Here is a 144179-nt window from a genome sequence, read left to right on the forward strand (position 1 = left end):
ACACGATAGCTTATTATGCTGTAGGAATATCTGTTCATTATCTTTGTTTATTCTCCTAAGCGCCGACTCTGGACTGAAACACTAGCTGAGAACGCGCATGTAACATGGGTATACGAACACACATTAAACAACACGCAGGCGCTCTTGCGATGAACGCTTACATCCCTGCTCTGCGCATGCCCCGGTTTCGAACCACATTGATAATACGAGTGGCTCACCGGCGCGCATGCGCAGTAACTAGGATTCTCGCATTGGAGGACCGGCATCGGCCTACCAGCTGAGCTGAATGAACGCAACCTCCACCAATTAAGGGGGGTATTTAAATGCGCCTCTCACCTCTCCTCGTTGCCTCCCCTTCGGCTTTGGATCTTGCCGAGAGGTACCGACGGAGAGGTGAGTTGTTTCGACGTTGTCTGCCACACGCTGGCCCAATTCCGCTTTTCTTCTGTCTGTTGGCATAGAATGGAGCTGTTTGCTCGGCCGGTTCGGCGCTCTGACGTGTAGATACTTACTTAGAGGGGTAATTTTTTGTACTAATTTTTTGTACTGATCTTTTTTACTAGTTAAGTTTCAGGGTAGACTATCCCTCAAGAATAGGCTGCAGCATAGAGCCAGCTGAGCCATCCCTCTCATTTCAGTGAATACTATAGTGCAATTCAAACACAATATCAAGATAGCTTTTTGGGTTGAAAATGCTTATCAACATTATGAGGGGAGTAATGCTATGAACACTCCATCTTCCTTGTCAGTGATTACCTTCACATTCAACACTTGATGCTATACCTAACCCTTTCTCTCCATGGTACTGTGATCATTGTGGGCAACTTACAACCAAGCGTTTGCATGCACAACTGTGAATACATACTAATAATTGAGGATACTGACCAGATTTCTGACAGTCTATCAGTATGTTTATACATTTTTTTGTGCATAGAGCGGGGCCTCATTCTCCGAGCCGTTGCCGGGTGAGGTGAGGCTTGACTCCCACACATTGCTGGGTAAGTCTATTTATCTTTCTAAACTGTATTCAGAATTTTTTGTGGTTTACCCTATGTGCAACCAGTAATTAATCAACCGGCCGTCACAGATTGGACTGGCCTAGCTAAGTCTTGTTTGGTCTTCATTGCATGATATGATAGTCTCTTCCAGGGTTGACTGCTCCTGGTAGTCTGTCATGTTTAGAGAACAACAAACAGTATTTTTTCTCTTTGTCTTTGTTCGCAGGAACTGCATCCTCTATCAGCACATGGTTCAAGAGGATACGGTAGGATGGTCCAATTGACCACATGTTCTGTTGACAGACTTATTTTGGTCTGATACTTCACTTTTTGCACTATCAATAGAGTGTATCTTTGCAGTAGCAATTTCTATACTAGTGGCCCTGAAGAATGCCGGTGTAGTTTCACCTGATGGCAGAAACATGTTGGCCTAATCAACCACACAGCAAAGTAGACAGTGATTTTGACACACTGTTTTGCACCCTTTTTAATATGACGTCCAGGTGAATAATAATAAAGGGATTTTTCTTTTGCCTTGACCGTCATTTTAATATCACTCACTCACTTTTTTTCACTGCACTGCACTGTACCAGTACCGCCAGTGGCATGGACACTTCCATCTTGTGAACCATAACAGCGTGATATCTAGCCAATTCATCTGGGCATGGATACACCAACTTGGTTCTAGATGTCCTACATGACGAGGCTCCGCCAAGAGGGTGGGCTGATAGGATTTCTACTGTACGCGTAGTGTCTATTGACCCTTTGGGTCTGGTTCAGTGCAATATCAGTGCGTAGCTTTCATTGAGGACCTTGAGGACTTAGCTTCTTCTCTTTTCAGACCTTCTAGTTCTTTTTGTTTTTTATAGTTCTAATAGGGGTTTTTGAAATTGGATGGTCTATAAATATATTCCCCTTGACCCTCCTTTAATAGTTGTTTTTCTGCATTCTGCATTTACACACGTACAGCTGTTGTGTGGCTGTGGTGCCATGATATAGCTGTATTGTGTGCAGGGGTAGCCCAGGAGCACCATGGAGTAGTGTTGTCGTGTCTGGGAGGTGGGCATGTTGATTGCCTTGTTGTATGAGGTTTGGTCATGTGTGCATTCCCACAATTGTGCACTGTGTGATGCTCGTACTTTTCAATTTTGACCCACAACCTATGCTCACCTTCAATAGAAGTTTGTGTGTTGGTCCTCTCTATGTACACACATGATATCTGGTACCTTCACAGTCTAGTTGTATTTGCGGGTTAACTGGCGTATTGTTTATTTATTTGTAAATAAATTAATGCCGGTATCCAAATTGCTGCTCAAAAGCCTATTGCCAGCAGTAATCAATGTCAGAGCAATAAATACCAAGCCTGCTTTGTCCTTAAATGTACATCAGACCTATTTAGTCCACTGTCCAACACTGCCTGCATCCTTTTTCTCACTGTTGCAGGTTCCTGTTTTTTCCCTTGTGACAGCTTTTCAATCTTTCTCTTCTCCCTTATGTTCCATTTGTGTGTTTTGCCCTCTCATGCTCTCAGGAACAGTCAGATGAGAAAATATAAGTGCCGCCCCCAAAAAAGAAAGTCGGTGACTCCCATAGTACAATTCTACTTGTTTGCTTAATATGTGGATGCAGAGCAATACCTTTAAGCTGAACAACATATTCATGGATGTAGAGTTGCTGCTGTAATGGAGGAGCTTCTGGCTAGAAAACCCAAACCCATTTCATCATTGAAGAATGTGACTTCCTAACAGAGGTACTGTTTCTCAGCCACTTTAATGCAACTTAGTTCTCAAGCACAAGGAGTTAATAGTATCATAATTCCTCTGGCATAAGACCACCATACTCACCTTTCATTTGCATCAGCCATCTGAGAGGCCTGTGGTCGGTCTGAACAAGGAAGTGAGAGCCAAACAAGTAAGGCCTCAACTTCTTCAGGGTTCAAATCACAGGAAAGGTCTCTCAGATGACTAATGAAAATTAAAGGTGTAAACCCTAAACTAATGAGGTGATCTATTTCCCTACAGAGTATGGACTTTACAGTAGAACACAGACATTAGATTAACCATGCCAATGCAGATAGCCTTTAAAGGTTTTTCCACTTAGAAAATGAAGACTCTCTTAGGATGGGTTAGTCTCATACTCTTCATTTGGGCTTTATGCAGGAAATTGCCCCTATTTGACATGGTCACCCCCACTTTTTGCCTGGTATTTGATGTGATTTAGACTCGATGTGCATTGAGTTCCTGCTAACCAGGTCTCCAGTGCCAGATCTCTTTCCCAAAAACTGTACAATTGTTTCCTCCGATTGGTAATGCCTTTAGCACCCTCTGTAAGTCCCTAGTAAAAGGTACTACTGTTGCCTACGGACTGTGGTACTACAGAGGGTCTCTAAGGTCTGCTGCAGGAATTGGGCCACCCTAAGAGACCCCTCACCAGACACATGCAAGACCGCCACTGCAAGCTGAGTGTTTTGGTGTAGACCACAGTGTTCCATGTTCCCTAACACTGCATTTAGTATTTGTAAGTGACAGCTACAGCAGTCCTTACAGCCCTAAGTGCCTTATATTACATGTGAGGACATATCTGCCTGAGCCGATATGCCCTGGTGCTTGTCAGTTCCATTAATGCCAGTGCAAGTAAGCAGGGAAGCCATTTTGAAACATGTAATGGTCACTGGTGAAAAGAAGTCCCTTAGCTACATGATAGCTTGACTGAAAATGTGAATGTTTTGTATGAAACATCTCTTATTAATTAACCCATGCTGATTTCAGTGTTGGATTTATTGATACATGCACCCTGTAGGGTCCCCTAGAGGTGCCCCCTGAAAACCCACCAGCCCCTGGTGTGTGGCATACTGGTTTCTGCAGCCTGCCACCAGAGACGAGTATCTGTTCCCAAGGGTGAGACCCTTTGCTCTAAAGAGGTCAGAATCAAAGTATGCTCTGGAAGAGGGTACTCTCTACCAGACCCCAGCTGTGGTTCAGGGTCTTCATCTCTGTTTCCATAATTCACCTCCAGGTATTCTTTGGGACACCTCTCTTCCGTTGGCCTTCTAGGGTCTAATGGAGAGTTGTTTTTGTAATGGAGCCTTGTTTTTCTTCTGATGGTGTGTGCTGTCCACCTCACTGTTTTTCCTATAGCAATGGTTTATAAGCTCTCTTACCTGCATCTAACAAGCACTACCTGGTTGGGGATGGTTCGTGGCCAGAAAATAAGCAAGATTCTTCTCAGGTTACTGGTGGCGTAGGCTGAGAGTTTGGTGATGGTGTTTTTCATCAAATGCCAGCATTCTGATTCATACAAGAGTCAGGTAAAGCCTCAGCTTGTTGTTGGTGCTGTACTGAGTTCACCTCCTCATATTGTTTAGCATCCTGTAGGTATTTTGCAAACAAGTCATGTGCACAAGACTTGTTTGAACATTGTTGTTTCGGATCTTCTGGTCCTTGTTTTGGGGGGTTTGTTTTCCTCCACCTGTGGCACTAGATCTAATTTTTCCAAGCTAAGCATTCTTCACGTCCTTTGGTTTAGCGCCATTGCAGGCACCTGTGAGAATTAATAACCCCCCTCCTTTTTGCCTTCACATCCTGAAGGTCTTGTTCAGTTTTCTTTTGTTGTCATTGCCCACCACATCCATCATGTGTGACAGTACTGCAGACCAAAAATCATAAATTAAAACAAATTGTTTCATGTTTCTAATAATACTAATTAATCGGGTGCCAAGAGCAAAAATGGTGAATAAAAAGAACGTGATAAACCGTGGTGGTGGTGCGATTTAAAAAAATACATAATTGCGTCTCTCACGGTGCCAGAAAGGTGTATGAAAAATGTGTGCCAAAGAACAAGAACTTGGTGCTTAAATATGCTGAAATAACGTGTGTTCTAAACGCCATGCTCCCGAGTGTATCTTTTTTAAAAAATAGCACCACCACCACAGTTTATAACGTTCTTTTTATTCACCATTTTTGCTCTTGGCAACCGATTTGTTTAAACGTATGACAGCTAATAGAGATCACAGCCGTTTTGCTACTAGGTGTTACCATCACAACATTTGACGATTATCGTGTACACACCATATTCGAAGTACATAAGCTGATGGCCATTTCTTTCTCTTTTCCCTGTGGAGTTATCCCCTGATGAAGGGCTGAAGGATAGCCTGAAATGCATTGGGATGTATAATTTGATGTCACGTACATTGGATAGAGATTTAAAGATTTTTTTCAACCATGAAAGCAATGTGTTGAGATTGAAAACGAACTTGCTAACATACAGCAAAACAACTGTCATTCAAAAAACTTTATTAAATACAAACAAATGTATAAGACTGGTCCAGTATTTCTTGCAGTGCGAGGAGGAGTCTTCCCCCTGGTTGGGGCAGCATTGTAATAGACTTTAACTTATCACACGCTGTTAGGAACAGACAGCGATACCCCTTCAGCACGCCACAGACCATCACATGGATTACCATTCTTAAACTGAGCAGTGCAAACCCCACCCATTGTCTTTGTAAGTTCACCCACTTGCCAGACCCAAACCTTCCCTTTTTATACATGTACGGCATCCCTCAGGTAGGTCCAACGTACCCCCATGGGCAGGGTGCAGTGTATGAGAAAGGTAGGACATGTACTGGTGTGTTTTACATGTCCTGATGGTGAAAGTCTGTGTGCTTCGATTTTCACTATTGCAAGGCTATCTGTGCCATAGGCTGACATGGGAGATGCTTTGTAACATCTAACAGGCATAACTTTCCATTGGGAAAAGATAGAGAAATGAAGTTTGAGCTTCCTGAATTCAGGATTTAAAAATATGTTTTTTAGTAAATATGTTTTTGATATTGTGTGTTTAAAAATACCACTTTTAGATAGTCAGTAAATTCTTGTCTAACCATCTATGTGTCTCTGCCTATCGTGTATTCGCTGTTTGGTTTTTACACTGACAGGTGGTTTGTTCATTCACACTAGACAGACACCAAGCGGGGGTCGAGGTGTGTCCTACCTTTTCTGCGTGACTCCTAGCCAGGCTGAATAGACCCTCTTGCATTTAGAGTAGTGGGAGGAGTTGTTTCTTGCACCTGAATGGACTGTGTCTGTCTTCCACAATGCTGTCCCCACCGCCTAGTGGGAGCCTGGCATGGGCCAGGCAGAACTGTATTATGTATTCCAGTTGAACTCTGTTTGTGCCAACTTCAAAGCGATATGTGCTGTAAATATTGGGGCCCTGACCCCAGACCTTTTTTTACTGCTGGATTAAGTAACCTGCCAGGAAGAAGAACTGGAAGTGCTGTGAGGAGAGACCACCACTGTACTTTGTGCTTTGCTGGGTTGGCCTGCAGTTGCTGCTTCTGTCTGAAGCAGGGAAAGGACTTGACTGTACTTTCTGCATTTTAAGCATCTCCAAGAGCTTGATGTACAGCTTGCCTCCTGTTGGTAGTCTCAGGGAAATCAAAGACTTCCACTTCTACTGGGTACGAGCTTCAGGAACTGGAAGTTTCAGCTACTACAGAGGGGAAAAGGTAACCGGCGCTGTCAACGATAGCGCAGCTGGCTCAATGACCTGTAGGCACCGCAGAGGGCACTGCGCACTTTGTACCACAACTCTGGTCTCATCGACAATGCCCGCCGCTGCTTGTACCATGACCTGTGGCCACCCCACCTCCTCGCTTCACACAGCTGCCCTAGTATCCCAGATGACGCCGCAATGCGATCACAGATGCCGCTCCCTGCATCGTGTACTGTGGAAACCTTTCATGGAGAACACGGAGCCGCGTTCTGATTATCACAGTTGCCTTGGTCTCACCGACGATGACGCTCCAAGCTGACATCGACACCGCTACCTTTACCATGGTTTGGGGGTACCTCTCATAGGTTACTCGATGTATCATCCTGTCCCACACCACAGCATTGCCCCATCGATGCCAGCGCCATCAATTACAGATCATCAACCAACTCCGTTGCCTACACCTTGACCTGTGGGCCTCACACACTGCATTGTCCCATCTCGCACTGCATCCTTGGGTCTACTGACGATAGTGACTCAGCAATGAAGATGCCGCTGCTTTCACCATAACATGTCAGCACCACAACGTTCACTGCCCCATTTCGCAGGGCAGCCGTGGTCTCACTGACACCACTCAACGACCATCACCGAGCCACTGCCAGCACCGTAACCTGAGGGCACCGCACGTCTCACCACTCCGCTTCACACTGCATCCCAGATGCCTGCCGATGCCAGTTTTCCTGACTTCACACTCACGAAGTTCGACATGTAATCTGTGTGATTACAATAGGCAACTGTCACCTGCACTTACTCCCAGAACCGACGTTGCTCCTCCAGAGCTCACCGCAAGGTACGACATGCCCTGCATCTAAAAAGGTACTGTTTTACGGGTTTCCACGACACCGTAGCTGGCCCGCGATGCCGTGGTCGGCCAGAACTGTTGGATTTGTTTGCTCATGACGCCGTGGTAGCCCCGAATGGAGCTATCAACTTCAAGGTACTTTATATAAAGTCTATATTTGCTTTATTGGTATTGTGTATTACTGTCTGTTGTATTTTTATCGTTTTGGTCTTGTGTTATTCAGATAAATATAGGAATTTTTTCTAAAACTGGTGTGGTGTCCTTTTGTAGTGTTTTCACTGTAATACTGCTGGTTATGTGCAAATGTGTTACACACTGCCTCTGAGATAAACCTGTCTGCTCATGTCAAACTACCTCATGCAAGGTTTATTTTACGCGTGTAATCCACTTTTTCAGACTAGAATGGTGTGTATCTCGCTTTGCTGCCTACCCTAGCCAGCCAGAAAACCCATTTCTAACATGGACTGCTTAGTTTACAACCGGTAAGCAATTACATGAAAAGTAGAGTTGCTACAGTAACCTTTAGGAGGAACATGCCATGGACACTCTGACTAAGCATCCTCTAGGATGAACATGCCATTGTGATAATGACTAGGTACAGTGTGAATAAGCTTTATTCTGCGTATTGAGAGGGCATACACATGACAAATCTAATGATGCAACATATACTGGGAGGCTGCAGGACCAAGTCTGAAGCAGTACAGTTATGTGAGAAATCTATATTCCAGAACACAAAGCCTAGGATGGATGTCTTCACACTCTAGAGGACTTTTGGCCAGGAGGAGCTATATTCATACAAGTGCAGGGATCGTACACTAAAATGCATTGAACCTCAAGCTGTGCCTTCCATCTGGGATTCTGGGAGAATGTAGATGTGACGTCAAAGCCATACCAATGTGCTTGACTGGGTTCGAGTCCCACGCTGGCAAGGACTACCTGGGGATTTGTTTCACCTAGAGTAGCATTTCAGTGTATGTGTGTGTGTGTGTGTGCGCGAACATATGTGTGTTATAATTTGTGCATTACTATAGTGCTGTACCATATGTAATGCTTGTTTACTCTTTGCATAACAATGAATCTGACTGGGCAGAATAACGGAGGGAATGGAATAGTTTGTGTGCTTTGTTACTGGAGCAGATGGATCCGCCTGTCCTATTCTTGCTCCATTGCTATCTCCATTTCCAACCTCCTTTGTTGGTTGTCTCATATCCCTGTAGATATTGACGCGTAGCAATAGGGCAGCCTACTTCTAGAGCTCTGCCTACGGATTTGCGTGTGTCTAATCCTTTAGATTTCTATATGTTCAGCTCCTAGACTCGTAGGGAGTTAGTCTCCGCAGAAATTCTGTGGCATATTACCAAGCATAAGCGATAATTATCGCTATGCTTGGTTAGCAACAATAATTTTATCGCCGTGCTTCGCCTATTTTTATCGCCTAGGCACCTTGCTATTATCAAGGTTTATCTCCTAAGCGATAAAAATCGGCCGACAGATATGTCAAAAATACTGATGTATCTGTAACTCCTTGTGCCACGATGCGTCATACTGTAAATATGACGCATCATTGGTGTCACAAGGAGAGCGCAGTGAAAAGTGACGCATCACTGTTTTCACGCAGCGATGCGCCACTTTTCATAAATGAGGCCCCTGGTGAACAACTTATTCTTTGCACATAAGCCCTTTCAAAAGAAATATATATTTTTTTAATTTAAAATGTATTTTTCAGATCTGTTGCTTATACATTTTAATGCCACTAGGAGCGATAAAGCTTTAGTATTTTAGTGGTTTTATGCTGGGATACATCCAAAGAAAGCATTCACATCACAAAATTAAGAGACTTTCTATTGCATACAGAAGTTCTGGAGGGTGAGTTGGAGGTCACAGGAAGCTAAACATGGCCCTCAGTGTCGTCTTGCTTCCTGAGCTTTCAAGGCCAAAATCAGCACAGGAACTTCACTGTGAATGTTTCTTCCACCTCACTGACGGAATTTAGCTGGAGCTGTAACCCGTGAATGCTATTTTGCTGTAAAGCAGCATTGGGAAGGACATTGCGTCACCAGGGGCAGGTGCTGGAGTTTTGTAAAAGGATGCGTTTATCACAGACAGATCCAATCTTACAACAAAACACAGAACGCTTTCCTGTCCAACCTAGTCTTAAATGGCAACAAATACAAAGATATTGGAATTCTCTCCTCCCTTCCCAGCAGTCTAAAAAAATCACACCTTCGTTGGGTTACGGGGACCAGCCTGTAGGGTCAATGCACTACAGGGACAGTATGCCAGTATACATTTCCATAGCGTATGGGTGACCCTCAGGAGAGGTACTGTAGTGTCTTCCCTAACAGGGTACTAGCCAATGATCAGGCCGCCGACAGAGCGTATTGCACGTCTTTATTCGTCCAAGTGTCACTGCTAAATCAACATTCTATACCAGCCTTCAATGCACTCCGCTCTAATTATTATATTTCTTATATAGCGCCAGAATCGACCCCCGAAGGGGTATCTCCGCGCTTGCCTTGGGAATCCGTCCTGGTTTTTCCCTGTGAGATATCCCCTACAGGGCATCCCCGAGGTGAAAGTCAGGCATCCCACCGCAGGGGGGGGGGCCGTTGTGGAGATTAAGCAAGCTTAATGCCCAGAGTTGCAGAGTGTGAACCCATGATTAGGTCAGGCACCAAAGCGAGAATTATCGAGTCCGTGGACATTTGAGCTCAAGACCCTGCCGCGTCGGGAATCGAACCCTGGTCCCGGGTCTGACCTCTGCTTCAGGGTCTGCCTGCTCTAACCAGTGAGCCACACTTCTCCACTAACACTTACGTCGCAGTACTACAGGGTCCCTCAGTGGACCAAAAGGGTTCCATCATTTCTAACTCACAAGACACTACATCTTTCTCTGTTAAATAAAAAAATAGATAGACATATGTAATTCAATCTCCTCAATCAATCTTTTGTGGTGCTTTCCTAGTACAGCCTGATCGTGTTCTCGGGAGCTGGGAACTGTTATCAGCGATGTCCAGGTTCTGTGTCAACAGTGTAGCGGTACCAGCAGTCACTGATATTTCAGAATCAGTCTATCCTTCAATACCTAGATTTGATGAACGATTAGTTAAAGGCCTAAGTGAGAGAAGTCTCTGGAATTAGACATCCAAGGGCACTGGTCAGTCACCATGTGTCCCTTGGTAGGCACCATTTGAAAAGGTCCTGCATTGAATGGAGCATTAGATTTTCTTCTCAACATGTCATGCAATCACTCAATCTCCTTTCCCAAAGATAACATTCTTTGCAAGCCGTCTTTGGTCATCATATATTTTCATCAATTGTTTAATCAAGTCTTTCTCATGAGTTGCTTTCTCATTTCTCATTCTGTAATTGGGCCGTTGAGTCAAATTGGTTTTCATTGCTCTCCTGACCATCAATGTCACAGGACTTTAACCAGTGATCAAGTGTGGTGTTGAACAATAAGCTCACAAAGCAGAATTCAACACAGTTTTCAAATCAAGCTACTCAAGATTAGCATGCTGCACTACTTTCTTTAGTGTAGTCATAAAAGTTGAACAAGTCTGTTGGGCACAAAGATGTACTCTTTTGATGCATTATATTCAAATGCTCCAAGAAATCTTTAAACTCTCAGCTATTGTTAGGGAGGCAATGGCTCTACCATATCTGGAACGCACCTTGTCGCAAAGATGCTATTTAGCCTTTCAATTACTCTTGCTTGTGTTATAGACTAAAGATCTTTAATTACTGGAAATCGTGAATACTCATCCATAATCACCAGCAGGTGATGTACATTGTCGAGAGGACCGGAAAAGTATACAGCTATTCTCTCCTATATGCTCAAGGTGTGGTAAGTCGTTTTTAGGTCTCGGCCTAGCATACACTGCACAGCAGTATTCGCGCAGCCAGAGTCCTTTTCTCTGGGGTTTTGAAAATGAACCTGGAAATTCCACGCAGCTTGTGCATGTTATTTCCTAGGTCCATTTTCATTGGACTTTGTGTGCGTGTATTTTAAAAACAGAACACGCAATAGGCCATGGCCTATTGGTGTCTGTTACACACACCAAAGGCCATAAGTCTTCAATTATGGTGCCGACACGGGCGCGATAATTGAGGACATATGCCTGCAGTGGCGCGCGCACCACTATCGGGCGTTTTTTTTTATTTTTGCAATGGCGATCGCTTTCGCAATAACTTTCAGTGTGCTTCTCAGTTGTAAACAGACGTCACTGTTGGCCATACTCTGCTGTGATGTCACATCAAACAAGTTTAATGCTGGTGCAGTCTTCAAGCTACAGCCTTATTATTATAGATTGAAAATATCTAAGAAGAGATGCTGCAGCTTGGAGAGGTGCCATGCAGAAAGCAGATAGGTCTCATTTAATGCGGGCAGGCTTGGACATGGCCTGGCACACACCCCCACCCCAGCTTCTCACATGTTTTTTTTTGCTCCAGTTTTCTTGTGGACGTGCTTGCCCGCTGCTGGCTAACACCAGCACCAGGGACGCCTTCAAAGACGCCACCCGCATACACCACCAACTGATCCGGACAGCAAAGAAAGCCGCATTCAAAGATCGACTAGACAACAACGCCCACAACAGCAAGGAATTATTCAACATCCTCAAAGAGTTTACCAACCCCACTGCCAACTCCAACGACATCACTCCCTCTCAAACGCTCTACGACTCCCTAGCTTGGTTCTTTCACGACAAAATCTCAAATATCCACAACAGCTTCGACAAACAACCCAAGACCAATCCACACAACCTTCCGCTATACCTTCACCCCCCTTGAACATCCTTAATAACTGGAACCCTATCTCCACTGAGGACACCATCCGCCTGATGAACTCCATCCACTCAGGATCCCCCACAGACCCATGCCCTCACCACATCTTCAACAAAGCTGATTCCATCATAGCACCACACCTCCGAGACGTCATCAACTGCTCCCTCAACTCCGCCACCTTTCCGGAAAGCTGGAAACACGCCAAACTCAGCGCCCTTCTGAAAAAACCCACAGCTGACCCCACCGAACTAAAAAACTACCGCCTCATCTCGCTCCTTCCATTCCCAGCCAAAGTCATCGAGAAAGCCGTCAACAACCAGCTCGCCGCCTCCTCGAAACCAACAAATCCCTCGACCCCTCACAGTCCGGCTTCCGAGCCAAACACAGCACTGAGACCGCACTCATCGCTGCTACAGACGACATTCGAACTCTACTGGACAATGGAGACACAGTCGCCCTCATCCTCCTCGACCTATCCGCTGCCTTCGACACAGTCTGTCATAGCACCCTGATACAACGCCTCAGAAACATCGGAATCCAGGGTAAAGCACTGGAATGGATCACCTCGTTCCTCGCCGGAAGGACTCAGAGAGTCCACCTCCCACTATTCAAGTCGGAGGCTACTGAAGTCATCTGCGGCATGCCACAAGGATCTTCACTCAGCCCCACCCTCTTCAACGTATAGATGAGCCCCCTCGCGGCCATCGCTCGCCAACACAACCTCAACATCATCTCCTACGCTGATGACACTCAACTGATCCTCTCACTTACCAAAGACCCTAACACCGCCAAAACCAATCTACATGAAGGAATGAAAGAAGTAGCCGAGTGGATGAAGCACAGCCGTCTGAAACTGAATTCAGACAAAACAGAAGTCCTTATCCTAGGTACCTCCCCCTCCCCCTGGGACGACTCTTGGTGGCCAGAGGCCCTTGGAAAAGCACCCATCCCGACGGACCACGCACGGAACTTGGGCGTCATTCTGGACTCCTCTCTCTCGATGACCAGACAAGTCAACGCCGTCTCATCATCTAAGCGCTGGGATGCTCCTGAGTAGCCATGCGCTATAGAAGAGCCTTTTAATAATAATAATAATAATCATCTTGCTTCAACATTCTCCGCATGCTCAATAAAACATTTCGCTGGATCCCCACCGAAACTAGAAAAACGGTCACCCCCGCACTGGTTGTTAGCCGCCTGGACTACGGAAACACCCTATACACCGGTACCACTGCAAAAACTCAGAAAAGATCAGCCAGACTCATACTAGACATCCCGCGTAAAGACCACATTTCTGGTCACCTGAAAGACCTCCACTGGCTCCCCGTCAATAAGAGAATAACATTCCGCCTCCTAACCCACGCACACAAAGCACTTTACGAACTTGGACCCGAATGCCTCAACACACGACTCTCCTTCTACACCCCCCCCCCCCGCCAGCTACGCTCTTCCAATCAAGCCCTCGCTGCTGTACCACCAACAAAACCACCATGGGAGGAAGATCCTTCTCCTACCTGGCGGCTAAAACCTGGAACTCACTTCCCATTCACCTTCGCCTCACTCAGAACCACCTAGCATTCAGAAAGCAGTTTAAAACCTGGATATTCGACAAGTAACTCCCCACCCTTCCTCTAGCGCCTTGAGACCCTCTGGGTATGTAGCTCGCTATATAAATTCATTGAATTGAATGGAATTGAATTGAGGGTTGTCCTGGTGTACACGGATGCTGTGTCTCCTCGGCTGCTGCCTTAAGTTGTGAACGGGTGTGTCTGTAGGGTAGGAGGCTGCGTGGGTCTCTTCCTGCATTCTGGTTCCCTTTGGCCCACGGTGCAGCTGCGTTGGGTCCGTGTTTCTTGCAGTATACCTACCACTCCTAAGGGTCAGTGGGCTACGTGGCGTTCTGCCACGGGTGTTCATGCTGTTTTCCTCTAGTGCCATGTTCCCTCTAGTCTGGCCCGCCTGTTTGCAGTGGGGCAGTGTGTGGGGGTAGGTTTGGCATCCCACGGGTTACTGTGCACCTGGGATGTATGTCGCTACAATGCATACTTTTACAACGCATACCTTTACAACGCATTTTTTACACCACAACATCCATTTCAACGCATTCCATTACAACGCATGCCATTACAACAAATTCTTTGAAACTACCTTTACAACACATTCCACTACAACGCATACTACATTTACAACGCATACCATTACAACACATACCATTACTTTGCATGTATGGTAAGTCTTGGATAGTGTAGGGGTAAAAATTATTATTCTAACTCCAGGGGGTGCAGCAGTAGGGTAAGTGTTGGATAGTGTAGGGGTAAAAATTACTATTCTAACTCCAGGGGGTGCAACAGTAGGGTAAGTATTGGATAGTGTAGGGGTACAAATTATTATTCTAACTTCAGGGGGTGCAACAGTAGGGTAAGTGTTGGATAGTGTAGGTATGCGTTGTAATGGTATGCGTTGTAATGACTGCGTTGTAATGACATGCGTTGTAGTGGTATGCGTTGTAGTGACATGCGTTGTAATGGTTGCGTTGTAATGGTATGCATTGTAATGGATGTTGCATTGTAAAAGTTTCGTTGTAAAGGTAGTGTGTTGTAAAAGTTGTGTTGTAAGTGTTGTTTCCCGTGCACCTGGGTGGACGCAGTGAGGGGTTTTGGTGCATGCCCCATGTTGCCATGTGATGACATTACTGGCGTGCATTATGAAATAGCAAGCGTGCCTTATAGACAGTGATGAAATTACGTCCATGCACTATGATGACATTATGTGCATGCATCAAGGTGTCTGTAGTAATTACATGTGCGCATTATATGATGTGGTTACGAGTGTTTAATAGGCCACTGATGAGATTGCGGTGTACATACTGTACAGTGATGATATTACAGAATCTCCGCCTGTGGTCACTGACGGCCCCGCTGTCACTTTACAGCCATCAGTAATGATTCATGTGCTTGTGTGTCACTCACGTTACCCCTTCGTCCCTCTTGCGGTTATGTTTATGATGCTGCAGTGCTTGTGCCAGGTTGGAAGTTACTGGCTTCCGGGTGTGTGGCAGGACGTTCCAGAGTGGTCAGATTCAGGTGAGGTACTTGCACACAGACATCTCATTTAGGCATCTATTTCTGGGAGACCCGGCAGATTTGGTTATTTGTAAAACACGATAGTAGCATGGTTATACTTCTAAAAAGGCAATTGTTTGCGGCTTCGAAGCACTAAGCTTTAAATATATTTGTGAGAAACAATTATTGACCACACTGTTGTAGTAGGTTTTCTGGTGCTTATAGTGCAGTTCAATGAAATTTTCAGTATTTTTAGTATAGTTGAAATCAAGCAGCGGCCAGTATTTCCATTGTATACGTTGGCAGATCCATTTTGGTGATTACATTTTATCATCACAAATAGCGAGAAGTGCATATCATCTGGACTTTCATTTGCTTCTCCCATCTACTCTTTAATTTTGGTCAAGAAAGTTGCTTGGCAGCTTCTTGAAACCGAAATCACATTCTGTCTAGAGAACTGGGAGAGAACTGTCGATTTTCAGGTTACTTATCCCCTAACTTGTCACCAGTTCTAGCGTCTACCCAAGCCAGGGTACCCGCCAATTACTACGCCACACACTGACAGGCCCGGACTGGCCGTTGATCGCACCGGGCAAATCCCCGGTGGGCCGCATGGTTGGGGGCCGGTTTTGGGCCCCTGGGGCCTTTTTTAGGTCTCGCCTGTCGATGCGCATGCGCATCGAGCAAGCGAGACTATGGGGGCTCATCGACTCTTTATCCAACTTGCAAGGAATCGTGGCGATTCCTTGCAGTGCACGAGAAATTTAAGCTCAATGCGCATGCGCATTGAGCTTAAATGCGCGTGCACATGCCCCCAGCCGCCTGCCTTGCCTACTCTCTCTCACAGCCTCCCCCAGCTCCGCCCCCTCACTACTTGATTGCACGGCCGCTAGGCCGTGCCTCCCCTACTCTCCTCCCCCCTCCTCCTCTCCTCCCCTGCCTGCCTGCCGCTAGGCCGTGCCTCCCCTACTCTCCTCCCCCCTCCTCCTCCTACTCTCCTCCCCTGCCTGCCTGCCGTGTCGCACCTCTCCCCTCTCCGCCCCCTCCCCTGCCCGCCGTGTTACGGTGAAAGGCTTGGAGCTAAGAGAACGCACTAAACCAGCTTCTTTACGCCCCCACTGCTGTGTGTGGGTTTGGTTTACATAAAGGCTTTACACTCGATGGGAGGCTTGTTAAGAAGTGTCGAGCAGACTCAATTAGCTGACATATCGGTGACGCGTCTACAGATTTATGTGATAGCTGCTGGCCTTTTAACAAAATCGTTGCTGTGCTTTCAGCATTGGCGGCTGTCTCAGCTTCTAAAACCTATTACTTTCGGTTTCATCATTGCTCCGGGGGACCTGCTGGACTGCTGCCGCCTGGGTGTTACCGAGCTGCCTGCCCCGCTGCCTTCCTGGGCTGTTAGCATGTAAGTACCGAGGGAGCTCTCTCTGCGTGTCCGTGGCACTGCCGCGAGACAACCCATACCAAACAACCAGCCTCCTCAATAACTCCAAATGACTTCTGAACACTGCCTCGCTGCATCTCCTGTCGTGCAGCACGTAATCGTTATCTCCCGCCGTGCAGCACCACTGGTATCCCGCAGCCTCCCAGCACTCCGTGGCATGAGTGACCCCGCGTACCTGTCATACTGCAGCACGCCCTGGACTTCACTGTTCTGAACGATACTGGGCACTGCTCCTCGCGGCGCCCCCTGATAAGCTACACATGTGTATGCTGTGCTGGAGCATGGGTCCAGACTTCTGAGCCATTCAGACTTTGCTGGGGCCCTTTCGTCTGCAATGTCTCGAGTAACTCCTAGGAGGTCTACACACAACGAGGAATGAGCTGCTCTTGTCCCCCCCCCCCATGCTTCCATAATGCCCATCAAGGTAAGTCTAGGATCCAGCGTACACTGGCCATGGATGTCCCCAGGGTGCTAGGTATCTCTACTCGGCCCATGGCACGTACACGTGAGGATGTACATCCACCCCTTCCTCTGTACTCTAATTGGATGATAATAGACTCAATGGAGAAACGTAAATTGGATTGTGGAAAGCAATACCCACTAAACATGGTGCGAGTTCTTAAAGGCTCCTCTCCGCACCCTTCCTTTAATAGCCCTCCCCCTCCCCCTCCCCAGCACAGAGCACGAAAACCGGTTCTTATCCGCCATTTAAGGGGTGCAAACTTGAAGTACAGGGCTCGTCCGGCAGCAGAGGTACATAATTGAACGTGTTCGGTGCCTGCATTTTATGCGCGAATGCACGCAATAACACAGACCGCTGTACTTGGTTGTCAAGCTTCGTAATGTAAATACAGGCAAAGCTTTAACCGATCGGCCTACAGGATATTTTCCTCAAAACACCTCGGTAGCTTTTTGTCACATTTTGAGCAGCAAATTCCGGTGATGGAAGTGTATAGCACTTTCTGGCGTATACAAATATTTCCAGATGCCAGTAAGAGCAAACCTGACACAATAGATTTATACTAAGCTGTGCATAAGATTCGTGCCTCTTCCTTTTATCATTCTACTTATGAGATTCGTGCCTCTTCCTTTTAGCATTCTACTTTGGTTTTGGTGGAAAATTGCAGAGTACATTTTAATATATAACCATTTTCAATCCGTAATGATATCGGAATGGAGACTAATTTTGACTGTTTTACTCTACAGCATGTCTTGAACTCTTGAGATTACAGTTTCTTTTAGGTCTCACTGAGCCACACACACCAACCCCACACACAGACACCCACACACACCCCACACACACCCCCAAACACCCACCCACACCCCCACACCCTCCCCACAACCCCACACACCCACAGCACCCCACACACAACCCCCCACACACAACCCACACCCCCATCCCCCACACACACGCAACCCCCCACACACAACTCCCCCCCCACACCCACACCCCCCCCACACACACACACACAACCCCACACACACACAACCCCACACACCCTCAACCCCTCACCCTCAAACCCTCACTCACCCTCAACCCCTCACCCTCAACCCCTCACTCACCCTCAACCCCTCACCCTCACTCACCCTCACCCTCACTCACCCTCAACCCCTCACCCTCACTCACTCACCCTCAACCCCTCACCCTCAACCCCTCACTCACCCTCACTCTCACTCACCCTCACTCAGCCTCAACTACTCCCCCTCACCCTCACTCACCCAAAACCCCTCACCCTCACTCACCCTCACCCTCAATCACCCTCACTCACCCTCACCCTCACCCACACTCACCCTCACTCACACTCACCCTCACTCACCCTCACCCTCACTCACCCTCACTCACCCTCACTCACCCTCACTCACCCTCACTCACCCTCACCCTCACTCACCCTCACTCACCCTCACTCACCCTCACTCACCCTCACTCACCCTCACCCTCTCTCACCCTCAACCCCTCACCCTCACTCACCCTCAACCCCTCACTCACCCTCACTCACCCTCACCCACCCTCACCCTCACTCACCCTCACTCACCCTCAACCCCTCACCCTCACACAGTGCAATAGGTCTCGGAGCATTTGAGTTAGAGCTTTTAGAAATGTTTATGGCTTTTTTTTTTAATTCTTTAGCATTGGCTACAGGAAACAAAAATGCTAAAGATTTACAAAAAAACCCATAAACAATTCTAAAAGCACTAACTCTAATGCTGCGAGACCTATTGCATTTCCAATGCTTGTTGTTACAGGGCCGTTATGCTGCAAAAACGGCCCTGTAACAAAAACGGCCGAAAACCGGCCCTGTCATAGAGCGCGGTCGCACCTCTCCCCCCTCCCCTCTCCTCCCGGAGAGGGGAGGGGGGCCGGCCGAGCACTTTGCCAGGGCCGGTTCTGGTTCCCAGTCCGGCCCTGCACACTGAGCTTATTTACACGTCTTTATTCATCTGTCTGTTACTGCGAACTCAGCATTCTAAACCAACCTTCAATGCATTCCACTCTAAAATTTACATTACAGATCTACAGAGTCCCTCAGGAGCCAAAAGGGTTCCATCATTTCTAACTCGTAAGACACTAAAGGTGCCATGATGAACTAGGTTGAATAGTGTTCGCAAGGGTAAGTGGGTTGAGAGGTTGTAGTAGGGAATTCAGAGAGGGGGTGATTACGTAATGATTGCCAGTTTATCAGGGTAAACAGCTCATGAGTTAAAAGCTCTTGGCTCATTCAGTGGCTATGAGGGACATTGAAGGATTCATTTAATGCGTGCTAGGCTATTTTTAATATTCTCTATAAAGGAGTCTAGGGATAATGTGGAAGAAAAGGCGTTATATCAAATGTAAATAAACATTTTACCCATTCTAAATTGCCTAGTACAAAAGTTAAAATAGTGCCTCCATTTTAACCTCTTCAGGACCTGTGTGTTTCTTCAATGTACTAGTTCCCATGTACAGAGTAAAGCAGGGACAGGTATAGTCTCATTACATGAAATGCAACTGTATTCTCCAATACTACAATGTAAATGCTACTTAATTTTTTGCCCCTCTGGAAAAGTGTGCACCTGTTAAAAATCAATCATGTAGGTCTTACCTGCACAGGAAACAGCCTTTACAACGCTGTCTTTACCATGCATGCCTTTACTACACAGGAACGTTTTTGTACCACTATCATGCATGCCTCACCATGCATAATAAGTATGGGTAAGGTCAGTATACATATATATGGTTTAGGAGTGGGTAGGAGTAAAGGGTAGTAAGGGTAATTTTAGAGCTATGGGGTGGTTAGTGGAAAAGGATGTCAAGGGTGCTTTTAGGGTTTGGAGGTATGAAATAAAGAAGGGTGCTGGGGTTATTTCCCTCCCAAAAAATAAAAACCTTAATATAATATTAGATTAAATAAAGCCTTCACTCAAATGCTTTTACAAGGGTGCTGCCACCCTCACTAAGAGAACAAGACGCACTAAGCAATGGCGGACATTACATCAAGAGAACAAAGGAGGCTTTAGTCCATTCTCGCTAACCTGACTGTAACTGTCTTATAGGAAGGAGGACAGGACTCTTTAAATTGTGATTTATGCAAATGAAAAATCTCACTGGCATTGAAAAAGGATATATCTATATATGTATATATATGTATATATATATATATATATATATATGAACCACTAAATTCGTTCAGGGCGGAGGGCGCGCTATTGCACGGCCGGTGCTTGTAGCGGGGATGAACGCTCCCCGAATTTAATCTTTCACCAAGAGAAAATACTTGCACTCGCTCAGTAGGTTCATTCAGGTTTTATTTTCTTAGAAGGCTCTTGCCAGCACTCCCACAGCTACGCGTTTCGACCAGCAGGTCTTGGTCACAGTGTTGACACTGTGACCAAGACCTGCAAGGTAAGCTGAATTCTTACCTTGCTCGTGGGCTCCTCTCCTTTGCAGGCAACTGTATGTTTGGATATATATATATATATATATATATATATATATATATATATATATATATATATATATATATATATATATATATATATATATATATATATATATATATATATATATATATATACATATATATACATATATATACAAATATATATATATATATATATATCCATGTATTTTGTGTATGTATGTATCAATGGTTGATGCGACATTTAATTTAATGCTTGTTTGCTTCTTTGCACAACCCATGCGGCCTGTTTCTTTAGGCGCTTGGGCTTTTAATCACCATTTATTTCACTGCCTACTCCTGACGCGTCATGTGACCAAGCTCCGTCCGCGGAGCGAAACGCGTCAGGGAGGGCACTTGCTCTTTCATTTTTGCAAAATAAAAATGCACTGCTGACACCTTATTGGACGTGATGGCTCGATGATTTAACATCGTGTAATTCTACTTGTGGAGTGGAGGTCTGCGCCCATTCGAACCGCTACCAGGAGCGGTTGGGATTTCGCTTGTTCATATATTTATATATATATATATATTTATATATGGCTTGTACTCAGTATAGCCTCTTCCGGGTGAGGGGTCCGGCAGGAGGAAACAAGCCCGTTCCTCGAGTTAATATCCAATTAACCTCCCTTGTGCCCTTGACGCACAAACAAAAAGGTACAGACAACTTCTAAAGCTGGTGCCAAAAATGTATTCAATTTATGTAAGTTAAAGTGCAGTGCTCATTTACACGTATTGGACCTCCTGGCCCTTGGTCCCATGACCGTGTTAAGCGCATACAGAGTTTGTATTGGGTGTAAAACCCTTACCTGACACAAAATGTGACAGTAATGATAGAGCTGGACAACATATTTAAATTTGCGGCTCTAAGTCATATTGAAATGTAACATAATTGACTGGTTAAGCACAACGGGTGATTCATACATTGAATTTATGTGTTAAAAACTTCTATTCCAAAACGTATTCATAGTTTGTGCAATTAGGTTGGATAAAACATAGCTACTAGTATCGTAACTATCATAGCACAAATGCTAATTAATACTAATTTCAAAATGCTGCGCCAACCTTTAAAAACGTTGTTTGTAATACATTTTTAAAAGCCACAAGAATAAATAATTATAAATTAATATTAATACATATTTAAGTACTGATAGTTGAAAACGAAACAATGTCTGTGCAAATACTGCATGTCCAAATATTGCTGAACTTTAATGGCTGAATCAACTACTACAATTCATATATATAGCTCTCATGTGCTGTCACAACGTGCAATAATTTGTGCAAATAGTGCATCAACCTCTAAAGTGTCTACAGTGCTAATAGAAAAAAATAGCTGATGGCGGAAAGTAAAGAAAATAGTAACAGGTTAGAAAAAACTCGTCCTTTTATGCCAAGTTTTTAATAACACAGGGAGCCCCTTTAAAAATTAGCTAAGAACTGAAATCTGAAACAATATACCAGTCATATAAACTACTAATGCAGATGTTCATGTCCATAGATAAGCTATTACTAGGTGCACGTTATGAATAATAATGAAAAATATAAAATAAGTGAAACCTACTGCCTACTGTTATCCCCATCATTATACAGACAATGGCAACCGATACCATCCAACCGATCTAAAACCATTCTTAAACCAATGTAAATAATGATGTAAAATGTCCTAAGGACTTTGTACTCTGACAGAGGCAAAGAATCACAGGTAGTTGTGCATACCCGCTCCTGTGTTGTGGCCATGTGGATACTTAGTGTCAAGCTTGACGATATATTTTGACTCTAACTGGCATAGCCTGTTTTCTCTATTGCCACTCTCTTGTCTATGGATACTGTATCGATCACAAAATATTTTCAACATTTCAGATCGTTGCCATATTCTGATTTAAAATGGTGGGCCACAGGGTTAGTTGGAATCGGAGTTTACAATGGCCTGTAAATGTTGCAAGATACAGACATATGTACTCTCTACATATTTAAAACCACATTGGCACTCTAGAATATATACAGCATATTCCGACATGCACGTGTAGTGACCTTTAAGCTCTATGTTGTTGGAAGAAAAAGTTATAGGGTAGGTGGTAGTATTTACTCCAAATTTACACGCAATACAGGTGCTACATTTGTAAAAACATTTTTTCTGAACCAACTAACTACTCTTGTTGTCCAATTCTGGATTGGTCTTTACCAAATAATTATGCAGGGACACCACCACATCACTCAGGGTCACCACCACATCACTCAGGGACACCAACACATCACTCGGGGACACCACCACATCACTCGGGGACACAACCACATCACTCAGCCCAACCACATCATCAAACTCAGCACCACAACAGCACTGTCCTTGCTTGCTACCAACAAGCATTGCCATAGCCAATAGGACTTACATTATGAAAGTGTAAGCTGTTGGCTTTGTTAATAACAGTGCAATTAACCCCTTCCATGCTGGTGACGAACCCCAGCCGTCACGCTCCACGGTGCTCGTCTGCTGATGATGGATGGGGTTCGTCACGGCCCCGCCCTGTTCGTTCGGCGGCCGCACACGGGGGGAATCGCGGCCGCACGGAAGGGGTTAATGTATATATTTTCAAAGCCAACACATATTTAAAAAAATTGTCATTTGCAATACCAATAGCTCACACTTTCCTAATGCGAGACCTATTGCATGGCAAATGCTTGTTTGTTTAGTTACCCTCACTCACCATAGTGGTGTCATACTTCATCATCGGGTCACCCCAACGCCTACAAGTCGGGATGGACTCAACCACATTGTTGGGAGCTCTTTGTAGTTATAGAAGACCAGGGGGACTATAAAGATAAAAAACCACCAACAGATCCTCAGTTTCCCTTTATTTTTGGGTATGTCAGGGTTAATAAAACTACTTAAAGAGATGGTCAGTGTAGGAGTGTTATGGTTCTAAGACCCTAGTGCCAACATGTTTCAGTCCATATGTGGCCATAAAGGTCCCGGACTTTCTTCAGGGCTAATGTTGGTCTACCTAGGTTACAGTAAAGGGGATTCCCTATCCTGCCAGTGAAGAAAGGGCAGAGTAGCTTATCCTTATGTCTGTGACAAATAATTTATCTATCACGTGTGGGGAGTATCCGGTTCTCAGGGGACCGTGTGGCCATATAGGGGTAGCTCTGTAGTCAAGCCTTCATCAAGAGTGCTACCCCGCCTTCACACCTGATCGGTCTCGGTCCCCGACTTGTGCACTGCACTGTAAATTAAATAACTTGAATTCATTTTTGGCACCAGCTCAAGAAGTTGTCCGTACCTGTTTGTTTGTGTGTCAAGGGCACAAGGGAGTGTAATTATATATATATATATATATATATATATATATATATATATATATATATATATATATATATATATATATATATATATATATATATTGCCTACTGGCGGTCGCCAGTAGGTATATATAGTTAGGATTTTTTTGAATAGGGATTTCTGAAACTTCTATGTTGAATAACTTTGGCGTTGATGGACGGAATTGGCTGAAATTTTCAGGAAAATTGCACATTTTGTTTCTGAGCGTTCCCTGAAAGTTTGGGGGGGTTTCGTGAAGCAGGGGCCGAGAAAAAAGGGGGGTCCCAAAACATGTTTTTAACATTGAGTTTTCCATAGGGCGGTTGGACTCACTTTTAGCTCGAACGGCTGAATGGATTTCTATGAAACTTGGCAAAATTGTACAGACTGTTTGCCCGATGTGCCTTTGCTAGATCTCAAGATATGTGCTCCAGTGGATTTTGAGAAATTAACGTTCAAAAAAATATATATATCTCTGACAGCGTCCCGGTTAGCGCCCCGGTTTGCGTACCAGACGCATAACGGAACTACGCGAGGAGAAACAGATTGGCTCTCAGTTGACTCTCAACATTCTAAACAGTCCGGAGCGGCCGCCATCTTGTCTCTCGGTAGGATTGAGAGACAAGAGGTGGAAATAAACGAAGGGGGAAATGAATGAAAGGGGACAAGGTAGACCCCTCCTGACCCCCTAGGATTGATGTGGGGGCTATTAAAGGGCCCCGCGGGGCAAAAAAATAAAATACATTTTTTTTCGATTTTTCGCGGTGGAAGCGCTACCCGGTACGCGAACCGGGTAGCTCACCGGTAGCGTAACGGTAGTCCGCCATCTTGTGTTTCGGACGAATTTAGTCACAAGATGGAGGATAAACAATGTTGGGAATGGGTATAAGGAGGCACGGGAGACATATCCTGACCACCTAGGTTTTCTGAGGGTGGCTGAGGAGGCCCATATATGTATAAAAAAAAAAGCTTTTTTTTTCAAATTTTCGCACAGTTAGCGCCCGGTCCGCGCACCGGGTAGCGTTCCGGAAAGCGTAACAAGGGGAAAACCAAGGGAAATAGGAAAATAATATTTTAGAGTGCTTTGAGTTAGGGTAGCTCTGAATAGAGCTGTTGTGTTGTGTGGGTGATGTAAGTACCAACATGTAGGTACCAATGAAGAGTCTAAAATTTAATGTACACCGTCTCCTCTATAGATGTTTTGTATGTTCTAATATGGGTTATTTAAATGTAAATGTGTGGAAAAGCACTTCATGCTTTAAAGCAATTGTATTTTTGAACTGATTGTTCTTTCCTCTTAGTCCTCCTCTTTGTTTTTTTTCCCCACACTCTTCTTCAGCATGATAGTTCATAAATTCGTTCCCTCAAAAAATTTATATACATAAAAAAATTATATTAAATACATATAAAATATATTTTTCCATTAAAAGAAGAATACATTTTACAGCTTTTGATATTTGCTATTAAAAAACCATTCAAATTCACTGAAAAAACCATAGGTTATAGACCATATATAGTTAGGAATTAGCATTTACAAAACCTTGAAAATTCACTGAAAAAACCATAGGTTATAGACCATATATAGTTAATTATTAGCATTTACAAAACCTTATTTTACTCACACAAAACCATTGAAATTCGCATATATAGTTAGTTGTACTAACTATATATCGCGCACCCGCAATCCACTGCTGATCATGTCACATATTACATCATTCATGACATGGTCAGTGAAATCACTGATGACATCACTGATGACATCTCTTTATTGGGGGGTACAGAAAAGTCAAGAAATACACTTTTCAACCCTGTTGTCTTTAAAATGGCATAGGAAAACACCATAAGGATTATAGAGTTGCTCAGCACAGGCAATGTTAATACATACCTCTAAAAATTCCAATCCAGTCGAAGAAAGGTGAATTAAGGTTTATTCCTGTGACCCAGCAAATTCAGCCACTGGTAGCAGCTGCAGCACAAACTCATCTAGTCACAAACGTTCTGCCAGAGCATTCTAGTGGAACACTGGAACCAGATGAAAATAAACAAAGCGCGTGTACATGATATTACAGAATACAACACATCGCCCCCTTTAAACAAGAACCCAGTGAAAAACAAAAAGAAACAGATGAAAGAAAGAGAAGGAAAGAAATGAAAAGGAAACAAAACAGTAAAAGTAGGAAAACAAAATTACTTGACAAATCAATGTAATGTTTGGGAGCAGGACAATTCCTGCAAGTTTCCTTAACACAGGAACCAACTGCGCTTCTTGGTAACTCAGACACCACAGGAATATCAGGAACAGCATACGGAAGACAATTTGCCTGAGGAACCTTGAATCGCAATAAAAAATACCTGTCACATCCATTATAACTACCACCCATCTGGCAATCTTCTACAGGCGTGTAACACTAGGAAACTTTCCTAACATTCCATACCTTACCATCTTGTGTCACACAGAATTAGGAAACACTTTTAGTATCTTCATGGCTTTACCGAATCTCAGAACACCCTTGCCTTCATACACAGGTTTGTGCACTCTCACCCAATCCCCAACAACAAACTCATGGGTTTGACCCTCCAAATTTTGTCCTAATTTACCTTGGATTTACATTGTTTGTACATGACTCTGTCAGCTACTTCACTCACATTACGATCCTCACCTAAACAAGCCCATTTCTTCTTGAACCACCAAGGGAACAACAAAGATGCAGGATTTCTACTTTCAATAATTTGAAAGGACTGCCTTCAGTACTAGCATGTGGAGGAATACTGTGCATCCACAACTTCTCCCTCAAAATGTTACTCTAATTACTCCTAGAAGTATGCGTCACCACAACTAAACCTTTCAAAACACGATTAGGTCTCTCCACTTGACCGTTTTCATGTGGATCATATACAGACGTAATAATATGTTTAATGTCACATTGCTCAGGAATAACTACCATGTCATTATGAGTCAATTGCACACCGTTATTAGTAACCAAAGTAGAGGGACAACCTAGCAAACACCACCTTAAGAAACTGTATCACAGCACCAGTGAGGGTGCGGAACAAACTTAACTTCAGGCTACTTAGAATGGTAATCCACCAAAACCAATGTGAAATGGAGGTCCACCAGCAAAAAATTGAAAGGCCCAGAAATATTAAAAGCCAACTTCTGCCACTGTGAAACGGGCCACTCCACACTCTTCAAAGGTGGCACATTAACCTTTAACACCTTTTCACTAGATGTGCACACATCATATTCCCTCACCACTTTGACAATCATTCGGTCCAGAAATGGATTCTAACCAACATTTTCATAGCTGACGTTCCTGGATGTTCTTTATGGCTAATTTGAGAATGACATCACGAACGCCATTCGAAGGAATACATTTTCCCCTTTTAAAAAACACACCCTCCACCTGACTTCCTCAGCCACTTTGTAAAAGCACTCCCATTCTGGTTTCAATTCTCCTCTTTTAGGCCACTCATTCACCACAAAAAAACTACACTGTGTTCCACACTTCAACAGTCACCTCGCACTGCCCCTCAACTCTTTAGAAATACAAGCAAACTTCCCATCAAAAAGATCTCTGATCCCAGCCACCATGTCCACTTCACCCACATCAGTAGTATCAACAGACTGACATGGCAACCGGGAAAGACAGTCGTAGTGATATTCTTTTTGCCTGGCACGAATTCAGCAATAAAAGTGTACTCCTGGAGCTTAGAAGCTAGCCTGGCAATACAGGTTGTGGAATTCCACGCACCACCAGGAGCCGAGATGCACACTAAAGGTTTAGGATCAGTCTTAAGAACAACTAGATAGAAGGGGGACTCCCGGCATAAATAAAGGCAGGTCAGCATGGGAAAAAGGAATCAGCAAGAAGCAAGAAATATACCTGCCACAATGACTTCAAACAAGGCTCAGTTTAGGAGTCCTTTTACTGATTCACTAGCACCGGAGCAGACAAGAGCTTGGTCAAATCATCAAATCAACGGTTGCAAATATATAGTGATTTTATTGTAGAAAAAATATTTACTCGGATTTTATCAACAAAACATGATAGATATCATATAGCACAATAATTTAAAACTTTCAAATCAATACACATAATCCCACACACCAAACCATACATCACATTCATTCCATCATACATTCCAAGATACAACATAATTCATACTACACGCATACGCAGTATCAAAAAAAAGTACATAGCAGCTACAGGATGATTTAGATGACAAGATGGAAACAAATCATCAAAGGGGTGGAGATGTAATCAGTCCAAATGCCCCCACACGAAGAACACCAACGAGCTTTTTGGTGTGTTGCCGGGGCGACACCTTCATCAGGGTGGGGATGTACAAAGAAGTGTTGGACAAGGTATCTGCAAACATGGAAAAATACATATTTCAAAATAATCGCCAAAATAAAGAATTTGGTGGTGTTCTTCAGAATAAATCTAAAAAAAAGCTACTTAATCAGCACCGGGAGAAGATAATTTAGATAAGCATACATTTTAAGAATATAGAATATACAAAACCTGGAATGAAACTACACATTCAATAAACAGTGCCAAAACAACCAGTATACAATGAACATTATCAGAAAATCATCTATAGAAGAGAATAACAAGGCCAAATCAAGAAAAGTACCAGCTGCCATAAACAAGTGATGAAAGTACAAGTGCTCTGTGGGTATTGGTGTGAAAGGTGAAGATGCGCAAAGGATCTGAAACAAAGAGGGGATATAAGAGGAGGGCACATAACAAATAATAGCAAAAAGCATACAAACTACTCTACACCAGTGATAAGAGCAGGGAACAATTGAAATAGAGAGGGGCTAGATAAACCTCCATACCCGATTTAAACGAATAGCGCCAGATGGTAGGGGTTAAAATTATCCCCTGGGTCCAGGCGACGATTAGTCCCAACGCCAAATACTTCACAGTCACCCTCTGAAAAAAAGAACCATAGAGAGCATATATACAATCATAATCTTAACATCGCACCAGGGCAGCCAGGTATGAAAGTAATGCACATTAGGGGATTAATCCAGGGCAGGGAATCAAAGGGCCTACCGGCGGTGATCCTCACAGACGTTAATTAGAAATGGGCATAGTTGTTTTCCCAACGTAACAGCGAGTGAATCCACGACGTCTTTAGGTCAGGAAACCTGAATATCATATGCTCAAGGTCCCCATCCACTGGGTACGGACTGATTGGGATCTAGAGGAAATAAATGTATTTAAAGACATATTTCAAATTCAAGAAGGTATAGATAGCCAATGCCAGCATGGAACACGGGAATGCAATACACGAGAAATAAATATGATCTATCTATAATATATATGTTCCTAAACCTCCTCCTAATTTGCCTAAAATTGAAGAGACTATCCTAGTGTCGCTGAAGGATAACAAACAGCTAACCATTAAGCCTTGCGATAAAGGTGGGGGCATTGTGATTTTGGATACCCCCACCTATGTGGAGAAAATTAATCTTCTCCTCTCCTCTACTGAACACTACAAAAAAATTGTGAGGAACCCTGAACCTGCCTTAAAATGCTGCCTCCTCGGTCTGATGGAACAGGCTGTAGATATGGGCTATATCTACCACAAGAAAGCAGAGTTTTTGACCCGAAGCTTCATATATCTCATCTCATATATCTCATTGTGCCGTAGTTCAATCCATATATCGAGAAACTCAATCCTGCAGTTGCTCGAATGGGCAGTAAACTTCTAGTTGTTATCAGCAGCGTTGATCCAAAGGATAAACTCATTCAATGAGTCATGGTCCCCCTCCCAAATGAAGAAAATGTTGTTAATAAACTGGGCCCCCATGCTTACTCCCTGGATTTGCTGGAAGTTGCAACTGTTGAACTCAACGTAATTCTCATAGAGTACCACTTCGAGACACTGCATAATAAAAGGGGCATTATTCATCTCAGGTCTTGAGGACAGAATTTCCTCCACGACCCTCAGAGCTCCTCTCTGCGGTATATTCGTGTACAGAGACTCGAGGTCTAAAGTAACCAAGAATTCTCTGTCTTCCAAATACGATGTTCCTTCAACTATGGCGATGAAATGGCCGGTGTCCTTAACAAACGACTCCAAGTTGTTGATAAAGGTTTCAGGAAATGGTCAATGTATTTGGAGAGAGGCTCCGTAGCGGACCCAATGGTAGATACGATTGGCCTTAGGGGAGGGTCATAGGTGTTTTTATGGGTCTTAAGGACCCCTTAGATAAAGAGTATCCTGGTGAAGCTTCGGGTCAGAAACTCTGCTTTCTTGTGGTAGATATAGCCCATAACTACAGCCTGTTCCATCAGACTGAGGAAGCGGCATTTTAAGGCAGGTTCAGGGTTCCTCACAATTTTTTGGTAGTGTTCAGTAGAGGAGAGGAGAAGATTAATTTTCTCCACATAGGTGGGGGTATCAAAAATCACAATGCCCCCACCTTTATCGCAAGGCTTAATGGTTAGCTGTTTGTTCTCCTTCAGCGACACTAGGATAGTCTCTTCAATTCTAGGCAAATTAGGAGGAGGTTTAGGAACATATATATTAGAGCTAGATCATATTTATTTCTCGTGTATTGCATTCCGTGTTCCATGCCGGAATCGGCTATCTATACCTTCTTGAATTTGAAATATGTCTTTATATACATTTATTTCCTCTAGATCCCAATCAGTCGTTACCCAGTGGATGGGGACTTTGAGCATATAATATTCTGGTTTCCGGGCCTTCAGACACCGTGGATTCACCCGCTGTTACGTTGGGGAAACAACTATGCCCATTTCTAATTAACGTCTGTGAGGATCACCGCAGGTAGGTCCTTTGATTCCCTGCCCTGGATTAATCCCCTAATGTGCATTACTTTCATACCTGGCTGGCCAGGTGCGATGTAAAGATTGTGATTGTATATATGCTCTCTATGTTTTTTTTTTCAGAGGGTGACTGTGAAGTATTTAGCGTTTAGCGTTGGGGCCAATCATCACCTGGCCCCCTGGGATAATTTTTACCCCTACCATCTGGCGCTATTCGTTTAAATCGGGTATGGAGGTTTATCTAGCCCCTCTCTCTTTCAATTGTTCCCTGCTCTTATTACTGGTGGGAGTAGTTTGTATGCTTTTTGCTATTATTTGTTATGTGCCCTCCTCTTATATCCCCTCTTTGTTTCAGATCCTTTGTGCATCTTCACCTTTCACACCAATACCCACAGAGCACTTGTACTTTCATCACTTGTTTATGGCAGCTGGTACTTTTCTTGATTTGGCCTTGTTTTTCTCTTCTATTTATGATTGTCTGATAATGTTCATTATATATCTACTGGTTGTTTTGGCACTGGTTATTGAACGTGCAGTTTCATTCTAGGTTTTGTATATTCTATATTCTTACAATGTATGCTTATCTTAAATTATCTTCTCCCGGAGCTGATTAATTAGCTTTTTTTAAATTTATTCTGAAGAACACCACCAAATTGTTTATGTTGGCGATTATTTTTTTAAATATGCATTTTTCCATGTTTGCAGATACCTTGTCCCACATTTCTTGAAACATCTTCGCCCTGATGAAGGTGTCGCCCCGGCTGGGGCAACACACTGAAACGCGTGTTGGCATTCTTCGTTCGGGGGCATTTGGACTGATTACATCTCCACCCCTCTGATGATTTGTTTCCATCTTGTCATTGATTTGTTTCCATCCTGTGGCTGCTATGTACTTTTTTGATACTGTGTATGCGTGTAGTATGAATTATGTTGTATCTTGGAATGTATGATGGTATGTATGTGATGTATGGTTTGGTGTGTGGGACTATGTGTACTGATTTGAAAGTTTTAAATTATCGTGCTATTTGATATCTATCATGTATTGGTGATAAATTCTGAGTAAAAAAATGTTCTTCAATAAAATCACTATATATTTACAACCTTTGATGTGATGATTTGGCCAAGCTCTTGTCTGCTCCGGTGATAGTGAATCAGTAAAAGGACTCCTTAGCTGAGCCTTGTTTGAAGTAATTGTGGCAGGTATATTTCTTGCTTCTTTGTCAGTCCTAAGAACATACCTGCCACCTCACACATACTTCTTGAAATGTTCTGCAGCCCAAACGCAAGCAAAAAGCTCCCTCTCTATACCTGCATACCTGCTCTCGGTTTCATTCAAAGTGCGAGAAGCAAAAGACACATTTCACTCATCCTTACCACACCTTTGAGACAAAACTGCCCTCAGACCATATGGACTGGAATCCACAGTGATCATACACTATTTACCCATAGAAAATAGTTTAATCATAGCAGCTTTCACAACATCACACTTGATCCTATCAAAAGTCAGTCGTTGAACACTGGACCAGACAAACGAAGCATTACACCTCAACAACGCTCTGAGATTCCATTTTGGTGGCAAAATTGTCACTGAATTTGCTATAATATTCACACATGCCCGCAAAGGACAATAGCTGATCTTTATTGTTAGGAGCAGGAGCAGACATAATGGCTTCAACATTGGATTTGTTAGGTACAACTCCATCAGCAGACAGAGTGTGGCCTAAGTATTCTACAGACCTTTTAAACAATTTGCGTTTCCCTACCTTACGATTGAGACCATAACGTCGCAATCTACTACAGACTTTTGTGAGATGCTCCATATGATCATTCACATTTTTTGAAAAAATCAAAATATTGTCCTGAAAACATTTTACATAACAATGAATATCTCTAGAAATAGGGAACATAGCCCTTCGAAAGACATATGTGGCCGACGACAATCAGAAAGCCATCCTGGTAAATTGATATAAACCTTGAGGCATGATGAATTCAGTCAGCCATTCGTACTCCATCAATTCTATCTGGTGATACGCTAAACTGAGGTCCAAGGTGGAAAAATGCTAGCACCCTCCAACATAGACACAATTTCGTTGATATTGAGAAAGAGTTGTCACTTAATCACAATGTTTGCATTTAGGGTACTCAAATCAACACATAGCCTCAATGTCTGATCTGCCTTGCATGGGAGAAACCTATTCAGCAGATTCAATATCCTCAATTATACCTTCACTGACAAGATCATCTAAAATCCCTCTCAGTTCCTCTCTCACATTGATAGGAACTCCACGCAATCGTTGTTTTACTGGGACAGATTTGTCCTTAAGTCTAATCCTGTGAGTAATATCACATCACTTTCCTAAATTCTCTGAAAAAACATCTTGAAAAGGAGTATCACTTTTTCACCACACGCATTCACATCCACTGACAGAACTTGTGAAGATTCAGTAATCTCACACAACAGAACAGGATCCTCCACATGTAAATTGAGGATGATTCCTAACTTTTTTTTTTTTGCAGAGTTTTATATAGAGCGAACTAGACCCGAACCGAATCGGGTATCAGAGCGCTTTTACATAGCACCAGTTACGTTACATCAGGACACACATTCATTTTTTAATTTTTTCTATTTTTTTTAGGCACATGGAGATTAAGTGATTTGCCCAGAAGCACAGGAGGTTTCGGCGTCGTTACCGAAACTCGAACCCAGATCCCAAGGACGGCCTTCCATTGGTCTCTCCTTCTTAGTACATTGATACCCTTCACCGCAACATACAACTTGACTTCCGCTTTTCTGTCCTTGAACTCTAAACAAACATCCACAAAACCATCCAACTCAATCACAGACCCATCAAAACTCTCAGCTACCACATCCAGAGGTTCTAAAAAGCCTCAGCTAAAGATACCTTGAAATTTCTCAGTGAAATAGTCACGAGAAATAAAGTTCCAAGGAGACCCCGAATCCACCATTAGTGACAATTCAATGCCAGCTACAGTTACCATACATCTGGGAGTAGATTGTTTACTCTCATCTGAGGAAATGGCTACAGCCCCTTTTTGTTGAATGGACACAACAATGCCTATGTGGGAATCACATCCATTACTGCACATGCACTCATACTATAGGTAGTTTCACCCACTGTGCATTAAACTCAACGAGCACTTTGACCAGAACCTTTCCTAGAATTTTTACATACACTGGCAAAATGCCCCATTCGACCACACTTCACTCATTCTCTGTTGATGGCAGGACAACCCCCATATGAAGCCAAATGGGAACTACTACCGCATCTATCGCATAATTGTGGACTGGACTTATCCATCCTGTCCCACCTTTTGACATGGTCACCAATATTAGCCCGCCATGCACCACCATTGTTACTACCTCTAACTGAGAGTGCATCATCCACACGCTTCCCAAACTCTGCCTGCTTAAGTGCACACACCTCATCCTCAACCTGCACATGTTGGGAAACACTTTTAACAGTAGATTCAATATCCTCAATTATACCTTCACTGACAAGATCATCTAATTTCGAAGATCTGATTGTTCTAATACCTTGGCAGTGGAAATAGCCTGTTCTAATTTGGGATCGCTCATAACCCAGAGTAATTCTGAGTTTTCTTACTCTTCACATGCACAATAATTTGATCCCTAATCATTTCGTCTGACATTTGACCAAAATTACAATGCATAGATAAACCCCTCAAAGCTGTGAGAAACTCATCTATCCATTCTTCTTCTTTTTGAGCCTATGTATAGAATTTAAATCTGTTCAAAGCAACACTAGTCGTAGGTTTGAATCTTAGATTCATCTTTAGTATGGCTTTCTTGTACGCATCCATGTCGCCTTGACCACTTGGCAAAGTATATTGTGGCCGAGTCCTGAAAACAACTTGAACCTCTGACCCCAAACAGTGTAAGAAAATAAAGGTTTTCCTCTCCGCCCCATCCCACTCCATCTTTTGCTTTCATATAGGGGGAAAATTCCTCTTTCCATCTTGTTCGAGGAATGGGAGGTTCCCCTTTATTTTGGAGAAAGTTTGCCAGTGGATCAAACTGCATTATACAAGAGTCACACATAGCGTCCCCTCTGAATAATTCAGAATGGGAAATATGAAACTCAATTTAGTAGATAGGGAGGATAAAAATAAACAAAGATAAATAAGAAAAAAAAGACAGTACAATTAAAAGTATCACAAATCCACCTTTGGGAACACCAGCTGTTGGAAATCCAAAGTAGTAACTTCTGCCATGCCCGAATATGTCTTCTGTCAAGCTTGTACTTAAGTCTTTTAACACGGAGGAAAATCCCAGTGAACTTTGTCAAAACAATGAGGAAACATGGAAAGGATGAAAATAGAGCTTTTACAAAACTTACTGTCACTGTAGAAAAAAATGATGTGCCTTTAAGATTATAAAATGCACACACATGAGGAAATCACAGTTTCTTTGGCTGCAGACAGTTGAAATGACTCCCAACGTGCGATGCAAGAAAATGGTGTTTCATACACTAGGAACTGTTAATCCGGCACCAAGAGGTTAAACATACCACCCAAGATGGCTGCCATGACGTATGCACGCATTGTACTTAATGCAAAATATGAGGCACCTAAACAAAAGATCAAATACAAATGTAATTTCATCTGATCAGGGATGTTGCCAGAAAATGGTCAGCTGGAGGTATGAGCTCAAATTTATGAAAAATCAATCTAGTATTCATAACAGTTACCTCAATATAAGTCAAGATAGCATGATCACGTGACAGAAACCTGTTACTGTCAACTAATCCTAATCTAATGTGTAGGTGTCACGTTCTTCCTCTCAAGGGAGCATAGTATGACTTTAAAGAGAAGATATAATTCATGTACACTATACTGACCATATTCTTCTCATAAAATCTTTTGGTGGCTAAGGATCTTGCATCCTTTTAATATCAAGGTTTTTATAAAAATCAATATCCATCCTTATTATTACAATCTTCCATGTATAAGTGTCTCTAGACAAGTGTCAACCAACAAAGGTGTGTTGTGGCAATTCACCCACTCAACCAACCAAGTTTAGCAGAACCACTAGCGTCAAACAACTATTTCTTTGAAACTGCTTGCGATGTCAAAAACTTCCATCAAGTCGATGCGCTGATGACAAGGGCTGTTGTTGGGTTATATGGGTCCCTGGAGGTTAGTACCTGTGCATCCTTGGGCCTGTTTTACGTTAGCAGCACAGGTTCATCGGTTCTTGTCACAAGAGCATTGGCTTTTATCACTGAAGGGGGTCAGGGCTGGCTTAACTCCAAAATCAAACAGCAGGTTTGGCCAAAGTTATTAGAGAGGGCACACACAGTGTATTGGCAGTCAGTTATGAGGTCAGAATCTGCTGTTCCCAGGGGCCAAGAGGGTACTGTACCAAGGCACAAGCCAACAAGGCTGAGTTGACCCCCAAATGAGGCTTTGATACATTTCTTCCAGTTCCCAGGCAGACAGCTGGTAAAGGGCCTATGGTAAAAGGACTCATAGGCTCTGGGTGTGCTGTTTTCAAATCTACTACACTCTTTGGGGTAGCCATGCCTTATATTCAGATTGACTAGAAACAGTGCAAGATGTAGTACTTTACAAAGCTTGAAATTCGGTACCACTCTAGAGATCACCCCCAGACGTCTAGGGATGCACCAGGGCAGGTTTGCACGGTATTCGTTATGGCGAGGTGCAACGGAATTCTGGAGTACCAGAAGCTTATGTTACCAGTGGCAGCTCATCACAATTTGGTGTCATTTGGCTAGCTTTCTCTCAGGCTATGGATCAGACGTTTATTCCATGGTCGCCTCTTAAACAACCTAGTAGAATATTGGTTTGATTCTAGGCAGAGAAAGCATGCATAGATCCCCACCATTGACTGTGGTATTCAGTACTATATGCCAGCAAATACTTAGGTGTCATGCCATTGGGAAGTTGGTCAAATATTTCTTTGTTTAGGATATTCCCTTGATTTAAGTCCTTGGACCTGTGATGAGGAACATTTTGTAATGTATGAAAACATGTCTTGCAAGACTGGTATTAGGGCTTCCATTGCTAGTGTGAGAATAGCGTCAAGTTCAACTTTTTATTTCCAGTACAGGCCTGGCAAGCATTTTACAGGTATAAAGTAAAAGTAGTCATCCTGGTGATCCACTGGCCCATATAAAATCCAGGATGGCTGACATTAGCCAAGCTTAGACATGAAGAAGATCAGCTAACATATGGGATACAGTTCTGTACACAATAAGCACATGCATGAGCAAGTGCAGAGCACTTTCACAGCAGGGGCTGTGTTATGCATTGTGAATGCTTGCGCCCGGCGCACCTTTTAAAAGGTGCGCTGGGCGCAAACAATCACAATGCACCCTAATATGATGTATATGCTGCCCCCAGGGCAGCCACAAACTTGTGCTGCCCCCAGGGCAGCGCCTTCATGTGAAAACACAGAGCTGCCGCTCTGTGTTTTCACAGTGCAGGCTACACCCACCTGCACTTTTTCAGGGTATTAGATATCACCTTGCAGGCAGGGTGCAGTAAGTGACTGCACCTGCCTGCAAGGGGTTGTCTGGGGGGTATAACCTCTACAGGGGGCTTCTGTCAAATGGCGCACTCTCAGTGCTGCTTTCACTCTGCTTTGACTCTGCGCCCGGATCTGTAATATGGCGTGGGTGCAGTGTCAAAGGAATTCCCTAATTTCGCATTGGGCACACCTCTATGCAAATGATGGAACACCCTCTGAAGGAAGAGCTGGCGCTTAAAGTGTGCCAGGGCAATCGGTATTATAGTAGTGTACGCACACGCGTCTGTGCTCCCTTCTATAATACAAAAGTGTCCCAGGGGCGTGCAAAGCGGGCGCAAAAACCTGCTGCGCCTCAGGGGCACTTATTGTAATATGGCCCAAGGTCTTTCATGGATGGCTCAGGGTGGGCATTCTGCTCTGAAAGAATCATCATATATTGCAGCCCAAAACAAACATGCCACAGTGGCAGGATGATGGGCAGGCGGTCCCTGCTACTCAGTGTCCATATATGAACAACTATTAAACTTGAGAAATAATCAAAATTGGCGCTTCAAGAAGATAAAGCAGTGGCCACCACTAAACTATATCAAATTACGACAAAAAGTTAAAAAAATTGCCTTTTTATTAGCATACAGGGAGGGCTCCGCTAGCAAAATGCTAGTTTGCCTAGAAAGTCGAAAATCATCAGCAGTGGAATTGGTCCATGGGGAGTTTTATTTATTTGGTCGGGGCTTTGAACATGAGCTTAGACTAGACTTTGTGGCAGCCTCATTTGAGGAGGATGGTGTAGCATAAGTACTATCCATTGCTTCTCTTGCTGTGTGCACTCTACAATTGGGAAAGAGAGTTTTATTCTAGTATGCATCCTACATTCACATATAGATAGCACCTACAACAAGACCAGAAGATTAGACTGTACATGCTGAGCACCGCACAGGCTCAGTCCAATTTTATATTTTGAAGACAGAAATGTGATCCGAAGGCACATCTTACGAGCTTAAAAAGTGGCTTGTTCTTGGTTTAGGAGCAATCCTTTCATGTTGCCACCGATTCACATATTTTGACCCATCAAGTGAAAGATTTGCAAAAGCAATACAAGGCAAGGGATTGTTATACAGTACAGCTGCACGAAGCTGTAATCGCGTGCATTACTCGAAACAGACCAATATGAGAAAACAATCAATATAAAATGTGGACGCCTCAGTTCCCACTAGTACCCCCACACTACGACCCTCTGCTCGCATCTCACCTCTGAGACATGTTATTCAACATTCTGCAACTACTAGGCCCAGTGTCCTTTCAAGTGAGGCTGAATGTCATTTGCTCTAGGGAAGACCTACCTCACTGGCCATCGAATGTACGTTTTGTATTCGTCAAGTACCACCTTTCGACCAGGAAAGAAACCCGTCATCAAGGGCAAAATGTGCTTCTCTGAGAGGCCCCGGAGGCTGCTAGCTCTGCAAGATTCCACAGGGTTCTTAGGTCACAATGGGCCTTTAGAAGAGATGCGAGTGATACCCGGTCCCCAGAATGAACCTTTCTTCTCCCCCGGTCCAGACAAAGGCGCGTTTCCCAAGGCTCTGTTTTAAAATGGACGATTTGCGGCCGCTCTGATCACCGTTTCAGGGCCTGGTATTATGAGCACAGGCCTTTGATGGCGTTTTATCAGATATAAGGGGGTCTGCCCTTTCTTCTCTTTCGCATAAGCCGCAAAGAGCTTTAGGAACAATCGCAAACAAACAGAAGATCGAAAAACAAAAAAGGGAACGAAGAAATCAGAAACCCAAGTATTTCTTTGTGGGCGGCCCAGAAAGCACATACATTATCCCAGGGCACCGCGTGCGCTGTGTTCCCCACAAGTACAAACTGGCAAGCGGTGCCTTTGGAATCGCTGAGCAGAAATTGCATCAAAGTGGAAAAGGCTTAAATTAAAAAAAAAACGTCAAATAAAACCGTGCCTTTTGGCAAATTGTACGCATACCATTCCCCTCGGAGACATCATTCAGCTAATTAAAACAGAACTATTTTCGGTAAAGTCAGTGAAAAGTGGAAGTGTGCACAGTGTAGGAGGTTTGTAGTAAAGGAATGACTCAGAAAGAATCTTTGTACGACGATAAAATATAAATAAAAATAAGGGGTCAAATATAATATATTGGAAAACCGTCTTCGACTTCCCAAAGAGACAATCTTTACATAGAAACACAGAGCGTCGCAGTAAGGAAGAAGGTGCAGTGCAGCCCTGCCCAGTCTGCCCAAGTAATTTGTACACTCAATTCAATGGCCCTCTGCAGTCTACAGCTTTATTTTTGGTTATTCAGTACTGCTTCTTTGGTGTTTTGTCACATACCATTGCAAATTAATATGCTACTAGTACTGGCCAGTTTATCCATGAATAATTTCGTCTTTTATAGTTAGGTCTGCTGCTCAATAGGAAGAGCACTTGTTGTGTTGCTGATCACCTTGGCCGGTTGGATGAATCTCCATAAAACTTTTTGACTAGTTTGTGTGTGGAAAAATTCGGGGTGATCAGTCAAGTGAGGCCAGAGGAAAAAAATCGGGTCCCAAAAAGCAAAATCCCCCTGCATTTTCCAAAGGCTTCTTTAGACTTGGCTACAGCAAATACTGTTCAATGGAATTACACCAAATTTGGCATGAAGCTAGACCTTGGTACAGATATTCTGCTGTTTGTGATTTGGTGTAAATCCGCCGTTCAGTAGTTTATAGAAAATTAAGGTTCAGAAAAATATATATATTTGGATAGTTGGGTTCGAGGGACTCGCACGAGGGGCCCTCACACCCAATAAAAAAAAGAGCTTTCTGAATGGCCCAGGGCCTTATTTTCCCTTGGGCCAATTAACTCTCATGGGAGTCAGATGCCTGTGGGACCGAGCGCTCTGATTAACTGCTACTATTATCATAAAAATGCTGCTAGCAGCCATTACAGGATTCGGTGCACTAGTTCGCTGTCTTGGAGTAAATAAAATAAAATATTATATGCGGGCAGGGTAGGCATACCATGCACCCTACTCTCGATGGGGTGACCGAGAGATATACCCCTGGGCCAAAATTAAAAAACGATCCATCATTTTTGTTGCGATCCCCCAAGACTCCTGCGAGATCTAAAAAAAAGAATGGTGTATGGGGCCACATTCTTTAAATTAGGGCAGGGTACCACGCCAATATAGGCCCCGGAGAGCGCACCCCCTGGGCTGCATCACATAAGGGGATAGTTCCAACAGAGAGCAACAGGTGCAGGGGACCTGGGTCTAGATATTGATTCCTAGAGCATTGAAGGAACTGTACTCGAAGCACTGGACCATGATAGTGTAAAGACATGCAGGTACAGTTGAATATCCAAAAGGAGGTTTATTTAAGGAAGAAGGGCACAGCGCATCCAATAGACATAGCTTTGTAAGAGTAGAGTTATATATGTGAGCCTATGTTCCTTTCTTTCAGACAGATAATTGGTGAGCAAGGATAAATCATTATTATCCGAATGTGTTTCTGTCAAGGATAATTATTCCATTTGGGTTCATTCACCACATTGATTATTAGTTTTTAATTCAGAAGAGAGAGGCCAGCCGACACGTGTTTTGCCCTATGTGGCAAATGAAGCCAGGGCTTTCTCAAGTCTAAACAGGTTCAATAATCTTACGTTCAGGTCGCGATGATAAATATTTCAATGCATTCCAATTATGAACATCCAAATTTTAAGACAGATTTCTCAGAAGTCCTCGGTTCAATCCGTGTTGGCAGCGGTCCCGCTCACACTTATAACACATAAGGGAAGAGTGGCGCAGCTCATGGCCCCCCTCCCCGAGCCATTATAGGCCAAGGTGAACCCATCTCTAGGAGCTGATAGATTAAATTTTTTAGGAGGAGGGCCCTGCGGTCCCCCTCCACAGCCATTGAAGGCTCCAGTAAGCCACCCCTTAGGCCGATTAATAAAATATTACTTTACATAAAAAAAAACTAGAAATTCACTGAAAATACAAAGTCTAGATAAAAAGATCTGTTTCTGGTTTTTAAAAAAACCTAAGAAAGTCACTGAAAAAAACTAAAGGTTTACCCGTTGCATACTGATGACGGAACCGCCCCGTCATCAGCTGCGGTGGCGCTGTGCTGATGACGGAGCGGTTCCGTCATGGCCCGCCCGACGCACCTGTGCGGCGCGAATTCCGTGCCTGCGCTGTGCGTTCTATTGAGCGGGCAGGGCCATGACGGAACCGCTCCGTCATAAGCACAGCGCAACCGACACTGATGACGGAGCGTTCCGTCACCAGCATGCCCCCGCCGCATTTCTGCCCCGCCCCCTTAGCACTGCGGCGGAATAGCCGCCGCAGTTAAGGGGTTAAGGTAACGTTATAGATAGGAGAATATGTTAATGACATCATTAAGGTTTTGAAATACAATAAACAAAGAAATTTGATAGTTATATTTAGAAGAGCTAACTATAACTTGCAGCCCTGCAATGCACTGCTTATGTTTACAAAGAAGCTTGAATGATGTCATTAGTGATGTCATAAATTATGTCATAGAACATGTCATGAGGGATGTAATTTCTATTGTCATCAGCAGTGCATGATGGGGGCGCAAGTTATAGAAAGCTCTGCTAACTAAAACGGATGACTTTCCCTTTTTTTAGGTGAAAATGTTAATGTTGACACTGACATATTCACCTAACTATAATGTCACTTTAACCTTTATTTATTTCACAGAATACATTGTATCTTTCTATCTATCTATCTATCTATCTATCTATCTATCTATCTATCTATCTATCTATCTATCTATCTATCTACATATAGATAGATAGATAGATAGATAGATAGATAGATAGATAGATAGATAGATAGATAGATAGATACTGCCCTCATTGAAACGTAGAGGGAATCTTAAGGTGTCAAAATACACTATATAGATAATCAACATAAGAAACAAATGGGTTTCCCACTATTGATATGTCACTTGGGGAAGCTCTAACTCTACCTGTACACCCCTGCCTCGCCCATGTTTATAGAGATATGAGCTAGGAGGTGGAGTGGGGCTGGTGGCTGCACCCACCTGCTGCCACCTCTCTTGGGGCTCCACAGAACCAAGGGAGCTGGGAGAATGCTGGCGGCGCACTGCCAGTACCAACTGGCACTTTATCAGTTCAGTGCAGGTCTATATAGAACCACACTGACAGAGGTGCAAATATGCTCCTCTGACCAGCAGATTTCACAGAGCCATTGTATTGCACCAGTTAAAGAAACAGGGGTAACCCTTGGTCCCTCAGAACCTGGGTAATTAATGTTTAAACAAAGAGTTGGTTCTGTTGGGTAAAACAAAATTACTTTTGACAATGCTAGTCTATGCACTCTAGGGCAGCAGCTCTCCTATACACACTTTCTCTAGAAATTAGTATTTTAAGCAAATAAGTCATAAGATCAATTGGTTTGTACTGTATCTTTTTATGAGAATTACGTCATTCAATGATGTCATACAGTAGTCTACTGTTTGACATCATTGAATGACGTAACGCATCGATGCCCAGTGTAAGTCAATGGGGATTGGTCTTCATGTACAGATGCTGCAGTGTCGGACAGGAAGGCCAATCAGGCTGTACCAACAAAAGGGCTCAGCCCTCACGATGTTCATGGACCGATGGAAAGCTTTGGTTCTCTTCTTCATGGGGGAGGGACACAGGTGCATAGATGTCCTTAGGTGTCGGGTTCTCATCACCGGGAGCGGTCGTGGTAGATTAGGCCTGCAAACAGAGTTTGCAGGCGGTGTTGGGAAGTCTACAGGAGGAAGACCCCAGGTGGGCTTCGGGTTTGGAGGGTCTGGGGACCTTGTTGGCACCATTGGCCCACTGCAGCACAGGATAGGCAGCTCGGGTGCAGTGGTGCTTTCAGGTGTCGGGTTTTCGGGGTCTTGGAGCCACATAGCTTAGTCTTTGGTACCGGCAAGATTTAGGAGAAAAGCTTCTCTGCTCCACAGGAGTTCCTGTGTCTTTGAAAAGTGCTAGCAAGCCTCCAAGGCTTTGGAGGATCAGCAGCTTGCATGGAGATGACTTTGTTGTATTTGTCAAGAATAGACAAACTGACCGGCAGTGCTGGTACCAAGTTGGTTGCTTTTTCTGCAGTACTTGCTTTTGTGACTCTTCCCTCCTTCTTCCTTTGGTCAGCAGAATCTGATTTCAGGGATTTTAGAGGAGTGTAGGGTAGTAGCCAGTGGGCTATCCACTCTTGGGGCCACTACACCTCCTATATGACAACTTCCTTAGGGCGGTGGTCATAACTCTGTCCCAGAATTCCTGATTTTGCTATAAACAAGATGGATAACTATAAATTGTCACCTACACTTCAGGTAGCCAAACTTAAGGGTGGCACTAGCCTGAAGGTGGACAAGCCTATCTGACTAGCTAATTTCCACGCCTGTCCAGCTGCCAAAGGGCTCTGGACAAAGGGGGTCGTCTTCCTCTCCTGTAAGAGAACCCAAATTCACATACCAAAGGCAGGAGGGATCTTTGAAACTATCCTGACTTAGAATGCTTATCTGCAAGTTATCTTGTGAAGGGGGATGAAAACACCCTTTGCCCGAGCAGGCTTGGTCTTGGGCCCCCTGAGAGCAAAGGCCCTCACCCTTGGGTTCAGAAACTCATCTATGGTAGCAAGCTGGCGATAACTAGTCAGTCAGCACACCAGTATATGGTATGTTTTCCGGGGGCCCCTCTAAAGTGCCCTATGTATACAATTATTAATAAATCCAACACTGGCATAGGTATGGGTTTATTATAACGAGCTGTATTGATATCAAACATCCCTATTTTCTGTGAAGCCATCATGTACTTAAGGAACTTGTTTTCACCAGTGTCCAGCACATGCTTGTCAAATGTCTTCCCTGTTCACTAGTACTGGCCGCAATGGAACTGACCAGCACCAGGATTCATGCAGAGATACACTCACACATAATAGTGCTCCCTGCCTTAGGGCTGTAAGGCTTGCTGTATGGATGATTTATCTATACTGCATACAGTATCGATAGGCATGGCACACAGGCAGTGTGCCATGTTGTGTTTCCACTTTTGCTTCCACCAAGAAATGCAGCCAGCTGGGAAGTTTGCTGAGCTTGCAAGTCCCTTAGAGTGAAAAGAGTCAGTTTGCAGCCCTTTGGGACCCCTTTTAGTACCTCAGGCCCTAGGTACCAGCAGTACTATTTACAAGGGACTCACAAAGGGTACTAGAGGTATTGTCAATTGGGGGAACAATCAAATAGTTTTGGGAAAGAGATCTGGCATTGGTGACTTGGGTAGCAGAGACACAGTGTATTTAAGTCGAAATCATATCAAATACCAGGCAAAAAGTGGGGGTGACCATGTTAAAAAGGACACTTTCCTAGACATTGTCTATGTGCAACAGATACAATGTAGCCCCACATAGCACCATGTTGCTTTTCTGCTAGGCGATATAAACAGTCCCTTCTCTTATCCTCATACCTGCTCAGAAATGTTAAGATCTTTGAATATTGTGACCAGTAGTTATGTTGCTACATTTCCACTTGAGAAGGACTGCTTTGGCATCAGAACAGTCCATTTGCATTGAAAATTACTGTCTTCTGCTTGATATTCCCCCAGATTTGCTAACTTCACCTCGCTGTTCATGCTGAATCCATTTTATGTTGGCCATAAAACTTAGTGCACTTTTCTCTGGCTAATCAGTGGTGAAATGCTTTTGCTTGTCCTGAACACAGGAGCCCGGAAGTGACTCTAAGCGTCAGAGACGCACCATACAGCTCATCACTGAAGGCTTCACGAAGTAGCTGAGGGCCAGTTGTAGGTGGCCATTTACCGACCAGTAATGGCCGCTTTCAGCCATTACCGACCGGTAAATGGTAATTTGTGATGTATGGGCCCTATTTTACCGATTCGGTAAATTTACCGAATCGGTATATTACCGAATCTGTATTTTTACCGATTCTGTAACTTGCAGATGTAGGTGGGACTCTTCTGAGTTCCACAGGCCTTACAGAATCGACATTTTACCACCCAATCCAATTGGGTGGTAAAATACCGAATCCAGGTGTGCATGCACATGTGTGCATGCTCACCTATGCCATGTGACAGACAGACATGTCCTTAGGGCATGTCTGTGTGCCAAATGGCACACATGCCTGAATTTGGGGTGCTAGAGGGTGTCAAAGTGACACCCCCTGCCCCCTTGCAAGAATAGGTAATTACCGAATCAGTAAATACCGATTCGGTATTCCACATTGATTCCTATGGGCTTCAAGGCCCATAGGAATCAATGGGGGATACCGATTTGGTATTTACAGAATCGGTAAATACCGAATCTTACAGATTCGGTATTTACCGAATCAGAATTACCTACATTTCCCCCCTCTAATTTACCACTTCTTATTTCGGTATTTTAGAAGTGGTAAATTAGATTTACCTACATCGGGCCCTAAGTCGCTCCTGACTATAAGCCTCACCAGCGACAGAGAGTGACACATAGCCCCACAGAGTAGCGCCGCAAAGGCCTCACCTTGAAGTCGGTAGGTAAAACTTCCAGCGTGTAGTACCTGCTTGTGTATCCGGCCCATGTGCCACCATGGTCGGCCTTAACTTGCGACTTTGCCCCGCTACGAACTGATACCCGCAGTTGGCACTGTGCACTCTTTGGTGCTACTTTTAACCTTAAACTTTTAACTTTAAAAGTTCATAAAAACAGTTCTACTGATAGAAATTTTGTCAATTAGGTGTAATTTTATTTCTTGAAATATAATGTATTTTTCTAAATAGATTTGGGATCAGTCTTGTGTTTTATTTTCACGTTATAACTTTTTACCTACTCCATAAATTCACAATGCCTCTAAATTAAGCCTGTTGATTTTGTGCCTAGCTACCAGAGGGTTACACACCGATTTATTTAATGACTTTGTGACATACCTTGCCAGGGATTAGGATTAGGATAAATATTTGAATTGTGTTCTCTCCCCCTTCAACCAATAATCGCATTTCTTACAATTTGGGAATATGTTTGTTTTAGTCACATCAGTATTTCTGTATCTGAGTTAAGTTATGTTGTTATGATTTGTGTTCTTGTGATGTGATTTTGTGGTGATTAAATAAAATGTTGATGCTGTAATATGATGTGATCTATACTTGCTTCATTGTTGTATGGTATAGCTGTGTGTATGTATCTACCACTGTTGCTAAGCATTATGGCTTTTGGTGTTGTGTGGGTGGGGCAGCTATGTGTGTGCCTCTAAATTTGCATAGCTGGGAGAGAAGCACGAGCCCATTGAAGTACCCCTAATCTGCTTATGCAGCTGGCCAGAGAAAAGGAAAAAGTTATTGTATAGACAGAATCTCATCATACCCAAAAGCATATCACTATGTGCCCGGAATTTGTCTTGTTTCCTATCAAGGAACCACTTCGTAGCACTCAATCCTTTTTCATGATCTATGCATGTGTATAGGTTAACAACATCTAGTTTTATTAATAACATATCCTTATACATATATATATCCAATTACCGCTCCGGCGCTTGAAACCACCAAACGTTGAAAGACACGGACTCCAAAATCAGCTTACAAACTACTGGCTGCAGTGACTTTATTTATGAATAGTGTGAGATGTTGGTCAGGATGACTCGTTTTGGCTAACGTGTAGCCTTGCTCACATAACCCCGCTGCTCAAACAACTAAATTTAAATACATTGGTGACTGTGCTCACGTGATGGCTTGAACTACACAAATAGTAAACAGTGAAGACATACTGCGATATAAACTACAAAACTGTTTTCCAAATTATAGTTCCAGCACAAATGCATATACATTGAACATTTCATCATGTTAACTGATTATTTCTTTCAGTCAATTTAAGATATTACCTGTCCCAATACATTTGTTAAAAGTTGGAAAATAACAGATTTTGTCAAGTCAATGGAGACAAGCGTAATTATTCGTACCAATACCATTAAACTGTAATAATATGGTCAACCAATTTGGTTCCTTAATGCTTTGAGGTCAATTCTGGGTATATAACATTTTTTAGCAAATTCAATGCATAAATGCATAAATATTGTTACCCAACCAAAACATTTAATCATATATTAGAAAAATTATTGGTACTAATACCATTAAATTGTGATTATATAGTCAACCAATTTAATTCCTTAATGCTTTGAGGTCAATACTGGGTATATAACATTTTTTAACAAATTCAATGCATAAATGCATAAATATTGATACCCAACCAAAACATTTTGTCATGTGTTAGAAAACTTGTTACGGCTTAATGCCGCATTTGTCTGAACAGACCTTACAAAGTCAAATAGTAATTACCGGTTGAAAACGCCTATCACTCCAAAATATAATCGCAGCAATAAAAAACAATATGTGCAGAGTGATCCTAAAGTGCAATTAAAGTTTTGTGTAGTTATAAAAAATGGTTGTCATACTGAACCAGTTAGTGCTTGACAAACACTGAATTAAACTGGCTGAGAAGTATAAGCATGAGTTAAGTCTTCCTTGGACTGTAGATATCACCCATTGGCTTATACATGGTCATTTTTTCTTGGGCGAATATTTACCAATCTTATTGGAAAACTTTTTAAATCTATCAGAGCGGAGGATTTCAAATCCAGACAAAAGCTAACAATATAGGCAGACAAATTGATTATATTATTAGTGTCATAAGAAATACACTTTCGAACTGATAAAACTTAGGGAAAGGATCAGGCATCAGAAAATAGATCAGGCATCAGAAAAACTACGGTCAATCTTACTTCATATGAAAAGATACATAAGGTGAACAAGGACCTACTGCAGTGTGTTGAGAAAAAAACATAGATCTTAAAAGGTACATCAGACTTGACGGGGTCAAGGACAATGGTCCTACAAAAAATGGTGGATATCCTCACAGATATTTAACTCATTCGGTGTCTTACAGTTGAGTTTAAGGATATATTTAGTCTCCAGATGTCGCAACATTTTCTCGCGATCACCACCTTGTTTACTCAAAGGTACATTGTCAATAACAAAAAATTGCAGCATACTGAGGTTGCTACAGTGTTCATCATTAATGTGGCGTGCCACTGGATATGTACTATCCGAATTTACAGTTGCCTGCAGATGCTGCAGTATTCGTTGATGGACTGGGAGCTTAGTGTGCCCCACGTAGCGGAGTCCACAGCCACATTGCAACACATAAACCGCATAGTTGGTGCGGCATGTATAGCGTCCCATTAGTTTCACTAGTGTATTGGAGAAGCCATCAGTGTAGGTCTTGGTGTTAACACCAAACTTACACGCTCGGCATGTGTTGCATTTAAAAAAGCCTAAGCTAGCAGTGAGCCAATTTTTATTGATCTTCCGGGCTTGTTCTAACCAAGTCACTGCGCATAGATCTGACTTTGCGATAAGTGTGATTTGGTCTAATAGGTAATGTTTGAGCCAGGACTGTGTCGGTCAATATGATTGGCCATTGAGCATTGATAATGCTTTTTATCGCTTTTGCCTGTCTAGTGAAAGTAGATATAAACCTACATGGTGCCGTGTTGCTTGTTGTTGGCTCTGCAACAGGGGTATTTCCCACTGATAGCGATATTAGTGGGAGGCTCTTATCTTTTTATGTAAAAAGCAGTTTATTTCTATCCTTAGCATTGGCTTTAGCTAATGCAGAGTCCAACAATTTGGCTGAATAGCCACGTTGTAGCAATCTGCTTCTGGCTGCTTGTTGCCCTGTTGTCATGGCTATAGTGGTGCTACGCGCTCTGCGTATTCTTAAAAATTCTCCATATGGTAGGCCAGTGATGGTGTGTTGTGGGTGAAAGCTAGATGCATGCAGCAAGGAATTTCCTGCTGTGGGTTTGCCATACAACTGTGTGGTAATCTGATTGTTCTCAATAATTACTGCAATATCCAAAAAAATCACTCGATATTGATCAATATATGCGGTAAACTGCTAATTCAATTCATTGTCATTGATGGTATTCACAAATGCTTTTGCTTCAGATTCACTCCCATTCCAAACAATAAATATGTCGTCAATATATCTCCAAATGTACATCAGATGCATGTCAGATAAATACTTGTGTTGACCCCTGAGTACATGCTCCTCCCACCAGCCCACGTGTAAACACGCGTAGCTGGGGGAGAAGCATGCACCCATGGCAACATATATATATATATATGAAAAAACTCCTATCCCTGAAGAAAAGGCGGAGGCCAGAGGGGAATCAAAGTAGTAGACCAGCTTTATTCGGCAGGCATGGCAAAGCAGTAATTAGGTGGATGCATTTCAGCTAGATGCCTTCTTCAGCGCCCTGCGTTGCGTGGCCAGCTACACCGAATAGTCCCAACGTTACACCCCTTGTAGTGTAGGTCCAGAAGCTCCTCCCCCAAGCTTGTTACGCTCACCTGTTGCCTGCCCCAGGGTAAAGCGAACTACAACTCCCAGTATGCACGGAGTAACTGCATATGGGTCGGCGGTGTGGGGGATGCTGTTCGTATGGCAGAGACAAAGTCTGGATGGTGCAGGTGGGTAGTGAGGCTGTACACATGGGTCTACCAATGTCCACAAGTACCTCCTTTGGTCCCCTCGGTCCGCTGCTGCCTCCAAGTCCAGGAAGGCATTAGGGTAGGGACAGCCATGCAGCATAGCGTCCTGTCGGAGGTATGAATACCTCGCTCCATCCGTGCTGTGCTGAGATTGAAGGCGGACACTGAATTTACCGGTCCCCCGGGCCGTAACTTCGCTGAGCCCAGCGATGATGTACCAGTGCTTGTTCAGGTCGCTTGTGCAGCAGGGACATCCGGATACTCCACTGGCTGGAGCAAACAACATGAAAAAACTCCCATCCATGAAGAAAGGGCGGAGGCCAGAGGGGAATCAAAGTAGTAGACCAGCTTTAATCGGCAGGCATGGCAAAGCCGTAATTAGGCGGATGCATTTTTGCTAGATGCCTTCTTCAGCATCCTGCATTGCGTGGCCAGCTACACCGAATAGTCCCAACGTTGCACCCCTTGTAGTGTAGGTCCAGAAGCTCCTCCCCCAAGCTTGTTACGCTCGCCTGTTGCCAGCCGCAGGGTAAAGCAAACTACAGCTCCCAGTATGCACGGAGTCAGTGCATATGGGTCGGCGGTGTGGGGGATGCTGTTCGTATGGCAGAGACAAAGTCCGGATGGTGCAGGTGGGTAGTGAGGCTGTACACATGGGTCTACCAGTGTCCACAAGTCCCTCCTTTGGTCCCCTCGGTCCGCTGCTCCCTTCAAGTCCAGGAAGGCATTAGGGTAGGGACAGCCATGCAGCATAGCGTCCTGTCGGAGGTATGAATACCTCGCTCCACCCGTGCTGTGCTGAACTTGAAGGCGGACACTGAATCTCCCGGTCCCCAGGGCTGTAACTACGCTGAGCCCAGTGATGATGTACCAGTGCTTGTTCTGGTCGCTTGTGCAGCAGGGCCATCTGGATACTCCACTAGCTGGAGCCAATAACATGAAAAACCTCCCATCCATGAAGAAAGGGCGGAGGCCAGAGGGGAATCAAAGTAGTAGACCAGCTTTAATCGGCAGGCATGGCAAAGCAGAAATTAGGTGGATGCATTTCGGCTAGATGCCTTCTTCAGCGCCCTGCGTTGCGTGGCCAGCTACACCCAATAGTCCCAACGTTGTACCCCTTGTAGTGTAGGTCCAGAAGCTCCTCCCCCAAGCTTGTTACGCTCACCTGTTGCCTGCCGCAGGGTAAAGCGAACTCCAACTCCCAGTATGCACGGAGTCAGTGCATATGGGTCGGCGGTGTGGGGTTGCTGTTTGTATGGCCGAGACAAGGTACCGACGGTGCAGGTGGGTAGTGAGGCTGTACACAGGGGTCTACCAATGTCCACAAGTCCCTCCTTTGGTCCCCTCAGTCCACTGCTGCCTCCAAGTCCAGGAAGGCATTAGGGTAGGGACAGCCATGCAGCATAGCGTCCTGTCGGAGGTATGAATACCTCGCTCCACCCGTGCTGTGCTGAGCTTGAAGGCGGACACTGAATCTCCCAGTCCCCCGGGCCATAACTTTGCTGAGCCCAGCGATGATGTACCAGTGCTTGATCAGGTCGCTTGTGCAGCAGGGCCATCCGGATACTCCACTGGCTGGAGCAAACAACATGAAAAAACTCCTATCCATGAAGAAAGGGCGGAGGCCAGAGGGGAATCAGTAGTAGACCAGCTTTAATCGGCAGGCATGGCAAAGCAGTAATTAGGCGGGTGCATTTTTCCTAGATACCTTCTTCAGCATCCTGCATTGCGTGGCCAGCTACACCGCATATTGTCCCAAAATTGCACCCCTTGTAGTGTATGTCCAGAAGCTCCTCCCCCAAGCTTGTTACGCTCGCCTGTTGCCAGCCGCAGGGTAAAGCGAACTACAACTCCCAGTATGCACGGAGTCAGTGCATATGGGTCGGCGGTGTGGGGGATGCTGTTCGTATGGCAGAGACAAAGTCCGGATGTTGCAGGTGGGTAGTGAGGCTGTACACAGGGGTCTACCAATGTCCACAAGTCCCTCCTTTGGTCCCCTCGGTCCGCTGCTGCCTCCAAGTCCAGGAAGGCATTAGGGTAGGGACAGCCATGCAGCATAGCGTCCTGTCGGAGGTATGAATACCTCGCTCCACCCGTGCTGTGCTGAACTTGAAGGCGGACACTGAATCTCCCGGTCCCCCGGGCTGTAACTACGCTGAGCCCAGTGATGATGTACCAGTGCTAGTTCAGGTCGCTTGTGCAGCAGGGCCATCCGGATACTCCACTGGCTGGAGCAAACAACATGAAAAAACTCACATCCATGAAGAAAGGGCGGAGGCCAGAGGGGAATCAAAGTAGTAGACCAGCTTTAATCGGCAGGCATGGCAAAGCAGTAATTAGGCGGATGCATTTCGGCTAGATGCCTTCTTCAGCGCCCTGCGTTGCGTGGCCAGCTACACCGAATAGTCCCAACGTTGCACCCCTTGTAGTGTAGGTCCAGAAGCTCCTCCCCCAGGTTTGTTACGCTCACCTGTTGCCTGCCGCAGGGTAAAGCGAACTACAACTCCCAATTTGCACAGAGTCAGTGCATATGGGTCGGCAGTGTGGGGGATGCTGTTTGTATGGCGCGGTTAGTTTGTGCTCTGCTTTTAATAATACTTGCTTTAGAATCCTTCATTATTTCATTTTGTTTTTTCAGCTTTTAAAGTGGAACTGGCTGGGCTATCTCCCCCCCTCATACCTGCATTTAATTTTGGAATATACACCACCGTTTTGGTGGGTCCGGGTTCTGAGGGTGGTCCGGGGATCGGCGATTGACTCCATTTTGGTTTGGGACGCTGGTCTTTCGGTGGGCGCCATCTTGGAGCGTCCTTGCGCTACTCCCACCATTTCTCCGCCTATTTAAAGTCGCTCCTTCCCGCGCAGCGGGAACGCGCAGCCGGACGCCGTCGCTAGCCGGAGTCTTGCCAGAGTCCTGCCCGTCTGCGCCCGTCCGCGCTAAGGACGCGCTGAGCGCAGCGGGCCCCTCCCGGTTAGCATCTCTTGGGAGGTAGGATGATTGTTTACACCAGTGCATTGCTCCGGGCGATTGGGCAGTCCCTCCCGCGGTGCTTTTCTGCACCGACCCATCCCTTGTGTGGCCCCTATCATTGTGCCTGCAAAGGATGGTCGCTCGACCAGCCAGTGGGTATTCGGGACTATGACAACTCTGCAGCCCCATGGGAAGGCATAAGTGCGCCACAACTGAGTAAGTGTCTTGTTCATGGTTTTCGGATATTAAACCTCAATACCAGATCTCTGGTTAAACATCATCTGTCTATCATGGACCTTATCACTGACGAGGAGCCAGATCTGTTTATTATCACTGAGACCTGGCTCCAGGACACAGACGCAGCCATAATAATTTGGCTTGCCCCCCAGGATATTCACTTTTTACGTGGAACCGCCTGTCCAGAGGTGGAGGTATTGCCCTAGCTATAAAATCTACTTTTGCGTGCACTTGGACGGGTCTGCATATTGCTGGGTGCGAAAGCGCCCTGTTTAAGATCACCATCAGTCCCCAGTTCACGCTGTCTGGGATGGTCGTGTACCGCCCCCCAGGTAGTGATGTAGCATTCATGGGAGCTTTCCCTGAGGCGGTTAGTACGCTAGCTAGTGACTGCGCCAATTTTTGCATCTTAGGTGACCTCAACCTCCATTTTGACAATCACCAGACCTCGGCTATCAGTGGCTTTCTGGCGGATTTGGAGGCCCTTCAGTTGACCCAACTTGTCACACAACCTACACATGTGGCTGGTCACATTTTGGACCCGTTTTTTACTAACTTACCGGATGTCCAAGTCCTGGCTATCTCCCCAGTGGGCTGGGCCGATCATTTTTTGGTGTCCGTTTGGCTACCTCTCCCCGAAACCCCCATTATTCCATCTCCTAAGTGGATCCCTCGGCGGCACTGGAATAAGCTTAGGCTAGAGGGCCTACATTACATCATGGCTGAAGAGCCATTAGGCCCTCTGCTCAACGCCACCTCGAGCTACGACCAATTCTGCAGCTGGATTACCAAGGCGCTTGACATATTGGTGCCTATCATCTCAAGTAAATCCAGCTCCAGGCAGTCGAGTCCTTGGTATGACAGTGCCCTCCGCGCTCTGAAGGGTTCATGTAGACGGGCAGAAAGGGAGTGGCGGAAGACGTATGATGTCGCCAAGAAAACCGCGTATTTGGCTTCCGACAAGCTCTACCATCGAGCTATTTGTAGAGCCCGTGCGGCGTTCTATGCGACGGAATTCCGTAACAGCCACAACCCATTGAAGACCATCTTCAAAGCCCTCAAAAATCTGATGGCTAAGAGAGTGGATCCGCAAGTGGACGGTTCTACCTCCCACTGTGAGACCTTGGCCGCTTTCTTCTTGGAGAAAGTTAAGACCATTTATCAGTCGTTCCCCAGTACGACGCTGCCACTCATTCCTCTGAACGGCCCTCGCAGCTGCCCGGCACTACACTCTCTCCCTACTTTGTCCTGGGATGGGTTTGTCAAGTGGGCACAACGAGTCAAGTCCGGTTCTCCTGCGGACCCGCTCAGACCTGCCCTCTTTAGAGATCCCGCTTTTCAGGGGCGCACTGTAGTGTGTTCGCTGATTAACCTTTCCTTGACTTCAGGTACGGTTCCTGCCAAGTGGAAGCAGGCGGTGGTTTCCCCGATCCTGAAAAAAACATCATTGGATCCTTTAAAACCGGAAAACTACCGCCCGATTTCACTGCTTCCCTGGGCGGCCAAAGTCATGGAGGCTCACGTCAACCTGGCTCTTTCCGAGCACATGGCCCGGGCCAAGGTCCTCGACCCTACGCAGAATGGGTTCCGTGCTGGTCACAGCACGGAGACTGCCCTTCTGGCAATGGTAGAACATCTGCGGAGTGTGTTGGATGCAGGTCAAACGGCAGCGCTCATTTTATTAGACCTTAGCGCTGCCTTTGACACGGTGTCCCATCGCATCCTTCTGCACCGCCTGGAAGACATTGGCATCTGTGGCTCTGCTCTGCAGTGGTTCCGTTCCTTCCTTAGCGATCGCTCCTTCTGCGTTGCCACCCCTCCTTTTCAGTCCAAATTCCATCAGCTTGACCTGGGGGTCCCTCAGGGCTCCTCGCTGAGTCCCACGCTTTTCAACTTGTACGTGCGGCCGCTGGCTGATGTCGCCAGGCAGTGGGGCCTAACCATGGTCTCCTATGCCGACGACACGCAGAGCGGTCACGATCAGCGGGGATGTCGAACAGGATGTCCCCAGGTTCCGAGATGGGCTGAGAGAGGTGGCCAGCTGGATGAACAACAACTGTCTCCAGCTGAACGCGAAAAAAACTGAGGTGATGATCGTTGGAAGGGGAGCGGATGGCTGGGGGGACAACTGGTGGCCTCTGGAGTTAGGGCCGGCCCCTACACCAGTGATGGAACTCAGAAACCTGGGAGTGTGGTTAGACCACACCCTCTGCTTCACTACCCACACTAAGAGAGTGGCGGCATGCTGTTTTGGTGTCCTGCGTGGGCTTAGGACGGTGCTCAAATTTTTTAATGCTCCGACGAGACAGTTGGTTATCCAAGCGACGATTATCTCCCGGCTGGACTATGCCAGCTCGCTCCTGCTGGGAGTTAACCAATCTGAGATCGTTCGCTTGCAGCGCGTACAGAACGCGGCTGCGAGAGCAGTGGTGGGCCTGCCCAGGTCCTGCCCCATTTCCAACACTCTGCGGTCCCTACATTGGTTACCGATCAAAAGTCGAATCCACTTTAAGGCCCTTAGCCTTGCCTTCAAAATTTTAAAAGGATCGGCACCTGAGATTCTCAATAATCTCTTATCCGCCTATGTCCCGACTCGCTCTCTTAGATCTCTTGGGCAATCCCTTGCGGTTATCCCGCGTTTCAGGCTCAGCCGGATGGGCGGTCGCTCTTTTCGTGTGAGAGCCGCTGCTCTCTGGAACTCCCTCCCTTTGGAAATCCGCCTGTTAGAGGATCTATTAGCATTCCGTAGGGCCGTGAAAACTCACCTGTTTTAATTCTTCTTATATTGACTGTCTGCACTTTTCTGTTTTCTTTTGCGTTGTGTTATGTTCACCTTTTCCTTGCGCCAGGACGCTCCTTAGCTGGAGCATCTGTGCGCAAAATAAATGATAATAACATAACATAACATAACAAAGTCCGGATGTTGCAGGTGGGTATATATATATATCAGCAAAAGTTGCACCAGTAAGAACAAATCTGCACTCCAACTGCAGGTAAGGAGACATCCTTTATTTATTGATAGCAAGCAGCTTCTTATTCTGTTACTCGTGTCCCCTGGCTTTACGCGTTTTGAGGAGTTTGTCCTCTTCATGAGAAGCCTTTGAAGTGAATCGGTACGTTCTGTGCATGTCTCATGTTACCCTGCGTGCTTTTCATTTGAAATCACGGCCTCAGGTGTGCCTTTAGTGTTTATCCTTCCAAATGCACGCTGGTAATTCTCTGCATTTCCCCATGTCGTGAGCTCAATGTGGGCTGTTAATGGTCCCTAAAGCAATTGTTGTGTTTCAGGCCCACTGGAGGGCGCAAAGTGTGGTCCTTTTTCCTCAATCTTTGCGCCATCCAGTGGGCCTGAAACACAACAATTGCTTTAGGGACCATTAACAGCCCACATTGGGCTCACGACATGGGGAAATGCAGAGAATTCCCATACCGCCGAGGTACACTCCCCATGGTCCTGAAGAATGCCCATAAATCACACATAACGTGCAGAAATATGTTGACGCGACCTTGAGTGGAAATATCCAAACAATTTACTTGGTAATTTCCCCACACATACTTTTAATATGTCAGGTTGACCACTGAATAAAGTTTTTTTGGTGTGGCATACTACCTTGACATTTTTAACTCACCTTTTCACACTGTTGCCACAAAAACCAGCTCCGCAGTATTCTGGCGTGGTAGCACACCAGGGATGCATTCGGCTACTCCTGGTGGGCCCGATGATGAAGCATGTCACCAACCAGGGTGGTGAGTGAGGGCTTCCTGTAAAATCCAATGTGATTTATTTTCTTCAACCCTTCTCATGTGTTTGTGCTTACACACATAGAATAACTGACACTCTTCTGTTGTTTGACATACATTTACCTGGGGGATTGAGAGTGCCTTTTTTCCCTCTCTCTCTTATTGTTGAAACCTTGATAAAGATATTTATCAACAACTGAGAGGTGTGGCTATGGGAGCCTGCTACTTCCGTAGTTACGCGTGTTTACATGTGGATTAGTAGAAGGAGCTGACTGGCTTCGTTACATCGATGATGTTTTTGTTTTTTGGAAAGGTAGTAGAGAGAGTGCACTGACATTTGTATCCACCATCAACAATAATGATCTCAATCTAGAATTCAACGCCACCATTAGTACTACGTCCATCGTATTCCTTGATGTCACTGTATATATTGACAACAGTTCATTCCCATCTAAGTTACACCGCTAGGCAACAGCTGGTAACTCCACGCTGTATACGTCCAGCTTTCATCCTAGACATCTTACTGCTAACATCGCCTATGGGGAGATGTTAAGATTACGTAGGATCTGCAGTCTTGAGTGTGACCTCACTAAATTGTAGAATGAAGCTAGCAGTAGAATTAGAGCATGTGGATACCATGACTGTATCATTACCAATGCCATTCAAAGAGCCAATATAATACCCAGAGAAAAATTACTAGAGGGGTATATTGGTCTTGAACAGGGATTTGTTTCTGCTACCCCTTCCACTCCCGACACTAGAGAGAGTGGTCTCGTTGACACTCAATTGGTCATTACGTACAGTAAAAAAGAAAGGGCAATCAGTTCTATCATAAATAGACAATAGCTTTTCATCCAAACAGATTCCATTTTAGGCCCCATTGTTCCATAGCGACCTACCATCACTTACCGATGTGCGTATGCTATGAGGGATGCGCTAGGGAAAAGCAGTCTGAAGGTAATAGTCCCCACTAATTGGCTCACTAATATGAAGGTTTTTTTAATGCAACACATGCAGGGTGTGTCGTTTTGGGATTAACACCACCTAAGTTACTGCTACTTTTTGTTCTGTGCCCAAAGCCATCAACGGGCAGTACTCTTGCAGAACTGAGTATGAGGTATATATACTACATTACACATGTGGCTTCAAATACATAGGTAGCACCAAACTCCAAGTCCACATGAGAATCTTGCAACACCTCAGGGCCATTGTCAACAATGATCCCACTTACCCAGTAGCATGAGCATGACAGTTCAAAGATGTTCATAACAACAACCTTGAACTCCTTAAGTATTTTGTGATTGATAGTGTGCCTGCACCTAGGAGAGGCGGTAACCGCGAAAAACTCCTCAGACAGCTTGAGACACACTACATAATAGACTTAAATACTAAAGCAGAATGGGGTTTGAACATGAGTAAGGATCTATATAATTATCTATAAGTTTCTATATTTTTCTATATTGATCTGGATTTGCACCCGTTGATATGGTCTCATGTCCATCCCACCGCCAAACTCAAGGTGCTGTATCTATATACTGTATCACTCCAACTAATGTTTTCTCTCTGCGTATTTGTTTTTCTTTATGTTAGTCTACATGTGATTACCATATTAGAGCATTTATGCCTAAAGATGTAATGCTATTACACTCATATAGAAAGCATTTCAGCAGTACGATCATTTACTCACTCTATTTTTGAGTGGGGGTTGTGTATACTCCATATGATTCTATAGGACCACCAGTGATCACATTTCCTATGATATTATTCACATCTGCAATTCGCACTTTGAAACTTGATGGATTTTTAATGTTTTTACTCCTTTATTTCACATTTTCATCATCATATTTAATTCACATACTTCAGCATTTCTTGCAGAAGAACTTGTTTTGTTATTGTAGCCATATGCATTTGTAGCACTCTCATCTACCCTAGGATGCGCGCAACTGGTAGGCTTGGTTATCTGACTCACCATCATGCCACCTTTACATGTTTATTTTTCGCGTAAGTGGCATTTTTCATTGTATTTCTTTGCACATGTTTTTCCAGTTGAAACAGTGGTCTGTTAGTACACTCGTTGCTTTGTGACTCGATCTTCTGAGCACGTTGTTATTTTCTTATTCAACAGTCAGGTAGCCGGGGTGCATCTTCAAACCTATTGATGTTTGCCTAGGGTTTACGGATTGCGATCTGATTTGAATTACTCAATTTAAGATGTCTTAATCACTGAGACATTGCTATGCACTATGCAGCTATTTCTGTATATTTGTATATTTATGACCCAGTAATAATAACCTTTGTGATTTATTATATTCAAGTAAGGGTGTAATGTTACTTCTCTGTTTATTACCATGTTGTTACTGCTTCTGTGTCCATTCACCTAGACATAACTTGAGTCTTTTCATGCTTTCCATGACACACTGCTGTCTCCATGTGATACACCGCCTAGGGTGGATTCAATTTCACTCACCTGTGTAAAAGCGACAGAAAATAAGGTGTAAAAAAAACTTTCTTGGATAAATTGCACTTCACAGTCACGTAGCGCGTTATGTGAACAAGATCACAGGACAGTGGCCGAAACAAATAGTTTGGACCATGCTGTTTGAGTAAACCCTTTTTTCATGCAACTTAGGGACATATTACGATTATGGTGGCCAGAAAAAGCTGAAATACCACCTCATACAACCAACTTGGCCCGTAATCTGGGGGTGCATTTTGACTCTGACCTGTCTTTTAGACAACAAGCGGCTAGAGTGGCAGGCATGTGCTTTGGGGTAATAAAGGGACTGAGAAAGTTCTTTGATCTTCTGCCCCTTGAAGCAAGGAAAACAGTTACGGTTGCACTAGTAACATCACGCATCGATTACTGCAATAGCCTCTACGCTGGTACAAATAAAGCTGTCACACACAAACTTCAGATGGTGCAACATGCAGCTGCGAGGTTGGTTTTAAAGTGGCCGAAAAGATCATCTGCAACCAAAGCCCTTAAGGCATTACACTGGCTGCCTATTACAAAAAGGGTCTTGTTCAAAGTACTCTTAATTACTTTTAGAGCTGTCCACAACTTAGGCCCATCCTACCTGAGGAAAAAATTCAGCAGATACTGCCCAACCAGAGCACTGCGTTCTTCAACGGCCAACCTGCTTACCGTCCCAAGTTTCAGACTTAAAACTCGAGGGGGTAAATCCCTGGCGGTACTGGGAGCAAAAGCATGGAATACCCTTCCCCCCCAGTTGAGATTACTGGATAAAGAAATAGATTTCCGTAAACACCTAAAAACCTGGATCTTTAATCTACAAGATACGACTGCCAAAAGCCTAGTGTAATTCGGGTCTCGGTCAAGTAAGCATAGGAACTACCTAACATCTGGTGGTCCTTTCTGGGCGCCTAGATGCTCCTTGGAGCGATTGTCGCGCGTTATAAATTGGTATTTACATTACATTACATTACATTACATTACCAAGAGAAGTATTGCTGCTTTTTCGGCACATATCGCTGAAATAATGGCGATTTTTCTATCGCACTATTAACAATGTTTTGCTAACAAGCATTTGGCTTGTTACTTTGAGTTAGCAGCCGTTTTTTTGCCACTTTGCACGTTACTGATATTTATCGCTAATGATATGCAAAGTGGGCGTTCCTTCACACAACTCCATGATAAACACCCACTAAGACAGCTTCGTGATATTAACAAGGCTACAACGGACCTGCGATGCAAGAATTAAAGCCTCACTAAGCCCCCTTTATTGCAGGTTTTTAACTCCTTCTAAAAATACAATTAGCCATCTTTTACATGGAAGGTGGTTTGCAAGGCTAAGTCCAAACCTGCCAATTAGCATCACAGGAATATTATCGCTTGTTTTCTCATAAAGCATATTCTCACGGCTATGGCTGGATTATATATCGTCTTGGAGCAAAGCGTTAATACTGCGCTACCACAACGTTGAAATCCAACGAAAGACGGCGATAATAAAAAACGCGCTAAGCCCGCTTTGCGATAATTATCGCAGTCTGTTGACAATTTGCCCCTTGGAGTCTGTGCCCGAGCCGCTATTAATGTCGTAATGAATTCCTTGGATATAAATATGTATATATCATACATGCCAATAGACCAGATTGAAGCGGGAGACTACCGATTTTTCAAGCCAAAAATAACTTTCTTTTAGCTGTCTCCCGCCTGAAATTGCATTTTCTACAATAGAAGGTAATGGGGAATTTTCATTCTCCCGATTTTTTTTTTTAATCTCCCACATCCTGGTCCTAAAATGTTGGCATGTATGATATATACACAAACACATGCATTTATAAGTTGTGTATGTGTGGTTGTGCAAAAAAACGGAACAGGTCAGACATAGTAGACTAAAGGCTTTATTCCTACTTTTATGTCATCCCTGTCCCGGATTTGATTATAGAAATCTGTACACCCTAAAATAAACCCATGTCTGTTATTTTACCCCAATTTGGGCCACGCATTATCCAGAAATTATGTTGTGCACACACATATTCTGATAAACCTGGCCCCACACGGTTTATAATGCTGCATGTTACAATTTAAAACTTCCCATACTTCTGGTAGATACATTTTAATACAGTTGTGCAAAAAAATAAAATCGTAATTTTTCTCTGAAAAAAAATTTGAGGTGACTTCGCAAGCACCAGCCGGCGACTCCGCGCCGCGACTTCCAAAACACAACAATACTCCCATTTAGGAAGTCTTTTTATACTCGGACACCCACCGACAGAGACCCAACACAAACCTCCGCAGGCCTTTTCTGTCCGAGAATGCCCTCACCCCCAGCCACATACCAGAGTATTCCTTTCGGCAGGCTTCTAAGCCAAATCTAATCACGCCGTGTCACAGCTCTGTCAGGCAGGTTGCTCTCTCTCTGGCCTTGAATAATTTGGAGAATGTTGCCACTTGTGCACGGGCCATGAGAACGTGACCCGGGCTGATACTTAATCTGCGCCGGTGCTGGGCCAGTCCCTGCACCGCGGCCCAGGCCGGGCCCCAGCAGCCGCGCGCTCGGCCTCAGACAGCGGCGCTCAGTTTACCTTGAAACCGGAGGCTGTTTGAAGTAGCATTACACCGCCGCAGGAGAATGCTTTAATGAGACATAAACTTGTACTGGAAAGGATTAAGCTGTTGTCCTTTTAACCCCCGTTTGCTTGTCTTGACAACCAGCGGCAATGTGGTGAGCATTACCTGGACACCGGCAAACGTTTCCGGGGCAATCAGGCCGGCCTGCAACTGGACATGGGTCATTTTCATGTTTCTGAATTGAAATGGATTCTTTCTGGCCGGCAGACTCTTACGAGTGCTTATTTTTAGAGTAAACCAGGAAGCTTTGTTTGTGTATGTCATGTGCTACTCATTTTAGCAGTACAGGTGAGTGTGTTTGTGTATTAAATGTAAAAACACTCCTTTAAAAGTTAGTAATGGTTCAGCGAATAAAACCTATTCCCACCATCAAAAAACAAAAATGTGACTGATATAAAGCACAATGTTCAAAATAATGATTTTAAACGTGAGAAAAAATTGTCAATCCTTCAAGCCCACAGTGCACCTTTTTGAAATGCTAATAGGTTAAAAACCAATGAATGGATCCACAGAAAATCAATAAAAAGACACTTTTTGAGTAACCTACTACTTTCATGCCTAGTACGTTGCAAATCCGTTCAGCAGGTTTTGTTGCAGACGGAAAAACATATCTTTTTTATATGTTTTGATGTAATATGCTGCCGCAGAGGGCCAAATTATGCAACAGTGTTGAGTAAATTATGCAGCACATTTTGTGATATTATTACTTTATTATTTTGCCATTTTTACACTTGTTACCAATGTCTGGCCAGTGGTTGCACGTCTTCAGTACCAATTTAACACACAAAAAAATATAGCAATAAGTAACAGAAAGGAGCGCTTTTGCAAAGGGCCTTCCACTGCGCTGAAATACGTGTCGCTACTTTTTTAGTAACTTTGGTACCGTTTGCACTAGAAACATTTTGGGCCTCATTTATGAGGCCGTGCGTCACTTTTATGCCGCCAGTGAGTCACTTTTTGTGACGCACCAGTGGCGTAAACGATGTGCCTTATTGCGCCATTTTTACAAAGTGACACATCTAGGTAGATGCGTCACTTTGTAAACTCCTGCGCCACATTATACCTGCGCCAGGTATAATGTATGCAAGGGGGGCTTTTTGACGCGAGAAAGGGTCATGGAAGTGTAGCAGTTAAATCTATAAGATTTCACTGCGCCACTTCCAGGATGCAAATGCGTCAATATCTAACGCCTGCCTCACAGCAGGCGTAAGACTGACGACGCAGGCCCTTTGACATGGGGCTTGCCCCAAGTCAAAGGACGCATTGCTGGAGTTGCGTCACTTTTGTGACACACTCCAGCAATGCGTCACTTTTGCGCCATACAGATACATCAGAAATACAGACGTATCAGTAACTCCTTGCGGAATGATGAGTCATTGGTATCGCAGGGAGGGCGCAGTGAAAAGTGACTCATCGCTGTTTTCACGCAGCGATGCGTCACTTTTCGTAAATGAGGCCCTTTGTTTCTTTAAAATCTGCCGATTATGCAGTAGATGATGGATAATGTGGCAAATACGGTAATCTCTAATTACAAATGCATAATTCCAGTGGCCGTGAATGAGGTTCTCTTATGCCATTGAGAGGCTTAGTGGTACTGGTGATATCATAAAACATGACGCCAATGGCCAAGGGTTTATACAGTTTACCTGGAACCTGAAATGTAAATAGAGTAACTTTAGGCAAGTTACTCATCATTTAGGTCTTTATACTATTTGTTTATTTGATCCAATTAACTCGAAAGCAATGTTCTTTTCAAACAAGATAAATGAAAAGTATTTAATTATGTATTAAATAAAACAAGATTTGCGTTCCGAAAAAGACATATTCTGGCTTTAGAATTCGACGATGTGGACGGATGAGCAGATTTCTGACTATGCTGTACAATTGTCAGTGGTATTGAGGCATCACCATCTCCAGGTGAAGGAAGCTTTGCCCCATCCTTCCTCAGAACAAACACACCCTTTTAAACCTGGAGACATGGTCATGGTGGGAAAAATAAAAAATGTTTCTCTTATTTTTATGTGGACTGGACCCCACGTTGTGTTCCTGGTTACCAGAACATCACTAAAGGTGCAAAGGCTGAAGAGGACAACGCAGGGTAGGTCTGTGAAACCGCCCCTGAACAACACGACTACAGACCAGGAGGAGAAGAAGATGACATCGCTCCACAAGAACATTTTCATTATTGACACTTACAGAGAGTACCCTGGAACTGAGACAGAAAGACACTGCCCAACAATATTTTAAATTCTGAAAGTCATATTTACCACTATCAAGAAAATCCATTGCATTATGCTAACAATATTTTTTAGTACCTTAATTACGTGTGCGCTACCTGTATTGCAAGAACCTGCTGACCATCCTCTCATTGCAGTACATTAGCAAGTTGCCCAGGCTTTCGTTCTTCAAAATTGCTGGATTTGTAGAGAACTATCCAGACACCCAGTGACCCAATTGGCTAATATGAAACACCTGTGCCTATACAAAATTATGCTCAAGGAATAGGATGCCTCATATCCAATGTAACCTGGGATTGTGGAGGAGGAAGGATTGGATGGTACCCACGTTGTACCATACTACCAAATATTCATGCCCAATACCAAGTGTCTCCTACAATACAATACAAAGACAAGGAAAAGGCATTTCCGGTTTGTTTAAAGCATCATATTTCAGGAAGTAACCCAGTTTCCCAATACTTAGGACATTTAAAAAGCAGCCGGTGTCCTAACATATTCCACAGATGCAAAGTATAGTTTACTTGTTTTCCTCGTACCTTAGCTGTCCAGTTCCTACTTACTAACTGTCTGTCTTTTATGTTCCAATTATCTGTGATATTATCAAATTCTAATATGTTAGAGAGTGAGAGTGCTGGTTAGGGGTCAAGGGAGTACCTAAAGAACCCCTCTGTAAAACCTTGTACTGTGTGACAGGCACCGTGGGGTGCCCTCGATATGGTGCAGGGTTTTACACACACACCCCATTTCACCATTGGAAGCTACGTTGTAGTGCGGAACACAAGCATCCATAGAAAACAATGGAACTCTGATCGAACAACGTACGGTCGCAGCGTAATTTGTTGGGCCGAGCCGCCCACCCCGAGTTCGTCGTTTCTGATTCCGAGACGGTGATAGGCGGAAAGTTTCCACCCAACATCGTAATGAGGCCCTGAGTTGCCTCTGATGATTTCATTAGGCCAATCTATCAAAATTAATAGTGAGACCAGTTGTTTGGAACTGTACACACATTTTGGGTATCGTAATATTTGGGAGGATGTGTGCTGGATGGGTAATCCTCTGTTTTCCTCCTCATACATTTATTACACATGATAGAGCCAGCAGAAGTGGACAGAGAGGTCTATAATGGTAAAGTACTCCCTCGCACAGTTGAGTGCAAACATTGGAGTGGCACAGACGGGTAAGCCCAAACACCCAATAGGATTAAGTGTTGGGTAAATACTCGATCGGGTGAAGCAAGATATGATTGACAAAGTCTCAAACCAAGTTCTGAAATAGGCTGATTAAAGAAAAGCCAATCATGAATAGGGGCTTTCCAAAATATACTATTGCTTCTACTTCATGGGTACACCAGGTGGTTTGACTGGGTGTCAGTGAAAACATATGCCTGAGCTGATTGAGTAACTTCCTTACAAACAATCTGCTGTTTATCAGTGAGGTAGCCTGCCAAGACCACTCCATCTACTGATCAGGGTTCTGAGAGAGTTCATGGAGAGGGTCACTCTCTTCTTCCTGTCCCTCATCAATTACCATGAGCAAGTCTATGTCAGCCCTGTCAAGAAAAGGTTTTAGACTGTTCACATGAAGAACCCTATGGGGACTTCTTGGAGTACCTAGGTCCACCAAGTACATGGCCTCACCCTTTTGCTCTAGTATAGTATGGGGTCCATTCCATTAATCTTGGGGAGCTGCTGGGGTCATAGGCTCCAACACCTATACTTTCTGACCTGGTAGGTAAACAGTCAGAACAGCCTTTTGGTTATGCGAACCATTTTGTAGTTCTCGGCTGGCCTCCAGATTTTTGCTTCCCGTCTTCATATATTCAGCCATGGGAGACTGCAGGCCAAGTGCATAGTCCAGTATGTCCTGTTTGGAGAGTTTGAGAGGTAACTCCCATCCCTCCTTTACTGGACATAAGGGACCCCTAAATAATGTCCACCTATCAACAACCCCATTGCACTGAGGATGGTAGGGTGTAGTGAATTTGTAATTCACTCCACACTCTTTCCACATTTTAGTTATATAACTTGACTTGAAGTTTGTACCTCTGTTAGTCAAGACCTCCTTAGAAAACCCACTTTGGAAAAAATTCCCAAGAGGGCCCTTGCCACTACAGGAGCTGTAATGGCTCTAAGGGAAATAGCCTATAGGTATCTAGTGGCATAGTGCACCACCACTAGGAAATAACTGTAGCCAGATGCTGTTGGAGGGTTCATGAGACCAATAATGTTAATCCCAATCCTTTTAAAGGGCACCCCTACCACTGGAAATGGAATTAAGGGGGTCTGTGTGATGCCACCTGACTTATCACTAGCTTGGCAAGTTGAACAAGAGTTACAAAACTCCTTAGTGTCCTCAGACATATGGTGCTAGTGAAAGTGAGGGACAAGCCTTTCCCAAGTCTTGCTTTGCCCTTAGTATTCTGCTAGAGAATTATAACATGTGCTAAAGTGAGTTGGTACCTTTAAACATATGGGGTATCACCATCCTCCTGGTGGCACCAGGCTTGGGGCCTCTACCCTCTGAATTAATCCCAGTAGATCCTATGGGACACACTTACATTCCCTGTTGCCTCAGCAACAGATTGCTGTCTGAGGGGTACAAGAGAGGGACAGGTCTGCTGCTCTAAACTCAAATCTGCCCTGTAAGGGCCCCTTTACCGTAGATAGCATCCTGATCAGGCTCAAGTTCCTCTGGGGCAGCACCTTCATAACAGCTAAGATCATCTTCCTCAAGAGACTGATCTACACTCTGAGTCTGTGAGGAGGGCAAAGCGTAACCCTTCCCGCTACTTCTCTTGGAAGGCACCTCGTCTATTTTTCCAGGATACAGGGCCTGTTCAGTGGTAAGCTGTGTGGCCTGTGCGTTTGTGACAGCAAACACACTTGCAGAGATGCCCAACATTTCTACACGAGTCCTGTACTCTACTTGTCCAATGGGTTTTTACCTTACATACATAGCACCAAGGTTTCTTCTTGCCTTTCTTGGATATCTGTGACCCCCCCCCCCGATGCAGGGTTTTGCAGCCCTTAGGAAGACTCTTTCTTATCTTTACCATTGTCCACTCCATTATCTTGAGTTTTAGAAGAATCTTGCTCTTCTGGTCACCGCCATTGCCCTGTTTTTTCCGCATCACCCTGGTGCGTACCCATTTGTCTGCCTTCTTTCCCATTTCTTGGTAAGAGGCCACCATGTACTAGTGCAAAAGCTGGTTCTGACAATTATTAAGGATCAGTCAATCATTGGTAGTCATGCACGTGCTTCCATGCATCCAGCCTTCAAGAGCCTTATTGGCACAATCCACAAAATCTACCCAATCCTGGGTTTGTGCTTTCTGGGTGTGTCTGTACTCACTCCTATACTACTCAGTGGTTAAGCCAAACCCATCTATGAGAGCACTCTTCTGTACTGAGTAATTATCAGCATCCTCTTCTCTAAAAGCGAGGAGCTTATCTCCACCTTTGTCAGCAAAGGAGAGCCACAAGATAGCTGCCCAGTGCTCCTGGGGGACCCTCTGAACTTTACAGGCCCTTTCCAAGGCAGTTATCCATTTGTGGATGTCATCCCCAACATCGTAGGTAGGGACTATCTTGTTCAAGTCCCTATGGTCAAAGGATTTTCTCTAACTCTAGGTAAACTGTTGCTGCCACCATAGGACTCTAGACCCAATTTCTTCCTTGCTCTCTGGACTTCTAGGGACTCGTTGTCAAGGGCCAACTGCACTTGCCTGAGCCGAAGCCTAGCATTCTCAAGTTCAAGCATTTGATATTCCCAATCCAAAGACTTTTCCCTCTTACTCGATATAGAGGTCCCTATTGACTGTCCTGACGCATTGGATTCTCTAAAGGAGGTTCTAGGCCTCTTTGGATTACTCTGCACTCTCCCAGGTGGAACAAAGGGGGCACCCACTGGGCCACCTGCAGTATCCTCTGGGAGATCTTAGTTTTCTATGTTGGAGTCATTAGGCTCCTCCTGGTCAAGGTTAGATTCAAGGTCATAAAGGGGTTCCCCTCCTGACCTATCTTCAGTCCCCTGCCCACCCACTTTTTTCCTGTTCATCTGCCCCACTGGTTTTCTGAAGTTCATCTAACAGTAAAATCTCTAGGAGACATTGACTAGTGGCTCCTTTCCCTGTCTTCAGCTTTCTAGAGGCAGACGTTGCTTTCAGGACCTGGAACGAAAGCTCACGGTATCTAGAGGGCAGAGTGCCTCTGGCTTCTCCTTTCTTTAGACATACTAAGTGTGGTGTGGTGTTGCACTTACCTAACCCAGTGAAAACTAAACTCTCTGAGGTTGGAGAAGAGAGAGTGCTAGACCCTTGTCTTACCCAACCCTAAGTTAAGTAGAACTTACTATTCTAAGCTTGCATTATATGAGCCTAGTATAAGTGATGGTTTTTCAAGTATTCAACACAAAGATCTATCTGGTAAAACAATGCAGGCTAGAATCCCAACCGCTGCACACCAATGTGAGAGGCCGGCCTGGTATATGATGTCCGCTAATGTAAGTGGGCACCCTGCACCAGTCCAGACAACCCTTATGGTGATTTAAGAGGTCTTAGACAACCTTATAAAGCTCTTTAAGTGGTAGCAGTGGAGTGCAGCCTTCGGGCTTAGTCCAGAAGGAGTGTAAAGCAACTTATTTTACAAGAATGCAATCTTCTATGTATAGATTAAGTGAAAAAGAGCCACACAATGTATTTATCATTTTTTTATTCATTACATTACAACACTCACTAATTTGTACAGATATCTCCTACCCGAAGATATACACAATGCTCACAATACTTTGCATAGAAACCAAGTAAAAAGCACGGAATACATAGTGGACCTCAGAGGTGGACCAAACCATATACTAAGAAAGTGGTATAAGTACCACAACTCATGTCAAGACAATGTCCAAAGGACGTAGAAGTGCTGGGGACCCAGGAAACCAACTAGTTGCACACCTATGGACTCATAGGTGTATCTCCCATGGCACCAGTGTAAATGCTGTTTGACCAGCTGAAGTTTTTGTCACAAATAAGTTCCAAACGAATGTTTTATCTTGTTCAAAATTAACTGTATTTCACATTGTTTCAAATAATATCACAATGTTTCTTAATTCATCATATGTAGTAACGTATTCCAATGCATTTCGGTGAAATAGTTCACCTTCGTCAGGGAATGTCTACAAACAAATAGAGAATATACATTGTAACAATTTACAAATGAATACATGTTAAAGTCACACTTTTGTCGAAAGTTTAGTTTAAACTAATTAGTCACGTATATATAAGGCATGTTTAAACGGAATGTCAAGCAAACTAAAATAGCTCGTGTTTGGCGCTGCTATGTGGTCCAGTCTATTACGTGACCGTTATACTTAGCACTCAGCGGTTTGTTTAAGCTTAAGGTTAGCTCTCCATTAGGCGGAGGGTTAAGATTTGTTCACATGCGGTCGCTTGCCGCTTACGTTCAGTTTCACTGAGTATCGCCATGGCTCACCTTAAGTTGCTAACGAAAATCCTTCCGCTTCTGCCTGCGGGTTACTGCTATGGTTTGTTTGCTCGCTGGCTCAAGGTATTACAACTGACGCCGCGTGTGTAGCGCATGCGCAGTGTGTGACTTTGCTGGTTTTTCTACGTGTATACAACTACGTGTTTTTTTTGAGGATTGACAATCCGGAAAACTTTAACTAACAAGCATCGTTTACGTCGCTTAACTACAGCGGGTAGAGCTTAATCAACGCGCCACAAGTGAATGGTTGCATAGTGTTACTGTACTCATGCTTAATTCTTATACAACTAAGGTGTATTGCAGGAACTAGTTCATAAGTAACATAAAAACTCTGTACGATCATTTAAACCGTGTGGCTTGAGACTGTTCAAATAATAAATCCAGTGATTTTCGCGTTTTAGCAAGTTTTTTTTGTTCAACGCTCCTTCTTTCTTCGGTACAATCTCCAAAACACATGCTCTCAGTTGATTTAAATTGTGTCGTTTTTCAATGAAATGGGTAGCTATCGTGGATTTCGTGGAATGGGTTCTGATGTTACTCTTATGCTCTGTCAATCTCACTTTCAGTTTTCTCTCCGTGTGTCCCACGTATACACTTCCACATGGGCATTTTAAAAGGTATACCACATTAGTGGTGTCGCAGGTTGCATTGACTCTGAGTGGTATTTTATGTCCTTTCATGGGGTGACTGATATTGGACCCCTTGATGATGTTGTGACAGTTGGCACAATTTAGGCACGGTACTGTTCCTCTGTATGTTTGATGAGGTGTGGTTGCTTAGGTTTCTTCAATAGTTCACCTAGGTTTTTGCCTCTTGAGTGAGCAAATAAGGGTTCCTGATCAAATATTCCATTGAAATCCGTTTCCATTTTCACTATTTGCCAATTCTTATAGATGATTCTTTTGAACTGGGAGCTTACATTTGAATATTTACTGACGCATGTTATTCTTTGTAATTTGGTACTGGTTTTTTAGGTTAATAGTTCTTGTCTGGTTTTCATTTGTGATCTGGCCTGAGACTTTTGGATCATATCCTCTGGATAACTTCTGGTGGAAAATCTGTGTGCCATGGTTTGTAGTTGTTCTTGGCATACGTGGTCCTCAGATACCACTCTCCTAACCCTAAGAAATTGCGTGTAAGGGAGGTGGTTTTTCAATGTTGGAGGATGGTGACTGGTGTAATGTAATAAATTGTTCTTATCAGTGGGTTTCCGATATAAGTTCGTCGTGATGATGCCATTTTTTAATGTGATTTCCACATCTAGGTATTGAATGATGGTGTCATCGATTTTCCACGTGAATTTTATTCTCTCATTTTTCTCATCCAAAATTTTCAATTGTAGCTCCAAAGATTCTTGAGTACCTTTCCATATGATGAACATGTCATCAATGAATCTCATGTAGGCTAGCAGATGCGTCGCCCACTCCTGGTCATTATAAATGTGTTCCTCTTCGAAGGCTCCCATAAAAAGATTCGCATACGCCGGTGCGGCGCAATTTCCCATGGCGGTTCCATTTAGTTGAATGTACCAGCGTTTCTCATAGGTAAAGTAACTGTTCATGAGGGTGAATTCCATGAGTTGTAACAAAAAAAGTTGTAGATCATGTGAATAAGTGCTATGTAGTAGTGCTTTCTCAATGGCCTCCAGGCCTTCTCTGTGAGGTATGGCTGTATATAATGTTTTTACATCAATGGTAGCCATGATGCAATCGGGTTCAATTTTGGCTGCTTGTAACTTCACCAGAAAGTCTGTGGTGTCTTTAATGTAAGAAAGATTTTTGGTAACTAACGGTTGCAAATACTTGTCGATGAATTTCCCCACTGGTTCGTGGATACTCAACTTGGTGGATACGATGGGTCGGCATGGGGGTTTATTCGGGTCTTTATGTACCTTGGGAACCAAATATATTGTGGGACTCTTTGGATTCTCTTGCATGAGATATTGTTTGGTCTTTTCATTAATGATTCCTTTTTCGGTGGCTTGTTTCAATATCGTTTGTAAAGTTTTTCGTATATCCATAGTGGGATCATAGTTTATTTCCATGTATGTATTGGTGTCTCTTAAGTGCGTTTGCATGGCTTCCTCATAGAACTCTTAATTCATGATCACCGTTGCTCCTCCCTTATCTGCCTTCTGGCAAATTATCTGTGGATTGTTTGCTATACTTTCAATGGCTCCAAATTCTTTTTTGGACATATTTGGATTTTTGACCCTCTTGTTGGTGTTGATTTTGTTGATTTCTTGTTTGCACAAGTTTTCAAAAAGGTCTATCATCTTGTGCGATGTAGGTGGCATGTAGTTACTGGAGGTTTTTAAGCCTTTAAATTCATCTTCTTTAGGAGGTGATTTTTCTGTGATGACATTCTCAAAAAAATGTCTGAGTCTCATCTTGCGTGTGAGTTTAAAAAGACTCACTTCCAATTCTAGCAAATTTGTGTGGCTACTTGGTACGAACGATAACCCTCGTTACAGGGTGTTTATTTGTAGTTCATTTAGGGTTTGGTCTGAAATATTTAACACTAGGTTTTCCTGCGTGGTTAATGCTGTTTCTTTCTCTCTTTCCTGGTCGTGGTATTCCTCGTTTGTGGTGGGTTTGTTTCTTTTGTTTTTGTTGCGTCCCCTCCTGGGTCTTCTATTGTTATTGGGCCTGCGTCTAAAAAAGGCTCCGATGTAGTTGGTTTGTCAGATGGTATGTTTTTTGTAGGTACTTTTCTTTGCTCTGTTCTATCACTGTCTGTAGATGATGTATCTGTTTGAGATGTATATTGTTTGGTTTGTCGCCTTCTGGCGTATACTTCAGCCCATGTGTAGACTTCTTGTAATTTATAGTCGAGGGTGTCCCTTCTATATTTCCTCAGTTTTCGTTCGTTAACTTCCTGTGTATGGTTTGCCAGTTGTGAATTGATGTCGTCTATGATTTTTTGTAACTCTTCTTCTGTGACTCCCTTTTTCAGCTCCTCTGTCACGGTCTCAATTTCTGTTTTTAATTCTTCCAGTATTTTTGCCAATTCCTCGATAATGAGTAAAATTAAATCCAGACTACATTTGTTCAATATAGCAAACCACCGTTCGGTGAATGGTTTCGAATTTTTGCAAAGAGACGGTTTTAGGGCTATTCTGAGAACAAGAACTATTAACCTACAAAACCAGTACCAAATTACAAAGAATAACATGCGTCAGTAAATATTCAAATGTAAGCTCCCAGTTCAAAAGAATCATCTATAAGAATTGGCAAATAGTGAAAATGGAAAAGGATTTCAATGGAATATTTGATCAGGAACCCTTATTTGCTCACTCAAGAGGCAAAAACCTAGGTGAACTATTGAAGAAACCTAAGCAAACCACACCTCATCAAACATACAGAGGAACAGTACCGTGCCTAAATTGTGCCAACTGTCACAACATCATCAAGGGGTCCAATATCAGTCACCCCATGAAAGGACATAAAATATCACTCAGAGTCAATGCAACCTGCGAAACCACTAATGTGGTATACCTTTTAAAATGCCCATGTGGAAGTGTATACGTGGGACACACGGAGAGAAAACTGAAAGTGAGATTGACAGAGCATAAGAGTAACATCAGAACCCATTCCACGAAATCCACGATAGCTACCCATTTCATTGAAAAACGACACAATTTAAATCAACTGAGAGCATGTGTTTTGGAGATTGTACCGAAGAAAGAAGGAGCGTTGAACAAAAAAAACTTGCTAAAACGCGAAAATCACTGGATTTATTATTTGAACAGTCTCAAGCCACACGGTTTAAATGATCGTACAGAGTTTTTATGTTACTTATGAACTAGTTCCTGCAATACACCTTAGTTGTATAAGAATTAAGCATGAGTACAGTAACACTATGCAACCATTCACTTGTGGCGCGTTGATTAAGCTCTACCCGCTGTAGTTAAGCGACGTAAACGATGCTTGTTAGTTAAAGTTTTCCGGATTGTCAATCCTCAAAAAAAACACGTAGTTGTATACACGTAGAAAAAACAGCAAAGTCACACACTGCGCATGCGCTACACACGCGGCGTCAGTTGTAATACCTTGAGCCAGCGAGTAAACAAACCATAGCAGTAACCCGCAGGCAGAAGCGGAAGGATTTTCGTTAGCAACTTAAGGTGAGCCATGGCGATACTCAGTGAAACTGAACGTAAGCGGCAAGCGACCGCATGTGAACAAATCTTAACCCTCCGCCTAAGGGAGAGCTAACCTTAAGCTTAAACAAACCGCTGAGTGCTAAGTATAACGGTCACGTAATAGACTGGACCACATAGCAGCGCCAAACACGAGCTATTTTAGTTTGCTTGACATTCCGTTTAAACATGCCTTATATATACGTGACTAATTAGTTTAAACTAAACTTTCGACAAAAGTGTGACTTTAACATGTATTAATTTGTAAATTGTTACAATGTATATTCTCTATTTGTTTGTAGACATTCCCTGACGAAGGTGAACTATTTCACCGAAATGCATTGGAATACGTTGCTACATATGATGAATTAAGAAACATTGTGATACTATTTGAAACAATGTGAAATACAGTTAATTTTGAACAAGATAAAACGTTCGTTTGGAACTTATTTGTGACAAAAACTTCAGCTGGTCAAACAGCATTTACACTGGTGCCATGGGAGATACACCTATGAGTCCATAGGTGTGCAACTAGTTAGTAATAACACTTACACTCCAGGAGGGGAGTGATTTCCATGTCTGCACGGTAAAAGTTAATAAAAAAAAGGCGGTGCACATCCCTTCTCCACAAGACCCAGGAAACCACCCATGGTGAGTGACTTGGAGCCCCATGGAGACCGTGTGAAGTGTGGGAACACGACAGCGTTCTCCAAACAAATCAACCTGTAAGTCATGGTTGCAATTTTAAAGATTAAGGACCATTCTGTCCAGTGGAAGACAGAAGGTCGGAGAGCTACCCCACCTGAGGATACCCTAGGACCTACGTTACCTATACTACAGAAGCCGGGTGCATAGGTGTGAAGTAGTGTCGGAAACCACCTGCGAACCCAATGGAGGATTGCAGGAAAAAGCTGCTGCTGGAGAAACAGAAAGTGTATGGTGGAATCCGAAGGTGGATTCTGGATGAGAAGCACCTGCAAGCAGAGGGGACAGAGTCTATGTCACTAAGTAGTGACCGGTAGATCTGAAAGACGAATGCCCACCGATGAAAGGAGTTGCAGGAGAGCAGATGGTGACCTTGACTCTGCAGCTGTAAGAACCAGGCGACACTGAGGAAGACCAGGAGCCGTCACAAGCTGTCCCATATCAGAAGTCGGGGAGTAGAGAGGTCAGTGTTCATTGGGAGCGCCCAAAAGCCTTGTTTTTCAGCTCTGGCCTGTGAGGTGATGCACTTCAGCTGAAACGGAAGAGGCACAAAATCTAATAACCTGATTTTCCTTAGGTGGAACAAAGGTAGTCTGATGAAACCTGTATTTACTCTTTTCACTAGCAACTCATGGAAACTACACTTAGTACTGAGGAACGCAACCTAACTATTTTCTGTTCTTGAGGAAACTACTGGAGACTGAACAATGCAGGCTTCATGTTACCGTATTTTCCGGCGTATAAGACGACTTTTTAACCCCTTAAAATGTTCTGGAAAGTCGGGGGTCGTCTTATACGCCGGATGCTAAATTTGAAGGAATGTTTTCATGCGTTTTTACATAGCGCAGATAACACCCGAAGGTGTCAGACTGCTTCTGCATTTAAAAAAAAAAGGGGCTGATGTGAGCAACAATAACAATGGACAAATTACAAAAGCAAACATTAAGTTACATGGATCAAAAGTGACAATAGCGAGCAACCAAAATACATGAGGTAGCAATCGGTACATTCCTGGAGAAAAAGTGATAAGTGTGCAGGTTACAAAAGCATACAAAGCATACAAAGCATACAAAGTACGAGCCAAAATAAAATACATTCTCAAAATGGCTATGCAGGACTGCGTTGGACTGCACTGGAAGTGGGGGTAGTCTTATACGGCGAGTATAGCACGAAACCTACATTTTATTAAGCAAAGTAGGGGGTCGTCTTATACGCCGGGTCGTCTTATACGCCGGAAAATACGGTATATACAATAATCCAATAACAAGGATGGAATTCCCCCGCATAAGGGCATAAGTGAACTCAACTCCCTCAACACCTCATGTTCTCCCACCACCAATATCGATCTCACCACAAATTACCCTCCACAAAAACATGGGAATAACTAGTAGATCTGTGTTACAAAACTTTATTTATATTCATTACATGCCCTCAAAATCTAGCATAGGCATTATCCAACTGTACCCGCCCACACTATCCTCGTCAGGGGGTAAAACACAATCTCCAAATAAAGAAATAAATGTAGACCACATTAAAAAAAGTTCTTCTCAAATCGAGTGGATGATTTCCCCCCATTTTTGAAGTACAACTCATTATCCAGGTAAACTTTCAACCGATATTATATTTAGTGGTATTATGTGGATGCTTTTGAGTTACTACACTTTTTACATACTGTTTGTTTTCTGTCCCTGCATTCTGATACTTTCGGTTTTACTTTTTTTTAATAATGAATGCAGATCTACAAGTTAAATATTCGAAGATAATCAATATTACTAAATGTATTCCTCAAGCATGACAAGGGACCACTTGAGATTTCTGAGTCATTCACAGATAATATAGATTCCTGTCCCAGAGTGATGACAGTACCAATTGGCATTCGGATTGGGTTTAGTGCATCAGATTCAAACAATGAGGCCTCTGTACATACTATTTAGGTAGAAGAGAAAGGAATGCGGAAGTAATTCTTCAATTGAAACTTCACAAAATTGTGGCATCCATTTTACTGTCCGACATTATTACTGTCACATTTCCTCCAATCTTTAACAAGGCCCTCATTTGAAACAATCAGCATCATTTGTAAGTTGCTAGACACGTCCAATTTACTATAGAAAGATGTCAGAGCTTGTAAAATCAAACTCCTGCTTTCTTTCCAAATATTAGTGACAGTTTTTTTTAAGATGAAAAATGTGTAACTATGTTTTAAATACATCTTACAATTACTTTCATATCAAATAAATGTACAGTTTGTTGTGAATGCCTGGTCTTTCCTTTTGCAAAGAAAAAGAAATGCAGGCATTTTTCTTAGTTCGAAGCTTTTCACATCAATAACACTCTTGGATGTTTTGTTTTGTTTGCTTGTCAAAAGGAAGGTTTTTAGGTCTGTTAGCAATGACTCACGATATCCAAAAACTTTAGCTCTTGTTACCTTTTACTGGGCTAACAAAAATCATTACGCTGAAATAGTATTACACACTTAAGAAGTGTGAAAGAGAATTTTGCTGAAAATTACCGGCCTTGAACAGGCTACAGATTATAACATTTATCTTATAAAGTGTATCAAGTAGTGTTTATGTTTTATATTTTGAAAATAAAAATTGAATTTTTGTCACCATTTCTAAGCAAGCATATTGAAGGAAAGAGGGAATTCCAATTCTAGTTTTACTAACAGTATTTTTATGTTTTATTTTTGAGTCTTTGGAGAGGTCGGGAAAACATACCCAGGGCATTTTTGGCCGTGGAACAAAGGTGGCATTCCAGTGGTCTCTCCAAGGCCCTCCCGTGCCACCATGAAGCATCTTCATCCCCGAGGACAAAGCAGGCAGGAAGTGGTCTGTCAAGTTTACAAGGTTGCCCCCCACTGTATAAAGGCGGTCCTGCCGATAATGTGCTATTAAGTATACGAGCAGGCCTCCCTGACCTGATATCCCAAACAAGAACAGAGGAGACTTTGAGGTAGGGAGAAGCAGTGGGAAAGCCATCAGATGTGTTATTGATTACTGCCTGCCTTTCTGCTAAGGAATGCGGACGGCTTCCTCTGTGAAGGGCTGCATTACTATATACCAGAGCATCTGTTTACTGTTCACCCCCTGAGCTCCATTACACCAGCGGGTCACCTGATATGGAGAACCGAGGCCCTATTACAGATACTTTGCACTAGTGAAAAAAAACAGGGAACATCCATTTGCAATTTTTTTTATGCTTTCAGTGAACACTGATATACGATTTACCAACATAAGCATTTAACCTGCATAATCCAAAACCCTTATAAAAGAAAATTCTCATTATAAAAGTGCCATGGCGATATGAACTTGTTTGAAGTGTGTTGTGCAAATGCTGTTAGAAAAATAATTAGAAATTAGCAATATAATTTTTTGCTCTCCAAAGAGGTAGATGTAATTTTGCTTTCAGAAACTGTTTTCTCTATTTCTTTTCAATTAAGTGAATAGAGTAGACGTCCAAAATCAGTTTCTTCACAGTTTGCCCTATAGGGTTATTCTTGGATAAGGAATTATTTTACAAAATATGATTCATATGCTAATGATAAAGTATCACTTTACAAATTCCTTTAAAAAATCAGTAATTGTCTAGCAATGTTCCCTCAATCTACTTTGCCTTGATGCAAAACCATTTCTGCAATATTGACAGGTAAAATTTGCTTGCCCTATTTTTATGGAAAATTGACATTTTTTCCTTCAGTGCAAACCCCTTGATTCCAATCAAAACCCTGTGTACTATATACAGAAATTCTAATAGGACGAATTAAGAGACAACTCCATGGAAAACACGATAAAGCAATCACCACATAGTTGGAAATTGAAATACTGGTGAACCCTTCACTTTCATTTAATCTATAATCAATGACTTTAACCTATTAAGTAGTAAATCCTACACAGGGTGCAATGGTTGCACAGAAATACAGAGCATATGAGATGGATGGAAGATGCCATCGAGGCATTTTCATTTCTAAATTATTTTTCAGTGGATTAAGTTTTCTACCACCAGTGATTATCATATTGATAGGAACATTAATATAATTATGACTGCTACTGGTACTGCTACCAACATGCCTACTTTTAATTATTATACAATGGAATAAATTATCATTTTATGAAGTATCATTGGTTTATTACAGGCACTTTTAGGCATTAAAATATTCTGGTAGTAGGAAAACCATGTCATTACCAGGTTAGGTTATAACAACCTCCTATTATAAGTCACTAATGATATAAAAATACGAGCTCCCACTATTAGAAGCCAGAAAATAGGCATCAATCCAAAAACACTATGGGCCCTATTATGATTCTGGCGGTTCGAGGCCCTCAGACCATGGTGGCACATCCAGCCATCGCTGGAAAAGAGGTTTGACCCCCCGATTAAGACTCAGGCAGTCAGACTGCCCTGGGACTGCCGGCTCCGTCAGGGAACCGCTGTTTTCTGGCACAGGAGCAGAAGTCAGAGACTGAAATATGCTTGACGGGACCGCCACGGTCCCGTCAAGCATATGAAGAGTACCACCGCCATGAAAACCCTGGAAGAGAGGAAACAAAGGGGACCCTACAGGGCCATATACCTTTGTGGATGCACACAGGGGAGCATAACATATGCCCCTCTGTGTGCATGCACATAGGTACCTGCACAGCATGGAATTGTGAGTCCATGCCGTGCAGGAACCTTGCAGTGAAGTTCTATTTTGGTACCTTTTTTAGTGGCACCGCTGCCTTTAAAAGAGGCACCGCCATGGGACTGCCACGTTGCCCGCCTACCAGACTACTCAAAACTCGTAATCTGGTGCGTGGCGCACGCTTTTCTGGAGCGTTGGAGCAGCGGTTTGCACTGCTGCCCCAATGCAACGCCAAAAACTAGTAATTAGCCGCTATCTGTATCAGAAGCGGGGACAGAAAACAATCCTGTATCTCCTCAAGGGCACAAAGAGCATTTTAGGGTGACAGCACACCACCTGCTAATATAAATTCCTTAATAAAAAGCAAGCAATACTCTAATAAAATTTAAAACTCTATATACAATTAAAAACGATTGCTATTTGATGGAATTAGAAACTTTCAGTTTTTCTTAGTTAGCAGGCTCACAGGTCTCTATATGTATCCTTTATGTAACGCATGCAATCCTAAATCCTTATGTTTTTCAACTGGTCCTTATATAAAGCGCTCTGACACCTTAGGGTAAAGGTCGCGCTACATAAAATCGCATAAATAAATAAATAAATAAATATAGTGGCTGTGGTTATAGCAAGCATGAGCCAACCTGGAAACCAGCTGGCAAACCATGAGGCTGCTGACAACACACGGTCAACTGTGAAGAGTAAATTAGGAGAAACTAGGCACAGCACTACAGTACAACATACACAGCACTGGGATCACCGAGGGTCCCAAACAGGAGAAAAACAACAAAGGGGAGGGAACGAAGTGTGGGTGCTAACTTAGCGTAAATGTAGAGCTAATGAAACTAACTACTCATTGCTGTGAAAGGTGAACAAGTCCTTATAGATAGCCACTGCAGAGGAAAACAAAGACAATGTAAATGTATAAAAAGGAGGCGGGAGCGACAATACATTGGGGTCTGGCAGGTGGAAACAGAAACAAGGAACTTACTTGTATCACAGAGAAGGGGAAGAAATTAAAAAACAAAAATATTGTGAGGATTAGGAAAATGTACTTGGCTAAATTTGTTTGGTTAAAAAAATGATATGGTTTACGTAGTATAAATGATTAATCTAGGAAGAAACGGGAAGAGGCAGACGTTTTTTTTAGGGGAAGTTGAGCAGACTTTCTTGGAAAAAAATAGAGAATAAATAACAGTAAAAAAAAAACAGAATCAGGAAAACAGACTGCATTTCACAATTTACACCAAGAAGCATAGGGCCATATGTATCATCATCACCATTTGCGATTTCTAAATAGCGATTATTAAGGAATCGCTATTTAGAAATCGCAAAATGGAATGTATGTAGAAAATCGCTATTTTTTTGCGATTTACAATTATTCCTTATTTGTGAATTCACAATTTGCGAATTCGCAAATAAGGAATAATTTCACATTCATTTCTATGGGCCAGGAGGCCCATAGAAATGACTGTGAAATAATTCTCAAATTGCGAATTCGCAATTTGCTAATCCCAATTTGAGAATTATTTCAAGGGTGCAGGGGTGTCTCAAGGACACCCTGCTGCACCCCTGAAAATTACATGTGTGTGCATATGGTGCACAATCATGCCCAATGGGCATGTATGTGCGTCATATGCCACACTCACAAATGCACAATTGTGCATTTTTACAAGAAATCGCAAATTACCACCAACTACAAGTTGGTGGTAATTTGCGATTTCTGAACCTGAATTCGCAATTTTGAAAAGCTTCATACATAGCATTTAAGGAATCACAAAATTGCGATTCCTTAAATGCTTAAGCAAAATAAGGAATCGCAATTTTATGCAATTCCCTATTTTGCTATATTTTCATACATTTCAAAATCGGAAAAAAGACTGTTTGTGATTCGTTAAGGCCGAAATTCTGCGAATTTCGGCCTTAACGAATCGCAAAAGGCTTGATACATATGGCCCATATTCACCAGGTTAGTTTCGACAATCTCATGATTGTTATTTATTGTGAAAAAAGTTGTGGTAACCGGTTCTAGAAAAAGGGGTCAACAGAACTGTTTTCTCCTCGTTGCACCATTCTAATACCTGCTATTAACATATACATTTGTGTGCACTTCATCTCATAAATATTGAAAAGAAGGACTGGTTGCTTACATGTTGCTTAGCTAAACAGTTTAAGCCATTTCAAGAATGATGTGTTAAACTACAGATATTCATTATTTCATATAGCGTCTGATGAAGTTGAAGCTTTTCCTGTTTCTGAGAGCTTCCAACCTTGACTTAAAAAGCAAAAGGATACCAATAGGAATAAAGTAACTTTCCTAGAAGAACATGGAGGCATATTATCAATAACGAAGTTAAAAATTATTGCCGGTTTAGCGGCAGAAAACTGCTGCTAAAGTGGCGATAACGGACTTCATAATATGCCCTTGAGAATTCCAATAGAAGTTCATGTTCTGGTGTGAACATAGGCTTCTATTGGAATTCTCCAGGGCATATTATCGAGCCCATTATCGCCGGTTTAGCTGCAGTTTTCTGCCGCCAAATCGGCGATCATTTTAACACAGTTTTTGATAATATGCCCCATGATTGGGTCAAGAGAGAAAGTCAGGATTAGATGCTAAGAAACCTTAGTCCCACAAATGACAATATAGCCAGTGGTCCACATCTACTCACTCCTGAGACTGGAAGGTTGCCACGGTGATTGTGAGTCGCATTCGATGATTTAGTGCAGGGGTCTTGACTGCACTGCAGAGGAAAACATAAAATTAAATAAAAGACGCTGCAAAAAAAACCTATCCCAACAGCCTGCCTGAATCAGGTGGACGCTGGAGACCGGGCGCATTGTGCAGTGCAGAGAACATTCACCGAATTTGGTAAACTTGAAGAATTCGACTTTATAGAATTGCAGGCTGTACTTCCAATTTGTTGTGATATCTCACTGTCAGGCATTATTATTGTCTCATGGCTTTAACATCTGTAGTTTAAAAACAATGACTTCACTTCAAGCAATCATCAACAGTCAGAGGTTACTAAACTTGTCATTTGTGCTGTTAAGTGTGTACATTTCAATCAGTGAATCACAATAGAACAATGTAAGGGAGTATTATAGATTAGTCTAGCTCTCGATTCGAATATTAAACACAATTTTCAATTATCAGGTTATCTTCATTCTTTCATTTAAAGCCACCTTCGCTGAAATCTGTTACCTAATCCATATGCAATTAAGTGTTTACGATCACAGTGTGTGCATGTCGGAAGAGCTGGGACTTGACCCCCTACTTCTTATGTTATGCTGATTGTTGTTATAACCTTCTTTAATGTGGAGGCAGTAGAGATGCTTTGGATGGGGTGAGGAGTAAGCCTTGGGAATAGACTGAGGTGTACAGAAAGACTTATATCTGGAGTCAGCAAAAGAGGAAGGATGCAGCCAATGGGAGAGCAGAAGAGACCATGGGCTCAAGCATTTTGCAGCACACACAGAAGTAGCAAATCATTATTTATTGATTGTTTATGTGCAGGAAGTGACACCTTCCCTCACATAAACAATCATTATTGGGGGTTTGCTCTTTCTGTGTGTGCTGAAGAATGCAGGACACAGAGAAAAAGCAAAAACGAGGAAAAATAAAAGTATTTCTCCTCGTTGCACCATTCTAATACCTGCTATTGCATGGTGTTAGTTTTTGCCGCTGCCTCAGATTTACACCTCCTTGTAAAATTTGGGGCAGCGTCGAAATGCAATGGGTGTTGAGGTGGAACGCCCACAGCAACACACATTGCACACCACTTTCCCGCACAGTGATACGTGGTTTAGTGCTGCTTTGTAAATATGAATGAACAAAAAAACTGCCAGTACTGCTCATACCATTTAATCCTATACACAAGACGTTGAGTATACGCTTCTCAACCTGGAAGGACCAATCATTCAGTCCACACCTAATGTTTATTGAATATAAGTTTTTATTCTCTACTTACAAAAATCTTTGTAAAAATGTTTTCAGATTATTTTTCAATTAAAGAGCCACCAATCACTGTATACAAAACAAAAATATTTAACTATACAATTCGATTCACAAAAAGGGGAACTTCACTGTGTAAGTAGTGCAAAGGGATAAGGAAGGCACACACCCACCATTAATGTACAGTTTATCTCACTCAACAAAGTCTTCACTCATACGGCACTCAAACCACACATCGTTACTCATACAAAAAGGGGGGGAAGTGAAAAGAGTGAATATTTACAAGTGAGCGGAAAAACCTATCTACTATATACACTAAAGAATGCAAACAAAAGCTAGACTTTTCTTCTGGAAACACAAAACAAACAGTTACTATACAATTTAAAGATAGATTTGCTCTATTTAAATGCAATATATGCAAACAAATGACTGAAATAACAATCACTCCGGTGACACCGAGTCCCCGTGAGAAGAGATTTTGTGGAAGTTATTATTCAATCTAGAGGGGTCGACGCGTTTCGAATCCCACTACTCCTTGGGATTCTCCTCAGGACCGAAAAACAGAAAATAAATATGGAGATGGGTTAAAAGTCACATTCTGGTGGCTCTATCACTTTGTAAATATACTCCTCAATGTCTAGGGAGTGGGCTATCCAAGGCATGGTGTGCCTGGAAAATTACTGATTAGTTAAGTCGTAATTTTGAAGTTCAAACCGATCCTACCAGGGTAGCACAAACCTACATTGTTAGCAAGATAAATCCTTTGCAAAAGGAGGAGAGCGAGGCCAAAAGCAAAACCAGTCAGTATCAACTAGATCAATCAATCAATCAATTAAGGGTTTGTAAAAGCACAGCAAACCACCCGTGAGGGTCTCAAGGTGCTGAAGTTGCTAACTGCTTCATGGTGGTCTGTCCATACACCTGTAGCAATGAGGTAGTCCGGAGTTGCGGGGGCAGCTCATACAATGCTATTGCAGAAAGGTATGAGATGGAGCCCCTCTGCTGTTGCTTGGGTGGTCCAGGGGTTGTGTGGGAGAGAGAGGGTGGCGGATCGAAAGTGTCTGATCGGTAGGTGAAAGATCATGCATTTGTTGATGTATGCTGTTCTTTTGTTGTGCAGAGAGTTATATGCGTAGGGCAACATCTTGAACTGGCATGTTTTCTGGATCGCAAGGCAGTGTAGCTTCTTGAGGTGGGGTGTGATGTGCAGCGGCGGCTCCTCCGCTATGGCAGAGTACCGTCACCCCCACCGCCAGCAGCCACAAAACTCAAAAACAAACACAATAATAATAATACAGGTTTATTATCGTTTTATTTTTAAAATGTGTCTGGGGTGGGCCAGACAATGAAAGCCTGGAAAGGGAGTGTTTCAGCACTGCTGTCAGTGCGCATATTGGTTTGGCCAGCCGTCTCAGGACTTCCAAACCGACATGCGTACTGAATGTCTCAAACCTGAGCTGAATTGACGGGTTGGAGACATGCAGTTACAGGCTCCAAGTATCTCTGGAAGTGCAAATCGAGGGCATTCAGGCCAATTTTGTTGCTGCTCTCATGTATGAGAGCAGCGTCGGATTGGCTGCAGAGGAATCTGAGAACCAGTGCAGTACAGCTGAAGAGCACTAAGTCAATGATGCGGCAAGCGTAAGGTAAGTTGCTTTCTTTTTTTTTCTCGTAGTCATCCGTCATCTCCCCACACCTTCCCCCACGCTGCCCCGCCCCCCCACTCTGCCCTGATCCCATCTGCCATCCGGTGATGTGAGTTTGTATGGGAATGTCGAGGATGAGCCTGGGAGCTTAGTTTTGCATTGTCTGTAGTCTCTGCAGGAGGTTTGCGGTGATCCTACGTAGAATGTGTTCCCATAGTCCAGCCTGCTGGTGATGCGGGCCTGCGAGACGGTCCTACTGTTGTTGCCTAGGAGCCACCTAAAAATCCTGCGGCGCATATGTAGGGTATGGAAGAAGGCAGATGAGGCAGCGTTTACCACTTTATTCATAAATAGCTTGCTGTCTAAGATGATACTGACGTTTCTGGCATAATCTGTCAGGACAGAGGATGAGCAGAGTCCAGCTGGCCACCATGCCTCGTTCCATGGTGAGGTGTTATTCCCAAAATGAGGACTTCTGTTTTGTCAGAGTTGGGCCTGAGACAGTTGTCCTTCATCTAGTGGGCAACATTCATCATACATCTGTGAAAATTGGTTCTGATGGTGGAGGGGTTATCTGCTAGCGAGACGATAAGCAAGGTGTCGTCAACGTAGGAGATGTTGTTGAGTCTGTGTGATCTGATGGTGTTAGCCAAGGGGATCATGTACATGTTGAAGAGGGTGGGGGCTTAGGGCACGATCCTTGGGAAACACTGCAGATGATCTTCTGGGGTTCTGAGATGAACGGTATGAGAGAGATTCTCTTGGTTCTTCTGGTGAGGTGCTGTGGTATGCTCAGAATCCCGAAAGGCATGGGTTCAGGAGGTTGTTGTATTCCAGGTGTATGGTAAGTTGCTGGGTGACTCCTGTCTTGAGAACATTTGATGGAAATAGGACCAGGGAGATGGGCCGGTAGTTTTTCGGTTCTGCTGGGTCTCACCTCAGCGTGTTTTTAGTCCTCAAGAAGTAGGCCATGGTGATAGAGGTGTTCAGGCGTTTCTTGACCTCATTGCCAATCGTCTTGCTCCCAAGGTTAAAGGGGTGGTGGGATAGAGGTCTGTGGGTGCTCCAGAGTACACCTAGGTCATGATGGAAATTGTGGCTTGAGTTGTGAGCGTGTCCTCATGGGTGAACAGGCATTTAGGGATTGTCTTCTTGGTTGTGAGTAGGTTAATACTGTTGGTGGCAAGGTTTGAAGTTTTCATAGATGGCTGAGATCAGGGTGTCATACAGTTCTTGGGTGAGGAGATGTCGTTCCCGGTGAGTGTGGAGATGAGGAACTTCTTCACAATGGCGAAGAGTTCCTTGCTGTGGGTAATGCTGGCTTCTCTGCGGTCTGCTAGGGTGTTCTACTTTGTTTCTTTCAGTAGGACGTGGTACTGGTTGAGTGCTACCTTGAAGATGGTGTGGGCTCCTGTCTCTTTGCTGGACGCCACTTCCTTTTTTAGTAGCCAGCAGTTGTGTTTAGTGGATTTTAGCACCGCGGTAAACCGGCTGACTCATATTACAGGTCTTTTGGGTTTTGGCAGGCTAGGCAGGGGCGATTGTGTTGCCACATTCTGGAATCCACTGGGAAAAGCTCTTTGATGTCTGTTCTGGGTTGGATGTGTCTGGGAGGTGGAAGGTGGGAGTTGAGAGCGTTCAGAGGTCCACCTGTTAAGAGGACCATGATATTGTTTCATAGAATTAACAAGACTTGTAGTGGGTTACACAAAAAGATATATAACCACAGTCTACACAGTACAAACAGTGCTAGACTGAGCCACTGCAATGTAAACTTGGGATTATAGACAGTATATCTGAAACAAAAATATTGTGTGACAAAATATTGTGTCACGAATATTGAGAAAAAAATATTGTGAAGGTAAGTTTCAATAGGTAAGCAAAGTGTTACTATATGTGACTCCACATATATGTACCAAGACAATATATATATATATATATATATATATATATATATATATATATATATATATATATATATATATATATATATATATATATATATATATCTTCAAGGTATGTACATGTGTAGTTAAGAATAGTAAATCTATACTTACCTATTGGCACTCACCTTCTCGATATTTAGGTACTCGATATTTTTAACACAATGTGCTGTCCACATGATATTTTTGTTTGTGATATTCTGTCAGTGATCCATAAACTTGTAGGGGGGATATGCATGAGTCACTGTGCAAACATTATGGCATGGAAGTTGTGATATTGTAAACGTTCTAGTAGCTGGGTGGGCGGAGTTAGTGGGCTGGGGGAAGAGGAGGATCCAGGGGATGGGCTAGTCAGTTAGAGTAGGGATGGGGACCTGAGAGCACCTGTTGAATAAAGCTCTTCGATAAATAAAGAAGTAGTCTGTCGTTATTTCAAGGAAGACACGACAACTGGCGACGAGGGTGGGATGCACAGCTTGCTGTCCCTGAACCCGCAAATGACATTTGGTCCCGTTCCTGGAAATTGGGAAGGAAGTCGCTGTTGCGACGCAAGTGCCCCAAGAAGAATTGCCAGCCAGAGAAGAGAGGCCAGCAGTTCGTATCTGTTCCGTAATCGGGAGATCGCGTAGAGCCCTAGCGAAGAAGCGCAGTCGAGCATTGGTGAAGTTTTGAATTTGGCGCCGGTCCGCGCCTGAAGCGGTGAGAAGCTAAGAAGCCCGGCATGGTGTGAGGCCTACTGACAAGCTCTGAAGTCACCCAGTACCACCGTGCTACGAAATCGTAAGAAGTGTGAGATCAGGATGAATGCGTGGAAAAGTACTGAACAGATGAGATAGCCCGCCACGAGAGAACCTCACCCAAAAAGCGTGCGAAGTGGAATGCGCGCGAAAAACCGAAGTTTGAATTGCGGCCCAAGCGTACCTGGTGAAGCGGAGTGGCTGGCGAGAGACAAGCAGACGATTGGAGAGATCGTTGTGCCAGCAGTGTGGTGGCGCCCGGTGAGTCCCTGTTGCAACGCATCGTGTGTGTGAAGAGTGCATGTCGTCGGACATCGCAGAGTGAAAGCTGTCAGTCAAGCGGCCATTTTGAAGTCAGGCAAGACGGGAAGGACCTCCCTGGTCAATAGTGAAGTGGCCATCTTGGAGTCAGGCATCAGTGCGCGCCATTCAGTAAAAGAAATTCAAGCACAATAATGATCGAATAACGGACTGTACCAAGAGAGCATCATCCCAAGAGGCAAGCCAAAGAAGGACACGAGCGTTTGTAGTGTTGCACAGAATTGCAGACATAAAGTGTCACGAGTACAGTGTATCGACGAGTCACATGAATGAGGTGACCCTGTTTCATAAAGAAAAGCCAGAGACATTCCAAGACACACGGTAATGAACTGATGAAAACATGAATAACATGAGATGATTGCTCAGCGTGAATAAGGGCATCACTTGAAACTGTGAACAGTGAATCACACGACTGCCCAGAGGCAGCGATAGAATTCTTGAACAAGCACAAGACAATCTAAATGACCACACGTGGTCAAGAGAGATAGAGTGTTAAAGGAAACAGGAACATTAGATAAATCATTCATCATGTCAACGTACAACTCACCACAAAGAGAAGCCAAGCCAATCCTGGTGGGCCTGACCCACCTGAGGTCCCCAGAGCCATTGACTCTGATAGCTGGTGGAAGTATGGGTCCACGGTGGCAGGAGTGGGTTGAAGACTTCGAGCACTGCATCAAAGGGTCCAAGGTGACGGTGGATGAAGATCAGTTGATTGCATTGCGTAACTTAGTTGGAAAAGACATGAGCAAAGTGATAAAAGAACTGCCCCCGGCTGAAACTGGGACGTATGCCAAAGTTCGTGAGGCCTTAAACAAAAAGTTCCTGCACAAGCGTAATGTTGATTACGAGAGATATATGTTTCACCAGGCTCGTCAGGACCCAGAAGAGCGGATGAGCACGTACATAACACAACTTCGTCGTTTATACCGATACTGCGACTTTGACACATTTACCACTGAAGAGATGACAAGAGTGCATAATCAGGCCGAGGAGCACACCAAGAAAATGGAGTCAGGGTGTGTAGGAAACAGAGAACAGGCCAACTTGGTTCAGAATGTCCGATCTCGCCGGCGTTCCAGCGAAAGGCCCAGAAGAACCAGGCCATCCTCGCGGCACCAACCAGCCAGACGCTGGCGTCATAAAATAACGACCAAAGGATGGATCGTGCCAAGAAATGCTATAGATGTGGCTATGACTTTCCACACACAGACGCCTGCCAGGCGATGGGCCAGCAGTGTCGGAAGTCTGGGCGCCAGAATCATTTTGAAGCTATGTGTGGAGATCACCGACGTGAACAGGAAGGTGACGCCGCACGAGCGTCCCGGCCGGGCGCTCGGCGTCATTATGCGCAAGCAGTGCAAAATCGCACCAAATCCTTGTCCGGATCATCAAACTCCAGCAGGGAGTCGAGACGATCTCAGTGGACCCGCATATCGTCATCACGAGAGTCCCGGTCAGGATCCAGAGAACCTGAATACATGGATGAATACGTAAGCATGGTGACCGACCGCGATCAGTTTAAGAAGTATCCACGCCTTGACATCTGGGTAGGGAGTCACGCTCCCAAATTTGTGTTAGATAATGGGGCGTCATTAAACCATATATCAGTGAATGAATACAAAAAAATGAAAGCATCACCGCAGTTAAGCCCCGCTTACGTCCGGGTGTACACGTGGATGGCCAAAGAGTCGCTTACCTGTCTTGGATAGTTTTCCATGACACTTCAACACAAAGCAATGTCAATACCAGCTGTCATTCATGTTATCGAGGGTCCAGAAGCGGACTGTCTCCTCAGCCTGCCTACTGCCGAGCGCCTACGACTGGTAGAAATTCTGTATGGAGGTGGTGATGACCCAGGCATAGTGCACCAATTCCCAAAGCTATTCTCGGGTCTGGGAAAGATGAACCAGTTTCAGATTAAACTTCACATAGATGAACAGTTCCGCCCTGTGGCTCAACAACCCCGAAGGGTGCTCGGGCACCTCCAACAAGCTGTCAAAAAGGAGATACAAGAACTATTGAAAGATGACATTATTGAGCGAGCACGTGGTCCTGTCCCCTGAGTGTCACCAGTTCTTATCGTCATCAGGAAAGGGACGCCCACAAGAGTACACCTGTGTGTGGATATGAGAGCGCCCAGCATGGCCCTTGGTGAGGAGCGCCCTGTAGGGCCCCATCTGAGTGAAATGAGATGGACACTAAATAATGCTAAAGTGTTTTCCAGACTTGACCTCAACCGTGGGTATTCCCAGCTAACACTACATGACAAGTCGCGATACATCACGACTTTTGTCACACACATGGGACTATTCTGTTACAAACGATTGAGTGAAGACATCCCTGCACCAACAGAAATACTGCAGGAAGCGATTGGCAAAGTCATTCAGCATATACCCAATACTCTAAACCACAAAGATAGCATACTAGTATATGGGTCCAGCACACAAGAACATGACAAGGCCCTGGATAGAGTATGTCACGCTCTGATGGAAGCTAACTTAACGCTAAACAAAGAGAAATGTGAGTTTCATTGTTCCACCCTCAAGTTCTCTGGGCACATTCTGTCGGAGGCTACGACAAAGGGTGCCAGTGACAAAGTGGTTATGGCCGATGACATTTATGCAACTACCCTTCAACCCCGGGAGTCAGCCGACACTGGTGATCATGTGCCACGCTCTCTGCTTTCATCTCCTGTCACTGATTTAGCAGCAGCGGTAGAATGCTTTCATCGTGTGGCAGATCAGGTCAAGTCACCGGCAGTTCCCCTGGAGGATTTTCGGCAAGCCACCAGAGATGATGCTGTTTTCAAAAAAATCTTATACTGTCTACGAAACAACCAGTGGAGAGACATTAACAAAGAAGGGGAGAATGATCCACAACTTCGGCAGGAACTGCAAGTGTTCCAAAACATTCGGTGGGAATTGTCTGTCACCCCTGACAGGCTTCTGTTAAGGAACCAAAGGATTGTCATTCCCAGTAAATTACGTCAGAGAATCATTAATTTAGCGCACACCAGTCATCGTGGTGTGGGGGCCACCAAGAGAGCTGTGAGAGAATGGGTATGGTTTCCCTCACTCGTTCACATGGTCGAACTAGCGCTGCAGGATTGCCATCAATGCAAAGTAGTCAACGCCGGAGGTCCACACCAGCCTCTGCCAAAGACTGGACTACCTCAAAAGGTGTGGCAAGAACTGGTCATAGACTTTCATGGCCCGTTACCTTCGGGCCAGTATGTCCTCGTGGTGATGGACAAACTTTCCAGATTCCCAGTTGCTCAGCTTGTCTCCTCCCCGAGTGTGCTCAACATTATAGCGATGCTTGACGAAGTCTTTGATGCATGGGGTGCTCCCAAAGGGCTGAAAACAGACAATGGTTCCCCATTCACTAGTCCAGAGTTTGAGGATTTTACAAAGCAGCTCAACATTCACCATCAAAAGATCACCTCGCTATGGACACCAGGTAATGGCACTAATGGATCGGTTCATGGCTATCCTTCGGAAAACGTTTCAACAAACCGCTCTGAACCGGAAGGACTTTCGCCACGGGCAAGTGCCCAGCAACGGCCCAGCAACATTAATGTTGAGTCGACCCCTCCCGACAAGAATGTCCACAAGGGAAGGCGCACTGAGACATGTGTCAACGACTGGCTGTATTTCCGAAGTCAGCACTGCTCAGAAGGCCAAGACTGAAGAAATGAAATTGCGTGTCGATCACCGCCGGAAGATGAGACACTCCTCCCTGCCGGTTGGGGACACTGTGGTGATAAAGCAAGAGCAACAACCAGAAACGGATTACCCTGTGGTGATAAAGCAAGAGCAATCAGCGGAGGCAGACTATCGATTCTGGGACGATCCTTTGACTACCACATGTCAGAAGGGCGCCCTAGTGACCACAGCACCTGCCGGTCAGAGAATCCCCAACAGCATGTCGCATGCACTCGAGTGTACCCCAGTACTGAGAGACGCCCTTGCTACAACTGTTGAGCCCTCCAATGGTGAATGCAGTGAGAGTTTTGTTCTGAACATTAACCCTATTCATACGGACACTCAGTCTGAGAGTGAGATTGCCGGTGGAGGAGGCTCCCAACGGCCCAGACGAGCTGTTCATCGGCCTAAACGTCTAATTGAGGAAATGTGAATTAACTTGTTATTCCGTTTTGTCAAGAAAGGGGGAGATGTGGTATTGTAAACGTTCTAGTAGCTGGGTGGGCGGAGTTAGTGGGCTGGGGGAAGAGGAGGATCCAGGGGACGGGATAGTCAGTTAGAGTAGGGACGGGGACCTGAGAGCACCTGTTGAATAAAGCTCTTCGATAAATAAAGAAGTAGTCTGTCGTTATTACGAGGAAGACACAATGGAAGTGGTGCTGGAAGAGAAGGACTCTGAGTCTAGTCCTCAATTGTCGGGAGGGTTTGTTCTAATGTTGAGAAATAGAGTTGTCCAGACTCTAGGTCAATTCCATTCCAATAGAGTCTTGACTTTCCTGAATGCTGAGCCACCTAAGATGATCAGTTTTGCAGCATGGTAGGTAGTGGAGCTTCCTCATTTGGGGATGCAAAACCGTTAAAGAAGATCAGTGTCCTTCCTGGCCACCCAAACGTTCAATTGTTATGGGTGCTTCTATTTTGAGCACATTGCTTTCCAGAATGTGATTATGTGGATTACATGTGGAACTTGGTAAACACTCATTACTATGCTTTTTTGAGCTGCAAACACCAATATTTTGTTTGAAGGTGGATCAGATTCCGTTCATCTCATTCCACCTGGGTCTGGCAAACTACGGTCCTTTCTATAACTTTATGGAGGTACTGTACCTATTGGACATACTTTTCCAATCTTGAACTGAGGTGCATGTTTACTGTCGTCCTGAGGTAGACCTCACAAGCTTACCTCACTATTAGGTTTTGAAACTTTGACTATACTTTAAGATTGGACTGCTTTGAAATGTGTTTTTATTATAGATCGAGAAATATATATTTAATGTCCCCTATAAAAATTAACAGCAGCCATGTCCTTCAGAGTGTATACTAAACATTATGTTTTTGGTATTCTTTGCGTCACGCACTATTTGCACCACATGCTTTTCACTGACACTCTTTTCACAAACAAGCACTTGTTTTCTGTTGCTATCATTTGTGTCCATGAAATGTTGTTGCCATATTGATTATATGCATGCTTTTCACAGGTAGGTGTGGATTTTGTTTGTTTTATTTGTTAACTTCTAAATAGTACACCAAACATAGGAGGGCATTGCTCTTTTCCACTTACTCTGTGACTTTCAAGAAGTCAAAGTGTTTATTCAATGTTTCCACAGCAACCATTGTTTGCTGTAATGGATCCAGCATCTATGCAGCTGAGGGGGGCAGGTTAGGGATAACATAAGGAGGAACTCTGTCTTCATACATAATATGGAATAATGGTAGCCTACAGTTAATGATGTGTATTGGTGGAATATATGGTATTAAAGGGCCCATCTTGGACATAAAGATAGGCATTTTGTGGAATATCGAGGGATGATGGATCCCACCATTAAAATAAATGCAATTTGGGAACATCTGTCCTACTACTACACTAGTAAGGGTGTATGTGGCATAATGCTTCTCATTCTTGACACATCGTGGGCATTCTTGTCTTAAAAGAGCCAATCCCAGGTATGGGATACCACCACTAGCATAATTATGATATTTCTTGGAATTTAATAGCCATCTCTGTCATAATTGAGCCTAGACGTGGCACCATGGTGGTCATTCTTTGCACATTTGAGCAAGTAAGGCAGGACAGACCCTCCCCTGAAATAATGTTCACCATTTTAAGGATACCATGTGCAACCCTGGCAAGCTGAGTCACACCCTTGGCGTAATGTGGCCATCCTTTGCATAGTGGCCCACCACTAGTGTACAGGCAGGCCTGGCATAGCAGTGCCCATTCTTGATGTACTGTGTTGATGTAACAGTGGTGGAAATGTGAGGTGAATGTTGGGAGGACGTGCTGCATGCATGGCCATGTAAGGGTACAATCCATCTGAATACCTTATAAAATTTTAAATCTAATATTTTGGAGAAAATGTATATTCACTACGTATGAAATGATGATATTTCAGCCTAATGTATATATTTGTAATACAAAATAGTGGGTTTTCACTTCGGTAAATTGCCATTCCTTATCAAAATTGAAAAGTTTGTATTTGATAGCAAAGGTGCTCGCTTATTTTCATAAACTGGTAATCTGAAGTTCAGGGACAAAATGACAATTTTTTTCACAATTAATTATTAGGTGATATTTTAAAGATAACTCGTGCTAAATTGGTAAGATTTATTACTGATGTTGGGTTTCTTGTGCGACTAATCGGTAAAGGTTCTTATTTCATCCTTTGGAGGTAATGTATTTGTGTCTGAGGTCTGAGACTGCACGATTTGTGTGACCCTCTGTCTGAACTAATATGGTCTCTGGAGCTCGGCAGGCAGCACTGCCCAATGATCATGTCTGTGATTCCTACAACGTGAGGCTGTGAGAGTAGTTTAATCTGTGATTTGTATCCTACAACTGAGTGTCTACTTGGAAGGGTCAGGGTGTAAAATTACATGTCGGGGAATACAGAAGTGAATAAAGTTTCCATTTACACTGTGAAAAGCCCATGTGCTATTGCATGCCCAGAACATCTGTACTTCCTGTAATACCAGTAGCTATTAAGCACATTTCTAGTGACATTTTACTGAAAAATGCACCATTTGTCACGAAGATAAGACTGAACCACTGGCACCCCCGGCCAGAGACAGACCCACGCAATTAAAGTATTGAGACACTTGTAGGACCCATGGCCTAAAAACAATGGATATTTAGCCAATCTGTGTTACAATTACACATTAAAATCCAGTGTTCCACACTTTCAAAGTAGGAATCATCATTAGACCTGGGTCACAATGTTGCCTACATGGGGGCCACAAGATCAAAATAACGCTGGGGCTGCACTTAGTGTGGCGCATCCACCAATCGACTGTGGTCAGAGAATGGAGGTAGGTGTGTGAACACAAACCGATGTGGTACCTCCTAAAAGTAAACAAGTGTGCACCTGGCAATGCAGTTCTTCGTTTACTCGTTTAAAGTGTGCAAAGTGCGAGTGTTAGCCTTGAGCACTCACTGAGTCCCTGCTTGGACTTTTCATCTGAGCGCTGCTATCCAGGACAGGTTTTACCCTGTGGCAATTGGAACATCCGATCCGTTTCGTGTCCATTGTGTGGGCCACGTCAGATCATGGCCGTCTGACCTGAGCGCAGGTTTGTTGTTTTGCTACCTTAAGGGGCAGACTTAGGATACTACAATAGCGGTCAGATGTTAGAACTCAGATCAAGGATATCACGAGTACACAACTCTGCTCTGGTGTGCCTCTCGAGAGCCCTTCAAGAGTTATCTGCCTGCCTTTATCAATTCTTATTTACAAGACCGCATAGCTCTGTTATGGGCAGGACAATGGATAGCTATGATGTGAGGCACGTTGAGAGGTAAAGTGTACTGTATTAAGTAAAAAAAACTCCCTCTCCATGTGTGTGTGTAAATATATATATTCACTGAAAAAAACAAAGGTTAAAGGGACATTATGGTTAGGAAATAGAATTAAAAAACTCTTCGAAATTCTCTGGAAAAAAACTCTTTGAAATTCTCTGAAAAAAACAAACGTTAGAGGGATTTATAGATCGGCTGACATTCCACTTGTACAAAACCAGAGAAATTTAGCAGTTATAGTAAGTTGAGCTAACTATAACTCGCATGAAAGCACTGCTTATGAATTCACATATTACATCACTCGTGATGGTCAGTGACATCACTGAAGACATCTCTAATGACATCACTGATTACATCAACCAGTGACTGTGTGTTTTTAAAAAGTGTATGAGTGTTTAAATATATATATCAAGGTGTATTGGTGAATCAGTGGGTGTATGAGTGCCTGTATGGATGATACAGTTGATCTGTGACTGACTGTATAAGTGATTAGGTGTCTCAGTGAATGTAAGGGTGAGCCACTGGATTATGTGGATGTCTGTATCCAACTAACCTATTTGCACTGACCTTGATATTTTAGTTCTCGATGTTCTGTCTACATGATATTTTTGTTTTAGATATACTGTCAGTGACCAATATAGTCTATAGGCTATAGTCAAGCCTCTACTTAAAAAGCCGACTCTGGATCCGGAAACCCTCAAAACTTTTCGACCAATATCTTTTCTGCCTGCCCCAGCAAAAATGCTTGAATCCCATCTTAATCAGCATTTGAATACCTTCCTTGATGTGTCTTGGTTCCTGGATCAATCTCAGCATGGGTTCCGGAAATTTCACAGCACCGAGTTGGCTCTTACGGTAGTGGTAGACAACATCCGATCAAAGGTCGACAGAGGCCAGAATACTTTTCTGGTCCTGCTCGATCTGACCGCAGCCTTTGATACCCTATCTCCCTCGATTTTAACAGCTCGTCTGAGGGAGATGGGGGTGGAGGGCCTAGCATTGAGCCTTCTGACCTCCTTCCTTAACCAGAGAGAGCAGAGGGTCAAGCTAGGAGAGTACTTCTCCCCTGCCACACCTGTGTAATGTGGGGTTCCACAGGGGTCGACCTTGAGTCCGACCCTTTTTAACATCTATGTGGCCCCACTTGCCAGGCTAGTAAGATCGCATGGGATGGAGGTGGTGTCATACGCCGATGACACCCAGATCATGGTGTCCCTCTCCCACTCAGTGAGTACCTCTGCGTTCAGCTTCAGGAACTGCATGCAAGCAGGCTCTTATTGGATGATCTTAAACTCACTGAAGCTGAACGGAGAGAAAACCGAGGTTCTGATCTTCGGTAAGGATCAAGACACATGGTCAAGCGACTGGTGGCCCCCTTCTCTTGGAGCCTGTCCTCTGCCTTCAAAATCGGCCCAAAATCTGGGCGTGATTATCGACACCTCGCTTGCCATGACACAGCAGGTCAATAGAACTGTGTCCACCTTCTGGGGAGTTAGTAAGATTCTTAGAGAAATCTCCCATTTCCTCTCCCCCCAAGCCCGCAAACAGACTGTGGTTGCTTTAGTTGCATCACGGCTGGATTACTGCAACGCACCTTATGCAGACATCAATACAGGCCTTATCCAACATCTTCAGACCATCCAGAATGAGGCTGCTAGATTTGTCCCGGATGTCCCTAACATCTCCTCAGCCACTCCAGCCAGGAAGAGTCTGCATTGGTTCCCGATCCAGGCCAGGATCTCTTTTAAAATCTTGTGCCTGGTTTTTAGGGCTCTGTCTGGTGGCTGTGCTGAAGCTTTAAGTTCCCTTCTGGTTCCTTACATCCCCAGTAGAAACTTACACTCTGCTAACCAGAACCTTCTATCCATCCCTCGGACAAACGGAGTCAGATGGGGTGGAAGGGCCTTTTCCTCTGTGGCCCCTAAACTGTGGTATGCCCTCCCCTCCGAACTAAAAACACAATCTTCCTTAGCACTTTTTAAGAAATCCTTAAAGACGTGGCTCTTCATCGAGGCCTACCCATAGACACGCTCTCGGACCTAGGATTATGTCTTTGGTTAGGCGCATTGACGCCCGATGGGCTAAGTTGCGCTATATAAGTTTATTTTCATTCATTCATTCATTCAATAAACTTGTAGGGGGATATGCATGAATCACTGTGCAAACATTGTGGCATGGAAGTGATGCTGGAAGTGAAGGAACTTGAGTCTATTCCCCAATTGTTGGAAAACGCCCGATGCCTTCGAGTTCCCCTGCTTTGTCAAACAGAGACACGGGACGCTTCTTGATGACGTCAAAGACCAAATTTTATTGGCTGCAACCAGGAACAGAGGTCTACGAAGCACAACACGGGTGGTTCACTAGAGACTGCACAAATTCAATGAGAGGAGCATGGTCTTTTATGCCAAAAATCACATTCCAAAGGTGGCATCGATTACATACAAACTATCCAATCACATGGTGACATTTCAAACATATCGTATAACGACAATCCCACTTTCCGTTGTCCAGCCCACCAGAAATGACCAAGAAAATTCCAATTTCTTGTTCGATCAGGCCGGACAAACCCATCATAAAACCTCAACCCAAATCAGTGATTATGTCGTAAAGGAAGGAGCAAAAACAGATTGGAAGCAAGATAGAAAGGTGGGTGCAGTGTACTGTAAACTTCGGCACGTCCTGCTCTTTTATCTTTATCTGGCCAGCTGCTTAACAAGGAACTGGCTCAGTGAGGTCAGCCTCAGGCAAGGGAGTCAGTTCGGCCAGGTCATTCAGAAGTCAGCTAAAACGTACGTGTCCCAAGGACTCGCTTGGCCGTAGTCATTGGCCTATGTGAGGGCAACCACACAAAATGGCTGCTGTTCACAAAATGGAACCCGAGGGTTCAAACGAAATCCCTGAATAGGTAGTGTTCTCATTGATCGATTAATGCGAAAACACTCGTACACACCGCACTCACGATTTGCAGTCCGCTGACACCAAAATCGTCTATTTCCGACGACCTTTATTAAACGGGTTCAGAACCACCGAATCTCAGACCCTCAAACTACGGAACTATAGACCCTCCTTTTGCCCTTACATAGGCAACAAACCCAAACCCATGTCAATCTGAATCTGGATCTATATTCATCAGATCATCAATATGTTGCTGTAGCATCATCCTAGTACTTAGTACCTCTCTCTGGACAGGTCTCCTTATAAACGAAGTAGCACAAAGGTCACAAATAGCAGGAGCACACTGTACACAGAGACAGAACAGGAAAAGGATAGCTAAGACCATCCAATAACCATCAGAATTTTCCATCCCCAAGTGGATATCGATCCCCAGAACCATCCCATCAACGACCAATCTCCTTTGTCTAAATGGACTGAATCGGAGATCTTATGTAGTTTGGAAATGGCCTGGAAGACGGACGGAGCGTTGTCTGGAATGAAAACGCAGCAGCTTGATTGAATCAGTTTACATACTCCACCTCGGTCTGCTAGTATGACATCAAGAGCAACCCTATTCTGAAGTGTCATAAGTCTATCCGACTGGAGCTCAGCAGTCAAGTTACTAAGGGCACCAGCAGTGTCGACTATGGTGGACTCAACCACTCTCGTCAACTGGCGAATATTCCTGCTATTAGCCATCGGTCCCCAGAACGGCAGAAAACCCTTAAAGAAATCTCCCAACTCTTGCCCTGCAGTGTCTTCCTGACTGAAGACACCTCTGGCAACTCTCGTCTTATGGTAATCTGCTGCAGCTGTAAAAGTGGGAGGCAACAGGAAGGAAACAAAACATGTGCCCGAAAAGTCAGGGGGCAACCATGTATATGCTTTATCGTAGCAAACAAAATAAGTACCCTTAGCGGCTAGAAATGCTGGGGAAGGCTGAGACGTAAATACGTAAGTGTCAGTACAAACGCTCTTCCCTAGCTGAGCTCTCGGATTCTTGCCATTACCCTGCAGACAATAGCGACCCTGATGGGGCACTATCCAAATCGGTGGAGAACTTTTCGCTCGCTGGTTGACACTCAGCCTAACTCCATATCCAGTAACGTCCCAACCACTATATGGTTGCTTCTCATCTTTCGGAATAGTTTCAACTGCATTAGTCCCTTTAACCATGTCGACTATGCCTCTAGCTACAGCACTATTCTTCGGATTGTCTTTCGGTGAACGTAGGGGATAGACACTATGGGCACAGATGAACATCGTTCTGTAATTCCAAATAGAACCATTTAAACTAAAAGGCAAAACCAAGTACGGAATACCTTTATCAGTCGTGTGGGGCATTAGACCACAAATCCAACAATTCGTAATATTCATCACTAACTGGTGTTGGTGCAGAAGTTGGATTAAGGAATTATTGGCAAATTCCAGTCGTCTAACTACCTCATGTTCAGGCAAAGGATGAAAAGAATGAGAAGAAATAGTAGGTGTAGGTGTAGGTTGTACAGTGGGAATAAACGTCACTTTAAAAGAGAATGTCACATAAGCAATTAAAAATATCATTAAACTCAATAGCAAAAACAAACACAATATTAAAAATCTTTTCCGTTAGATTGTATATCTTATTCTTGAAATTCATTGTCCTTACAGGTCTCTCCAACTCAAAGAAATCCATCCTAACTAAATATGCTGCTCGCGATGGTAGGGTGTTCTATGCTAAGGAATGCCTCTGTCAGCCCAGGGCAACTCCCTTAGGCCAACCAGAACCTTCGATCTAGTGTCTCGGGCTTGCACTCCAAAGACTTCCGCAACCGCGACCCTACAGCTGAACCCGGATGGCGGTTCGAAAAACAAAAATGAGTAGATCCTCGGTGGAGAGTTAACCTGTAAACAGAAAAATCATAAAAACGTAATTTATTCTTTATTAGTCCCATGACTCTTGGTCGCAAATTATAACGATCTTTTCCAGGCAATGTTTGTTCTTTGAATAAAAGATCAGGCTCAGTAGTGTTCAATCGATTCAAAGGAGGCACAGCTTCTTGCAAGAGATCGTCACTTTCTTTCTCAGAGTTTGTTCCAATCAGACGGGCATCGCTGAATGGCAAAAATCGTGGAACAGTTTCTGTTTCAGAGTCTGGGAGTCCTTCCTGGACCCACCGGTCGTACGGTAAGGGCAATGGAGCCCGTTTGCAGTGTACGCCGTGGATCCAGTGTTTCTTGGCTTGCACTCGAACTGCAGAACGTGTAGACAGGAGAACTAGATGTGGTCCTGTCCAACGGGGCTGATCATTCTTGTTCAGCTGGAAGTTTTTGGTAAGAACCCAGTCACCGGGTTTGATGGCGTGACCTGGATCCTCAGAAGCTTGTGGCAAACTCTCATAGACCTGTTGGTGTAAAACACGCAGTTTAGCCGTCAGTTCGTGCAAGTAATCAAGCAACACAGGGTACTCAAGGTCACTAAACTTTGTTGGTCTTGATACGCCCCAAATATTCGCCGAGCGACCAAACACAACCTCATACGGACTCAAACCCATTCGCGAATGCACAGTCATTCTTGTGGACAGGAGCGCTAAAGGCAAAGCATCTGGCCATTGTAAACCAGTGCTCGCTTGGTTCTTGGCCAATTTTAACTTCAGAGTGCCATTATAGCACTCGACTAAACCAGCTGATTGGGGGTGATTTGCAGCGTGGAACTTCTGCCGGATTCCTAATCCCTCGCATACTTTCTTCATCACTTGACCCACAAATTCACTCCCATTGTCACTGCAGATAATTCTCGGCAAACCGAATCTAGGGAAAAATTCATTGATTAGGGCTTTCGCTGTGGACAAGGCAGTATTGTCCTACAAAGGGTAAGCTTCCACCCATCTAGAAAAGGAGCAAACAACCACCAAAACATATTTCAGGTTATTGCACCTCTCCATGTGGATGAAATCTAGCTGCAAAGCCTCGAACGGATACGTAGGAGGAGCAAAATGACCAGCTGGTGTAGGAGTTGCCTTACCAGGATTGTACATCAAACACACCATACAGTTTTTAACCAAATTCTCTGCACATTTGGGAATTCCCATATTCTGCCAAACTGGAGCCAACAACTTACAAATCCCTTTCACGCTGATATGTGCCATCCCATGAACCATCGTAACAACTGGAAGCACATACGCGTCAGGCAACAACCATCTTTGATGCTCAGACAAATCAGTCCAACAACCATTCGAATCCAATCTACCCTTACTTTCTCTTCATTCATTCAACTCTTTCACTGTAGCTTCAGCTTGAATGGATTTCACACTCTCAACCGTATCTTCACACATACTTTTCTCTGGAGCCCATCTCACCGGACCTGCAACATACATTCGGCTCCTCACATTTCTCGCAGTTTCTTTCGCAACTTCATCCGCAAACGCATTTCCGCGACCAACATCATCCGTAACTTTCTTATGGGCACTGCATTTCACAATCGCTACTTGCAATGGAAAAGTAAGTGATTCAAGGAGTTCATTCACCAACTGCCCATGCTGGATCTTTGTTCCATGCGAAGTCAAGAATCCACGTTCACGCCACAAACGTCCAAAGCTATGAGCCACACCAAATTCATACTGGCTGTCAGTATACACATTCACTCGTTTTCCTTTCGCCAACACACATGCTCTTATTAATGCAATCAACTCTGCTGCTTGCGCTGAATTATGTGGGATACGTGCAGCTTCAACAATCGTATGCAAAGTCGTAACAGCATATGCCGCAGTCGTATCACCATTCGGCAACTTAAAGCACGAACCATCAACCCACAAAGTACCATCACACTCTGGAAGAGGAGTATCCCTAAGGTCAATTCTCCCATTCGTTTCTTCCTCAGTTCCCAAAAAACAATCATGTGGTTCTGTGTCATTATCTGTCTCAACTGAAATCGGCAACAACGTGGCTCGATTCAACGTGTTGCATCTTTTAATTTGCACATGACTCGCTAACAAGGTCAACTCGTAACCCGACAACCGAGCACTGGTCTTAACTGTGTCTTGGTACGGTTCAACAAGGTATCCACTGCATGTGGAACCATTACGATCAACGTGTTGTCCATAACCAAACCAGCAGACTGTCGGATTGAAACAGCCGCTGCCGCTGTAGCTCTCAAGCAACTCGGCAACGCTCTAGCTACCGGATCTAAAGTCAACGAAAAATAAGCACATGGACGTTGCTTATCGCCAAACTGCTGAGTCAACTCTGACAATGCACATCCCTCTCTCTCGTGGACATACAATGTGAAAGGCTTACTGTAGTCGGGAGTACCCAATACAGGAGCCGAACACAGCTCATTGCGTAATTCAGAAAAACTCTTCTGACATTCGTCAGTCCAAGGAATAGGATTTGGAGTATCCTTAACAGTAAGAGCTATCAAAAGCTTCGCTAACAAAGAAAAATTAGGGATCCACTGTCTACAGTACGACGTAATACCCAAAAAAGCACGTACTTCTCTCTGTGTTGTAGGAACACTCATTTTTGCAATAGCTTGAATTCTTTTTGGGGTCAGTTTCCTTCCCTCCTTCGATAAGAGGTGACCTAAGTAGGTTACTTCTTGTCGACAATATTGCAACTTGGAGAGCAAAACTTTATGATGAAAATCAGACAAGTGGCGTAACAATGACAAAGTGGCTTCTCGACAAATCTCTTCATTGTCAGCAGCAACTAGCAAGTCGTCAACATATTGAATAAGGGCAGCACCATCTGGTAAAACCAACAGATCAAGTTGAGTTTTCAAAGCTTGGCTATAGATCGATGGACTCTCGCAATAGCCTTGAGGAGCGCGCTTAAAGCGAAAACTTCGTCCTCCTACAGAGAATCCAAAGATGTCTCTACTTTTCACGGCAATCAGGATGCTGAAGAAAGCATTCTTCAGGTCAATCACCGAAAACCACGTGGCTGTAGCCGGGATCAAAGTCAACAAAGCGGTGATATCAGGTACAACAGGGAATTGCGGAACAACGATCTTGTTCACTTCGCGAAGATCGATCACAAACCTATATACAGGAGGCTGTGAAGAATCTGTTCTCTTCATAACAGGCAAAACAGGACTATTACACACATTACCTCTCGTCTCCTCAATCACACTCTTTTTGATCAGATCATAAATGATCGTCAAAAGTGCTCGCTCACCATCACTCGAGATACGGTACTGTGGAATGCGCGGTAACTTAGCATTCGCCTTCAGTGTAACAACATATGGAGGAATCTCCAAAAGACCAACATCGTTCGGACCAGTAGCCCACAATGAATCTGGTAAAGAAGAAAATTCAGGTGGAAGTCTGTCTTTTGATATGTACATCGGAGAGATCACTCTCTCACCCAACGTTAGATGTACTCCTGACGGAGAACAATACAACGTCGCATACAATCCCTTTAACAAATCTAATCCCAACAAGTTCTCACCACAACCTGTAGTCAAAAGGAGGGGTGCTTCAAATTTACGAGGTCCAACAGAAAGAGACAACGGAGCAGAAATCGGATTTGTAACCGGGGCGCCAGAAAAACCTACAGAAACATTCTCAAAGCCAGACAAAGGTGCGCCAGGGAGTTTAGAGTGCATAATAGATCTCTTCGTAGCACCAGTATCTAACAGAAAAGGCTCTGACACACCTCATGCAATCACTTCAACATAAGGTCCACTCTGATCTACTGGAACTGAAACAACTCCCTCTCTTTGTCCATGGCTGTCCTAACAATCATTACCATTGACTTCCTCACCTTCGACGTAGTAATCATCCGTATAGTACTGTGCTGTCCTACCAGATGAACCCTGCTGCTGATCAAAACTATTCATTGAGTTCTATGGGGGCAAAGAACGCCCATTCAGACCACGACCTCTACCTCTAAGCGCTTGTTGAACACCTCGACCTCTCACACCAGAAGCACCATTCGTGCGCTGCAACAAAACCGGACAACTATTCTTAAAATGCCCTCTTCTTTACAATACGCACACTGATTGGGCCCATACGGAAAACGCTGTTGAGAAGGCGCGTTTCTTTGCGAGTTTCTCGAATATTGCTGATTCTGCTGATAATCGCGTTGATTATTAGTACGGGGTGGATAAGCTTGTTGTAGAAGAACTTTAGTCTTCAATTCCTTAGTCTTCTTATCCGCTTTCTCTAACTAATCTTTGTGCCTATTTTCATAGTACTGGGCCGTAGCTAAAATCTGCGCTGACGTTGAAACAGCCCAAGCACTCTCAGAATCTTTCAACTTAGTGCACAATTCGGGAAGCAGATTATGTACACATTTGTCGACGAACAATCTCTGGCCACCCTCAGTAGCCATATCCTGACCACTAAGATCTACAAAGGTCTCTTCAAATCGCGTGAAAAAGTCGGAAACCGTTTCATCTTTCTTCTGCTTACAAGCAGACAACTAGTCCCAATTAATACGCACTTCAGGCATCAAGGTCTTCATATAATTAATTATCCTGCCAGGGAGTAGAGTAATGATATCTTCAGGCTTAGCACCTCCTACTTGTCTATCATTCGCAGCACTAATATTAACCAATGTATCACCCAATTCCTGTGCATGATCTGTGTAACGAATCGTACCCCAAATAGGCTGTGGAACAACATTTCCAAACAACATATCTATGTCTGCTATGTTCATGATACACGAACCCACGGTTTGAGTGAGCTCTTTATAATATCCTGCTGGATTTTTGCGCGGATCAGGTAAAGACTGCTTAATAGCCAAAACTTCAACACGCTTCCAAGGAACATGTACCCAAACACACTGGAAGTGCGCAACAACAGGTGGAACAGCATTATGATCAGCAGGTCTCCAAACTGGAGGAAACTCACGCATCGGATACTGACGCGCTGCTCTCCTAACTGACGAGTCAGGCTCAAACAATCGCTCAGAAGGAGTGTCACTATGAAATGACATTAAAGTCGCAACTGCTCTCCCAACATCATGAGGACCCACAACGGTCCCTTTTGCAAATTCGGAACGTAGTCGATACAACTCATGAGGAGCTTTACCTACTTCTTCAACCCATTGTTCATGGAGGAACCCACACATCATGTCAAAAACGTACCGCTTAGGTGCTTCCCATTGAAGGAAAACATCCATAACACCCTCAAGATCATACTGAGAAGCATACGTAATCCATTTACGCGCCAAATGATCCAAAACTGAACGCTCATCTGTATCAGGTAACTGACTACGTGATTGTCTACGTTCACTAACAGGAGACATACCCAATTGTCCCAACAAAGGAGACAAAAAACCAGAAACTGCAGCAGTCATTCTCTGTCTAGCAGAAGGAGAAGGTGAAAGAATAAGAGAAGACGGAACAATAGTAGAAGAATCCAAAGTCGGAACAGAAGTAGTATTATAGATAGGCGTAGGAGTAGCAGACGAAGAAGAAGGCAAAGTTGGCGGCCCCTGAGGAGGCTGCGCCAAAGGAATAGTAGCCAACAGAAGAGGAGCTAGCTGTGGAGGGTTAACAGGTGGCACAACAACCGGAGGTTGCACAACTACAACTGGTGGCGGTGGTGCCTTAGCACTCTGTACATAAGGGGGTGGCGAACTCAATAGATGCGACATTAAAAGATCTTTCGCAAGATCTTTCTTTGCTTCCTGTTCTTTAGGCGGCAAAACTGGGTAGCATTTATCTACCGCTAACTTCCTAACCCTAAGCATCTGTTCACTCTCTTGCTCTTCCTCATTATCCCTATATGCTATAGCTGCTTGCACCATTGAAAAACCTTGTTCTCGTTTATTCTTCTTCGCTAATTTAATTTCTTTCTGTTTGGCCTCTTTGCGCCATATGCGGAAAGAGTGAAACATCGCCGGCCGGGCTTTCTGTTTGAACAATTTAACTTCGAGATTATCTAAAATCTCTGTTTCAAAGCTACCGTAACGGGGCCACTGTAGGACACCATCCATCTTCGTATATTTTACCCAGCTGTCATTATAACTAATGGGGCCCACACCATGCTTCATATAAAGATCATATGTAGGAGTTCCAATCGGAGGAACCGGACACGAATCCTCTAACCGGGAATCCTTAGAACAACTATAACCAAATATCTTTCCATGTCTGCTAAAACCAGGCATCTTGCTCACTAGTCTAGCTTCAAACTTCAAGGGAAAATCAGAAAACGATAGTCTCGTAAATACACGAGTCCCTCGGCTTTGGGGCCTGCAGGTACCAAATTAAAGCGATCCACGAAGGGATACCAAAAACAAACTAAGGACTGGGAGACGCTCCACTCATACTTAACTGAAATGTCGATGGCGTCACCAGAAGACCCGTCTATTGTCTCGCTCTACAAATCGTCTAAGGCTCCAAGACAGGGCGACAGTCAGGGCAGCAGTCCTTCGTAGCCGTCGGAAAGCGGGGAACCTCGCAGCAAAGACTTTCGGACCACGACGACATACAGGGGTCGATGAAGTGGCTGGCCTTCCTCCAGAATTTTCACACGAAGCTCTCTACGATCTTCAGGCTTGGACCGGTATCGCTGAAGTCGCCCCACGTTGGGCGCCAACTGAAGGACCAGGTTTTAGAACCTAGCAGCGTCAGGGAAAACGCCCGATGCCTTTGAGTTCCCCTGCCTTGTTAAACAGAGACAAGGACCGTCAAAGACCAAAGTTTATTGGCTGCAACCAGGAACAGAGATCTACGAAGCACAACACGGGTGGTTCGCTAGAGACTGCACAAATTCAATGAGCGGAGCATGGTATTTTATGCCAAAAATCACATTCCAAAGGTGGCATCGATTACATACAAACTATCCAATCACATGGTGACATTTCGAACATATCGTATAACGACAATCCCACTTTCCGTTGTCCAGCCCACCAGAAATGACCAAGCAAATTCCAATTTCTTGTTCGATCAGGCCGGACAAACCCATCTTAAAACCTCAACCTAAATCAGTGATTTTGTCGTAAAGGAAGGAGCAAAAACAGATTGGAAGCAAGATAGAAAGGTGGGTGCAGTGTACTGTAAACTTCGGCACGTCCTGCTCTTTGATCTTTATCTGGCCAGCTGCTTACCAAGGAACTGGCTCAGCGAGGTCAGCCTCGGGCAAGGGAGTCAGTTCGGCCAGGTCATTCAGAAGTAAGCTAAAACGTACGTGTCCCAAGGACTCGCTGGGCCGTAGTCATCGGCCTATGTGAAGGCGACCACACAAAATGGCTGCCGTTCACAAAATAGAACCCGAGGGTTCAAACGAAATCCCTGAATAGGTAGGGTTCTCATTGATCGATTAATGCGAAAACACTCGTACACACCGCACTCACGATTTGCTGTCCGCTGACACCAAAATCGTCTATTTCCGACGACCTTTATTAAACGGGTTCAGAACCACCGAACCTCAGACCCTCAAACTACAGAACTACAATATATCTGTGGCTGTATAAGTGAGTGAGTTGGATTTTGAGTGGTTGTATGGGTGACTGAGTGGATGTATGTATAGACCTATAAATCAGTAAGTGGTAGCATGACACTCCAAAACGCGTAAGGCTGAGGAAAATATCCGATGAAGTAATGCCTGTGCGCCTTCACTATCTCTGATGTCAAGTGCTTCTCCGAATCGAGGGTCCTTGTTTTACTAAATGAATTTCGGCTATCTAGATGTGGAGATTGCACCACCCCACGAACTGTCAGGGGGCCACTGAGACATGGAACTGTACAAATGTCTCCGAATGGGCTATCAGATTGCAAAACATAACAGAGCATTTCTTTATCTTGGAAGCCCACCGGAAGCCACCAGAGGCCAGTTTTCATTTAACAGATTGGAAGCAGCACAGTACTTACTATGAGGCATGTAAAACTCACAGAGAAGAGAAAAAATGACAGACTTCAAATCCCACCATTCAGTACTACACTGAACTTACATGTTGCCAATTAAGGGCTGAATAAATAAAATAGTGGTAGAGTGCCCTTATGTGTAAACTGCGCCGAGACTGGTATACCTGTGACCAAGGAGCATGACCCTCCGAAACGCGTAAACCTAAGTAAAATATCCGAGGGAGAAATGCCTGTGTGCCCTCACTAACTCTGATGCCTAGTGCTTCTCCGAATCAAGGGTCTTTGTTTTACAATATATATATACATATATATATATATAATAGTGGAATAAACAGCACTTCCTGGATTTGGCGACTAAGTCCTTTTTGTGTCCTGAGAGCGTGTATTACTGACATTGTGTGTAAGAAATCATATATATATATATATATATATACTTTCAACTGTGCGTCAGCAGCAGTAAGCAGCTCCCGCGCCCTGCCGCAAAAAACTCTCGGACTCAGACCATTAAAGTTAGTGCTTAATATTTATTCCTCTGTAGCAGAATTATGTCGCTTGACGTTTCGGCTCCGTGGAGCCTTGCTCACATGACAGCGTTCATCTGTGACATGCTCAAATTTTAAGTGACAGTGCCCATTTCGTATGTACCATGTGACGGTGACAAAAATAGAAATAGAAGACATAATGACCGAACATAATTGCATGGTAACCCATTGTACTATAGCAAATAAGAATGCGTGGATCGTACCCATCCATTAATACTCATGTCTGGTACCACATTTCAACATTATAGCTGTAAAATACCCGTTTACTTGTTGGCTAATCAAATGATGTAACATGAGACATCTGTTTGTTAATAGTTACAACCGCTTGTAATGCAAAGAATATAGTAATTCAAACATTCAGAATTTCCATACTTCAATAGTTCATATATTTACAAGTTCAAACAGTAATGGCTTATTAAATATCGGATGCTATCCATTAATAAAGTGCTTAAACGTGCAGAATTGTGCAAATACACAATGTAATTAATGTGCCTCTGTCATCAAGACATTTATGAGTGCATGTAATATATGTCTAATACTTTTGCTCCGTTCAGCTGATAGCTATCCTACCTTTACCAATGAGAGGGGTAAATATTGATAAAACAATGTCATTTTAAAATATATACCTTCTGATGTGCAAAATAGTGCAAAATAGCAAATCTTGTGCAAATATATGGTTTGCCTCCAGTTACATATAGATTTGATGTATCGTACATCTGAATCAGATTAAAACATTAAAACATCACTATGAAAGCAGATAAATAGTAACAACTTATATTATATCTTTATGCTCTATTGGGTCACGTCTTCTAAAAACAAGGTAGAACAAAAAAATTAAAAAAACAATAAGAACTGTGCCGGACACCAAGTGAAAAATGTGTAAATGAGGTAATAAGTGTAGTCCATCTCATGAGCATACACCTATAAAAAGCCCAAAAATATGCTAATGTTTAAAAACAGCACATTTTAATTTTCATTTTCTAGCAGCAACTGTATATGATTCTTACTTTGAGGAGGATATGATGACTTACTGAATATATACATTGCATACATTCTGTAAAATGTGTCAGGGGGTCACTAGAGTCCTCCAGATAAAGCAATATTAGACCATTGTTAGTATATATGAACTGATATTGTCCCCAGCCAGGGACAATCGATACCACCACAAGGGTGAGTCAGTAGTAGAATGACAGGTGGCATGACTACTAAGGGATAAACGAACAAGCAGGAACCAGTCTGACTTCATTTCAAGCTGCACAGCCGTTTCCAGACTATGAATCCAATAAATCAAATTCAAATTCGTATTCAACTTTTCATTTCATCCATTTTTAATCGGTTTGTTTTATCATTTTAATCCTTTGTTTTCTTTCGATTTATTTTACTCATTCTTTTATGTACTCGCGTTTTTCCCACAAACACAGGAGAGTCAAGGTGTTTCCACAAGTCACGATTTATTTAAAACACCCAATGCATTTCGGGACAACCCTTCGTCAGGGGTATCTATAAAAAAATTAATAATGACCATAAGTAAATTAATGATACAATACACTAACTGGAAACAACAATAACGTTCTCCATTTCAATTAATGAAAAACACTAAGGCACGTGTTTGATCACCTGGGGGAGATAGTGTTGTTAAAATGAAGGGGAAGGAGAAATGGTGTAAAGCAGCACTATTGAGATTGAAAGGTGTGCGGAAGGCACACTACAGAAAAACTATGAGATGGCACAGGCAAGCCTGGAAAGGCGTCGCTTTTAGAAATGTTTGTAAGAAATAAAGATGCACCAGTCACGGTAAGCAGAGTGAAAAGCTCGAGTGCCTCACAGAAGTAGTGATAAAATTAAGGTTTAGTGGCAAGCATGGGGTCAGAATGTACTTTTGAGTTTTGATGTTTTTTTAAAAAAACGAGATATTATGAAAGTGTTTAGTGGCAAACATGTGTATTTAAGCAACATTGGAGGCTTATTTCTTCTGTAGGCGTAAATATGGGTGCAATGAAAGGTGAATCAGGGTGGGTGTTTATACTATGGTAGTTATAGATAAATGAGTAATGTAGAACGTAGCAGTGATTCATTTTTTCATTAATTGAAATGGAGAACGTTATTGTTGTTTCCAGTTAGTGTATTGTATCATTAATTTACTTATGGTCATTATTAATTTTTTTATAGATACCCCTGACGAAGGGTTGTCCCGAAATGCATTGGGTGTTTTAAATAAATCGTGACTTGTGGAAACACCTTGACTCTCCTGTGTTTGTGGGAAAAACGCGAGTACATAAAAGAATGAGTAAAATAAATCAAAAGAAAACAAAGGATTAAAATGATAAAACAAACCGATTAAAAATGGATGAAATGAAAAGTTGAATACGAATTTGAATTTGATTTATTGGATTCATAGTCTGGAAACGGCTGTGCAGCTTGAAATGAAGTCAGACTGGTTCCTGCTTGTTCGTTCTCATAATTGCAGCGCAATTGGGCGGAGCGCGGAGCAAGCTTGCACGCTGAAAAAAGGTTGAATTTGTGAATACACATGAAGTAAAAATTGAAATGGAATTAAAAGCGGTGTGCATCTCACCACCACTGTCCTTCTCATTACTAAGGGATAAAGGCAGTAGTATAATAAGATACCTAATCTGGATGCCTCACGGATCCTAGAGCTAGTATAGTGCCCAACTACTGCCTGGAGGTACTGTAGATTTAAGGTAAACACGTGTACATTTCTTCAGTTACATTGACACCTACCAGAGACTTAGTATCCAACTGTAATATGTATCGAGTCTCCAATCTTCGAAGTTTGGCCTCCCTATCCCCTCCGCGTCTGCTAGCTTTGATAGCGTCAATAACAAAATATTTAAGGCTGATATTGTCACCCTGATGTATATCGCGGAAATGTCTAGCCACCGGATACGTATTATCCTGGTTGGCTATATATATATATATATATATACAGCGTCCGTTACCTGACAAGCCCAACCCTTGCCAGTATGGGCTTTATGTCCGTAATAAATAAGAGAAGGTAGTGACAGTGTTTTAATTAGTGACCTTAACACTAAAAGCAACTCAACACATTTTTCCTCTAAACACACTATACAGATATCATTCACAAGCATTAGTACAATTACATTCCTCTATATGATAAATGTGGGTTAAACATCTAATGGGCTGCAACTCTTCTATGTCTCCACATATGCCTATGAGAAACCGCAATAGCACCTCACGGACTGTGTATATGAAGCAGAACACGTGTTATTAGCAACTGTCCAGTTTGGATTTTTATTTACTTTAAACATGTACATAATATTTATCTATTGTGCTGTTAGCAAACAAAGTTATGCTTTAACAATAGCGAGATGAGAATCTTTTGTAAACCGTTGTAATTTTTGCACTCTCGTGATGATATAAACTAATTCTTCTATGTCTATCGCCCACAGACGGTTGCTGTGACAACCAATTCATCGTGTGTCATTCACTCATATACATGAGATACCGGATGTAGTGAGCAAGCTGGTCCGTGGCCGAAACGCGTCTAGGTCATATGGAATAAAGTAATTTTCTGTGGCAGTTTTTTCCCACAGAGTTAGCGCCTTCTTTATTGAAATTAGGCCTGGTAAAAAAAAAAATATATATATATATATGTAGAGCAACCTCCCAACAGCAAGAAGAGAGCAGAGGCCACGTAGGGGAATTCAGGAAACGTCTTTATTTTCGCAATTCTCTATGGTGGCTAATGCATTTCGACATATGTGTTGCCTTCTTCAGCGCCTAGAGTGATAAGGGGTGTGTGGGCGAAAGCAGTAGTTGTAGAGTGTCCTGCCGCACACTGATGTGGTAACATCTGTCTCCGCCCCCGCAGCTGATGATGTGGCTCACCTGTTGACTGAAGGTCTGCTGTGTAGACTACAGGACCCAGAATGCCGCGCTGTGGCGTAGTGAGCAATGCGGGGACAGCAAATGCCGGTGCGGACTCCTGGACCTCTCGCTGTCACTCACAATAGTATCCCACAATTTGCCAAAATGAAGTTGTCCCCTTGAGTCCCGTGGACTCCATCAACCCCTGAAGCAATGGGATTTCAATGGCGGGGGTAAGTCCGGAAATCCAGCTCGCCCAATGTGGAGCGACATAGCTCCAACACTGCTGAATCTTCTTCCCAAGTCTCGGAGGTGGCCTGGGTAAGTTCAGTACCCTGAAATTCGACAAATCCGCCGTAGCAGCAGCTAGCATTCCCCAGGCCAACTAGTAATTCGTGGGCCCCTGTAGCGCGATTCTGGCTTTCGCGTTAACAATGTAAAGCAACCTCCCAACAGCAAGAAGAGAGCAGAGGAATTCAGGAAACTTCTTTATTTTCGCAATTCTCTATGATGGCGGATGCATTTCGGCATATGTGTTGCCTTCTTCACCACCTAGATTGATAAGGGGGGTGTGGGCGAAAGCAGTAGTTGTAGAGTGTTCTGCCGCAGACCGATAGGGTAACATATATATATATATATATAAATATATATATATATATATCTGCAATACCTCGCAGCGCTCCACCACTCGGGTGAAAAACAAGGCATGGACCACATCGTTGCAGCATACAGTTTATTTGCCCAATAAACAGCTAGTCCTGACGCGTTTCGACCGTCCCTGCGGCCTTGGTCACATGACAATGCAATATGCTCAGCCCCTTTTAAAATGCAAGTGCATCACATGTCCAAATGGAAATAGACAAAATACTTTCTGTATAAATACATTTGTAAAAGTCAAGTTCACTGTCTCATTTTAATCCGTGTAAATACGAAAACTTAATTACACACAAAAAAGACAGTTAATAAATTACTTCAATTGTGAGTTCGTTATGTTTCGGACAAAAACAGTTTTTTTCCAAATCAAGTTTGCACTGACAGCATGAATGCTTATTCCTAATTCCAAAACATAATTCACAAAGACCATAACCATTTGCCATGTCTGTTAATTTTAACACATGCTCACCCTAACGTGCATAAACTATAAACCATAATGAAGAAAACTTAAGAAAATCGTATTATTACAAAAAGTAAACCTTATGTATTAAGGAAAAACTGCACAGGAAATACATATATAAGGGTAAATTGAGTCACTAGACATTATGGACGAGTCATTTTCAGTAGCATAGATATTCCTACGTGGAACCTAAGTACATACTATGTCTAACACAAGCTTGTATATTATTTAACATTCAAAGGAGGATCCCTCCAATGATAGTACTAAAGTGATCTCGTGCAATAGTGCAATATAGCTAAAGTGACTCATGCTTATAAAAATAATAAAACCATAAATAACTATCAATTATCAGTTAATAATTGTAATGGTTCATTTCATTGTTCAATGTTACATCGGAAATATTAGGAGGAAAATTCACGTATCTAATGATCTTAGAGGGGAAATTAATGTATACAGTACTTCATGTGATTAACAATATATCAAATTTGCTGCTTTTATTACACCACCATAATCGATGGTAAAATAGTTAAATTAAAACAACATTGTAAAAGCAACCTATTTATAAAAGGATATCGGTGACATAATTAAAACCAACTATCTAAAAGACGCCTGGATAAAAACTACCCTAATATCTAAAAGACAGCTAGAATTAATCATGGGTCAATGAATACGAACCTTTTGCATCTGTAATGTTTCTAAAAACTATAATAGTTTAAAAGAAATAAATATGTTTTAGTACAAAAATTGTGCAAATCTAGCAGGTTTGTATCCCAATTATCCATTTTTTCTTTTTTATTTACAATATTGGATGATATATATACCTTAACTTCCTATCCTACATTCCCATGAAAGACCTCACATTTGAATTATTTATTGATCGTTTATAAATATGTGTGAAGGTCTTCTGTAGTGTTCAATCCCCCGGGCTACTTCGAATCGAATTCCAGAATGTAGTTTGTTTCAGTTTTTCGCAAGCAGGCCTCTCTATCCCCTCCTCTTTTGGGTACTGGGATGGACTCAATCGCGTAATATTTAAGGCATTGAGGTTTACTATTGTGACATGCCTCAAAATGCCTCGCAACTGGATAACTCTGATCTTTATTGGTTATAGCACGCAAGTGCTGCAGGATTCTCTTATGAACTGGCAGCTTTGTGCTGCCTACATATTTCAGATGACAATCGCATTCCAGGATGTATACACAATATTCCGTTTTACATGTAAGGTGTTGCTTGATCTCCTTGGTTGCCTTTGGGATGACCGTGGTGTATTTTTTAGTGTTCACACCATATTGACATGCTTTACATGTAAAACATTTATAGAACCCCTTGCTAGTGGGCTGCCAGGGTTTTTTGCCGAGACATTCCTGACTCTTCTTGGTTCGAATTGTGCCCAGACTCATACCTTTACGATAAGTTATTGATGGATTGGCGGGCATCAATTCTCCAATGATTGGATCATCCTGTACAAAATGCCAGTTGTGTTTGACTATACTCCTTAACTCCTTTTCTTGTTTGGAGTATGTCAGTACTAACCGAACTGGATTAGTATCTACACTCTGAGTTGGATTCCTTTTCGGGTTGTATTTTAGGAGATCACTTCTAGCTTTCTGTTGTGACTTTCTAATGGTGGTTTCTACTATTCTAGTACTATATCCTCTTGTCATGTTCTAATCTAGGACCCCGATCAATACTGTGACCCTTATGCCCCTATACGGCTATAATCCATTCATACCCCTATAATGGCATAAACGATCAGAGCCATATTTCAGCCATATTTCAGAAACTCGCCTCTGCAGCTCATTACAGTACATGACACAGCAGAAGCCACTATCTAAGATTCCTAGATTACACTCCGAGTTCTTCAACAAGATAAAACCCAGCAACCTGGGAAAGCCCCGCTTGCTATGTTTTGATTAGTAATAGAACTCTAATGAGCACTGAAAGGACGATCACTTCCTAGTGACTTCTTTATTGACGTCTTATGTCCAAAAACGTACGTCAAACAAGGCACCTTTCAGGTATAAATATTACCAGCGTTGCCTTAAGCAAAGCGCGAACGATGGTGTGGTTAATACAGGAGCCGAACAGCTGTCCCTTGCAGAGCCCAGCAGATGAAAGCAGCCCACGGACGCTGCCCCTCCTCCTCCTTGACGCGCTGAGAGAGACGCTGTCTTTTCTCTTGCCGAGAAAATCCAGCTCCGGCGTTTCCAGCCTACTCTTGCGAGTGACTGGGATATCGAGTCCTGGAAGGAGAAACAAGACCTCCAACATTCTATTCCAGAGGTATGGTGTTGACTAAACCCTTAGAGAGAATTCTTGAAGCAAACCTTGGCAAAACTAACTTAACTTAAACTGCTACTTACTCCCTCCCAAGTATTAGGCTTAGGTCAGGTACTCTGGGGTAGGCGTAGTTAGAAGTACCAGTTGAGTACGTTAGCTAAATGTATATATGAATGTATATATTTTATTCCTTTTTACCATTGTATGGCTAAGAAACCATATCAATGCTTTTACAGTATTATTTCGCAATCCTCTTTTTACTGTACGCACTTTTTATAATAACTAATCTTGGAATTGTGGTAATTCATTTCTCTTGCATGAGAAGAAAGACTGTTCAATAAATAATACCTTTTATTGAAAACGCCCGTCTCTCTATTCTCTGCATCTTGGCGAAAGTAATCTGCCCAACTGACTGAGTAAAATAACTGTCTATTGTTTCACACGACTCTAGAGATTGACTCTTATTCTAAGGAGCAAAGTTGTCATGTTTATGCGGTTGTTGGAAAACTGAATCCCTTCTTGTCTGTGCCAAGAAAGCTGATCACTTCCTATTCAGTCAAGAAAGTTTCCAGTGACCTCTGAGCTAGTTGGTACAAACCCAATTAAGTTTAGCATAGTCAGTAGAGACCTGGAAGACCGCACTTCTACGTCTACACTGCTGTTTATGTTATTCAAATGCGCAGGGCCTATAGGGAAAATAGGAACTACACTACACTACACAAACCTAGATAGACTTTCTTCTTGCTTCACGATCATATCCTCATCATTACTACAAATACGGCTGATGCGGAGCATCTCTCCGTATGGTATTGATTTGATCAAGTGTTGTGGATGGGCACTTGTTGCATGTAACAGAGTGTTACCCACCGTCGGTTTTCTAAAAAGGGTAGTACTAAGAACATTGTTGGATAAAAAAACTGCACATCTAAAAATGTCAATGATTCCTTACTGATACTAGAAATAAAATTAAAATTAAGATCATTCACATTAATTTCCTGTATACATTTTAAAACACTTTCTTCAGATCCATGCCATACTATAAAAAGGTCATCAATAAAACAAAGCCAAGATATTATATTGGATGTACAGTAATGCATATATTTGCGCCTGAGGACCAGTTCCTCCCACCACCCCATAAAGAGGCAGGCATAACTTGGGGAGAAACTGGCCCCCATGGCTACACCCTGGATCTGTTGAAACAATTGGCCATTGAACATAAAATAATTGTTCTCTAGACAGAAGGAAAATATTTCAAGAAGCATTTTAGTGTGGTGAGTTAATTCCATTGGCCTGCTGCTTAGATAATATTCGCATGCTCGTAGGCCATCCCTATGTTTAATACAGGTATACAGGGAACTTACATCTAATGTTACTAAGAGGAAGTGTGATTTCCACTCAATCTCTTCAATTTTCCGCAGGAAATCACTAGTGTCTTGGACATATGAGTTCAAAGATTTCATATGTGCCTGTAAAAAATAATCAATGTATTACGAACATTTTTCTAAAGGCCCACCGCATGCCGCAATTATTGGTCTTCCTGGTGGTTTGGTAAGATTTTTATGACCTTTGGTATAAGGTATATATATGGGGTTACTGGGTGATCCTTTTTGATGTACTTGAACTCATCCCCACTCAGCATACTTAACCCCTTCCAGGCCACCAAATTTTTACACAGGTTTTCCTGCATCATCCTATATTTTTGCGGATTGCTTCTTCTGTAACAATGGATATCATCCAACTGGCTGTATGCTTCTTGAAGATAATATTTGATTGTCCATAAGACGATGTTCCCGCCTTTGTCCGAATTACGGATTGCCAATTCTACCTCTTGTAACTTCTTTACCAATTGATTCAATTTCCTTTCTTAGCTTGTATATTTTTTCTCTTTTTCATTATTTACTTGGGCCAACCTTTTTATTTGCGTCACCACTGCCTCACTGAAGGCATCTAGTCCATCACGAGCTGCCAGGGGGATACACTTTGATTTGGGTTTAAATGGGGTAGTGGGTTTCCTTTGTCTACTCAATGCCACTCTTTCTTGTGTCCCCAAGCTGTCCTCACTTCCCAATTGGCACATGTCATGAAAAAGGGCAATATCCCTCACTGTTAGTTCTTCATTGCCCAATCCAGACTTAGGTTGTTCTGTAGATGTATTTGATGATTTATGCAGAAACAGTTTTTTTCAATTTCAACTTCCGTTTATATTGGTACACATCTGCCCTTGTTCTTGTATAGCAAAAGTTAAATTCCGGGCAAAAGCTTAAGCCTAAACTAAGGAGTTGTTCCTCCGCTCTAGTTAATACTGTGGAGCTCAGGTTAATTATGGATCTTGGTTTAGTTGGTTTTGCTGCATCCACTACCTGAGTATTTTCGTCAGTCTCTATTTCTGGCTCTTCAGCGGGATTTACTGCTATGGTTTCCGGGTGGCTCCCCGACCCCGACCACGCTTGCTTTGTTCTCCTTTGTTTAGCGGCAATGCGCCTGCCCCTCCTGCGTTGGCATTTTGTTGCGCTGTTTTGCCCTTGAATCATGACCTTAGGGTATCCTTTCTGCTGTCTTTTAAAATTTCTAATTCTTCCCCCAAAGTCAGGGCAACGCTGCTTTTTTCTCTTGGTCCCTCATTATCTGAACCACTTTCCACAGCGGAGCTGTATACCACCGAATCGTCCTCTGTTGGTTGGGCTGTCTTAGTATTTTTTGTGCCACGTTTACTTGCTGTGGCCGCTCTTAAATTATCATAGCGGCGCGCAAATGTGAATATTTGCCCGTTGGCATAATTATCTCTGTCCCTCTTGAATTTATGAATTTTTCTGGCCTTAATTTTTTCCTTCTCCTTCGCCAATCTTGTTACCATGTCATCCCTTAATTTGGTGGTCTCTGGGGTCTCTTTACCATCTATTTGTACCTTTATTGTCTCCTCAAGTGCATCTATTTTCTTCTGTAACTCTTCCCCGTCTATCTCCGCATACTGGACCAAAATCTGCATTAATCGACGGGACGAGTCTAGATTACACTCACCCCATGCCACCATCATAAGGGGATTTGGCGACTCATAATTGGGGACCAGCATTATACGTAGTCCTCTAGGGACTCTCCCAACATCCAGGTATCTTTTTAACGAACATGCCTCCCACCATTTAGATTGTTCATTTCGTTTGAGTTTTTCCAACTCTTTAAAGGCTGTTCTGATGTTGCTTGGCTCTGCCACGCTTGACTCCCCTCCGGTTCCCTTGTTCACATTGGTTTCGTTCTCTATCTCATCAGAGAACATTTCCTGTGTGGCGAGCTCACAGGCTCTTGGTGCATCGCCTGACATGACTGCTTATTGGGTGTTACTATTTTGTGCTTGCTTGACACACGAAAGCCGACTTGATGCTCCGGTCTTCGGCGGCGATCGACCTCTCTCAGCTTCGTGTGCACACCTCCCCTCTCCAATTCATTTGTTTTAGAAGAAACGAATATCTTATGATATATATATATATTTGTTTTTAATACATATATGTATCCGGTCTTCGGCGGCGATCGACCTCTCTCAGCTTCGTGTGCACACCTCCCCTCTCCAATTCATTTGTTTTAGAAGAAACGAATATCTTATGATATATATATATATTTGTTTTTAATACATATATGTATAAATATGTATTTTAATATTTTTTTAACAAAGATATCAGCAGGCATATATAGGAAAGTATAGTTTTATTATTGTTAACTCCATCTTTAGATATTTTGAAGATAGATAGATAGATAGATAGATAGATAGATAGATAGATAGATAGATAGATAGATAGATAGATAGATAGATAGATAGATAGATAGATAGACAGATAGATAGACAGATAGACAGATAGATAGACAGATAGATAGATAGTAGTTACCTGGCCGCTTTCTAGGTCTCGCTGAGCCAGCGCATGCACTGCTCTGAGACATTTAGCATCGGGATTCTCACTCCCTCTCACAGACTCACTCTCCCACTCTCTCTCACTGAGTGACTGACTCTCACTGACTGACTCATTCTCTCTCACTGACTGACTAACTGTGTCTGACTGACTGACTCTCTCTCACTGACACTCTCTCTCATGGACTCTCTCTCACGAACTCTCTCACTGATTTTCTTACTAACTGACTCTCTCTCACTGACTGACTCTCTCTCACTGACTGTCTCTCTCACTGACTGTCTCTCTCACTGACTGACTCTTTTGACTGACTGACACTCTCTATCACTGACTGAGTGACTCTCGCTAAAAGACTGACTCTCGCAAAAAGACTGACTCTCGCTTAAAGATTGACTCTCGCTTAAAGACTGACTCACTCTCACAGACTGACTATCTCACTGACTCACTCTCTTTCACTCACTGACGGACTCACTCTGTCACTCTCATTCACTCTCACTGGCTCACTCTCACTGACTGACTCTCTCACTCTCTAACTGACTGACTGACTAACTCTCTCACTCTCACTGACTGACTGACTGACCTTCACCCTCCTGTTATTTTTGCCCCCATAACAAAAAAAACACAACAAGCAACTATTGGAACAGGCTACAAGTTGCCAGCATTAAAAGGACAAAAAAAATTCAAGACATTATTTTTAATACTTTTTTAATATGGTCGTTTAGTTGTCTATAATGCTTTTTTGGTCATATCTAAGGTTACAAAAATGATTCTGACACTTCTTTATTATAACTTTTCAGCATGCTGCAAACTTCTGTACAGCACAGCTTAAAGACATAGATAAAGTCAATATCTCTGCCTAAACACTTATAAGATCCCAAAGGCGAGACCTATTGGCTATGCCAATGCTTGTTTTCTGTAGGGGCTAGCAGCGCTCTGATTGCCTGCTAGAAAAATAAGAAAACTGTTGCTGCCAGATTTTGCAGTGACTTAGTCCCCTGTCATGAAGTTTAAAAAGAAAAATAATATAAGGGCCCTGCCAAAAATAAAAAATTCTGGGTTTTTTTCGGGGAGACATGCGAGCTATCAGAAAAAAAATAGCCACTTTTCTCGTTATTAAATATATGTGGCAAGGGCATGACGAGGGCCTCCCGACCCAACCACATTTTGGGCTCCAGGGACCCCATCCCCCCGGGCCAGATATATTAATTTTGTTAGGCCCATGGGACCCCATCCCCAGGCCCACAATTGCAAATAATGGGAGTGGAGACATGTTCCCACCCCACCATGCCTTGAAAGACCCTGTGGACCCTATCTGCCAGGGCTTATTACTTAAAATAAAGGGGAGGAGGCCCCCCTCCCCAAGACACTGTAGACCCCTGGGACTCTAGCCCGAAAGGCCGAAATAAAGTTTTAAGCAGGGGACCATGTTGCCCCTTTCCCTGAGTTTTTATAGACCCCAGGGACCCCATTCCCTGGGCTGCTCGCTTACTGTGTCCCGGGAAACCAACCGCGGGACACAGTTGTTTCCATGTCTTCACACGCACACATGTGTGTTTTTGTTCCTGTCTGGTGCTAACGTTTTTTAAATCTTTCGCCAAAAAGTACAAAACATGGAAGTCTGCCCTAGAGCTAACTATAACTTTTGCCCCTGCTGTGCACTGCCCATAAGCAGTGCACGGCAGGGGCTAAATATCACATATTGCATATTACATCACTCATTACATATTCTATGACATCATTTCTTACATCTTTCTCTTAATTATTATTTTAATGTGTAAAATAATTGTCGCATGCATTCCTTGCTGATCTAATAAGTGCTTTGCTTGCGTCAATTGGCTGAACAGTGGTAATACACTAAAGTTTAACCTTTGCACTACAGTAGGAGTATGTATAAATGTGCTTTTCAGTAGTACAGTTGCTCTAAATAATATGCGTTATTGTGCCACATTTATTTTTACTTAGCAGTGCACATGCATTTTCACACCCACACATAAATATATATACAGTATTATTGAGCATTGGGGAGTGGCTTTGATCATGAGTGGTAAAGACGTGAGTGGGTCTTGCGGCCCCTCACCTGTCTCATAGATGGTCATTAATAGCATGTGATATTTTTCTCATTTGCAGCCCAGTCTGGTGGCTCAGTGGACTAATGCATCGCTCCAGAAACCTATGTTTGACCTCATTACCATGGTTTCACATCCTGGTAGGACCACTCAGCCTTTCATACTTATGAGGTCCATAAAATGAATACTGTTGGGTAACAAAGTACACATCTAGACCCATAATACTGATAGGGCACACTGTTCTTGTTTAGGCCAAGGGACATCTTTTAACAGGTGCGCTTGATGCAAACAGAGACAGTGCGTCTTATATGATGAATGCACTGCCCTCAGGACAGAACAAACCTGCGCTCCCCTGGGAGCAGCGCATTAAGTAAAATACAAGGCTGCTGCTTCAAAGCCTTTCCGTGTTTCACAGTACAGGCGTCAGCCCACCTGCACCTTGTAGTGACCTGGGGAAGGGCACTTGGACCCTGCAATGGACAGTAGGGACACAAGGGAACCGGACACCCCAACTGGCCAGGGGTGTGGGGATGGGATTTGCAGAGGGACAAGGAAGAGGATGAGATGTGTGCATGAGCAGCTCGTCAGAAGAAGTAAACAATAAAGATATCACAACTCCTTACCTGTATCCTGTATACTTTGTGGGGGGCTGAGGATGTGACAACTGGAGAACAAAGGTGGGATCGTCATCTGGCGACTATTACTGACTGAGGAGACTGACGTGTGCACCAGAGTCCTTTTCCCCGGAGAGGCTGAGCGACGGAGCCAGGAGCCCGCCCTGGTCCGCTGGCCAAAAGAAGAGGAATTGGAGCGGCAACGAAGGAGAATAGGAGAAGAAAACAGAGCTAGGAGCCCATCCTGTTCCGAGTAACCAGAGAAGCAGAGACGCGGAAGCCCACCCGACCGACAAAGAAAGCGGTAAGGCAATGAGGCAGCCCGCAAAGCGCTGCAAAGTAAAGCGCCCGCAAAGTAGAGCAAAATAAAGAAAAGCGCCAAGCAAAGACAAGCGCAGACAAGTGCCAGCAAACGATCGTGCCAGCAGCCCAATAACAGAAGAAAGACGCTCGAAGTTCAAACGAACTATCGCGAGAGTAAAGCGGCCATTTTCAAGACAGGCAGATTGGACCAATCAGGAGTAAGGAACAAGCAGCGGCCATTTTAGGAGGTCAGGCAAAGCTCGAGGGACAGAAATATTGCAAGACTATGGTGGCCATTTTTAAGGCAGGTAAATAAGCCAATAGGAGAGAGCGCTGCAGCCATTTTGAAGTCAAGCTGTCAATGAAATATACAGAAAAACAAAGAAATAGAGTGAAAGACAGAAAAGAAATAGAAAACACAGTGGAAACACAACTAAATACAGAGGAAACAAGGGGACAAATGAAGAATTAAATAAAGAAAAAGAAAAAAGGGGTCGGAAAGTTCCAAAGAAGGAAAATGAGCGACAACGAAAAGCAGAGCACGCAAGCAGTATTCCGCAGGCCTTTACCATTTAGCCTATCGGAGCCGCTAGCAGGCATCAGGTGGGAGAGATGGATCAGACAATTTGAGCGCTACATGATCGCCACGGATGCCCCGGGATAAAATAGAAGATCTGCTTTTAACATTCCCCAAGGATTAAACAGCAGATTACAAGGGACTGATACAGTGTCTCACACAGAAATTCGACCCCTCAGTGAAACGTTGATTTTGAGAGGTACACATTCAACACTGCATGCCAGCAAGGAGAAGAGAGCCTAGATGACTTTGCAATGAGACTGAGAAAACTGGTCACATACTGCGAGTTTGCTAAATTTGACAATGAGCAATGTATTGCGACTAACACACAGCCATGGCAGGGACTTAATTATTGTAAACTTTTATAATAATAATATTGTGGGTCCTAAACGAGATAAGATTGTCCCTGATGTTGAATGTGCTATTGAAGCTGCAATTGTTCCTTCAAAGAATAACTTTGCAATATTGTGGACAGGCGATTTTAACATTCAAGCCTGTAGACATGCTCGGAAGGGGATTTGCGGTCACCACGAAGATCATGCAGGGGGTGACAGCGTTAACGTTAATTACTTTCCGCACAGTAATTACGGCAGCGCACTGAATAGCTTAATAGCCAAATTTAATCTGGAACTACTTGAATGTACAAAAACCAAAATAATGAAAAGTGCCCAACATTTAGGGGGAGAGATGCCCATTCAAATATCGACCATATTTTGGTGTCCAATGGTTTGGTTTTCTCCAATGTTTGGGTAATGGAGCAGCCTGTGAGTGATCACAACAGCATTTCAGTGGAGTTAATGGGCTGGGGCCCAAAAACGGTTGTGCACGGTAGATCTGTCCACGGGATTACTGCTGTGAGACCAAATGGCACGAGAATTAAATGGACTAAAATTGACCCTAACAAATTAACGAAGGATATTATTTGTAAATGTACCAGAGAGGTTGAATACTGCCTTGCACCTAACGTGATAGCGTCTGTCGTTCTCTCTAATTTTATGAAAATCACATGCACAGTTGAAAATTCCTTGTTAAAAAGAAATAGAAGGCCTAAAAGAAATAAAACTGTGTGGTTTGACAAACATTGTGCCAAGACCCTAAAAAGGTTAAAAAGTGTACTTGATGTTAAACCCAGAGATAAAGAAAGAGTTAGAGAAGAACAAATTAATTATAAATTGTCCCTGACAACTAGCAAAAGGGAGTTGCAGAACGATGCCTGGAATAAACTTGATATGGCCGTTGCAACTAAAAACCATAAACTCTTCTGGGAAACTATAAATGGCCCATTCTTAAAGAATGATAATATTCCTGAGGTCAGTTCCCACGTCAGCTGTCGTGCATGGATTGCACATTTCTCAGAGATTTTCAACTCTGATTTTAATCTAGATGGGTCTATTTTTTGTTTTAAATGGCAGAAAATGCAGTTGTTTTTAACTTTAAATGAAGTGACAGAGCCAATTAAAAACAGCAAGGCGGGTAAAGCTCCTGGGCCCGATGGGGTACCCATGGACTTTTATAAACATGAAATATTACTATGGGCCCCAATTTTAACCCGTTACTTTAATGCTGCGGTGGAAGATAATTTACCACTGACATGGGGCCAATCAATCATTATACCCCTCTACAAAAAAGGATCTAGGTCGGAGGCACGGAATTACCGTCCAATCTCACTTTTGGACTCGACAGTTAAAATCCTTAGTCAAGCCCTATTAGTGAGATTGGAAGTCTGGGCTGAGGAGAGAAACATCTTGTCCCCGTGCAGTATGGGTTCCGTAGGGGAATAGGTACAATGGAGCAGTGCGTGAACCTGGAATAGTCGGCAAGTATACTAAAGCTAAATCTGGTAATCTCTACCTATGCTTTGCCGACTTGAGTTCCGCGTTCGATCTGGTGGAACACGCACTGCTCTGGCCCACATTTTTGGCAATGGGCGCCCCCACTGAAATTATCCATCTGCTTGCCCGCTTGTATAATAATCTATCAAGCAAAGTTAGGTTTGGAACAGATGGCGAGTGCACCCCTTTTTTTTAAAGTTAAGAGAGGCATCCGCCAAGGATGTGTACTCGCCCCCCTACTGTTCTCTCTATTTATTAACCATGTTGACACCATTTTAAGAAAGACTAATGCAGATGCACCCATCATAAATGGTAACCCTATCCCAGTCCTTTTATACGCGGACGACGCGGTCCTCCTCTCTAGGACTCGCAATGGACTGCAACATTTAATCAATCAATTCCACGTATTTATTGAAAATAGGAAACTGAAAATGAATAAAGGAAAGACGGTTACTATGGTGTGTGGTAAGAAACCAAGAAAACACAAGCCCTTTTTTTTAGTAGGGAGAGATTAGAATCTGTAAACAGTTTCTGTTATCTAGGCATCACCTTTTCAGGAGATGGGAGATGGATAAATGAACAAAAAAGTGTTCTTTTTAAAATGATCAGGAATACCAATTGTATTTTTAGATTTTCCGCTAAATTAGGGGATCGTAGAATTTATGAAATGCTAACCCTTTTTAATGCTAGATGCATTTCTTCAGCTATATATGGGGCCGCAGTTTGCCAAATCCGTTCAGGGGAAGGAGAATGTGTTTTTAAAAAGATTAATCAATGCCCCAGCTACGGCTTCAACTGAGTTAATACATAAGGAACTAGACTGGTATTATGTTAATGATCTAATTGCCCTCCGTCCTTTGTCCTTATGGCGTTCAATTTGGGCAAAGGAGGAGACAAAGTTTACGCAGGACGTAATAAATGATTGTATTAAACTTGATCGCCGATCGAATATCCCTTGGCTGAATCACATACATCATTGGTATAAAACATTGTATGGTTTGGATATTTTTAATGATTTAAGAATGGATCCTATATTATCAAAGCGGGAGTTGAAGGTCTCGTTTTTAAAATATACAGCAGAGACTAGAATGGAGAAATATGAAAAACAGAGTACATTCAATTTTTATCAGCAATATAACATCAACGCAGGTTTTCAATCTTACCTTGTAACAGTTAGTATCCCCTCCCATCGATTTGTGTTAACCCGTCTCCGCCTAGGAATTGTGCATCACCTGGTGGCCTTTCCTGTGCCAAAAAAACCTGGAACTTGTTTGTGCCCATGTGATGGCAAATCAAAACAGAGCACGTGTCACTTTTTGCTATCTTGTACTTTTTATATCTCTTTTAGGAAATATTATTTGAAACCCATCTTTTTAAAATATAATACGCACCATTTACAAACAGCAATGAAACTAGTGTTTAACTTAGAGACCCCTGATGTATGCTTTTATGTGGCCACTTATATTTTAAAATGTATTTTTGCAAGAAAATCAATTATTATATGAATTTCCCCAGCTGCTAAATGTACTGTGCACTTTAAAATAAGATGTTGTTGACATCATGTATTTTACTATGCTAATTTGCACATACATGTATGTTTGATTAATTGCCGCTATTGTATAAACATGTACTGTTGGAACGGCATAGCACTTGCACTTTGTTCTACCTATCTTTATTTTCTGTGTTTAGTTAAATTGCACTTTAGGAAGGATGCTGCCGAACCTTTCTCTTGATTTGCCAATTTGCACATAGCGCGATACTTAGCACTTTAACTGCATATTTGCACATAACTAAAGGTTGTATAATTGTCAATATTACAGTTAAATGCATTTGTCGAATGGCTTAATGTTTATGATCTATAAATGCTGTCAAATGTATATTAGATACAGAATTAACTGTATAGGGTTTTTTATTATGAGCTCTATCTTGACACATCATGTTTTTATATTCATGGTAGCTTGCTCTAGTATTGTGCAATTTTTATGTCTGTTGCTATATGGTTGTATTTTTTTTACAAACCGAATAAAGCATCTTTGACTGACTGACAATGAGCAAGAAATAAGATTGCGCATTATCGAAGGTTGTCAGTGAGTGGAGTTCCGTGCACGCATTCTGAAGGAACCAAAGACGCTGGAAAAGATATTAACGATGGCTCGCATGGAGGCACCGGCCACAGCGCATGCCAAGCAGATAGAGATAGGAAAAGAGAAGAGAGTGGCGTTAGCACATAGCATCACTGGGAATTTAAAAAAAAAGAATTCCAGGCGCCGTTCCTACCAAAGAAGAGCGAACAGACATGCTACCAATGTGGCCTTGAATTCCCACACGTCAGTGCCTGCCCAGCAATGGGCCAGAAGTGCAGAAAGTGCAACAGGGACATCCATTTCACAAGCATTTGCATGAACAGACAATTCAGAAGTGAGAGAGGCAGAACTATGAGACCACGGATGACCAGCAACAGGTACGCACAACACATGGAAACGGCCAATCGTAGCTCCTCCGACGAGTCAGAAGAGACAGCAGCACCTGTGAGGGAGGAGTGACTATATCTAATGTCAGAAGCGCCCAAGGAAGTTAAAAGGACAGAGCACATTCATCTCGTGGAGAAGCAGGAAATGAAGAAAACCGCCACCGTGGACATTGACGTAGGGAGCCACCAAGCTAAGTTTGTGCTTGACAGTAGAGCCACATGCAACATCATGTGCATGTCAGAATACAAGAAAATGAAAGTGAAACCACAGCTATCACCGTCGACTGTGGATGTGTTCACGTGGGGACCCAAAAGCCCAGTAGAAAACATGGGGAAATTTACAGAGTCTTTACCATACAAAGACAAGTCCTACCAAGAAGAAATACATGTGATCAAGGGTGACATCCCAGCACCATGCCTGCTAAGCAATGTAAATACAATCTACTTATCCTTCCCGGATTCAGATGTAGAGCCTCCCACCCAAGGACCTCATCTAGCCGCGGAAATGGAGGACTCCCGTCAAAATATCCTAGACCAGCTTCCCAGACGGGTTTCCGCCCCAAACATGGGACGGAAACTGCTTTGATGGCGGTAATAGAGAAAGCTAGGCGGATCTTGGATCAGGGAGGATCAATGGCCTCCTTGATCTGAGCGCCGCGTTTGACACTGTGAACCACAAAATCGTTCTGCGCTGTCTTTTTAGCCTAGGAATATCAAGAGAAGCCTTGGCCTGGCTCATATCCTTCCTAAGTGACCGGACCTTCCAAGTCTTTGAAAGAGCCTCTGTCTCCGCAAGCAAGCCTCTGGGCTATGGGGTGCCGCAGGGCTCATCACTGAGCCCTACGCTATTCAATGCATATATGAGACCACTGGCTAGGATTGTCCGTCCGCATGGTATTAAGATCATTACCTATGCGGACGACACTCAGCTAGTGGTCTCTCTTGCGCAAAAGAACAAAAGAATTGCCACCAACCACAGACCAGCCTGACAACATGCTTGGAACAGGTCAAGAGCTGGATGACGAAGTCATGCTTGAAGCTCAACATAGATAAAACTGAGCTTATGCTTCTTGGCCCATCAGCCCCCTCCACCTTGGAGCTGTTATGGCCCATCAGCCTGGGCGTACCCCCCACACCCGAAGACAATATAAAAAGTCTTGGGGTGTAGTTGGACAAATCATTGACCTTCAGTACACAAATAACTAAACTGTCAGCGACCTGCTTTGGTCTCATTAGGATGATGAAAAAAATCCTCCAGCTTCTTCCTTTTGAGGCCAAGCAGATAGTCATGCAGGGCCTAATCCAATCCTGTCTTGATTTCAATAATGCCCTGTACCTAGGGGCGCCTGAGTACAGTCTGCAAAAACTTCAGCTGATTCAGAACTGTGCAGCACGCACACTGCTTGGAATTCCACGTAGAATCCCGATAAAGCCTGGGTTGAGAGCTCTACACTGGCTCCCTGTCAGGGAAAGAGTCAAATTCAAATCTATGTGCATTGCCCACCAAGCATATTGGAAGTCTGGCCCAGAAATTAGTCACTCTCTGATCACTCCCTACCAACCCAATAAACAACTTCGCTCATCCCACGCCTTTTTAGCAAAAGTCCCCCATATCCGGAGATCTAGAGCTGGAGGCCGGTCTTTCTCCCACAATGCGTCCAAACTATGGAACACACTCCCCCTCCACCTAAGATCTAATCCCAATCTGTTGAGTTTCTGTACACAGCTCAAAAGCTTTCTTTTTAACTAAGCTAGACTAATCTCCGGACCGACTCACTGGAAGGTATCATCCTAGTTCCTAGCGCCTGGACGCCTCAGGGCAGCTGCTGCGCTTAATAAAACCCCTTTTCATTTCATTTCATTTCATTTCATGTAACGGCGCAGGAGATGGGGCTACTAGCAATGACGTACTACATGTCAGAAACGGAGAACATTCTACAAGAATACCCAGCTATACTGAAAGGTCTCTGTAAACTGAAAGGAAAACAGATAACATTACAGATCCATGAAGCAATTAAGCCGGTGGCCCAACATCATAGACGAGTACCAATCCACCTATAACCACAAGTTGAAGAGGAAATAACCAGCTTACTAGCACAAGACATAATTGAACCTGCTGATGGGCCAACACCTTGGGTGGCTCCTATTGTGGCATTTCCAAAAAGAAGAACACCTTAAAGATCCGCATCTGTGTAGATATGAGTGTTGGACTTGGCCCTTTTTGCAGGTCATCCCTGTACTTTTTGCCTTTTTCCTATTTTTTCTCTGACCTGTTTTTGTTGGTTTTATGACTCTGGGCACTTTACCACTGCTGATCAGTGCTATAGTGCATGTGCTCTCCCTATTGTAAATTGATGCATTATACAGTGGGTCCATCTTTGGCTATTTTTTTTACTTGTCAGACCCTAGTCTAGTGCACTAAGGGTGCCCAGGGCATGTAAATCCAAATGCTGCTGGTGGGCCTGCAGCACTGTTTGTGCCACCCACAGAAGCAGCCTTGTATAATGTGTTTAAGGTCTGCCATTGCAGAGCCTGCGTGCAGTCTGGTACTGCCATGCTGACTGGGCAAGTGCACCCACTTACCAGTCCCTAAACCTTCCCTTTTCTTCATATCAGTCACCCCTATGGTAGGCCCAAGGGCAGGGTGCATTGTAAGTATAAGATAGGACAAGCCCTGCCCTGATGTGTGGTATGTCCTAATAGTGAATTACAGCCATTTTCGTTTTTAGGTTTTGACTGGCCATGCGCTTTGCGCATGTGCCAAAAAACCTCTTGAGTTGTGTGTGTGGCTTTGGGTCGGCCCTCGTCATTGATTGGCTGGCTCCGTAAACGGAGCCTTGCCATTGGACGAGGGGCCTGTCCGTCAATGCCGGACCAGACACGGGGGCGTTCCCGAGATTCTTTGGCTTTTGCCGACGTCACGCGACGTCAGCTGAAAGCCGGGAACGCCCCCGAATCTGGTCCGGCATTGCCGGCACCTGCCTTCCTGCTCTGCGTGTTTGTTCCCGCCCCTGCCCCCCCCCCCGCCCCCCCCCTCCCGCTCTCCGTGCACCTGCCTTCCTGCTCTGCGTTTGTTCCCGCCCCCCTCCCGCTCTCCGTGTGTTTGTTCCCACCCTCCCCTCCCGCTCTCCGTGTGTTTGTTCCCACCCTCCCCTCCCGCTCTCCGTGTGTTTTATTTATGCGTGTTCGCAGAAGGGGCATGGGAGGTGAATCTGTCCGTCAACGCGGACCCGTTTTCGTGTTTTTCAGGAATTGTCCCCATCGCCGCCCGGCCCGCGACCAGGAAGTCAGGCAGGCCGGGGGCGGTACTGCGGGACACTCGTCATTCCCCAGGCCGCGCTCTGATTGGCTGCCGGCCCGGGACCTAAGTGGAGGAAGAAGCAGCCTGCAACCTACGCCGGAGACCGAGGAGAGTCCCGAGGAGAGGGAGCTCTTAAGCCGCCGACGAGACCCGGTGAGTGCCTGAGAAGGAAGGGGGAGGCGTCGGGGCACTCTGCCGGTGCAGCGCATGTAACGTTTCCACTGAATCCCTGGCACCTAACATTTCCGGGATGCCGCTCTACGGTAGTAACATCCTCTGGGCATCCTTAAGGAAACTACCACAGGAAGTAATGGGGCTCAAACAATGGTATCTAACGGGCCACAACATGTCTGTTGGGATTAGGACCCCTCTGGGATTCTACGTGAATTACAGTGACGTGTTACAAATCTCATCCACTTTGGACCAGGCCTAGCCATACTGCCACATTGGCTGCAAGCTGTGAGGCGGCCTTCAGCAGGACCCCGCCACCACTTAATGCTTGCACGCTAGTGGGCTGGTAGCAACACTTTTTGCTGGGCTGATTCTGGTTTGCAGTTCGGCCCGGGTGGTCCCGTTAACGCTAATACCCCCTGTGCAGAACATCTTGAGCACAATGGCTGCCTTGGCGCCAAAATTTCTTCAACAACCCACTGTGGTCGTGACAACGAAGGCCACAGGACAGGCGACAGTCGGTGGCATGGTGTAACCATCCCCATGGCAACCGCCTCCAAGTTTGGACTGCTGCGGTACAATGATGTAATCACGAGGGAATGCCGCGGGCAAACTGGAAGGGTGAGGCGTGCCCGCTTGCAAAACTGCACCTAAAAGCTCTCATCTACTCTGCCAACATTTTCTCCGGACGCGGTTACTATAATTGAACTTTCACATTTCAAGTAGTTGCACCTAAATCCGCGGCCCTCGCACCACAGACGTCTCCTAGGTGCATTCTAGTTCTTTGCCCCTATAGGAAGCAAGGGGCAGCCTTCCTCCCTCCCCCGTAAGACACAGGCCTGTTTGTTTTAGGACGCGCAGCGGGGGTGGAATCCTCCGTGCTTCCCGTGCCAGAAACAGCATGTCGACCACTTCAGTTACACATCCATGCCGGGAGACAGTATCCGCTGGAAAGTTCTGAACGTGTAGCGCTCCACCCCGTGAGCGCCAACGGGGTGCTCCAGAATCATTTGGCCACCGATCACAGAATAACAATCGGGACAAAGTAGTGAACAGCAGCACTGTGTGGAGGAGAGATGCCTGCCAAAGGCTCGATGTATTTATCCTGGGCATGTCAGGCCTCTACATCCATAGTCGGGCCGCCGTTAAGCAGAGGCCCACACATACATGCCCCACTACAGGTAAACACAGAAGGCGTGTGTAAGACAGCAGCCTTGCGCTACGGTTCTATTTTCAGCATGTGTATACCGCCTTTTGCTATTTGTAAGGCACTGTAGCGCTTTATTAATCCGGGTGCCCTTTTCGACAAGTTCGGAGATGTAATTGATTGTGTGGTTGTTTTTAGCCTTGTGGAGTTCGAGTATAGTTAAATGTCTTTTTGTTTATCGTTGTGTAGGTTACCGTTAAAGTAAAACGAGGTTCAGCCTACTCAAGATTTTTGCTCCAATACATTTTTTCATCCATATAGCGCTTCCCAACCTCTGCAAGACATGAGGCGCTTTAGTATGCTTGTGATTAGTTGGCGGGTGAGCGTATGCATGAGTTGTATGAGGGAACAGATCTGTTGGGTGCAACGCCAGGGTTGGCGATGGTGCGCCCCCCTCTGCTTGAAGTGGGGGAAATAACAATTGTGGGAGGAATTGAAGCTATCGTTAATACTACCACACCAAGTATGGGGTCAGGATGGTCCACCGAGGCAAGCTGGAGGTGCAGCCCCGGGATTAACCACGACGAAGGTGATGTACCAGAGGCAAAGGCACCACACTGACACCGCTGTGGGATCTATGAGGATCCCCATGAAGCTGTGGGTGTCCGAGTCAAGAACAGTCACAGATACCGCAGGTCAGGGGTCACCACGCAGAAGCAATGAAGACAATCCAGACACCAGAGGGACTCGAGGCTCACAGGGGAGCGGCCAAGGCACAAGTCGAGGATATTCAAACACGCGAGGGGTGGGGGTTGATGCACCAACCCGCGGGGAGGCCGCACCTCACCAAGGTAGGTGAGATTCCTGAAACAAACTGCACAGTCCCCTCTACAAGCCACCGACAGGCTTTAGTGACTTGCTTGCGGTGGGCATAGAAGGGCTGCCCTTTCGACACTCTCACCCGAGGCATCATACCAAACTATTGCGTTATTCTTTGCCTACAGAGGGCTCATCTCCAGCGGGGACAGGCAGAACCCGAGCAGCAGCTCGGCGGAGGTCAGGCGTTTCCAGTGCTTGGAGTGTGACCACGAACGAGTCCTTCCGGTATGCGTTGTCGCTTTTACACCATGGTCCACCATTTGGCTGCTTTCAGCGGAGTAACCCAAATCCAGACAGGCTGGTGTTTCTCAACGGCTGGGATGGTTGGGAAGAGTCAGTCACACGCCATCTGCTCATCAGGCGCCCCCTAGCAGTCTGCTAGAAGCAACCCGACCTAGTCACAGCCCTGCCAGGCGTTTTCAAGGACGCGACCCTGATATGTGACTAACGAGTTCCCAGCCCCACTGGCCTTTTAGTGGCCGCCGGCGATCATGGCATGTAAAGGGCGGCTCTGGCCCAGCTCTACTCTGTCTCCGAAGCAGAGTGGATCAGTGTTTACAGCGCATCAATCGAATGAACACTAAGTAAGGCCTCCTCAGACACCACAACATACAGCAGCATGGAAACATATGGCGCCTACCATTTCCCCTTCTTTCCCGTTTTTCTGTAGTGCTGCACATCCTACGTTTCTTACTACTATTAGCTCTGGTGAATGTTGGCTCCGGGCTCTGTAGATTGCTTCGTGGTGACAGTTGTTAAATGCCAACGTGTGCCATTAAATGACAAATACCATACGTTTTAAATTGGCATTTTTTCATTTATTTTTTTAGTACCTGCCAAACACCTCTGCTGTTCCTTAACTCGAGAGACCCTCCCTGAGGTGATCATTATACGTCTGACGCTGACACAGGCCTCATATCTCCCAGAAAGGGAATGAATGGATCTAAACTGATTCAAAATGTGTCTCTTCAAATCCAGCCCATCGAGCTTAAATGGATGATAACATGAATGAATAACACCATTAAACTGTAAAGCACTTTGAATTCTAGTTAATGCCACAACTGTGTGCATGAGAGATGACATCTAATGCAGTCTATCTCAGCGCACTTCACAACTCATTCTCTTATTTTTAGGTCTCATCTGAGACAAGGCATGTGCTGTCTCTTGCAAGACATTTTGTAAGTGTACAATGGTCTTTGATAGTACCACATTGCTTACCATTAGTTGCCTTCATTGTCACTCATTTGCAAGATCCACATTTGTGAGTGCATACGGACTTCACTTAAGCTTCCTGTGTTTCTCCCTCCCCTGGAGCAAAGACGCATTACTTGTGTCCTTCCAATGTTCCCTTTTAGGGCGTTACTTTTGATTTTTATTTAAGGACTCAACTAGAGTGCATGCCTTTTCTAAAAGTTTCCCTCGTGTGCCACACGTGTGTTGCTGTTTCTCTGCCCGTGTCCTTCTCTTCTACATTCTCGTACTTATTATTCTGCCCACAAAACGTGTGAGTGTGGTTCTTCCTCCAGTTCCACGTTGTGCACTCTCATCTGTTTTGACCCACCCACGCCCTCTGTCTTCCTTCCCATGTAGTCTCCATGTTACTTAACCCCACCTGCACCCTCAGTGTTGATTCCCCTACCCGTGGTTCCTGTGTTGCTGCCCCACCCCAGTGTTGCTTCTTCCACTCCATACCTCCCCTCTCCTTGGTGTTTGTGTTTCCATCCTCCGTGTTCCTTCTCTTCCGACCCGCCTTTTGTATTGCTTTCCCTCCGTGTTGTTGTCCCCCCCCCCCCCCCAACCTCTCCCTTTTTAGGTTTTGACTAATGATGTCCATGTGTGTTTGTTGTGACTGCTCTGACTATCTTCGTTGATGGAAACAGGAAGCGTAAGGGATTTATCCCCTCCCCCCCCCTAGATTTTGGAGTGGAGGGGACACGCGGTAGAAGTTTAGGTCGACAGAAAAACTGCGCACTTCCACTGTTGACATCCGCATGGGATGACTACCCTGCTGCTTTCGACCTGCTGACCGGCCTAAGGCTTCAGACAGGGTCGGATTTATTCTCTGGGGCCCGAGGACAAATTCCCGAGGTCAGATGTAGGTGTTGTTTGTCAGGTCTGGGGCAGGGTCCCCATTTAGCACATTGTCATTCTCCATAGAATGCGTCTCCTTCTATCCTGGGCCAAGGGCCCAGCATGGAGGACTCTGCCCTGCTTCTGTGTAGGAGTTCACATCCTCCTGGCAAAGGGAGGTGCTGGGGGCTATTGGAGTTCCTCTTTGATAAGGTGATGCATCTTTTTCATGCAACTCACCTCAAATACAGACATACATGGGAAAGCAAACCTGCTCCATACCTGTTTGACACTTAATGGAACTGCTTTGCTTTGTCAACAAATGCCCCGAGCAACGTGTTTGTGACAGTGAGTGCAGAGTGACAGTGAGTGCAGAGTGAGGGTGAGTGCAGAGTGAGGGTGAGTGCAGAGTGAGGGTGAGTGCAGAGTGAGGGTGAGTGCAGAGTGAGGGTGAGTGCAGAGTGAGGGTGAGTGCAGAGTGAGGGTGAGTGCAGAGTGAGGGTGAGTGCAGAGTGAGGGTGAGTGCAGAGTGAGGGTGAGTGCAGAGTGAGGGTGAGTGCAGAGTGAGGGTGAGTGCAGAGAGAGGGTGAGTGCAGAGAGAGGGTGAGTGCAGAGAGAGGGTGAGTGCAGAGTGAGGGTGAGTGCAGAGTGAGGGTGAGTGCAGAGTGAGGGTGAGTGCAGAGTGAGGGTGAGTGCAGAGTGAGGGTGAGTGCAGAGTGAGGGTGAGTGCAGAGTGAGGGTGAGTGCAGAGTGAGGGTGAGTGCAGAGTGAGGGTGAGTGTGCAGGGTGCACATTGTGTGAGTTTGCAGGGTGAGCAGTGTGTGAATGTGTAGGGGAAGTGTGTGAGTGTGCAGGAAACAAACACTCAAACTAAGTCCACCACACACTACTGCATATACTAGTGAATACAGTCATCTCTTTATACAGAAAAAATGAGTTATATTTAGAGGGGTCGGAGTGGGACACAGTGGGTGGATGGATGCATGATGGATGGATGTATGCATGATGCATGGATGTATGGGTGGATACATGGATGGGTTGGTGGTTGGATGGGTTGGTGGATTGCATAAATTGTTGAGGGATTGGCTGTATATATGCATCTATCCATCCACCCATCCATCTATCCATACACCCATCCATACACCCATCCATGCATGCACCCATACATGCATCCACCAACTCATCTATGCAAGCATTACAACAAGAGCCCGCAGCTCTCCTTCGTCTCTCCTCGACCCCCTTCCCTGAGCCCGCAGCTCTCCTTCGTCTCTCCTCTCCCCCCTTCCCTGTGCCCTGCGATTGTAAATGACAATGCCATGTTAAAAAAAAACATAAATAAAAAAAATGTCAAGAGCAATGCCAATAGCTCTAACTTTAACAAAGGCAAAACCATTGCATTGTAAATGCTTGTTCACTATTGCAAGGCTACCTATTCTCCTTAGGCTAGATTGGGCTGTTAGAGTTGCATTTTATAATCCCAACTGTCTTATAGAACATGGTAGAAATTCAAGTTTAGTATGCCTGAACTCAGAATAATAACATACATCTTTTAGTAAAGTTCATTTTAATATTCTGTGTTTGCAAATACCACTTTTACAAAGTAGGTATTTGCTTGTCTAACCATTCAAACCTGCCTCTGCTATTTTGTGTATTCCTATGTCTGGTTTTGTGAGTGACAGGGTAGCGGAATTCCAGGAGACAGGCTGAGTCACCCAGTGGTGAATAGAGAGTTCTGCATCTAGATAGGAGGGAGGAGTTGTACCTGTACCTTTAATAGGGCTGTGACTGCCTACCACAATACTGGCTCCACCCCCTGGGGAGCGGCTGATGTCTCTGCCCTGCACACCAAAAGAAGAGAAGGAGTCCTGTAAACAAAGTACTCCAGGACTGTACTAGCCTTCCACAATGCTGGATCCACCTCCTGTGGGGCATCTGATTTGCCTGCCCTGCACTGTGAAAGGAAAGGAGAATTCTGGTTAACAGAGTGCTTCAGAACTGGTTTGGACTGGGCAAAAGCCCCTCTCCCCTCAGAGAACAAAGGATTTTGGGGTATAAATATTGGGACCCTGATCCCATGAAATTAGATCACTTTTGGACTACAAGAAGAAATCTTTACTGAGGAGAGGAGCTTGAAGAAACTGAGGAGACACTATTCCCAAGCTGAAGTGCTGCTTGGGGGATTGGCCTGCAGTGGATGCCTTACTGCCAAAGGAAGGAGAAAGGAACTTTGTGTACTTTGCTTTCAACTTGTGAAGGATCTCCAAGGGCTTGGAAAAGAGCTTGCTACCTGCTGAAGTCTCAGGGACAACAGACTTCAACCCCCAGCTCTCCAGAGTACTTGTGGAAGTGCCTGCTGTCTCACAGGGGCTTGCCGATTCTCAAAGCCAGACTTGTGCAAAGGGTACCATTAATTAGGACTAGATCACCAGTCAAAGTACATCGTGACATTCTCCACACATCTGTGTCTATTTTGATACAAGCGACTGAGCATCAGAATCTCATCGGCAACTGAGATATTCCAGGAAACAATAAGGCAGGTAATAAGGCTGGTACAGAACAGCCTAAACTATACTGATGACATCTTGGTATTTGGAAAAACAGATAAAGAACATGGCACAGCTTTGCGTCAAGTGTTCACACAACTGGAGCAAGTGGGCCTAACAGTGAATGGAGACAAATGCGAGCTGGCGAGAGGGGAATTGGTGTTCTTCTGACACATTTTCTCCAAGCAAGGGATGAGGCCAGACCCCAGCAAAGTAGAAACACTGAAGAACGCAAATCCTCGACGGATGTTGCAGAGTTGAGGTTGTTTCTAGCACTTGCCCGCAACAAGGCATTCGAGAAAATCAGACAAGCAGTGATGACTGTGGGACATCTCACTTACTTTGACCCGCAACGCTGCACTGAACTGACTGTCGATGTCATCCTGGTAGGGTAGGAGCAATACTTGCGCAGCATCTGCCAGTGAGAGACTCACCAAGAAAAATTGTCTCATATGCAAGTAAAAGCTTAACAGACATTGAGAAGGCATACTCACAACCAGAAAAGGAAAGCCTAGCAGTGGTATGGGAGTGTGAACACTATCACATGTTCATCTACGGGATGTCATTCACCATCATAACTGACCACCAGGCACTGGTAACGATCTATGGCAGCCCGGCAGCCAAAATTCCGCCCAGGATTGAGCGCTGGGGTTTAAGGCTGATGGACTATGACTTCACCATTGTGCACAAGCCAGGGAAGGAACACAACCCGGCATACTACATGTCGAGACACCCGCTGCCGCAGGCACAAGAGACCACATCGATGGTAGAAAAGTACCTAAATTTCATACTAAAGCAAAACACCCCGGCACAGATAACACTAGGAGAGCTAGCAAGGGAGACTAAGGAAGATGCCCCGCGGTGAATGTGCACTTTATAATATGATGTTATGCTATTTATTGGTTAGACTATGCCACTATTTCATATGTATTTGTATTAAAGGAAACATTTAATGAAAACCAGGATGCAAGGGGTCAAATTAGTGCAGTAAAGGAAAATGCCATTGGAGAGGCCTTGTGGCTATTAGCCGAGCTCATTTCTATTTTAAAGTCATTGTAACCATTAATATGTGAGGCAGTAAGCACAGCTTTTTTATGTCAATTGTGCTGTACTAGAGTAATAATACCGAATTTGACCTTTGAACTGTGGAAATAATAGTACATTTTGGTTAGACATACTTGCTTAACACAAATACTCATGAAAAACATACAACGGCATAAAGCATATGAGATGTGCGCAGTTTGGTATGGCGTTTATTACCATATGGGAGGGGCCCAATTGAGGCTACAACTTTCAGAAGTCATGGCACCTCCCCATACTTAAATATGGTAATAAATAGTATATTACTGTGCACAGCTGTGTACTCTTGCGTGTAAAATATGTGTAGACAGCAACTGGTCTTACAAATATACATTACACATATGTACCTCTTGAAACAAAGAACGCTAAAGTGATTTGCACACGGTCACACAAAATATTGATTAGTGCCGAAGCTGGGATTGTGTGGGGGGTATGTGGTGTGGGTTTGGGGGTTACGGTTAATAATTTAGCCAGTCTTGTTTCCTCCGCCTAAGGCCATACACGAAAGGCCACTAGTGCTAATAATCTGCCCGCGTTTCCTACTGTACCCAACCAACGCTTCTGAGCCCGAGTGCAGGCTGTTTCTAAATAAATTACCAGATTTATGCGACCATCTGCCCTACATCGGGGCACAAAATATTAAACCACAAAGTCCACATTATAATGATTACGTATTTATTGCATCGCCACTTATGCTGCTTCTAACTACTTTCAATAAAAATATCTCTTACAAAATGTAATAGTGATCGATTCACCAACTTCGTAAGGACGATGGCTGAATCAGCCTTGCCAGAATATTGCATCTCACTGAGCCACCCTTTCAGATGCAGAGATCTGTGCTGAATTTTTCAGTAGTCTAGTTATATCATATGCGCCAACGAACTAAAATCAAAATGTGATCATGATACTGGTACGTGCAAATGTCTGCTTAGCTCTGGGCTTTCACAGCATAATTGTCAAACAGATCTATTGATAACAAGGTACATAAAGTACGCTTTTTTTCCATCCCGTTCAACCATTTGTTTTCTTTGACAAGCCTCTTTCATTCATTGACAGGAGATTTTGTCAATCATGTTTTGGCTCAGCCTATGAGTATCCTTCTCTTATTTAATGCTATTGGCTGTCAGGGTGTATCTTTCCACCTCCATCCCAGTGCTTGCATTGAACTGCATGTGGGACTACCTTACAACTAAGTTTCTCTCTATCCACTCCAGATGGCTCACTCTGGAGTGTCTCGCTCTAATGTACTATTGCTCATGAAACCCAGACCTATAGGCTTTACCATAGCTTATTGCTCATATGGTCAATGCAAATACTATTACAGAATTAGCCCGAATCAGTGCAAAATTGCATTTTATATATTTTGGCTAAATGCCCATTGACAGTGAGATACAGGCACTCTATGGAGGAACTGTAGCCTCATAGCTGCACAAAACGTATTTTTGTGATGATTGCCTTCATTGAAATTAGCAAAGTTGCTGGTTTATCATATAGAAATGTTTTCCTTGCACAGTGAGTTAAAATTCGTTGTATTACACGTTTATTTTGACAGTGAAAAGTTGCTAGGCAAAATAGAAGATGTGCAGGTTTTTTCTGCTTTTGTGTGTACAATGGCATTGAGTAGCCCAGGTGATGAAGAGCGCCGGCGAAAAGCCCCTAACAGTATGGATATTATGCATATAATTTAGTGAAGATCAAAAGGCCTTGGCTAACTTGAGACCTAAAACAAGTGACACCAGATCGGAATTTTGACTTTCCTTCCACTGGAATCCAAGATCTTTCTTTGGCAAATTTAGAGCTCACGGTTCTGGCACTGGCACTGCTCAAGAGATTTCCCAAACAGGACATGGTGATTTATCCTAACTCTATTTAGACATTGAAAGAGAGAAAAGTATTCCACCCTGAACTCTGCCAACCCACCCAAAAATCACAATGCCTCGAACATCATGTACAAGCCCTCTTTATGAACTATTTACAAATCTCATCCTGACTTCATCCACGGGGCGACAGAGCTATCAACATATCCATAACAACGCTAATCTACAACGTACACTGGATGGCTGCTTTCGGTTACAAATATTGAGCAACCCAATAGATTAGCAGAGGAGGCACTTCAGCTGACACCGAGGGTCCCTGCATACTGAGACTTCACCACGCAGCGGTCTGACATCTCGATGAGGGGTGTCCAGTTTGTGACCAAGACGGGGTCCTACATTCTCTCCCACCAGGTAATGGGGTTGGATCGTCCCTTGGGGGGATTCTTGGCTCCACACCTACACACACTCTAGGTACACACCGAGTAGGGTTTGGATAGTAGGAGTATGCCTGATTACTGCCTTGTCTAAATGCCTGCACATATATATATATATATATATATATATATATATATAGTTTTAGCACCATGGTAGAAATATATCTACTACATACTCTGTTGGTGCTCGTAATCACTCATCTCTGCTTCTGCCTACGGATTATCTCAGCGCATGTATTCAATACCAGAATATTGTTGATTCAATAAACATACTGAAAACGCCCCACTGTGTATTCTGTATATTTCTTTGAGTACAAATAAGCATGAATGACTGAGGGAAAGGTTCTGGTTCTTTTTCCACAGAGGGGTCAGGGTTGTCATGTTCAGTGGTTGACAGAAACTATTCGCTCTCTATAAAGGTTAGGGGCCTTACAGTGGCACTGTGAGCTAAGTGGTCTCTAGGCCACCATATCCTGCGGGGTACCTCAAATCAGTCTAGGCACCTCACCCAAAATTTGTAGTCTTAACAAACGCGCTAGTCCTATGTGGGAACTACACAACACTACATAATACCTCCCAAAAAGAGTTACCTTAACCCCAGTAGAACTTAAAATGCAGGCGATGCAGGCTACAACTGGAACTGGAACCAAAATAAAATTAAAATAAAATTAGCAGTAATCCAACAGAGGAACTGAACAGCCCAGTGTACCTCCAGCAGCGGTTTAAGATAATTAGTCCCGGTCTCACGGTGCTGCAAGAGAGGTTGCATACGACCAGAAAGGTCAGGGGTCAACCCAATGCACACATCCGAGTGTGCCAACTGAGTGAAAAACACCCTCAGCTAAGCAGGCCTATTTTTAATTTTGCGCAGCCCTAATGGCAATATTATTATATCCACTACATTGATCTACCGTATAATTAATATTCGTAATTCTGCTCAAATTTGCCTCCTAAGGTTCCTACATAAGAGGTAAGAATGAGTTAGTGTAAGTGACCCTGCTATTATTATTACATGCACCTCCAGGCCTCCTCATGGGCAATAAACGCAATAAAGAAAATCTACACAACAATACGTCTTAAATGGGTTTCTTAAACACTTTGCCTCTATTCGTCCATTGCTAATCTGGGGGATTAAAGCCACACTCTGTTTGGGATCCTCCCCCCGTGATATTGGTTGTTTACATTCTTCCACGCCTTTTGGGGTCCCTGGAATGTGTCCGTTAAACGGCCTCCTAAACTAGAGACTTATCTACCCTAGGTGCATGCAAATGGAATGGGCCACCATTGTGTCTGAGGAAGGGGGTGAACTCTGGCAGCCTCACACATTCCTCTGCCCCCCTTTATTTTATTTCGCGTAATCCTGGTGAAATCTAACAAACAAAGCCCCCCCGAGCTTCCAGCTGTGATGTGATTGGAGAAATAGGTAATCAGCGAGAAAGAAGCGCCCTGCTGAGGGGGCCAGCTGATGGAGCGGACACTCCAAGATGGATGCGCCGAGGTTATCTGCGGTGCCAGGCCAGTCAGAGATGAGCACAGCTTCATTTTTCTTCATCTAAAGACAAAGTAAACACAGGGCAGGGGGATAATGAGGTGCCCTGGGAGCGCTCCCCCGAGATCCCGTGACGCCTGTCACTGCTGCCTGCTGTCGCCTCTGCCTCTGTTTCCCCAAACCCAGCAGCAATGGCATATACAGCTGTGGGCACAGCAAATGTATGACCGACCCTATCGGGCGTGGGGGGTGATTGGAGGGTCGGGTCAGTTCATGCCGTTTAAATCCTAAAGGACCCCCCTACGCCTGCATTGTGTTAAGACGCATTCTGGCATTAGAATGGACTCGTAGCGCTATGAGGATGAAGTGGGCGGAGTCTAAAGTTAAGCAGCCTAAAATACATAAAGGTGCATACATATTCACCACAGTCGTTTAGCTGCAATCAGACGGGAGGATATTTGTAAAATTCTGATAAAATACTGCAATCCAACATACGAAACGCATACCCATCTACTATGAAGTCCTTATGTAATTTTACTTGTTCTATAGTAAATCGCTCTGAAACCTTCGCGTAAAGTACGCGCTATAGAAAAACGCATAACTAAATACAGAATGCTATGGGCGAAAATATGTGTACCGTTCAATATAATTATTTCCATGGTTACTTTTGACAGAGGTTAATACACAGATTTAGCCAAATCCTTCAATTAAACTTTTTGAAAAGTAGAAGTGCAAAGGGATGTTTTTTTAGGTAGCATTTAATAACGCATAAAAGATACCTCGGTGGGTTTATGCGCCTGGTGCTAGGTATTTCGGTTATCCTGTAGTTCACAAGCCGAGTGGTTGTCAATTATCATATACCATTGAATTTACTTTCAGCTTGACCAACTGTCATGTTTTTTTTTTTTAGGCCCGTGCTTTACTGCGGGGAGTTGGGAGTGAACGTCACCAGAACGTCACTTTTTTCGATGTTCTGGTGGCATTAAGTCCTCTGTCTTATTTACAAGACAGCGTTAAGTCACAAAATGTGGCTTTACACCGCTTTGTAAATAATTTCGCTATTCACGCAGCACTTAGCGTAAAAGGGGCGTGCAGTGGGTATTGCAGTGAGTGATCCGCCCATTAATTTTTGATTCTGCCCCATATTTACAAGGTATGGGGCAGCGCCAAAAATATAACCAGGGAATATTGGTCTTCAGCAGGCGATACAAGGAGAACACTTTCATTTCTCCTCGTATTTTGCTCTCTCAGTCTGTGCTGCATTTGGCAGCACACATAGTAACAACAAATCGCCTGTAAAGAATGTTTATGTGCAGGAAGGTGTTCCTTCCTGCACATATTCAATCCCCCCTGCAGCGCAGGTACCCTTGCAACATGGCGCATGGGTGCCTGCACTGGCGCTAAGCAGCTTCTTTAGTGCCAGCGCTGGGGGTAACGCAGAGGTGCACCGCATTCTTGTAAATATGGCGCATCCCTGCATTTTAAAAGTGACGGAGCACGGCATTATCAATTTTTCTGTAACACAGCGCTCCTCAAGTCTCTAGTGAAGATGCCCCTTAGTTTAAGCAGAAAGTAGTATTGGGGGGGATTCAAGAAGACATCAGATAAAACTGGGCCACCGTCTGGTAGCAAAACTGCCCATATTCTGAAGCTGGAAGTTATATTTTAAACAAAAATTTAATTTATTAACGTGTTTGTATTTTTGGGACCGATTGTCTGTCGTTTGTGACATTTTCTACATTTAAAACATCCAAAAAGGCCTTAATAAAGCACTATGTATAGGCTGAAAGTTTCCTTGTGTGGCCAGCATCTATGCAAGCCACATGGTAGGTATGCCCTGCCCACAGTCCTAGCAC

This window comes from Lissotriton vulgaris, unplaced genomic scaffold (assembly GCF_964263255.1).
Source record: "Lissotriton vulgaris unplaced genomic scaffold, aLisVul1.2 SCAFFOLD_853, whole genome shotgun sequence".
Taxonomy (NCBI): domain Eukaryota; kingdom Metazoa; phylum Chordata; class Amphibia; order Caudata; family Salamandridae; genus Lissotriton; species Lissotriton vulgaris.